This window comes from Ranitomeya imitator, chromosome 8 (genome assembly GCF_032444005.1).
Source record: "Ranitomeya imitator isolate aRanImi1 chromosome 8, aRanImi1.pri, whole genome shotgun sequence".
Classification (NCBI taxonomy): Eukaryota; Metazoa; Chordata; class Amphibia; order Anura; family Dendrobatidae; genus Ranitomeya; species Ranitomeya imitator.
Genome location: NC_091289.1, coordinates 1530316 through 1674494, shown reverse-complemented (window position 1 = coordinate 1674494; position 144179 = coordinate 1530316). Strand labels below are relative to the sequence as shown.

The window sequence follows — 144179 nt, the reverse complement described above, 5'->3', positions numbered from 1 at the left end:
TTGCTGACCGCGCAGTTCACTTTTGTATCCTCTGCTATCTAGCTTTAGCGGGCCTCATTTTGCTGAAACTGTTTTTATACTGCGTATGTGCTTTCCTCTCATTTCACCGTCATTATATGTGGGGGGCTGCTATTTCTGTGGGGTATTTCTCTGGAGGCAAGAGAGGTCTGTGTTTCTTCTAATAGGGGAAGTTAGATCTTAGGCTGGAGCGAGACGTCTACGATCATCGTAGGCACGCTCCCCGGCTACTTTTATTTGTGTGTTAGGTTCAGGGTCGCGGTCAGCTCAGGTTCCATCGCCCTAGAGCTTGTTTGTATCTGTGCTTGTCCTTTAGTGATCCCCTGCCATTGGGATCATGACATATACCGCTGGGAATGGAGGTGACAAGGGCTGTGTGTCCTCGGATGGAGCATCTGACAATGGAGCCACCTGTGGGCTTCAGTCCTCACTACACGGCTGTCACCGGCTGTTATACCGCTGGGAATGGAGGTGACACAAGGGCTGTGTGTCCTCGGATGGAGCATCTGACAATGGAGCCACCTGTGGGCTTCAGTCCTCACTACACGGCTGTCACCGGCTGTTATACCGCTGGGAATGGAGGTGACACAAGGGCTGTGTGTCCTCGGATGGAGCATCTGACAATGGAGCCACCTGTGGGCTTCAGTCCTCACTACACGGCTGTCACCGGCTGTTATACCGCTGGGAATGGAGGTGACACAAGGGCTGTGTGTCCTCGGATGGAGCATCTGACAATGGAGCCACCTGTGGGCTTCAGTCCTCACTACACGGCTGTCACCGGCTGTTATACCGCTGGGAATGGAGGTGACAAGGGCTGTGTCCTCGGATGGAGCATCTGACAATGGAGCCACCTGTGGGCTTCAGTCCTCACTACACGGCTGTCACCGGCTGTTATACTGCTGGGAATGGAGGTGACAAGGGCTGTGTGTCCTCGGATGGAGCATCTGACAATGGAGCCACCTGTGGGCCTCAGTCCTTACTACACGGCTGTCACCGGCTGTTATACCGCTGGGAATGGAGGTGACACAAGGGCTGTGTGTCCTCGGATGGAGCATCTGACAATGGATCCACCTGTGGGCCTCAGTCCTCACTACACGGCTGTCACCGGCTGTTATACCGCTGGGAATGGAGGTGACACAAGGGCTGTGTGTCCTCAGATGGAGCATCTGACAATGGAGCTACCTGTGGGCTTCAGTCCTTACTACACGGCTGTCACCGGCTGTTATACCGCTGGGAATGGAGGTGACAAGGGCTGTGAGTCCTCGGATGGAACATCTGACAATGGAGCCACCTGTGGGCCTCAGTCCTCACTACACGGCTGTCACCGGCTGTTATACCGCTGGGAGTGGAGGTGACACAAGGGCTGTGAGTCCTCGGATGGAACATCTGACAATGGAGCCACCTGTGGGCTTCAGTCCTCACTACACGGCTGTCACCGGCTGTTATACCGCTGGGAGTGGAGATGACACAAGGGCTGTGTGTCCTCGGACGGAGCATCTGACAATGGAGCCACCTGTGGGCCTCAGTCCTCACTACACGGCTGTCACCGGCTGTTATACTGCTGGGAATGGAGGTGACACAAGGGCTGTGTGTCCTCGGATGGAGCATCTGACAATGGAGCCACCTGTGGGCCTCAGTCCTCACTACACGGCTGTCACCGGCTGTTATACCGCTGGGAATGGAGGTGACACAAGGGCTGTGTGTCCTCGGATGGAGCATCTGACAATGGAGCCACCTGTGGGCTTCAGTCCTCACTACACAGCTGTCACCGGCTGTTATACCGCTGGGAGTGGAGGTGACACAAGGGCTGTGTGTCCTCGGATGGAACATCTGACAATGGAGCCACCTGTGGGCTTCAGTCCTTACTACACGGCTGTCACCGGCTGTTATACCGCTGGGAATGGAGGTGACACAAGGGCTGTGTGTCCTCGGATGGAGCATCTGACAATGGAGCCACCTGTGGGCTTCAGTCCTCACTACACGGCTGTCACCGGCTGTTATACCGCTGGGAATGGAGGTGACACAAGGGCTGTGTGTCCTCGGATGGAGCATCTGACAATGGAGCCACCTGTGGGCCTCAGTCCTCACTACACGGCTGTCACCGGCTGTTATACCGCTGGGAATGGAGGTGACACAAGGGCTGTGTGTCCTCGGATGGAGCATCTGACAATGGAGCCACCTGTGGGCTTCAGTCCTCACTACACGGCTGTCACCGGCTGTTATACCGCTGGGAATGGAGGTGACACAAGGGCTGTGTGTCCTCGGATGGAGCATCTGACAATGGAGCCACCTGTGGGCTTCAGTCCTCACTACACGGCTGTCACCCGGCTGTTATACCGCTGGGAATGGAGGTGACACAAGGGCTGTGTGTCCTCGGATGGAACATCTGACAATGGAGCCACCTGTGGGCCTCAGTCCTCACTACACGGCTGTCACCGGCTGTTATACCGCTGGGAATGGAGGTGACACAAGGGCTGTGTGTCCTCGGATGGAGCATCTGACAATGGAGCCACCTGTGGGCTTCAGTCCTTACTACACGGCTGTCACCGGCTGTTATACCGCTGGGAATGGAGGTGACACAAGGGCTGTGAGTCCTCGGATGGAACATCTGACAATGGAGCCACCTGTGGGCTTCAGTCCTCACTACACGGCTGTCACCGGCTGTTATACCGCTGGGAATGGAGGTGACACAAGGGCTGTGTGTCCTCGGATGGAGCATCTGACAATGGAGCCACCTGTGGGCTTCAGTCCTTACTACACGGCTGTCACCGGCTGTTATACTGCTGGGAATGGAGGTGACACAAGGGCTGTGTGTCCTCGGATGGAGCATCTGACAATGGAGCCACCTGTGGGCCTCAGTCCTCACTACACGGCTGTCACCGGCTGTTATACCGCTGGGAATGGAGGTGACACAAGGGCTGTGAGTCCTCGGATGGAACATCTGACAATGGAGCCACCTGTGGGCTTCAGTCCTCACTACACGGCTGTCACCGGCTGTTATACCGCTGGGAATGGAGGTGACACAAGGGCTGTGAGTCCTCGGATGGAACATCTGACAATGGAGCCACCTGTGGGCTTCAGTCCTCACTACACGGCTGTCACCGGCTGTTATACCGCTGGGAATGGAGGTGACACAAGGGCTGTGTGTCCTCGGATGGAACATCTGACAATGGAGCCACCTGTGGGCTTCAGTCCTTACTACACGGCTGTCACCGGCTGTTATACTGCTGGGAATGGAGGTGACACAAGGGCTGTGTGTCCTCGGATGGAGCATCTGACAATGGAGCCACCTGTGGGCTTCAGTCCTCACTACACGGCTGTCACCGGCTGTTATACCGCTGGGAATGGAGGTGACACAAGGGCTGTGAGTCCTCGGATGGAACATCTGACAATGGAGCCACCTGTGGGCTTCAGTCCTCACTACACGGCTGTCACCGGCTGTTATACCGCTGGGAATGGAGGTGACACAAGGGCTGTGAGTCCTCGGATGGAGCATCTGACAATGGAGCCACCTGTGGACTTCAGTCCTCACTACACGGCTGTCACCGGCTGTTATACCGCTGGGAATGGAGGTGACACAAGGGCTGTGTGTCCTCGGATTGAGCATCTGACAATGGAGCCACCTGTGGGCCTCAGTCCTTACTACACGGCTGTCACCGGCTGTTATACTGCTGGGAATGGAGGTGACAAGGGCTGTGTGTCCTCGGACGGAGCATCTGACAATGGAGCCACCTGTGGGCCTCAGTCCTCACTACACGGCTGTCACCGGCTGTTATACCGCTGGGAATGGAGGTGACACAAGGGCTGTGTGTCCTCGGATGGAGCATCTGACAATGGAGCCACCTGTGGGCCTCAGTCCTCACTACACGGCTGTCACCGGCTGTTATACCGCTGGGAATGGAGGTGACACAAGGGCTGTGTGTCCTCGGATGGAGCATCTGACAATGGAGTCACCTGTGGGCTTCAGTCCTCACTACACGGCTGTCACCGGCTGTTATACCGCTGGGAATGGAGGTGACACAAGGGCTGTGTGTCCTCGGATGGAGCATCTGACAATGGAGCCACCTGTGGGCTTCAGTCCTCACTACACGGCTGTTACCCGGCTGTTATACCGCTGGGAATGGAGGTGACAAGGGCTGTGTGTCCTCGGATGGAGCATCTGACAATGGAGCCACCTGTGGGCTTCAGTCCTCACTACACGGCTGTCACCGGCTGTTATACCGCTGGGAGTGGAGGTGACACAAGGGCTGTGAGTCCTCGGATGGAACATCTGACAATGGAGCCACCTGTGGGCTTCAGTCCTCACTACACGGCTGTCACCGGCTGTTATACCGCTGGGAGTGGAGATGACACAAGGGCTGTGTGTCCTCGGACGGAGCATCTGACAATGGAGCCACCTGTGGGCCTCAGTCCTCACTACACGGCTGTCACCGGCTGTTATACTGCTGGGAATGGAGGTGACACAAGGGCTGTGTGTCCTCGGATGGAGCATCTGACAATGGAGCCACCTGTGGGCCTCAGTCCTCACTACACGGCTGTCACCGGCTGTTATACCGCTGGGAATGGAGGTGACACAAGGGCTGTGTGTCCTCGGATGGAGCATCTGACAATGGAGCCACCTGTGGGCTTCAGTCCTCACTACACAGCTGTCACCGGCTGTTATACCGCTGGGAGTGGAGGTGACACAAGGGCTGTGTGTCCTCGGATGGAACATCTGACAATGGAGCCACCTGTGGGCTTCAGTCCTTACTACACGGCTGTCACCGGCTGTTATACCGCTGGGAATGGAGGTGACACAAGGGCTGTGTGTCCTCGGATGGAGCATCTGACAATGGAGCCACCTGTGGGCTTCAGTCCTCACTACACGGCTGTCACCGGCTGTTATACCGCTGGGAATGGAGGTGACACAAGGGCTGTGTGTCCTCGGATGGAGCATCTGACAATGGAGCCACCTGTGGGCCTCAGTCCTCACTACACGGCTGTCACCGGCTGTTATACCGCTGGGAATGGAGGTGACACAAGGGCTGTGTGTCCTCGGATGGAGCATCTGACAATGGAGCCACCTGTGGGCTTCAGTCCTCACTACACGGCTGTCACCGGCTGTTATACCGCTGGGAATGGAGGTGACACAAGGGCTGTGTGTCCTCGGATGGAGCATCTGACAATGGAGCCACCTGTGGGCTTCAGTCCTCACTACACGGCTGTCACCCGGCTGTTATACCGCTGGGAATGGAGGTGACACAAGGGCTGTGTGTCCTCGGATGGAACATCTGACAATGGAGCCACCTGTGGGCCTCAGTCCTCACTACACGGCTGTCACCGGCTGTTATACCGCTGGGAATGGAGGTGACACAAGGGCTGTGTGTCCTCGGATGGAGCATCTGACAATGGAGCCACCTGTGGGCTTCAGTCCTTACTACACGGCTGTCACCGGCTGTTATACCGCTGGGAATGGAGGTGACACAAGGGCTGTGAGTCCTCGGATGGAACATCTGACAATGGAGCCACCTGTGGGCTTCAGTCCTCACTACACGGCTGTCACCGGCTGTTATACCGCTGGGAATGGAGGTGACACAAGGGCTGTGTGTCCTCGGATGGAGCATCTGACAATGGAGCCACCTGTGGGCTTCAGTCCTTACTACACGGCTGTCACCGGCTGTTATACTGCTGGGAATGGAGGTGACACAAGGGCTGTGTGTCCTCGGATGGAGCATCTGACAATGGAGCCACCTGTGGGCCTCAGTCCTCACTACACGGCTGTCACCGGCTGTTATACCGCTGGGAATGGAGGTGACACAAGGGCTGTGAGTCCTCGGATGGAACATCTGACAATGGAGCCACCTGTGGGCTTCAGTCCTCACTACACGGCTGTCACCGGCTGTTATACCGCTGGGAATGGAGGTGACACAAGGGCTGTGAGTCCTCGGATGGAACATCTGACAATGGAGCCACCTGTGGGCTTCAGTCCTCACTACACGGCTGTCACCGGCTGTTATACCGCTGGGAATGGAGGTGACACAAGGGCTGTGTGTCCTCGGATGGAACATCTGACAATGGAGCCACCTGTGGGCTTCAGTCCTTACTACACGGCTGTCACCGGCTGTTATACTGCTGGGAATGGAGGTGACACAAGGGCTGTGTGTCCTCGGATGGAGCATCTGACAATGGAGCCACCTGTGGGCTTCAGTCCTCACTACACGGCTGTCACCGGCTGTTATACCGCTGGGAATGGAGGTGACACAAGGGCTGTGAGTCCTCGGATGGAACATCTGACAATGGAGCCACCTGTGGGCTTCAGTCCTCACTACACGGCTGTCACCGGCTGTTATACCGCTGGGAATGGAGGTGACACAAGGGCTGTGAGTCCTCGGATGGAGCATCTGACAATGGAGCCACCTGTGGACTTCAGTCCTCACTACACGGCTGTCACCGGCTGTTATACCGCTGGGAATGGAGGTGACACAAGGGCTGTGTGTCCTCGGATTGAGCATCTGACAATGGAGCCACCTGTGGGCCTCAGTCCTTACTACACGGCTGTCACCGGCTGTTATACTGCTGGGAATGGAGGTGACAAGGGCTGTGTGTCCTCGGACGGAGCATCTGACAATGGAGCCACCTGTGGGCCTCAGTCCTCACTACACGGCTGTCACCGGCTGTTATACCGCTGGGAATGGAGGTGACACAAGGGCTGTGTGTCCTCGGATGGAGCATCTGACAATGGAGCCACCTGTGGGCCTCAGTCCTCACTACACGGCTGTCACCGGCTGTTATACCGCTGGGAATGGAGGTGACACAAGGGCTGTGTGTCCTCGGATGGAGCATCTGACAATGGAGTCACCTGTGGGCTTCAGTCCTCACTACACGGCTGTCACCGGCTGTTATACCGCTGGGAATGGAGGTGACACAAGGGCTGTGTGTCCTCGGATGGAGCATCTGACAATGGAGCCACCTGTGGGCTTCAGTCCTCACTACACGGCTGTTACCCGGCTGTTATACCGCTGGGAATGGAGGTGACAAGGGCTGTGTGTCCTCGGATGGAGCATCTGACAATGGAGCCACCTGTGGGCTTCAGTCCTCACTACACGGCTGTTACCCGGCTGTTATACCGCTGGGAATGGAGGTGACACAAGGGCTGTGAGTCCTCGGATGGAGCATGTGACAATGGAGCCACCTGTGGGCCTCATTCCTCACTACACGGCTGTCACCGGCTGTTATACCGCTGGGAATGGAGGTGACACAAGGGCTGTGTGTCCTCGGATGGAACATCTGACAATGGAGCCACCTGTGGGCCTCAGTCCTCACTACACGGCTGTCACCGGCTGTTATACCGCTGGGAATGGAGGTGACACAAGGGCTGTGTGTCCTCGGATGGAGCATCTGACAATGGAGCCACCTGTGGGCTTCAGTCCTTACTACACGGCTGTCACCGGCTGTTATACCGCTGGGAATGGAGGTGACACAAGGGCTGTGAGTCCTCGGATGGAACATCTGACAATGGAGCCACCTGTGGGCTTCAGTCCTCACTACACGGCTGTCACCGGCTGTTATACTGCTGGGAATGGAGGTGACACAAGGGCTGTGTGTCCTCGGATGGAGCATCTGACAATGGAGCCACCTGTGGGCTTCAGTCCTTACTACACGGCTATCACCGGCTGTTATACTGCTGGGAATGGAGGTGACAAGGGCTGTGTGTCCTCGGATGGAGCATCTGACAATGGAGCCACCTGTGGGCCTCAGTCCTCACTACACGGCTGTCACCGGCTGTTATACCGCTGGGAATGGAGGTGACACAAGGGCTGTGTGTCCTCGGATGGAGCATCTGACAATGGAGCCACCTGTGGGCCTCAGTCCTCACTACACGGCTGTCACCGGCTGTTATACCGCTGGGAATGGAGGTGACACAAGGGCTGTGTGTCCTCGGATGGAGCATCTGACAATGGAGTCACCTGTGGGCTTCAGTCCTCACTACACGGCTGTCACCGGCTGTTATACCGCTGGGAATGGAGGTGACACAAGGGCTGTGTGTCCTCGGATGGAGCATCTGACAATGGAGCCACCTGTGGGCTTCAGTCCTCACTACACGGCTGTTACCCGGCTGTTATACCGCTGGGAATGGAGGTGACAAGGGCTGTGTGTCCTCGGATGGAGCATCTGACAATGGAGCCACCTGTGGGCTTCAGTCCTCACTACACGGCTGTTACCCGGCTGTTATACCGCTGGGAATGGAGGTGACACAAGGGCTGTGAGTCCTCGGATGGAGCATGTGACAATGGAGCCACCTGTGGGCCTCATTCCTCACTACACGGCTGTCACCGGCTGTTATACCGCTGGGAATGGAGGTGACACAAGGGCTGTGTGTCCTCGGATGGAACATCTGACAATGGAGCCACCTGTGGGCCTCAGTCCTCACTACACGGCTGTCACCGGCTGTTATACCGCTGGGAATGGAGGTGACACAAGGGCTGTGTGTCCTCGGATGGAGCATCTGACAATGGAGCCACCTGTGGGCTTCAGTCCTTACTACACGGCTGTCACCGGCTGTTATACCGCTGGGAATGGAGGTGACACAAGGGCTGTGAGTCCTCGGATGGAACATCTGACAATGGAGCCACCTGTGGGCTTCAGTCCTCACTACACGGCTGTCACCGGCTGTTATACTGCTGGGAATGGAGGTGACACAAGGGCTGTGTGTCCTCGGATGGAGCATCTGACAATGGAGCCACCTGTGGGCTTCAGTCCTTACTACACGGCTATCACCGGCTGTTATACTGCTGGGAATGGAGGTGACAAGGGCTGTGTGTCCTCGGATGGAGCATCTGACAATGGAGCCACCTGTGGGCCTCAGTCCTCACTACACGGCTGTCACCGGCTGTTATACCGCTGGGAATGGAGGTGACACAAGGGCTGTGTGTCCTCGGATGGAGCATCTGACAATGGAGCCACCTGTGGGCTTCAGTCCTCACTACACGGCTGTCACCGGCTGTTATACTGCTGGGAATGGAGGTGACACAAGGTCTGTGAGTCCTCGGATGGAGCATCTGACAATGGAGCCACCTGTGGGCTTCAGTCCTCACTACACGGCTGTCACCGGCTGTTATACTGCTGGGAATGGAGGTGACACAAGGGCTGTGTGTCCTCGGATGGTGCATCTGACAATGGAGCCACCTGTGGGCTTCAGTCCTCACTACACAGCTGTCACCGGCTGTTATACCGCTGGGAATGGAGGTGACACAAGGGCTGTGAGTCCTCGGATGGAGCATCTGACAAAGGAGCCACCTGTGGGCTTCAGTCCTCACTACACGGCTGTCACCGGCTGTTATACCGCTGGGAATGGAGGTGACACAAGGGCTGTGAGTCCTCGGATGGAGCATCTGACAATGGAGCCACCTGTGGGCTTCAGTCCTCACTACACGGCTGTCACCGGCTGTTATACCGCTGGGAATGGAGGTGACACAAGGGCTGTGAGTCCTCGGATGGTGCATCTGACAATGGAGCCACCTGTGGGCCTCAGTCCTCACTACACGGCTGTCACCGGCTGTTATACTGCTGGGAATGGAGGTGACACAAGGGCTGTGTGTCCTCGGATGGAACATCTGACAATGGAGCCACCTGTGGGCTTCAGTCCTCACTACACAGCTGTCACCGGCTGTTATACCGCTGGGAATGGAGGTGACACAAGGGCTGTGAGTCCTCGGATGGAGCATCTGACAAAGGAGCCACCTGTGGGCTTCAGTCCTCACTACACAGCTGTCACCGGCTGTTATACCGCTGGGAGTGGAGGTGACACAAGGGCTGTGTGTCCTCGGATGGAACATCTGACAATGGAGCCACCTGTGGGCCTCAGTCCTTACTACACGGCTGTCACCGGCTGTTATACCGCTGGGAGTGGAGGTGACACAAGGGCTGTGAGTCCTCGGATGGAGCATGTGACAATGGAGCCACCTGTGGGCCTCAGTCCTTACTACACGGCTGTCACCGGCTGTTATACCGCTGGGAGTGGAGATGACACAAGGGCTGTGTGTCCTCGGATGGAACATCTGACAATGGAGCCACCTGTGGGCCTCAGTCCTCACTACACGGCTGTTACCGGCTGTTATACCGCTGGGAATGGAGGTGACACAAGGGCTGTGTGTCCTCGGATGGAACATCTGACAATGGAGCCACCTGTGGGCCTCGGTCCTTACTACACGGCTGTTACCGGCTGTTATACCGCTGGGAATGGAGGTGACACAAGGGCTGTGTGTCCTCGGATGGAACATCTGACAATGGAGCCACCTGTGGGCCTCAGTCCTTACTACACGGCTGTTACCGGCTGTTATATCGCTGGGAATGGAGGTGACACAAGGGCTGTGAGTCCTCGGATGGAACATCTGACAATGGAGCCACCTGTGGGCCTCGGTCCTTACTACACGGCTGTTACCGGCTGTTATACCGCTGGGAATGGAGGTGACACAAGGGCTGTGTGTCCTCGGATGGAACATCTGACAATGGAGCCACCTGTGGGCCTCGGTCCTTACTACACGGCTGTTACCGGCTGTTATACCGCTGGGAATGGAGGTGACACAAGGGCTGTGTGTCCTCGGATGGAACATCTGACAATGGAGCCACCTGTGGGCTTCAGTCCTTACTACACGGCTGTCACCGGCTGTTATATCGCTCCTTCAGCTGCCGACTCTGATAAGTTACAGAGGACATTGGCAGGGAGGTCAGTCGTTGCCCTTCTCTTTGCCCCGGCCATTGTACCCCCCTGACATGTTGCCTAGGAGAGTCACACGATTTTAGTGGGTTGAAATGTGGAGAATTCGCAGAGCGGGCGAGTCTCTGTGCAGACGATGTGCTGCTCTTTATAGATGACGTATATCACTAGTGTCAGGAGGTCGGCAGGTTTATCAATTAACTGGAATAAATCTGTTCTGATGCCACAAGATCCTCGGCCCGTTCTCCAATGCTGGAACAATCTCAGCTAATTGTAGACAAACTTAGTACTTGGGAACACGTGTCGGTACCACGCCTCAGTGTGGCACACAAAACGTGGACCCCATAAATGTACAGCTGAGGTCCCCAATTGTTATATGTGCGACGTACGCTCGGCTTTCTCCCCCATATCTTGTACAAACCATGTTCAGGGAATTTATATGGCATAATCCCAATTTGGGTGAAGGATGAAAGTTAAAGTTTTTTTCTTATTGGGAGCAAAAAGGATCTGGCGCAATTATTGACAAACTCTGTCCGGGAACGTGCCCGCGATCTGGAAGAGCAGAGGTTTGGACGCAGCACATGTGTGTTCCAGGCAGGACTGTGGAGTCTGAGACAGTATAAAATGGCGCGACTCCTATCATATACAAGACATTGGGGGCAGTAGTGCAGGATGTCCTGGAAACGTCCGTTCTGTTCCTGATCTCAGGGGAGATGAATCCGCTGCTCGTCGTGTCCATGTCAGTGGTGGCCGGGGCTGTGGAGTGGGGGGTTTGGTTACTGAGCCCACAGCCCTAGTTGTAGGTCACAATCGCAGAGGATGGATTCCTAGAAACCCTGCGCCCGCTGTGCTTGTGTCTGTCGCTGTGTAAACTCCCTGCGGTGTGGGGTTACAGCGCAGCATGTCAATTATCGGCAGCGGGGGTCTCACCCACAGCCATTCATTGCATGCAGTGTATCTGGAAGGTTCAGTGAACACAGACGGATTCACCTGCGTCACCAGAACGCGCTTAGTTAAAACACGCTGCTCTATCCTGACCGTGGGATCGTGGCCTAAACGTTTTCAACAGCGCCAAGAGGAATTCACTTTATGGCTTAACGCTTTTTACCAATACCTACATGTCCGACATGCTCTCAGCTCACTCGGGTCTGATGGATCTCTGCACACATTATCCCCTAACAGATACTACTGCTTCTACACGTGACACAAAGGGGTTAATTTGTCATTGTCATTGGATAATCACCACTGACAGGTAAAGCTAAATGGAAGGTGGATGTTGGCCCTAAATCGATGGAGCAAAGGAGATTCTAGAAACGCCCCACATTATTTCCCTGTGAAATTCACAGAGGATACAAGTCTCCCAGCTTGTCACAGCAGAGGATACGGCAGCGATGCCGAACGCCCGAGGTGTGGGACTGAGGAGGCACCTTGGATGCAAGTCATGTGGGGATGTGGACAGACGGGCCCATTTTGGGATGAGGTCATCTCCTTGATTCAGGCTCTGTGCACACGTTGCGGATTTGGCTGCAGATTTGCAGCAGTTTTCCATGTGTTGTACAGCACCATGTAAACCTATGGAAAACAGAATCCACAGTGCACATGCTGCGGAAAATTCTGCGCAGAAACGGTGCGGTTTATTCCGCAGCATGTCAATTCTTTGTGCAGATTCCTCAGCGGTTTACGCCTGCTCCATAATTGGAATCCGCACAATATCCGTGGTAAAACGCAGGTAAAGTGCAGGGTGTTTTACCTGTGGTTTTTTCAGAACCCGCGTGGAAACATCCGCAATGGAACCCGGAACGTGTGCACATACCCAAAAAGGGTGAGAGGAGCGACAATTGCTAACGGACCCCATATATTGGGATTATCTGAAGATGGAGCGGATCCCGACTCGCCTCTAGTCATAGGAATCAATCGGATCTCAGTTCTTGCCTCTCATTCATTAGACACAACCTCCATCTGTGGGAGATCTGGGTGGACAGAGGAAACAGAAGAGTCCTTGGAGGACACCCCGGGGCTGCCCACAAATCTCCAGGCTATCCCCGTAATCCTCTTTTTCCTTCTCCACTGCTACAAATTTGATACTGTTATCCCAGAACTGCTCTGAAAATGAAAACTGTCATCATGTCCGGACCCTCGTTCTGCAGAAGAATTTGCTGCTTTCTCAGGTTTTTACTTTTGAAACAAATTCTGTTGTTATTGGGAGATTTGTCCAATAAATGTGATTGATCCTCGAACGGCCGATGATTGGACGTTATACGACTCCTCTGCGTCCAGGAAAGTATCAGCATTTGTGGAATCATTTGGAACGCAGAGTATAAGCCAGTGGGCAGACGAAGAGTTAACAGTGCGGCCACATTCACACTATCAGCATTTGGCCACTGTTTCACGTCGTCCATATTTGTAGCCACAACCACGAGTGGGTGATAAGTGCAGAACTGGGGACGAGTTTCTATGATACGTTTCCGGATTCTTCCACTTCTGATATTGTCTACAAATACTAAAGCAAAAAACTCACCAAATACTCAACGTGTGGCCGAACCACGGCCATTATACGAGAAAATCAGAGGAAAATAACAGCATTTGTGGAATACCGTATATACTCCAGTATAAGCCGAGATTTTCAGAGCATTTTTTTAGGCTGAAAGTCCCCCTCTCGGCTTATACTCGAGTCGTTGTCCAGAGGGTTGGTGGGGGGAGGGGGAGCGGCGGCTGTGACATACTCACCTGCTCCTGGCGCGGGCTGCACTTCCCTGATGGTCTCCGACTCCGCAGCTCTTCCTGCGTTCTGCGGTCACGTGGTACCGCTCATTAAAGTAATGAATATGGACGCGACTCCTCTCCCATAGGCGTGGAGCGCGTATTCATTACTTTAATGAGCGGTAACGGTGACCACTGAACACAGGAAGATCGACGGAGCCGGAGACTATCAGAGAAGCGCCAGGAGGGGGTAAGTATGACGGGGGAGGGTGACCCATGCAATATTCGCCTGTCCCCGGTCCACCGCTGTGTCTTCTGCGTCCTTTGGCTGTGACGTTCAGGTCAGAGGGCACAAAGACGTGTTTAGTGCGTGCCCCCTGCCTGAACAGTCACTGCAGAGAGCCGGAAGGCACAGCAGGTGGAAAGGGGACAGGGGAATATCACAAGTGTTGGGCGGCGGCTCCTGCACCTGGCCCCCATATAGCACGCCGGTGTCCCCGCCTGCCCATGCCCCCGGCGCCCGCAATGAGAGGGGAGTATGTCATTTTTTTTTTTAATCGCAGCAGCATACAGGGCATATTATTCTATGGAGCATCTTATGGGGCCATCATAAACTTTATGGGGCATTATATGGGGCTCCTGATTCAATATGGATATTCACAAACACTTAACCTACTGATGTCTCAATTAATTTTACTTTTATTGGTATCCATTTTCATTTTTGAAATTTACCGGTAGCTGCTGCATTTCCCACCCTAGGCATATAGTCGAGTCATTAAGTTTTCCCCGTTTTTTGTGGCAAAATTAGAGGAGGGGGGATCGGCTTATACTCAGGTATATACGGTAATTTAGAACGTGGTGTGGAATGAGGACTGCGGCCCCCGTCATGTGATCGGGGTCTGCTGCCCACCATGCGGCACGTCTCTTTTGGTGGTGCCCTATAGAGGGTCATACCCCAATCTCCCTCCTGAATAACACGTACGCACCTTTTCCCTTTTCTGTTGAGGCGTTTGTGGCGACTCTCCGTCGTCGGGTCACAGTGTTCCCTTCTGGGGGGCTGCCATCATCATCAGTGGACACATCTTTACATAATTCCCCCTTTCTTGGGCCCCCTGAACCTGCAGTGAGAGAGGGGGCAGATCTCGGGGAGGTGTCAGCAGGCGGGGGATCATGCTGCGGGGCAGTGATGTCTCCGGTGGCCCCTGCTCTGGTCCTGGGGGTCTTGCTGGGTGCCGGGGGCCGCAGGAGCAGCTTGTACAGGTGTTTCTTTCGCAGGATATGCATTCTGTAGCGACATTTCATGGCCTGCCACGTCCTCTGCACCAGCTGCTTCTTCTCCAGCTCCTTCCACAGGAGGTTCCCGGTCGCTGGCTTATTGGGCCCCTCGTTCTCCTGGACATACTGTAGTATGACAATGTCTTCCTGCCTGCTGAACCGGACCCGCCCCACCGAACCCGATGAAATCCGATTTGGCACCATGTTCCGCAGAGACGCCTTGGTTCGATGGTCTTCTGTGGCGCGGCGCCCCCTGTGGGTCCTTAATCCTATCGGGTCACATCCTGTACACTCCATCTGCTCAACTGCTGGTTCCTTCTTCATACCAGAGACCCCTGCTTTTGGGCCGGGGTCACGTGATGCGGGGCCCCCAGTGTTGGGCCCGAGGTCACATGATGCGGGGGCCCCAGTGTTGGGCTCAGGGTCACGTGATGCGGGGGCCCCAGTGTTTTGCTCAGGGTCACGTGATGCGGGGGCCCCAGGGTCAGATGATATGGGGGCCCCAGTGTTTTGCTCAGGGTCACGTGATGCGGGGGCCCCAGTGTTGGGCTCAGGGTCAGATGATGCGGAGGCCCCAGTGTGACGTGATGCGGGGGCCCCAGTCTTTGGTCCGGGGTCGCGTGATGTGGGGGCCCCAGGGTCAGATGATGCGGGGGCCCCAGTGTTTTGCTCAGGGTCACGTGATGCGGGGGCCCCCGAGGGGCAGACATTGCTGTTGGGATCCCTCTCCTGCCCGGTGTGGCCCACTCCTTCTCTCGGGCCCCCCGTGCTGTGACTCTTCTCCGTCCTCCTCGGTGCCGGTTCAGGGGCCCCTGCTCGGGTCCTCTCCGCGTCTCTCCAGTTCAGCAGGCGGTAGCTCCGGGGGGAGAGTCTCCGGTTGCTGCGGACACAGTCCGTGATGTAGGAGCTGGAGATGTACTGGATGCCGAGCCGCTCTCCGGGGTCTGCGAGGAGGAAAGCCCCGGGCTCCTGCACACGGCACATGATCCCGCCGCCGGAAGTGATGAGCGGAGACAGCTGCCTCTTCAGGGGCCCGGGCCGCACGTAGAACCGCATGGGACCGAGGTCCGAGATAAACAGCGACCGGGAGCGACACAAGAGCTCCGGCACCGCCATCCCCGCGCAGCCGCGGCGCATAAAGATGACGTCACCACACTGCGAGCGTCTCCACAGCAACAAGATCATGTGACTACACAGCGCGCAGAAGGCCGTCTGTGTAGTGGGCGTGCTGATTGGCTGTGAAGCTTTGCGCTTTGATTGGCTGCCAGGCTGCACTAGTCCTGACGCTGATTGGTGCATTAGAGAAGGTGGTTGGCGCGCATTTAGGAGCGCGCTCAGTCACAGGCGCGAGCCGGAGGTGCAGGACGTTCCCGCCAAGTCCTGGAGGAGCGAGCGACACTGAGCGGTGACCTGAGGTAATGCGGCCCGAGCCCAGGAGGCCTCTGAGGGGCCCGCACCATCCCGCCTGTGTCCGCTCACTGCAGGGACAGCGGCGGCGGCTGTGACGCTATGGGGGTCTGCAGCTAGGGTGGCCCCAGCGCCACACCCTGAAGTCCAGGCCGGAAGCCGCCACCAGGGCCGTGTGCACACGCTGCAGATTTACCTGGGGAAGTTTCTGCGCAGATTCCGTATCTCTTGGCACAAAACAGGTAACCAGTCCCCACAGTTTTGATGCGTTTTTTTCACGCAGAGTTATGTGCTATTTTGTAAATAAAGATATAATATTTTACAAAAAAAAAACTTGTGATGTCATGTCTGGTCCGACCTCTTCATTTCCATACTCCATGGAAGACTAATGTTTACTCACAGAACTATAGATGGCTGGCTAGCTATAGACATCGGGCTCCTTGCATCTTCCCGCCCGACCACTTGCACCAGTGACCCCATTCCGTCACATCTCCTCCAGTCGCTGTCACCTCTCACCTAACAAAAATATTCAAACTCTTTCTTCTGGTATTTTTCCCTCCTCATTTAAGCATGCCATCATACAGCCATTACTTAAAAAACCCTCCCTCGATCAAAACTGTGCTGCTAATTATAGACCTGTCTCTAATCTTCCCTTCATCTCTAAACTCCTCAAGCTCCTGGTCCTGTGGTGAAATGTGTGTTTGTATAACTGTGTGTACCGACATGTCTAGGGTTATGTGTGTGACTAGTGATGATGTGTGGTGAAATATGTGTATATATATCTATACGTGTATAGTGACCTATGTCTAGAGTTATATGTGTGACTAGTGATAATGTAACATCTGTCCTGAAGGCATGTCGCACTTAGGTGTTAATAGGTACTTCCTTGGGAATAGTAGAAATTGTCTCCATATCTCACCAGGAGGTCTCTCTAGGGCCAAGAAGAAAGGTAACATTTGGCACCTCCTAGGTCTTGGAGGGAAGATGCTAATTGCGGCCTGAGGGCATCTATTCCTGAGAACCTTTTCACAAGTGTCTCAAGAGGAAAATAATATATTCATTAGTAGTGACCACTCAGATAGCCAGCAATTATGACATTAACTTGAGGGGCCGGTCTAGAAACCTGACCTCCAGGCCAACGTTATAAATTTAAGCTGCAGACAGAATTGTGTTCACATGATGGGGGCAGCCTGAGAAGCTGGTGTGATCCAATCTACATCTTACCGTCAGGAAGCAGAAGCAACTACCAGTTAGATAATTTCTGTAAGTTTCTCTTTATTTTATATTGTTTTGCATAAGTTTTTATGATCATATTTTTATACCTTTTTCTTATTGTAAGCATTGAACCTTTTGTTATTAAAGTATCAAAGTTTAACAAGTTGAACCTTGAATGTTCTAAAAGAATCCACAGCCAAAGGTGTGTGAGCCTTATGAGTGATACATTATTAGTATTATTCGTTCCGGGACTCATCGCCCGTGTATTCGGTGAGTGGTGGCAGCGCGTATGAGCGGGTGTGTGGCCTGGGTCGGTGTTATTTATGCTCCCATTACAGCATAGGACAGAGATTGAATGCTGGACTGAGAGTGGGGAGATAGATTAACCCTTGCAGGCACAACCCCAAGTCACGTGTGAGAGCGGGCATGTGGCGAATAAGTGACACCACAGAAGGGATCCGTGACAACCATCCCTCGATCAAAATTGTGCCGCTAATTATAGACCTGTCTCTAATCTTCCCTTCATCTCGAAACTCCTCGAGCGCCTGGTCCACTGCCGTCTTACCCGCTATCTCTCAGATAACTCTTCTTGATCCTCTTCAATCTGGTTTCCGCTCTTTACATGCTACTGAAACTGCCGTCACTAAAGTCTCTAATGACCTACTAACAGCTAAATCTAGTGGTCACTACTCCATGCTAATTCTCTTGGATCTCTCTGCAGCATTCGACACTGGATCATCAGCTCCTCACTATGCTCCGCTCCATCGGCCTCAAGGACACCGTTCTCTCGTGGTTTTCTCCTATCTCTCTGACCGATCCTTCACTGTATGTTTTGCTGGTTCCTCCTCCTATCACCTTCCCCTTACTGTTGGGGTTCCTCAAGGATCAGTCCTAGGCCCCCTCCTCTTCTCTTTGTATACTGCCCCTATTGGACAAACAATCAGTAGATTTGGTTTCCAGTACCATCTCTATGCTGATGACACTCAATTATACACTTCTGATATCACGCCTGCCTTTTTAGAAAATGCCAGTGAGTGTCTTACCTCTATCTCTAACATCATGTCCCCCCTATATCTGACACTGAACCTGTCAAAAACTGAACTTGTGTTCTCTCCCTCTACTAACTTACCTTTGCCTGACATTTCCATCTCCGTGTCCGGTTACACTATTACTCCCAAGCAACATGACCGCTGCCTTGGGGTCATCCTTGATTCCAAGCTTTCATTCACCCCCCACATCCGATCATTGGCTCGCTCTTATCTGCATCTCCAAAACATTTCTAGAATTCGCCCTTTTCTTACTTTCGACTCTGCAAAAACTCTTACTGTTTCACTTATTCATTCTCGTCTGGACTATTTTGTAACTCTCTACTAATCGGCCTCCCTCTTACCAAACTCTCCCTGCTCCAATTTGTCCTGAATGCTGCTGCCAGGATCATATTCCTCGCCAACCGTTAAACCGATGCCTCTACCCTGTGCCAGTCATTACACTGGTTACCCATCCACTCCAGAATCTAGTACAAAACTACTACCCTCATCCACAAAACACTCCATGGCTCAGCGCCACTCTACATCTCCCTGGTCTCAGCCTACCACCCTACCCTTGCTCTCCATGGCTCAGCACCACCTACATCTCCCTGGTCTCAGCCTACCACCCTACCCTTGCTCTCCATGGCTCAGCACCACCTACATCTCCCTGGTCTCAGTCTACCACCCTACCTGTGCCCTCCATGGCTCAGCACCACCCTACATCCCCTCTCTGGTCTGTCTACAACCCTAGTCGTGCTCTCCGTTCTGCTAATGACCTGAGGATAACAATAATCAGAATCTCCCACTCCCGTCTCCAAGACTTTTCACGTGCTTCGCCAATTCTTTGGAATGCACTACCCAGGTTAATACAATTAATCCCCAATCCCCACAGTTTTAAGCGTTCTCTAAAAATGCATTTGTTCAGACTTGTCTACCGCCTCAACGCATTAACCTAACTATCCCTGTGTGGCCCATTCAAAAACCTTAAACTATAATCAGGTTCCTCGCATCATGTTCTTCTATGCTTCATGCAGTTAATAGCCCTCCGTGTCTGTACTGCTACATATTTATCTACATGTCTGCTGTGTGATCCCTATAAGTGTGTCCTAGAAGTGTGAAGATTATAGTAGAATGAAAACCAGAATTGAACCTGAAGGTAACTGGCCACAGTCACTGTAAACAATGTTTGTTGTCACACTCACCCCTATAACCTTCACTTTCTGCAAACTCCCCTAATCCCTATTCCTAGTAAGGAACTGTTCATCTCTTCAATCCTCCCCATCCACCTCACCTCAGAACTGTTCCTTAACATACAATCCTATGTCTCCAAACAGACAGCCCCTCATGCCCTCTCCTGCTAACACTTTCTCTGCACCTTCTTACTGCTGGTGATATCTCTCCAAATCCTGGTCCTCCTTACCACATCCCCAGTCATTTCTACCTCCCATCCACGCTCTATCACAACCTTCTGTAACCTCTCTAACCTTATACCCATTCGCCCAGCCCCCGCTTCCCCAGTCCCACTAACAGGAGCTCTGTGGAACGCTCGCTCTGTCTGCAACAAGCTCTCCTACATCCATGATCTTTTTATTACTCACAAACTTTCCTTCCTCACCATCACCGAAACCTGGCTCACCCCTTCTGACACAGCCCCTCCTGCTGCACTCTCTTACGGTGGCTTCCACCTTTCTCACACCCCCAGCAGCAAGCATTGCGGAAGAGTTAGTTTTCTCCTGTCAGATAACTGCTCCTTCACCCCAATCCCACTGCCACCCTCTGTTACCCTCCCTTCCTTCGAGGTGCACTCTGCGCATCAATGCCCCCACCAACCTCCAACTGGCTGTCATTTACCGCCCCCCAGGGCCAGCCACCACCTTCTTTGACCACTTCACCACCTGGCTACTTCATTTTCTTTCTGCGGACATCCCCACTATCATCATGGGCGACTTCAACATCCCCATTGACACTTCCCTTTCAGCTTCCACTAAACTTCTATCTCTCACTTCCTCCTTCGGCCTCACTCAGAGGTCTTCTGCAGCCTCTCACAAAGATGGTCACACAATGGACCTAATCTTCACTTGCCTCTGCTCTAACTCAACTCTTCCTCTTTCTGACCACAATCTACTCACATTCTTTTCCCTCTCCACTCCTTGTCTACAATCCCCACCCCACAAACTTGCACACCCTTGCAGAAATCTTAAAGGGAACCTGTCACCTGAATTTGGCGGCACATGTTTGTAGTCATATGGGCAGGGTTTTCGGGTGTTTGATTCACCCTTACCTGCTGGCTGCATGCTGGCCACAATATTGGGTTGAAGTTCATGCTGTGTCCTCCGTAGTACACCCCTCCAATCTATTCTAAACTCAGCTCCCCGACTAATCCACCTGTCCCCCCCACTATTCTCCGGCCTCTCCCCTCTGTCAATCCCTTCACTGGGATCTGATGAGATCTTGTGAGGATCGGAGGTTGCGTGCAGGAAAGTATCGGGAGACGAGGTCATAGATGTATGGAGGAGACAGGTTGTGGATGGCTTTGTATGTCATGGTTAGGCTTTTGTACTGGAGTCTCTGGGTAATGGGGAGCCAGTGAAGGGATTGACAGAGGGATGGATAAGAGACGCCATCAACCTGTCATATACCTCGCATGGGGCGGCTGTTCCGGAGAAAATAAAAGCAGCCTCCTGGGCAGAAAGCCATTGCTTCGATAGAACAGATATGTAGAGCTGCTACTTGGTCTTCCCCCCCCCTCTACATTTTTTAACCACTATTGGCTGGACCTGGCCTCTTCTCCAGACCTTACCTTTGGAAGAAGGGTTCTGGAAGCGGTAGTCCCTGAAACCATCCATCCCCCCCCCCCCCCCCCGCCCCAAAAAAAAAAAAAATACAATCTCTGCAATTCTCTGTTGCCATCATGGGGGAAGCAGAAAACTAGTTACTTACCGATAACAGTGTTTCTCTGAGCCCATGACTGCACCCGTACATTCCCTCCCTTCACATATGGGTGTGCACACTTAGTTTAAACTACGCTATTACTTAAGAAGTAGTCACACGGTATCTGTTAAGATTAATAACAAAAAATATTCAACATTACTGTGAAACTTAAAGGGACACTGTCACCTGAATTTGGAGGGAACAATCTTCAGCCATGGAGGCGGGGTTTTTGATTCCAGCAGGTAAGGAAAGGGTGAATCAAACACCCCAAAACCCCGCCTCCATGGCTGAAGATTGTTCCCTCCAAATTTAGGTGACCGTGTCCCTTTAACGATCCTTTCATGCTCTGTAAACAATTGATGCGGGAGAGAGGTACTGCCTCTTTATCTGTAGGTTTGATGGGCGGATCCCTTCTCTCCGTGGTGCAGTCATGGGCTCAGAGAAATACCGTTTGTCATGATATTGTATGAAATATATAAGTTGAGTTTCTCTGCCAGCACATATAAGGTGGGCGTTGACCCCCTTTCACTCTGTGCTTAGCTTGCCTTGTAAATGTATGTGAGGAAGTTTTATTGAAGAAAGGTATTTACGACTGGCATAGCTGCAGTGGAAAGTTGTACTAGCTAAAACCGGTCTGATTCCCTTCTGTAAATGCAAGAAGTCCTTTGTTCCATTGTTGTAAGATATTGGGCTAACGATTTAGGCTAGAAAAAGGAAAAATACATATTCTTTACGTCCATCGGCGGATCTGTCAACCGCTGTAAACATGAGCTTCTAACTCCATCAGGTAAAAAAGTAGGGATTTCTTTGTAATTATGCATCACAAATAGGACATTTGATCTCATTAGAATGCCAATGTTAATACGAGATGAATGCTGGGTTTGTTATGACTATGACATGTTCTGTAGCGGAGTTACAGGCATTAGACAAATTTAGGTTAAATTTAGTTAAACTGAAGAGAGAGGAGGGTCTGGGTAAGCCAGCCCTTTCTGTGATGTCATCAGGTTGAGCTATAAGTCTGTGTCTGCTGGAGCCTATGTGAGTCTGACTTGAAGAGCTGTTCCTAACCAGCGCCCTCATGCACTGCGACATTTGGGGAGCTCCGCCCACCAGCATGGTTTTGCCTGATATGAACTGAGAACATGTGAGTGTTACCTTTTCTTATTTAATCCCTGTTTATTTTATAATTTACCTTGTACATATTTCAATTGTCTCATATTGTAACATCTTTTTATAGACACTGCCTTAATTCTAACGGAGTGAAATATAAAAATTACTAATTTTCGCTCTTCATGCTCTAAAACTTACCCTAAGTCTTCTGAAGGGAATTACGCTACTGTTTTGGATTAGCTTCAGACCCGTTTAATCGAAGCTGGTGGCAGCATACATTTGTACAGTGCCTTTGGGTGTCGTTGTAGCGACTGTGGCGTTGATAATTGTTCCTGCCTGAGTGGGAGTAGTTAATCGCGTCGCTGCAGCGTGCCCAATAGCCAGTACATAGCAGGCAGCCTTTCTGGCGACTAATTACCCTTGGTGCAGTACCTAATCTGACCTGAGAGTAAGGGGGGCGCCAGAGAGCTGCAAGTTTCAAGTGGAACTGTGAGCGGGATATACATAAATCCCTGCAGTTTGTGGTATATTGAAGAGCAGTGGGATACCTAAAATAAATCCCCGCTGTAAACTGAGGTCAATAGCCTTGTGTGTGTTTTTTCATCACATTGTGGAGGGATAACTAAGATAAGCCCCCCTGCACATGTGATAGCCGTCTGTTGCCCTAAAGTCACCCCGACCCGTGACGTGGGGGTGACGGTCACTGTGTGAATCGTGACACCGTTATAGGTAAGTAAAAATTTTTTTTTTTGTCGGTGAGCTCTTAGTGTAGTATTTTACCTGACCTATGACTACTGTGTACCTACATCTGATCAACTCACCGATAAGCTATTATATTATTAAGCTTTTTTACATTAATACAGAAATAAAAGCTGATTTTTAGGACTGTTTTGTTTTTTTCACACATTTATACCAGACCTGTTACAGTGGGTACAGAAAGTATTCAAACCCCTTTAAAGGGAACCTGTCACCCCCGTTTTTTGAGATTGAGATATAAATACTGTTAAATAGGGCCTGTGCTGTGCGTTACTATGGTGTATGTAGTGTACCCCGATTCCCCATGTATGCCGAGAAATACATTACCAAAGTCGGCGTTTTCGCCTGTCAATCAGGCTGGTCTGGTCAGGTGGGCGTGTTCACAGCGTTCTTTTCTTCCCCAGGTTTCCGTTGGTGGCGTAGTGGTGTGCGCATGTCCAAGGTCCGGATTCCCTGTGCCCACGTGAAGACACAGCGCGCGATCTGCGCTGTCATTCCTTTCATCGGTGCGGGCGGCCATCTTCCTGGGGCCGCGCGTGCGCAGATGTAGTGTTCTGCTGCACGGGGCTTCAGGAAAATGGCCGCGGGATGCCGCGCGTGCGCAGAAGAGATCGCGGCGGCCATTTTCCCAAAGCCGAGATGCAAACTCGGCTTTGGGAAAATGGCCGCCGCGATCTCTTCTGCGCACGCGCGGCATCCCGCGGCCATTTTCCTGAAGCCCCGTGCAGCAGAGCACTACATCTGCGCACGCGCGGCCCCAGGAAGATGGCCGCCCGCACCGATGAAAGGAATGACAGCGCAGATCGCGCGCTGTGTCTTCACGTGGGCACAGGGAATCCGGACCTTGGACATGCGCACACCACTACGCCACCAACGGAAACCTGGGGAAGAAAAGAACGCTGTGAACACGCCCACCTGACCAGACCAGCCTGATTGACAGGCGAAAACGCCGACTTTGGTAATGTATTTCTCGGCATACATGGGGAATCAGGGTACACTACATACACTATAGTAACGCACAGCGCAGGCCCTATTTAACAGTATTTATATCTCAATCTCAAAAAACGGGGGTGACAGGTTCCCTTTAAATTTTTCACTTAGTTTCATTGCAGCCATTTGATAAATTCAAAAAAAGTTCATTTTTTTTCTCATTAATGTACACTCTGCACTCCATCGTGACTGAAGAAAACAGAAATGTAGAAATTTTTGCAAATGTATTAAATAAAAACTGAAATATCCCATGGTCATAAGTCTTCAGCCCCTTTGCTGACTATTGAGGAGAAGCCCCTTTTGAGCTAGTGCAGCCAGGAGTCTTCTTGGGAATGATACAAGTTTTCCCCCCTGGATTTGGGGATCCTCTGCCATTCTTCCTTGTAGATCCTCTCCAGTTCCGTCTGGTTGGATGGTGAACGTTGGTGGACGCCATTTTCAGGTCTCACCAGAGATGCTCCATTGGGTTTAGGTCAGGGCTCTGGCTGGGCCGGTCAGGAATGGTCACAGAGTAGTTCTGAAGCCGCTCCTTTGTTATTTTAGCTGTGTGCTTAGGGTCATTGTCTTGTTGGAAGGTGAACCTTCAGCCAAGTCTGAGGTCCAGAGCACTCTAGAAGAGGTTTTCATCCAGGATATCTTGGGGCACAGAGTAGCCACCAGCTGGGACCGTTGGTCCTAGAAGAGCTGGTGGCCAACCTCTACGTCCTCAATGGATCCACCTGCCTTGACTTGGGTGAGCAGATCCAGGAGGGTTTCAGTCTCTCCTTCCTCGGGAAAGTTGCACAGAGGGAGGGTGCAGGCCTCCCGCTCATGATGGGCCTTCATCATGTTCACGTGGGGAAAGCCTTCCACGGATGTGGTCTAGGGTGACCGGGTACGTGATGTCATTGAGCCGCTGGTGCACGAGGTATGGGCTCTCCCAGGCTGCATGAAGCTTGTCCTGTGGTACTGGGACAAGTACACATACTTTCTGACCCACCTGGTAGGTCCTTTCACAAGCATTCTGGACGTACCAGCGTTTCTGGTCAGCATGGGGCAAACTGTCCTGGGTTCAGTTAGGGCAAAATAGGGTCAAATAGGCCTATTTGTACCCCTGCTGCTATACCAACTGGAGGCTACAGATCAGCAAATTATCATTTTTTGTTTTGAATTTTGCCCATTTGGTTTTTTCACTTATTTGTGTTTTTTTGTTTTAAAATTTATACTAAATAAAGAATTTTTTAAAGGGTATATTGTCCTGCACCAGCCGCAACAAGGTTGTCATTTTGTCCCGAAAGTGCACGACGTACTAAACGACCGACACTCCAGGGGTGGCCAAGTCTACTTCCCATGCCTCTTTCACCAGAGCAAGGAGCTCTCGTACATGCCGCCCATACAGGAGCTCGAAGGGGTCGAACCCCGTTGAGGCCTGCGGAGCCTCCCAGTAGGCAAATAGTAGGTGAGGGAGGTACCGCTCCCAGTCGCTCCCGTGGGAGTCAACCAACATCTTAAGCATTTGCTTGAGTGTGCCAGTGAACCGCTCATACAAGCCATTAGTCTGCGATGGTACGGGCTGGCCACTACATGTTGCACTTGAATTTACTTAAAAAAAGGGACTCAATCAGCTGTGACATGAACTGGGTGCCTTGGTCGGTGAGCATTTCCTAGGGAAATCCCACTCGGGAGAAAATCTCCAGCAAAGCAATGGCCACCTTGTCGGCCCGAGTAGACAAGTCTACCGCTTCCGGGTACCAGGTGGCATAATACACTGCCGTTAGTATGAAGTGTTTCCCGGAGCGGCTGGGAACAGACGGGTCCGATGAGATCCGCAGCCACCCTCTCAAAAGGCTCTTCAATTATGGGCAATGGCACCCGTGGGGCTTTGGGGCGCCGCCCTGCCTTCCCCACTCTGACAGATGTCACACGAAGGGCAGTAGGCAGCCATATCGACCCCCATTTTAGGCCAGTAGAAATTCTGGGCTAGCTTGGCCTTGGCGATCCCTAAGTGTACAGCAATTGGAACTTCATGTGCGATCCGCAACAACCACCCGGAACGAACAAGGTACCACTGTCGGTCCCTAGGCCACACCTCCGGTAAACCTTGCTATACTGTTACCCGGTACAGCCGTCCCTGGTCCCAGACCACCCGCTCGAGGTCTGAGTCCTTGAAAGGCTGTGTCGCCCGATCCCTGAGGTCATGGGGCATCTTGAAAATAGCGACCACAATATTGTACAATGTCACTTGTCTTTCACTAGGGGGACTTGTCAGGGAGTCACAAAAACACTGAACTTTAGGAAGGCAAAGTTTGACCAGCTTAGAGATGCCCGTAATCTGTTTTAATAGGACAATGTCCTCAGAGATAAGAATACAGATAATGGAAAATGTTTAAGAACATCCTAAATAGGCAGTGTAAGCGGTTTATACCTTGTGGGAATAAAAGGACTAGAAATAGGAAAAACCCAATGTGGCTAAACAAAGAAGTAAACAAAGTAACCGTAAAAAGAAAGCATTTGCACTACTAAAGCAGGATGGCACCATTGAAGCTCTAAAAAACTATAGGGAGAAAAATACTTTATCTAAAAAACTAATTAAAGCTGCCAAAAAGGAAACAGAGAAGCACATTGCTAAGGAGAGTAAAACTAATCCCAAACTGTTCTTCAACTATATCAATAGTAAAGGAATCATAAGTGAAAGTGTAGGAAAGAATGGTTGTAGATGACGAGAAAAAGCAAATATATTACACCTTCTTCTCCACGGTATTCACAGTGGAAAATAAAATACTGAGAGACAAAGAAAACCCAATATTAAAGGGACACTGTCGCCTGAATTTGGAGGGAACAATCTTCAGCCATGGAGGCGGGGTTTTGGAGTTTTTGATTCACCCTTTCCTTACCCGCTGGCTGCATGCTGGCTGCAATATTGGATTGAAGTTCATTCTCTGTCCTCCGTAGTACACGCCTGGGCAAGGCAAGTCGAGTGGAATCGGCCGATTATGGCGAAAAGTCGGGGATCGACCGAAACACGAAACCCAATGCAAAGTCAATGGGATTTTTTTTCTCTCTCTCTCTCGACTTTTCAAAAAGTCGGTGACTTTTGAAAATGAACGATCCGTTTCGCTCAACCCTAGTCACCAATCTAACCCAAGAAGAGGTGTGAAACCGGTCAAACAAGATTAAAACAGATAAATCTCCGGGTCCGGATGGCATACACCCACGAGTACTAAGAGAACTAAGTAATGTAATAGATAAACCATTATTTCTTATTTTTAGGGACTCTATAGCGACAGGATCTGTTCCGCAGGACTGGCGCATAGCAAATGTGGTGCCAATATTCAAAAAGGGCTCTAAAAGTGAACCTGGAAATTATAGGCCAGTAAGTCTAACCTCTATTGTTGGTAAAATATTTGAAGGGTTTCTGAGGGATGTTATTCTGGATTATCTCAATGAGAATAACTGTTTAACTCCATATCAGCATGGGTTTATGAGAAATCGCTCCTGTCAAACCAATCTAATCAGTTTTTATGAAGAGGTAAGCTATAGACTGGACCACGGTGAGTCATTGGACGTGGTATATCTCGATTTTTCCAAAGCGTTTGATACCGTGCCGCACAAGAGGTTGGTACACAAAATGAGAATGCTTGGTCTGGGGGAAAATGTGTGTAAATGGGTTAGTAACTGGCTTAGTGATAGAAAGCAGAGGGTGGTTATAAATGGTATAGTCTCTAACTGGGTCGCTGTGACCAGTGGGGTACATATAATCGAGGACGGGTCACGGTGTATCGGGGTCTGTGCTCCCGTATAATAGAGGACGGGTCACGGCGTATCGGGGTCTTCGCTCCCATATAATAGAGGACGGGTCACGGCGTATCGGGGTCTTCGCTCCCATATAATAGAGGACGGGTCACGGCGTATCGGGGTCTTCGCTCCTATATAATAGAGGACGGGTCACGGCGTATCGGGGTCTTCGCTCCCGTATAATAGAGGACGGGTCACGGCGTATCGGGGTCTTCGCTCCCGTATAATAGAGGACGGGTCACGGCGTATCGGGGTCTTCGCTCCCGTATAATAGAGGACGGGTCACGGCGTATCGGGGTCTTCGCTCCCGTATAATAGAGGACGGGTCACGGCGTATCGGGGTCTTCGCTCCCGTATAATAGAGGACGGGTCACGGCGTATCGGGGTCTTCGCTCCCGTATAATAGAGGACGGGTCACGGCGTATCGGGGTCTTCGCTCCCGTATAATAGAGGACGGGTCACGGCGTATCGGGGTCTTCGCTCCTGTATAATAGAGGACGGGTCACGGCGTATCGGGGTCTTCGCTCCTATATAATAGAGGACGGGTCACGGCGTATCGGGGTCTTCGCTCCCATATAATAGAGGACGGGTCACGGCGTATCGGGGTCTTCGCTCCCATATAATAGAGGACGGGTCACGGCGTATCGGGGTCTTCGCTCCCATATAATAGAGGACGGGTCACGGCGTATCGGGGTCTTCGCTCCCATATAATAGAGGACGGGTCACGGCGTATCGGGGTCTGTGCTCCCATATAATAGAGGACGGGTCACCGTGTATCGGGGTCTTCGCTCCCATATAATAGAGGACGGGTCACGGTGTATCGGGGTCTTCGCTCCTATATAATAGAGGACGGGTCACCGTGTATCGGGGTCTTCGCTCCCATATAATAGAGGACGGGTCACCGTGTATCGGGGTCTTCGCTCCTATATAATAGAGGACGGGTCACGGTGTATCGGGGTCTTTGCTCCTATATAATAGAGGACGGGTCACGGCGTATCGGGGTCTTCGCTCCCATATAATAGAGGACGGGTCACGGCGTATCGGGGTCTTCGCTCCCATATAATAGAGGACGGGTCACGGTGTATCGGGGTCTTCGCTCCTATATAATAGAGGACGGGTCACGGCGTATCGGGGTTTTCGCTCCCATATAATAGAGGACGGGTCACGGCGTATCGGGGTCTTCGCTCCTAGATAATAGAGGACGGGTCACGGTGTATCGGGGTCTTCGCTCCCATATAATAGAGGACGGGTCACGGTGTATCGGGGTCTTCGCTCCCATACAATAGATGTAGCCCCCGGTTCTTCGCTCTCCCATTATCGGGCACAGTTGTCGGTCTCCCGCTTTATCTATCGGGTCTGAGGTGATTTCCGCCTCCACATTGTTCCGTCCCTCGGATTCTTGGTCCAGTTCTCTGATTCGTCACGTGATCCCGCGCACAGCTGGAACCGCAGGATTTCTGGGACGTCTCCTCCTCCTCCTCCTCCTCCTCCTCCATCCCCGCGGCCGGGCGGACACTGAGGAGACAGAGCGGCTCCGGGAGCAGCAGGGCGGCCGCGGCTCCTCACACAGGTGCGTCTCCTCCGCTTCTGGCCACATTGGAAAAGTGATTATTAGTCACATGACTTTATCACATGACCGCACGGCATCAGACTGGCGGCCTCACTGCCTGTAACACGTGACCCAGCCCCTCCCCCACAGTGACGGTATAACGGGGCCTGTGCCTCCTATTACATGAGGATGAGATTATGTACAGTGCACTGCTGCCCACCGCCATCTACTGCTGCCCACCGCCATCTACTGCCCCCCACCGCCATCTACTGCCCCCCACCGCCATCTACTGCCCCCCACCGCCATCTGCTGCCCCCCACCGCCATCTACTGCCCCCCACCGCCATCTACTGCCGCCCACCGCCATCTGCTGCCCCCCACCGCCATCTGCTGCCCCCCACCGCCATCTGCTGCCCACCGCCATCTACTGCCCCCCACCGCCATCTGCTGCCCCCCACCGCCATCTACTGCCCCCCACCGCCATCTACTGCCGCCCACCGCCATCTACTGCCCCCCACCGCCATCTACTGCCGCCCACCGCCATCTACTGCCGCCCACCGCCATCTACTGCCCCCCACCGCCATCTGCTGCCCCCCACCGCCATCTGCTGCCGCCCACCGCCATCTACTGCCGCCCACCGCCATCTACTGCCCCCCACCGCCATCTGCTGCCCCCCACCGCCATCTACTGCCGCCCACCGCCATCTACTGCCGCCCACCGCCATCTACTGCCGCCCACCGCCATCTACTGCCGCCCACCGCCATCTACTGCCGCCCACCGCCATCTACTGCCGCCCACCGCCATCTACTGCCGCCCACCGCCATCTACTGCCGCCCACCGCCATCTACTGCCGCCCACCGCCATCTACTGCCGCCCACCGCCATCTACTGCCGCCCACCGCCATCTACTGCCCACCACCATCTACTGCCGCCCACCGCCATCTACTGCCGCCCACCGCCATCTACTGCCCACCACCATCTACTGCCGCCCACCGCCATCTACTGCCGCCCACCGCCATCTACTGCCGCCCACCGCCATCTACTGCCCTCCACCGCCATCTACTGCCCTCCACCGCCATCTACTGCCCTCCACCGCCATCTACTGCCCTCCACCGCCATCTACTGCGCACCGCCATCTACTGCCCACCACGGCCATCTACTGCCCACCACCGCCATGCCATCTACTGCCTACTGCCCTCCACCGCCATCTACTGCCCACCACCGCCATCTACTGCCCACCACCGCCATCTACTGCCCACCACCGCCATCTACTGCCCACCACCGCCATGCCATCTACTGCCCACTGCCATCTACTGCCCACCACCGCCATCTACTGCCAACCACCACCGCATACAACTGCACACCACCACAGCCATTTGCTGCCCACCACAACCGCCATCTACTGCCCACCACAACCGCCATCTACTACCCACCGCCATCTACTACCCACCGTCATCTACTGCCCACCGCCATCTACTACCCACCACTGCCGCCATCTACTGCCCACCATTACCATCTACTGCCCACCACCACCGACATCTACTACCCACCGCCATCTACTGCCCACCACCACCGCATACAACTGCACACCACCACCGCCATCTACTGCCCACCACCATCTGCTGCCCACCCCAACCGCCACGTATTGCCGACCATCTGCTGCCCACCACCACCGCCATCTACTACCCACCATCATTAACTACCCACCACCACCATCTACTGCCCACTACCACCGCCAACTACTGTCCACCACCATCTACTGCCCACCACCACCGCAATCTACTACCCGCCATCTACTGCCCACCACCATCTACTGCCCACCACCACTGCCATCTACTGCCGACCACCATCTGCTGACCACCACCACCGCCATCTACTGCCGACCATCATCTGCTGCCCACCACCACCGCAATCTACTACCCGCCATCTACTGCCTACCACCATCTACTGCCCACCACCACCATCTACTGCCCACCACCATCTGCTGACCACCACCACCGCCATCTACTGCCGACCATCATCTGCTGCCCACCACCACCGCAATCTACTACTCGCCATCTACTGCCCACCACCATCTACTGCCCACCACCACCACCATCTACTGCCCACCACCACTGCCATCTACTGCCGACCACCATCTGCTGACCGCCACCACCGCCATCTACTGCCGACCATCATTGCTGCCCACCACCACCGCAATCTACTACTCGCCATCTACTGCCCACCACCATCTACTGCCCACCACCACCACCATCTACTGCCCACCACCACTGCCGACCACCATCTGCTGATCACCACCACCATCTACTGCCGACCATCATCTGCTGCCCACCACCACAGCAATCTACTACCCGCCATCTACTGCCACCACCATCTACTGCCCACCACCGCCATCTACTGCCCACCGCCATCTACTGCCCACCACCATCTACTGCCCACCACCACTGCCATCTACTGCCGACCATCATCTGCTGCCCACCACCACCGCCATTCACTGCCCACCACCGCCCCCTACAGCCCACCGCCGCCTACCGCTGCCCACCACCACCGCCATCCACTGCCTGCTGCTTACTGCTGCCCACCACCACCGCTTACTGCTGCCCACCACCGCTGCCATCTACTGCCCATCCTGCCCCCTACTGCTGCCCACCACCAACTACTGCTGCCCACCGCCCCTGCCTATTGCTGCCCACCGCCCCCACCTACTGCTGCCCACCGCCACCGCTTACTGCTGCCCACCGCCCCCACCTACAGTTGCCCACTGCCCCCACCTACTGTTGCCCACCGCCGCTTACTGCTGCCCACCGCCGCCACCTCCTGCTGCCCACAGCCTACTGCTGCCCACCGCCCCCACCTACTGCTGCCCCCACCTACTGCTGCCCATCGCCGCCGCCTACTGCTGCATCCTCTGCCCGGAATCATTCTGTGTGGTGTTGTTTTTGGCAGTGTCACCGGGTCAGAGGTCGGCGTCCAGCCACGTCCTGGTGTCCGCTCTGTGGTAGGACTACAAGGCCCAGCTCCGTCGTGGCTTCACCTTTCACCTGCACATTGCGATATCCTGAGAGAACGTCTCCCTTTATTTTCGGTCACCATGGAGCAGAGCGGCACCAGCGGTTAATGTGTCATCAGGCCAAATATTTGTGAAGCGAGGTCGCAGGCACCAGCGTACGTCCGCCTCCACCCTGAGCCATGCTGCCGGCACTGTCCACGCTCGTCCTGCACGCCGTCACCTTCATCGCTGCAGGTAAAGTATTGTGCACTTCTGCTACGCGGACATAGTCTGCGCCGAATGTGTGCGGTGTCTGCCAGCATCGGGCAGAAGGGGTTAACGACCCATGTATCCAGCTCAGTGAGATCCCTGCAGGCAGCGCCCTCTAGTGGTGGCAGATTCTATCCGTGCTCTGTGCCCCCAGCCCAGCGCAGCGCGCTCAACGACTACCAGCGATCCAAGGCCACCGAGCTGCTGCACCTGACCGACGGCAGCGTCAAAGACGAGGTCACAGGGGACGTCCATGTCTGTGCCAGGAAGTGCTCGGAGCTGCTGGACTGCAGGTGGGTGCTGCCCGTCCACAATGGGGGGGTGGGGGTCACTGAGGTCAAGCAAACGAGATGTTACCCCTGATCTCACTGAGCACTAGTTCCCCTAACTAGAGGAAACAGCGGAGCCAAGAGGGCACCGGAAACCTCAGACAACGTCCAATACACCCGGAATATCCAGGCCGTGGCTGTAAATACTACCCTACAGCCTACAGTGGAGCCACTGTGTGCATACAGTACATAAATGACTATTATACCCCAGAGCTGCGCTCACTATTCTGCTGGTGCAGTCACTGTGTACATACATTACATTACTGATCCTGAGTTACATCCTGTATTATACTCCAGAGCTGCACTCACTATTCTGCTGGTGCAGTCACTGTGTATATACATTACATTACTGATCCTGAGCTACATCCTGTATTATACCCCAGAGCTGCACTCACTATTCTGCTGGTGCAGTCACTGTGTACATACATTACATTACTAATCCTGAGTTACATCCTGTATTATACCCCAGAGCTGCACTCACTATTCTGCTGGTGCAGTCACTGTGTACATACATTACATTACTAATCCTGAGTTACATCCTGCATTATACCCCAGAGCTGCACTCACTATTCTGCTGGTGCAGTCACTGTGTACATACATTACATTACTGATCCTGAGTTACATCCTGTATTATACCCCAGAGCTGCACTTACTATTCTGCTGGTGCACTCACTGTGTACAAACATTACATTACTGATCCTGAGTTACATCCTGTATTATACTCCAGAGCTGCACTCACTATTCTGCTGGTGCAGTCACTGTGTATATACATTACATTACTGATCCTGAGTTACATCCTGTATTATACTCCAGAGCTGCACTCACTATTCTGCTGGTGCAGTCACTGTGTACATACATTACATTACTGATCCTGAGTTACATCCTGTATTATACCCCAGAGCTACACTCACTAATCTGCTGGTGCAGTCACTGTGTGCATACATTACATTACTGATCCTGAGTTACATCCTGTATTATACCCCAGAGCTGCACTCACTATTCTGCTGGTGCAGTCACTGTGTACATACATTACATTACTGATCCTGAGTACATCCTGTATTATACCCCAGAGCTGCACTCACTATTCTGCTGGTGCAGTCACTGTGTACATACATTACATTACTGATCCTGAGTACATCCTGTATTATACCCCAGAGCTGCACTCACTATTCTGCTGGTGCAGTCACTGTGTATATACATTACATTACTGATCCTGAGTTACATCCTGTATTATACTCCAGAGCTGCACTCACTATTCTGCTGGTGCAGTCACTGTGTACATACATTACATTACTGATCCTGAGTTACATCCTGTATTATACCCCAGAGCTGCACTTACTATTCTGCTGGTGCAGTCACTGTGTACATACATTACATTACTAATCCTGAGTTACATCCTGTATTATACCCCAGAGCTGCACTTACTATTCTGCTGGTGCAGTCACTGTGTACATACATTACATTACTGATCCTGAGTTACATCCTGTATTATACTCCAGAGCTGCACTCACTATTCTGCTGGTGCAGTCACTGTGTATATACATTACATTACTGATCCTGAGTTACATCCTGTATTATACTCCAGAGCTGCACTCACTATTCTGCTGGTGCAGTCACTGTGTACATACAATACATTACTGATCCTGAGTTACATCCTGTATTATACCCCAGAGCTGCACTCACTATTCTGCTGGTGCAGTCACTGTGTACATATATTACATTACTGATCCTGAGTTACATCCTGTATTATACCCCAGAGCTGCACTCACTATTCTGCTGGTGCAGTCACTGTGTACATACATTACATTACTGATCCTGAGTTACATCCTGTATTATACCCCAGAGCTGCACTCACTATTCTGCTGGTGCAGTCACTGTGTACATACATTACATTACTGATCCTGAGTTACATCCTTTATTATACTCCAGAGCTGCACTCACTATTCTGCTGGTGCAGTCACTATGTACATACATTACTGATCCTGAGTTACATCCTTTATTATACTCCAGAGCTGCACTCACTATTCTGCTGGTGCAGTCACTGTGTACATACATTACATTACTGATCCTGAGTTACATCCTGTATTATACTCCAGAGCTGCACTCACTATTCTGCTGGTGCAGTCACTGTGTACATACATTACTGATACTGAGTTACATCCTGTATTATACCCCAGAGCTGCACTTACTATTCTGCTGGTGCAGTCACTGTGTACATACATTACTGATCCTGAGTTACATCCTGTATTATACCCCAGAGCTGCACTCACTATTCTGCTGGTGCAGTCACTGTGTACATACATTGCTTTACTGATCCTGAATTACATCCTGTATTATACTCCAGAGCTGCACTCACTATTCTGCTGGTGCAGTCACTGTGTACATACATTACATTACTGATCCTGAATTACATCCTGTATTATACCCCAGAGCTGCACTCACTATTCTGCTGGTGCAGTCACTGTGTACATACATTGCATTACTGATCCTGAATTACATCCTGTATTATACTCCAGAGCTGCACTCACTATTCTGCTGGTGCAGTCACTGTGTACATACATTACATTACTGATCCTGAATTACATCCTGTATTATACTCCAGAGCTGCACTCACTATTCTGCTGGTGCAGTCACTGTGTACATACATTACATTACTGATCCTGAGTTACATCCTGTATTATACTCCAGAGCTGCACTCACTATTCTGCTGGTGCAGTCACTGTGTACATACATTACATTACTGATCCTGAGTTACATCCTGTATTATACCCCAGAGCTGCACTCACTATTCTGCTGGTGCAGTCACTGTGTGCATACATTACATTACTGATCCTGAGTTACCTCCTGTATTATACTCCAGAGCTGCACTCACTATTCTGCTGGTGCAGTCACTGTGTACATATATTACATTACTGATCCTGAGTTACATCCTGTATTATACCCCAGAGCTGCACTCACTATTCTGCTGGTGCAGTCACTGTGTACATACATTACATTACTGATCCTGAGTTACATCCTGTATTATACCCCAGAGCTGCACTCACTATTCTGCTGGTGCAGTCACTGTGTACATACATTACATTACTGATCCTGAGTTACATCCTTTATTATACTCCAGAGCTGCACTCACTATTCTGCTGGTGCAGTCACTATGTACATACATTACTGATCCTGAGTTACATCCTTTATTATACTCCAGAGCTGCACTCACTATTCTGCTGGTGCAGTCACTGTGTACATACATTACATTACTGATCCTGAGTTACATCCTGTATTATACTCCAGAGCTGCACTCACTATTCTGCTGGTGCAGTCACTGTGTACATACATTACATTACTGATCCTGAGTTACATCCTTTATTATACTCCAGAGCTGCACTCACTATTCTGCTGGTGCAGTCACTATGTACATACATTACTGATCCTGAGTTACATCCTTTATTATACTCCAGAGCTGCACTCACTATTCTGCTGGTGCAGTCACTGTGTACATACATTACATTACTGATACTGAGTTACATCCTGTATTATACCCCAGAGCTGCACTTACTATTCTGCTGGTGCAGTCACTGTGTACATACATTACTGATCCTGAGTTACATCCTGTATTATACCCCAGAGCTGCACTCACTATTCTGCTGGTGCAGTCACTGTGTACATACATTGCATTACTGATCCTGAATTACATCCTGTATTATACTCCAGAGCTGCACTCACTATTCTGCTGGTGCAGTCACTGTGTACATACATTACATTACTGATCCTGAATTACATCCTGTATTATACCCCAGAGCTGCACTCACTATTCTGCTGGTGCAGTCACTGTGTACATACATTGCATTACTGATCCTGAATTACATCCTGTATTATACTCCAGAGCTGCACTCACTATTCTGCTGGTGCAGTCACTGTGTACATACATTACATTACTGATCCTGAATTACATCCTGTATTATACTCCAGAGCTGCACTCACTATTCTGCTGGTGCAGTCACTGTGTACATACATTACATTACTGATCCTGAGTTACCTCCTGTATTATACTCCAGAGCTGCACTCACTATTCTGCTGGTGCAGTCACTGTGTACATACATTACATTACTGATCCTGAGTTACATCCTGTATTATACTCCAGAGCTGCACTCACTATTCTGCTGGTGCAGTCACTGTGTACATACATTACTGATCCTGAATTACATCCTGTATTATACTCCAGAGCTGCACTCACTATTCTGCTGGTGCAGTCACTGTGTACATACATTACATTACTGATCCTGAATTACATCCTGTATTATACCCCAGAGCTACACTCACTATTCTGCTGGTGCAGTCACTGTGTACATACATTACTGATACTGAGTTACATCCTGTATTATACCCCAGAGCTGCACTCACTATTCTGCTGGTGCAGGCACTGTGTACATACATTACTGATCCTGAGTTACATCCTGTATTATACTCCAGAGCTGCACTCACTATTCTGCTGGTGCAGTCACTGTGTACATACATTACATTACTGATCCTGAGTTACATCCTGTATTATACCCCAGAGCTGCACTCACTATTCTGCTGGTGCAGTCACTGTGTACATACATTACATTACTGATCCTGAGTGACCTCCTGTATTATACTCCAGAGCTGCACTCACTATTCTGCTGGTGCAGTCACTGTGTACATACATTACATTACTGATCCTGAGTTACCTCCTGTATTATACTCCAGAGCTGCACTCACTATTCTGCTGGTGCAGTCACTGTGTACATACATTACATTACTGATCCTGAGTTACATCCTGTATTATACCCCAGAGCTGCACTCACTATTCTGCTGGTGCAGTCACTGTGTACATACATTACATTACTGATCCTGAGTTACATCCTGTATTATACCCCAGAGCTGCACTCACTATTCTGCTGGTGCAGTCACTGTGTACATTACATTACTGATCCTGAGTTACATCCTGTATTATACCCCAGAGCTGCACTCACTATTCTGCTGGTGCAGTCACTGTGTACATACATTACATTACTGATCCTGAGTTACATCCTGTATTATACCCCAGAGCTGCACTCACTATTCTGCTGGTGCAGTCACTGTGTACATACATTACATTACTGATCCTGAGTTACATCCTGTATTATACCCCAGAGCTGCACTCACTATTCTGCTGGTGCAGTCACTGTGTACTTACATTACATTACTGATCCTGAGTTACATCCTGTATTATACCCCAGAGCTGCACTCACTATTCTGCTGGTGCAGTCACTGTGTACATACATTACATTACTCATCCTGAGTTACATCCTGTATTATACCCTAGAGCTGCACTCACTATTCTGCTGGTGCAGTCACTGTGTACATACATTACATTACTGATCCTGAGTTACCTCCTGTATTATACTCCAGAGCTGCACTCACTATTCTGCTGGTGCAGTCACTGTGTACATACATTACATTACTGATCCTGAGTTATATCCATATTTTTAGGTCTTTTGACTATAATCTGAAGTCGCTCAGTTGTCGGCTGCTCCCGTGGACTCAGAATTCTCTCGATGTTACACTGCAGAAAAATATAAACTATGATGTGTACCAGAAGAAAGGTGAGATCCTCCTATCACGCATGTTGCCTCTTGCCCCGACCGACTCTCCGCCGCCTCGTCTTCCAACCGTATATCTGCCGCCGCCTCCTCGTCTTCCAACCATCCCGCCACCGCCGCCTCCTCTCCCGACCGTCTAACCGCCGCCGCCTCCTCTCCCGACCTCCTCTCCCGATCGTATCACCACCGCGTCCTCCTCTCCCGACGTCTCTCTGCCGCCGCCTCCTCCTCTCCTGACAGTTTCGCCTCCTTCTCGTCTCCCGTCCGTCTTCCCGCCTCCTCTCCCGACTACCTCGCCGCCTCCTCTCCAAATCGTCTCACCAGTGCCTACTCCTCTCCCGACCATTTTGCCTCCTCCTCGTCTCCCGACCGCCTCGCCTACGCCTCTTCCGACCATCTCTCAGCCGTCTCTTCCTCTCCCGACCGCCTCGCCTCCGCCTCTTCCGACCATCTCTCAGCCGTCTCTTCCTCTCCCGACCGTCTCACCAGTGCCTACTCCTCTCCCGACCATTTTGCCGCCTTCTCGTCTCCCGACCGTCTCGCCTCCGCCTCTTCCGACCATCTCTCAGCCGTCTCTTCCTCTCCCGACCGTCTCACCAGTGCCTACTCCTCTCCCGACCATTTTGCCTCCTCCTCGTCTCCCGACCGCCTCGCCTACGCCTCTTCCGACCATCTCTCAGCCGTCTCTTCCTCTCCCGACCGCCTCGCCTCCGCCTCTTCCGACCATCTCTCAGCCGTCTCTTCCTCTCCCGACCGTCTCACCAGTGCCTACTCCTCTCCCGACCATTTTGCCGCCTTCTCGTCTCCCGACCGTCTCGCCTCCTCCTCGTCTCCCGACCGCCTCGCCTCCGCCTCTTCCGACCATCTCTCAGCCGTCTCTTCCTCTCCCGACCGTCTCACCAGTGCCTACTCCTCTCCCGACCATTTTGCCGCCTTCTCGTCTCCCGACCGTCTCGCCTCCTCCTCGTCTCCCGACCGCCTCGCCTCCGCCTCTTCCGACCATCTCTCAGCCGTCTCTTCCTCTCCCGACCGTCTCACCAGTGCCTACTCCTCTCCCGACCATTTTGCCGCCTTCTCGTCTCCCGACCGTCTCGCCTCCTCCTCGTCTCCCGACTACCTCGCCGCCTCCTCTCCAAATCGTCTCACCAGTGCCTACTCCTCTCCCGACCATTTTGCCTCCTCCTCGTCTCCCGACCGCCTCGCCTCCGCCTCTTCCGACCATCTCTCAGCCGTCTCTTCCTCTCCCGACCGTCTCGCCTCCTCCTCGTCTCCCGACCATCTCTCAGCCGTCTCTTCCTCTCCCGACCGTCTCACCAGTGCCTACTCCTCTCCCGACCATTTTGCCGCCTTCTCGTCTCCCGACCGTCTCGCCTCCTCCTCGTCTCCCGACCGCCTCGCCTCCGCCTCTTCCGACCATCTCTCAGCCGTCTCTTCCTCTCCTGACCGTCTCGCCTCCTCCTCGTCTCCCGACCATCTCTCAGCCGTCTCTTCCTCTCCTGACCATCTCGCTGCCTCCTCCTCTCCCGGATTGGGTCCCCTGACTCTCCCTCTTCTTCCCTCAGATTATGTCCGTGACTGCTTTGTGGGTGACGGGGCGTCTTATCGTGGAACGGTGTCAAAAACCAACAAAGGGAAGACATGTCAGCACTGGAGGCTGAAGTTCCCCCATGACCATAAGTAAGTGCCCCCGTAGTGAGCGGTGCACTGTTACTGGTGAGTTGTGATGTCCTCTCGTGACTTTCTTCTCAGATATTCGCCGTCTGCTCAGAATGGCCTGGACGAGAATTACTGCCGCAACCCAGACCGCGACGTCAGCGGACCCTGGTGCTACACCACCGACAAGAACGTCCGGCACCAGCCGTGCAGCATCAAGAAGTGTGAGGAGGGTGAGTGGCCGCGTCAGGAGACTTCTGGAGGCGCATCACATAAGGACCTGCTGGAGTCCTATGTAAATGGAGCTTATACAAGGGGTTCACGACCTGGTGCAGTCCTACGTAAATCACAGCTCTGTATGAAGATGCTTTTCTCTTCCTCCTCAATGTTAACATCTCTGTTTGCTGTGAAACGTTTACATTCTAAGGCTGAAGCTAGTTGTGACCTTATTCTGCTTCCAGGACATAGGGTTTGTTACAGTGTATCAGTGCAGGTAAGAGTCATCAGCAGAAGTCATAGCAGAACCCAGCTTGTCGCTGAAGCTCACAGAGCATTCTCTGCACTGACACATTGTCACAGACCCTCACATGTGAAGGTCAAAATGCGTTTTGCCCCCTGGACGTAAAGAATGAATCTTCTTAAATACTGACAACAAGCAGAGATATTAAATGCCTAAGAAAGTAGCAGAACCTCTGACTACACCGATAAGGCTGCGGCGGCCTGATGATGGCGGTCCTGTGCTTGGAGCCTACTGCTCTGGGCGGGGGAGCTCTGGAGCTGGTGGAGCCAGGGTCCGGGGCAGGCATTCTCCTGGAGGGGCCTGTGTACTCTTGGTGCGGGCAGAGTGCACTTGGTGGGGCTGACGTACTCTTGGTGGGGTCCGGTGTTCTCTTGGTGGGGGCCGGCATTCTCTTGGTGGGGGCCAGGGCCAGCGTTCTCTTGGGGTCCGGCATTCTTTTGGTAGGGTCCGGAGCCGGCGTTCTCTTGGTGCATTCCGGGGCCGGCGTTCTCTTGGTGGGGCGGGGCCGGCGTTCTCTTGGTGCGTTCTCTTGGTGGGGTCGGCGTTCTCTTGGTGGGGTCGGCGTTCTCTTGGTGGGGTCGGCGTTCTCTTGGTGGGGCCGGCGTTCTCTTGGTGGGGCCAGGGCCGGCAGTCTCTTGGTAGGGGCCGGTGGTCTCTTGGTGGGGGCCGGTGGTCTCTTGGTGGGGGCCGGCGGTCTCTTGGGGGCTGGGGCCGGCGTTCTCTTGGTGCGTTCCGGGGCCGGCGTTTTCTTGGTGGGAGCCGGCGTTCTCTTGGTGGGGGCCCGGGGCCGGCGTTCTCTTGGTGGGGGCGGCATTCTCTTGGTGCGTTCCGGGGCCGGCGTTCTCTTGGTGCGTTCCGGGGCCGGCATTCTCTTGGTGGGGACCGGCGTTCTCTTGGTGGGGGCCGGCGTTCTCTTGGTGGGGGCCTGGGCCAGCGTTCTCTTGGTGGGGGCCGGGGCCGGCGTTCTCTTGGTGGGGGCCAGCGTTCTCTTGGTGCGGGCCGGGGCCGGCGTTCTCTTGGTGGGGCCGGGGCCAGCGTTCTCTTGGTGGGGTCGGCGTTCTCTTGGTGGGGGCCGGGGCCAGCGTTCTCTTGGTGGGGGCCGGCGTTCTCTTGGTGGGGTCGGCGTTCTCTTGGTGGGGGCCGGGGCCAGCGTTCTCTTGGTGGGGGCCGGCGTTCTCTTGGTGGGGTCGGCGTTCTCTTGGTGAGGGCCGGGGCCGGCGTTCTCTTGGTGGGGGCCGGCGTTCTCTTGGTGGGGGCCGGTGTTCTCTTGGTGCGTTCCGGGGCTGGCGTCCTGTTGGTGGGGCCGGGGCCAGCGGTCTCTTGGTGGGGGCCGGCGTTCTCTTGGTAGGGGCTGGCGTTCTCTGGGTGGGGCTGGGGCCGGCATTCTCTTGGTGGGGGCCGGCGTTCTCTTGGTAGGGGCCGGCTTTCTCTTGGTGGGGGCCGGCGTTCTCTGGGTGGGGCTGGGGCCGGCATTCTCTTGGTGGGGGCCGGCGTTCTCTTGGTGGGGGCCGGCGTTCTCTTGGTAGGGGCCGGCTTTCTCTTGGTGGGGGCCGGCGTTCTCTGGGTGGGGCTGGGGCCGGCATTCTCTTGGTGGGGGCCGGCGTTCTCTTGGTGGGGGCCGGCGTTCTCTTGGTGGGGGCCGGCGTTCTCTTGGTGGGGGCCGGCTTTCTCTTGGTGGGGGCCGGCGTTCTCTGGGTGGGGCTGGGGCCGGCATTCTCTTGGTGGGGGCCGGCGTTCTCTTGGTGGGGGGCCGGCGTTCTCTTGGTGGGGGGCCGGCGTTCTCTTGGTGGGGGCCGGCGTTCTCTTGGTGGGGCCGGGGCCGGCGTTCTCTCGGTGCGTTCCGGGGCCGGCGTTCTCTTGGTAGGAGCCGGGGCCAACGTTCTCTTGGTAGGGGCCGGGGACGGCGTTCTCTTGGTGAGGCCGGGGCCGGCGTTCTCTTGGTGGGGCCGGCGTTCTCTTGGTAGGGGCCGGGGCCGGCGTTCTCTTGGTGCGTTTCGGGGCCGGTGTTCTCTTGGTAGGGCCGGGGCCGGCGTTCTCTTGGTGCGTTTCGGGGCCGGCGTTCTCTTGGTGCGTTCCGTTGTCGGCGTTCTCTTGGTGCGTTTTGGGGCCGGTGTTCTCTTGGTGGGGCCAGGGCCGGCGTTCTCTTGGTAGGGGCCGGCGTTCTCTTGGTGCGTTTTGGGGCCGGTGTTCTCTTGGTGGGGCCAGGGCCGGCGTTCTCTTGGTGGTGGAGACGTTCTCTTGGTGGGGGCCGGCGTTCTCTTGGTGCGTTCCGTTGTCGGCGTTCTCTTGGTGGGGGCCGGCGTTCTCTTGGTGGGGCCGGCGTTCTCTTGGTAGGACCGGGGCCGGCGTTCTCTTGGTAGGACCGGGGCCGGCGTTCTCTTGGTGGGCCCGGGGACGGCGTTCTCTTGGTGGGACCGGGGACGGCGTTCTCTTGGTGGGACCGGGGACGGCGTTCTCTTGGTGGGACCGAGGCCGGCGTTCTCTTGGTGGGACCGAGGCCGGCGTTCTCTTGGTGGGACCGAGGCCGGCGTTCTCTTGGTGGGACCGAGGCCGGCGTTCTCTTGGTGGGACCGAGGCCGGCGTTCTCTTGGTGGGACCGAGGCCGGCGTTCTCTTGGTGGGACCGAGGCCGGCGTTCTCTTGGTGGGACCGAGGCCGGCGTTCTCTTGGTGGGGCCGTGGCCGGCGTTCTCTTGGTGGGGGCCAGCGTTCTCTTGGTGGGGCCGTGGCCGCCGTTCTCTTGGTGCGTTCTGGGGCCGGCGCTCTCTTCGTGTGGTCCGTGGCCGGCATTCTCTTGGTGGGGCCGTGGCCGGCGTTCTCTTGGTAGGACCGGGGTCGGCGTTCTCTTGGTAGGACCGGGGCTGGCGTTCTCTTGGTGGGGGCTGGCGTTCTCTTGGTGGGGGCTGGCGTTCTCTTGGTGGGGGCTGGCGTTCACTTGGTGGGGGCTGGCGTTCTCTTGGTGCGTTCCGGGGCCTGCGCTCTCTTGGTGGGGTCCGTGGCCGGCGTTTTCTTGGTAGGACCGGGGCCGGCGTTCTCTTGGTGGGTCCGGGGCCTGCGCTCTCTTGGTGGGTCCGTGGCCGGCGTTCTCTTGGTGCGTTCCGGGGCTGACGTTCTCTTGGTGCGTTCCGGGGCTGGCGCTTTCTTGGTGGGTCCGTGGCCGGCGTTCTCTTGGTGCGTTCTGTGGCTGGCGTTCTCTTGGTGGGTCCGTGGCCGGCGTTCTCTTGGTGCATTCCGGGCCGGCGTTCTCTCGGTGGGGCCGGCGTTCTCTTGGTGAGGTCCGTGTTCTGCCCCTAATGTCATGTCTTTGGTCTGCAGCCATCTGCCTGAACTGTAATGGTGAGGATTACCGTGGATCGCTGGACAGGACGGAGACGGGCAGAGAGTGCCAGCGATGGGACCTGCAGAGCCCGCACACGCACCCGTACAATCCAGAGAAGTAATTACAGGACCGCGACCCCCGGGGTGCAGGGACCCCACTACATGGAGGGCAATGTCCTGCCATGGTGGAAGGTTATAGGGTAATGGCCGCCCTCCATGTGCCCCCACATTCCTAGAGTGTAATGACCGGCTGCTGCCAGCAGAGGGCATCGTGTGAGGCTGCTCTGTGGCTCTGGTGATATGTGGGTGGGGTGTAATATGTGGGCGGGCTCTGGCGGTGTATGGGCGGGGTCTAATATGTGGGTGGAGCCGTGCACACTGTCTGCTCCCGGCCTGGCATGTAGCACAGGCTCGGTCTGGTGAATGGCAGCGGCCATTTTTGCCTCTTTTGGGGTCACTAGCTGGTGTTTGCCCCTCATTGGGGCTTTTCCTGTCACCTCTGTTGTTGCCCCTCTTCATCATTTATTCATCCCCCTCAGGATAATATAATTCCTCCATTTCTGCAGATATCCGGACAAACACCTGGATGACAACTACTGCCGGAACCCGGACAGCTCGGAGCGGCCCTGGTGCTACACCACCGACCCCAGCGTCCAGCGGGAGCCCTGCAGCATCACCAAGTGCAGTAAGGCCGGGAAATGATGGCGCAGCGGGGACAGAACACTGAGTGCAGCTCTGGAGGATGAGACACGATGCGACAGCAGAATAGTGACTGCAGCTCTGGCGGATGAGACACGATGCGACAGCAGAATAGTGACTGCAGCTCTGGAGGATAAGACACAATGCGACAGCAGAATAGTGACTGCAGCTCTGGAGGATGAGACACAAAGTAACAGCAGCTCTGGAGGATGAGACACGATGTAACAGCAGAATAGTGACTGCAGCTCTGGAGGATGAGACACAAAGTAACAGCAGAATAGTGACTGCAGCTCTGGAGGATGAGACACGACATAACAGCAGAATAGTGATTGCAGCTCTGGAGGATGAGACACGACATAACAGCAGAATAGTGACTGCAGCTCTGGAGGATGAGACACAAAGTAACAGCAGAATAGTGACTGCAGCTCTGGAGGATGAGACACGATGTAACGGCAGAATAGTGAGTGCAGCTCTGGAGGATGAGACACGATGTAACGGCAGAATAGTGAGTGCAGCTCTGGAGGATGAGACACAATGTAACAGCAGACTAGTGTCTGCAGCTCTGGAGGATGAGACACAAAGTAACAGCAGAATAGTGACTGCAGCTCTGGAGGATAAGACATGATGTAACAGCAGAATAGTGACTGCAGCTCTGGAGGATGAGACACGACATAACAGCAGAATAGTGACTGCAGCTATGGAGGATAAGACACCAATGTAACAGCAAAATAGTGACTGCAGCTCTGGAGGATAAGACATGATATAACAGCAGAATAGTGAGTGCAGCTCTGGAGGATAAGACACCAATGTAACAGCAGAATAGTGAGTGCAGCTCTGGAGGATAAGACACAATGTAACGGCAGAATAGTGAGGAAGGAGGGGAGTTTCCAGCATGTCTGTCATATACCCTCTCTCAGCATGTGACTTGGGGTTGTGCCTGCAAGGGTTAATCTATCTCCCCTCTCTTAGTCCAGCATTCAACCTCTGTCCTATGCTGTAATGGGAGCATAAATCACACACCGACCCAGGCCACACACCCGGTCATACACGCTGCCACCACTCATCGAATACACGGGCGATGAGTCCCGGAAACATTAATAATACTAATGTCTACCACTCGTAAGGCTCACACACCTCAGGCTATGGATTCTTTTAGAACATTGAAGGTTCAACTGTTAAAGTTTTATACTCTAATACAAAAAGGTATAAAAATATGATAATAAAAAGACATAGAAATATGTAAAACGGTATAAAATAAACAGGAGAAACTTACAGAAACGTCTAACTTTGTAGTCTGCATTCTGCCCCCTCAGGGGGGAATATGGAACGAATCGCATCGGCTTGGCTGCCCCCAATCTGTGAACCCCGTTCTTCGTGTACAGGCCTAATTTATAGAGTCACCCTGGAGGTCAGGTTTCTAGGACAGCCTCTCAGGTTGATATTATAATTGCTGGTTTTTGAATGGACCGCGGCTGCTCCCTCATGAATATATTATTTTCTCTGAGATTCTTGGTGTCAGGCTGTGCGCGGTCCCATTTGGCATCTGCCTTTCTCAGGGTGACATGTGGTCACCTTGGCTGCAGCCTCAGAACAGATGTCACCGCCGGCCACACAATGACCTATACAGACTTCACCACAACGTCCACGCAATGACCTATACAGACTTCACCACAACGTCCACACAATGACCTATACAGACTTCACTACAACGGCCACACAATGACCTTTGCAGACTTCACTACAACGGCCACACAATAACCTATACAGACTTCACCACAACCTCCACACAATGACCTATACAGACTTCACTACAACGGCCACACAATGACCTATACAGACTTCACCGCAACGTCCACACAATGACCTATACAGACTTCACCGCAACGTCCACACAATGACCTATACAGACTTCACCGCAACGTCCACACAATGACCTATACAGACTTCACCGCAACGTCCACACAATGACCTATACAGACTTCACCACAACGTCCACACAATGACCTATACAGACTTCACCGCAACGTCCACACAATGACCTATACAGACTTCACCGCAACGTCCACACAATGACCTATACAGACTTCACCACAACGTCCACTGTTGTGAATTCTGTGGCTGAGTTCACTTCTGTGGTCACAAGTGGTATTGCAGTCTCTGGGCTTCCTCCCTCAGGTGTTTTGGTGAGCTCGTTGGCTGCCTTTCTATTTAGCTCCACCTGAGTCTGTCTTCCTTGCTCCTTGTCTATGTTCCAGTGTTGGATCTGAGCTACTGCATCTTTCCTTGGGCCTGCTGCTCTGCTAGATAAGTGCTTCTAGTTTGTTTTCTGTTTTTTCTGTCCAGCTTGCTATTAACTTTTGCTGGAAGCTCTGAGAAGCAAAGGGGTGCACCGCCGTGCTGTTAGTTCGGCACGGTGGGTCTTTTTGCCCCTTTGCGTGGTTTTCGTTTTAGGGTTTTTTGTAGACTGCATAGTTCTCTTTGCTATCCTCGCTCTGTCTAGAATATCGGGCCTCATTTTGCTGAATCTATTTCATTCCTACGTTTGTCTTTTCATCTTGCTAACAGTCATTATATGTGGGGGGCTGCCTATTCCTTTGGGGTATTTCTCTGAGGTAAGTCAGGCTTGTATTTCTATCTTCAGGCTAGTCAGCTTCTCAGGCAGTGCCGAGTTGCATAGGTAGTTGATAGGCGCAATCCACTGCTGCTTCCAGTTGTGTGAGGATAGATCAGGTACTGCAGTCTACAGAGATTCCACGTCTCAGAGCTCGTCCTATTGTTTTTGGTTATTGCCAGATCTCTGTATGTGCGCTGATTACTGCACGCTGTGTTGCCTGATTGCCAGCCATAACAGTACAAGGAGCCAACCAATGATTCCCAATAGAGGGAAAAAAGAAATCCTGACATCATTTTTTTTTCTTAGCTCTGTCTTCAGTCTTTTTTTTCCCCTAGACATTAGAGTGCTTCAGGACACAGCTGTGGACATGGATATTCAGGATCTGTGCTCCTCAATGGATAATCTCGTTGTAAATGTACAAAAGATTCAAGATACTATTGATCAGAAATCGATGCTAGAACCAAGAATTCCGATTCCTGATTTGTTTTTTGGTGACAGAACTAAGTTCCTGAGCTTCAGAAATAATTGTAAGCTATTTTTGGCCTTGAAACCTCATTCTTCTGGTAATCCTATTCAACAGGTTTTGATTATTATTTCTTTTTTGCGCGGCGACCCACAGGACTGGGCGTTTTCTCTTGCACCAGGAGATTCTGCATTGAGTAATGTTGATGCATTTTTCCAGGCGCTGGGATTGCTTTACGATGAGCCTAATTCAGTGGATCAGGCTGAGAAAAATCTGCTGGCTTTATGCCAGGGTCAGGATGATGTAGAAGTATATTGTCAGAAATTTAGGAAGTGGTCAGTACTCACTCTGTGGAATGAATCTGCACTAGCGGCTTTGTTCAGAAAGGGTCTCTCTGAAGCTCTTAAGGATGTAATGGTGGGATTTCCTATGCCTGCTGGTTTGAATGAGTCTATGTCCTTGGCCATTCAGATCGGTCGTCGCTTGCGCGAGCGTAAATCTGTGTACCATCTGGCGGTATTGTCTGAGAGTAAACCTGAGCCTATGCAGTGCAACAGGACTATGACTAAAGTAGAACGGCACGAACACAGACGTCTGAACAGACTGTGTTTCTATTGTGGTGATTCTACTCATGCTATTTCTAATTGTCCTAAACGCACTAGGCGGTTCGATAGCTCTGCCGTTATTGGTACTGTACAGTCCAAATTCCTTTTGTCCATTACCTTAATGTGCTCTTTGTCATCGTATTCTGTCATGGCGTTTGTGGATTCAGGCGCTGCCCTGAATCTGATGGATTTGGATTATGCTAAACGTTGTGGATTTTTCTTGGAGCCTTTGCGGTGTCCTATTCCGTTGAGAGGAATTGATGCTACACCTTTGGCCAAGAATAAGCCTCAGTACTGGGCCCAGCTGACCATGTGCATGGCTCCTGCACATCAGGAAGTTATTCGCTTTCTGGTACTGCATAATTTGCATGATGTGGTCGTGTTGGGGATCTGGTTTGGTTATCTTCTCGTCATATTCCTATGAAGGTTTCCTCTCCTAAATTTAAACCTCGTTTTATTGGTCCGTATAGGATTTCTGAGGTTCTCAATCCTGTGTCTTTTCGTTTGACCCTCCCAGACTCCTTTTCCATACATAATGTATTCCATAGGTCGTTGTTGAGGAGATACGTGGCACCTATGGTTCCATCTGTGGAGCCTCCTGCCCCTGTTTTGGTGGAGGGGGAATTGGAGTATATTGTGGAGAAGATTTTGGATTCTCGTGTCTCTAGACGGAAACTCCAGTATCTGGTCAAATGGAAGGGTTATGCTCAGGAAGATAATTCCTGGGTTTTTGCCTCTGATGTCCATGCCCCAGATCTTGTTCGTGCCTTTCATGTGGCTCATCCTGGTCGGCCTGGGGGTTCTGGTGAGGGTTCGGTGACCCCTCCTCAAGGGGGGGGGTACTGTTGTGAATTCTGTGGCTGAATTCACTCCTGTGGTCACAAGTGGTATTGCAGTCTCTGGGCTTCCTCCCTCAGGTGTTTTGGTGAGCTCGTTGGCTGCCTTGCTATTTAGCTCCACCTGAGTCTGTCTTCCTTGCTCCTTGTCAATGTTCCAGTGTTGGATCTGACCTATTGCATCTTTCCTTGGGCCTGCTGCTCTGCTAGATAAGTGCTTCTAGTTTGTTTTCTTTTTTTTCTGTCCAGCTTGCTATTAACTTTTGCTGGAAGCTCTGAGAAGCAAAGAGGTGCACCGCCGTGCTGTTAGTTCGGCACGGTGGGTCTTTTTGCCCCTTTGCGTGGTTTTCGTTTTAGGGTTTTTTGTAGACTGCATAGTTCTCTTTGCTATCCTCGCTCTGTCTAGAATATCGGGCCTCACTTTGCTGAATCTATTTCATTCCTACGTTTGTCTTTTCATCTTGCTAACAGTCATTATATGTGGGGGGCTGCCTATTCCTTTGGGGTATTTCTCTGAGGTAAGTCAGGCTTGTATTTCTATCTTCAGGCTAGTCAGCTCCTCAGGCAGTGCCGAGTTGCATAGGTAGTGATAGGCGCAATCCACTGCTGCTTATAGTTGTGTGAGGATAGATCAGGTACTGCAGTCTACAGAGATTCCACGTCTCAGAGCTCGTCCTATTGTTTTTGGTTATTGCCAGATCTCTGTATGTGCGCTGATTACTGCACGCTGTGTTGCCTGATTGCCAGCCATAACAGTCCACACAATGACCTATACAGACTTCACTACAACGACCACACAATGACCTATACAGACTTCACTACAACCTCCACACAATGACCTATACAGACTTCACTACAACGTCCACACAATGACCTATACAGACTTCACCACAACCTCCACACAATGACCTATACAGACTTCACTACAGCGTCCACACAATGACCTATACAGACTTCACTACAACCTCCACACAATGACCTATACAGACTTCACCACAACGACCACACAATGACCTATACAGACTTCACTACAACCTCCACACAATGACCTATACAGACTTCACTACAACGTCCACACAATGACCTATACAGACTTCACTACAGCGTCCACACAATGACCTATACAGACTTCACTACAACCTCCACACAATGACCTATACAGACTTCACTACAACGTCCACACAATGACCTATACAGACTTCACCACAACCTCCACACAATGACCTATACAGACTTCACCACAGCGTCCACGCATGTTAAGTAAAACTTCAATCTTATTTGAACATTTTAAAAAACAATTTAAAAAAAGAGAAAGAGCCTGTGCCTGCAGCGTTCCTGGCGAAGCGCGGGGCCAATAGCCATAGGATGTAACACAAGATAAATGTACAGGGAGGAAGCCATGGCTGAGAGTGGAGAGAGGGCGGCGCACAGATCGGGGCGGCTCAGGATGACGTCTGGGATTCCGATCACCGCGACTCCCAGAATTCGTGCCATGTGGGGGTTTCCTCCACTCACCGCCTCGTGGTCACCGATTAACCCTTTCTATGCCGAACAATGAGACATTTCCTAAATCTCCCTTGTGCACAGAAGTGTTTGGTGGCTCCAGAATAACCTGGATGATTGCTGTAATATAGCGAGGGGGGCATGCCGGCTCTCTACACAATACATAACACATAATAATAACAATAATACATAATAATAATACATAACACGCTCACAATCACAACACAGGGCTCTATTCTAGGAATGGTGCTGTGATTGGAGGAGAAGGGGGTTCTCCTATTGTCTGCAAACTGGCAGACATGACATCTGTTACCAGAGCATTTGTAAAAGCCGCTTATCTCCCACAGACACTTATTGGTAACAGCAGAATAGTGACTGCAGCTCTGGAGGTGACTGGAGGATAAGACACGATGTAACAGCAGAACAGTGAGTGCAGCTCTGGAGGTGACTGGAGGATAAGACACGATGTAACAGCAGAATAGTGAGTTCAGCTCTGGAGGTGACTGGAGGATAAGACACGATGTAACAGCAGAATAGTGAGTGCAGCTCTGGAGGTGACTGGAGGATAAGACACGATGTAACAGCAGAATAGTGAGTTCAGCTCTGGAGGTGACTGGAGGATAAGACACGATGTAACAGCAGAATAGTGAGTGCAGCTCCGGAGGTGACTGGAGGATAAGACACGATGTAACAGCAGAACAGTGAGTGCAGCTCTGGAGGATGAGCGTGCTGCTCTCTGATCTTTCTGCGGATGTGGAGCTGCTGAGTCTTTGCTGAGCTGAAGGTTCGTGTCTTTGTCTCGTCCTTTTCCATCCGGTGAAGCAGAGAAGCAGCGCCAGTCCGGCGCCCCCATCATCAGCAGCTGCTTCTCTGGTCGGGGCGAGGGTTACCGCGGGAAGGCTGCGCTCACCACCTATGGGATCCCCTGCCAGAGATGGGACTCGCAGACCCCACACCAGCACCGCTTCCTGCCAGACAAATACCCCTGCAAGTGAGTGACAGGGCGTCTGTGCACCTGAACTACAAGTCCCAGCTGTGCCTGGTGGAGGAGTAGTCTGACCTGGTGTGTTTCCATGTAGGGGTCTGGAGGAGAACTACTGCCGGAATCCGGATGGCTCAGAAGCCCCCTGGTGCTTCACCGCAGACCCCAAGATGAGGATGGCGTACTGCTTCCAGATCAAGCGCTGTCCGGACGAGGTTCCTGACGCAGGTGAGTGACAGCCTGTATCTGCCGCCCGCCCGCCTGCCCAGTATCCGCCGCCCTGTATCCGCCGCCCGCCCTGTATCTGCCGCCCGCCCAGTATCCGCCGCCCTGTATCTGCCGCCCGCCCAGTATCCGCCGCCCGCCCTGTATCTGCCGCCCGCCCAGTATCCGCCGCCCGCCCTGTATCTGCCGCCCGCCCAGTATCCGCCGCCCTGTATCTGCCGCCCGCCCAGTATCCGCCGCCCGCCCAGTATCCGCCTCCCTGTATCTGCCGCCCGCCCACTATCCGCCGCCCTGTATCTGCCGCCCGCCCTGTATCGCCGCCCGCCCAGTATCCGCCTCCCTGTATCTGCCGCCCGCCCAGTATCCGCCTCCCTGTATCTGCCGCCCGCCCGGTATCCGCCTCTCTGTATCTGCCGCCCGCCCGGTATCCGCCGCCCGCCCAGTATCCGCCTCCCTGTATCCGCCGCCCGCCCTGTATCCGCCGCCCTGTATTCACCCAGTATCCGCCGCCCTGTATCTGCCGCCCGCCCAGTATCCGCCGCCCTGTATCCGCCGCCCGCCCTGTATCTGCCGCCCGCCCAGTATCCGCCGCCCTGTATCTGCCGCCCGCCCAGTATCCGCCGCCCTGTATCTGCCGCCCGCCCAGTATCCGCCTCCCTGTATCTGCCGCCCGCCCACTATCCGCCGCCCTGTATCTGCCGCCCGCCCTGTATCGCCGCCCGCCCAGTATCCGCCTCCCTGTATCTGCCGCCCGCCCGGTATCCGCCTCTCTGTATCTGCCGCCCGCCCGGTATCCGCCGCCCGCCCAGTATCCGCCTCCCTGTATCCGCCGCCCGCCCTGTATCCGCCGCCCTGTATTCGCCCAGTATCCGCCGCCCTGTATCTGCCGCCCGCCCAGTATCCGCCGCCCTGTATCCGCCGCCCGCCCAGTATCCGCCGCCCTGTATCTGCCGCCCGCCCAGTATCCGCCTCCCTGTATCTGCCGCCCGCCCACTATCCGCCGCCCTGTATCTGCCGCCCGCCCTGTATCGCCGCCCGCCCAGTATCCGCCTCCCTGTATCTGCCGCCCGCCCGGTATCCGCCGCCCGCCCAGTATCTGCTGCCTGCCCTGTATCCGCCGCCCTGTATTCGCCGCCCTGTATCTGCCGCCCGCCCAGTATCCGCCGCCCTGTATCTGCCGCCCGCCCAGTATCCGCCGCCCTGTATCTGCCGCGCGCCCAGTATCCGCCGCCCTTTATCTGCCGCCCGCCCAGTATCCGCCGCCCTGTATCCGCCGCCCTGTATCTGCCGCCCGCCCAGTATCCGCCGCCCTGTATTCGCCCAGTATCCGCCGCCCTGTATCTGCCGCTCGCCCAGTATCCGCCTCCCTGTATCCGCCGCCCGCCCAGTATCCGCCGCCCTGTATCCGCCGCCCGCCCAGTATCCGCCGCCCTGTATCTACCGCCCGCCCAGTATCCGCCGCCCTGTATTCGCCCAGTATCTGCCGCACTGTATCTGCCGCCCTGTATCCGCCACCCTGTATCTGTCGCCCGCCCTGTATCTGCCCACCCAGCATCCGCCGCCCTGTATCTGCCGCCCGCCCAGTATTCGCCGCCCTGTATCTGCCCCGCCCACCCAGCGTCCGCCGCCCTGTATCTGCCGCCCGCCCAGTATTTGCCGCCCTGTATCCGCCACCCGCCCTGTACTCGCCCTGTATCCGTCGCCCGCCCTGTACTCGCCCAGTATCTGCCGCCCTGTATCAGCCTCCCTGTAACCGCCACCCAGCATCCGCCGCCCTGTATCCACCATCCTGTACCAGCCGTCCTGAATCCGCTGCCCATTATCCGCCACCCTGTATCCGCTGTCCTGTACCAGCCATCCTGTACCCGCCACCCTGTATCTGCCACCCTGAATGCGCCGTCCTGTATCCATCGCCCTGTATTTGCCGTCCTGTACCAGCCACCCTGTATCTGCCATCCTGTATCTGCCACCCTGTATCCGTCGACCTTTACCCGCCGCCTTTTTCCACTGCCCAGTATACCAGTCGCCCAGTATCGTCGCCCTGTATCCTCCGTCCTGTACCAGCCATCCTGTACCCGCCACCCTGTATCTGCCGCCCTGTACCCGCCGCCTTTTTCCACCGCCCAGTATACCAGCCGCCCAGTATCTGTCGCCCAGTATTGGTCGCCCAGTATCGTCGCCCTGTATCCTCCGTCCTGTACCAGCCATCCTGTATCTGCCGCCCAGTATCCGTCGCCCAGTATCCGTCGCCCAGTATCGTCGCCCTGTATCCTCCGTCCTGTACCAGCCATCCTGTACCCGCCACCCTGTATCCATCGCCCTGTATCCTCCGTCCTGTACCAGCTATCCTGTACCCGCCACCCTGTATCTGCCGCCCTGTACCCGCTGCCTTTTTCCACCGCCCAGTATACCAGCCGCCCAGTATCTGTCGCCCAGTATAGGTCGCCCAGTATCGTCGCCCAGTATCGTCGCCCTGTATCCGTGGCAGTGCCTCGGTGCAGACCGCCTCTGTCTTTCTTTGTGTACAGGATGTTTCTTTGGGAACGGTGCGACTTACAACGGGAACGCCAACAGGACCCGGAAGGGCATCCCGTGCCGCAGCTGGAGCGAGGTGTCCCGCGATCTTCAGTACGTGTGCTCCTCGCCTCCGCGCCGCGCCCTGCAGAGCAGTCGTATAATGCTCCACTCCCCGCAGATTCTCCGCCGGCGACTCCCTACAGGAGAACTACTGCCGGAACCCAGACGCCGACAGCCACGGCCCCTGGTGCTACACCAAGGACCCCAACACACCCTTCGACTACTGCGCCATCACACCTTGCGGTAAGAAGGGTACACATGGCGGCAGAAGGTGGCCCCACAACCAGCCCACAAGGGAAGAAGGGCATAGAGATCGCAGCTCTGGAGGTGACTGGAGGATAAGACACGCTGTGACAGCAGAATAGTGACTGCAGCTCTGGAGGTGACTGGAGGATAAGACACAATGTAACAGCAGAATAGTGAGTGCAGCTCTGGAGGTGACTGGAGGATAAGACACAATGTAACAGCAGAATAGTGAGTGCAGCTCTGGAGGTGACAGGAGGATGAGACACAATGTAACAGCAGAATAGTGACCGCAGCTCTGGAGGTGACAGGAGGATGAGACACAATGTAACAGCAGAATAGTGAGTGCAGCTCTGGAGGTGACTGGAGGATAAGACACAATGTAACAGCAGAATAGTGAGTGCAGCTCTGGAGGTGACTGGAGGAGATGACTTACCTCTGCTGCTTTTCATGTTGATTCTGATTTCTCCTTACAGAGGGAGAGCCGGCCCTCAGCCTTAAAGAAGCAGGTAGGATGTGCCCAACTCCCTTCCTCTAGCCCACTCTCCATATTGCTCCTTCCTATAGCTCACTCAGTATAGCTCCACCCCTTCCTATAGCCCCGCCCCTTCATCTAGCCTACTCTCCATTTTGCTTGCCCCTTCCTGTAGCCCACTCAGCATAGCCCAGTCTCTTCCTCTTGCCCACTCTTCATATTGTCCCACCCCTTAATATAGCCCTGCCCTTTCTAGCCCACTCTTTTGTCCCGCCTCTTCCTGTAGCCCACTCAGTATAGCCCCGCCCCTTCCTATAGCCCTGCCTCTTCCTGTAGCCCACTCAGTATAGCCCCGCCCCTTCCTGAAGCCCACTCAGTATAGCCCCACCTCTTCCTGTAGCCCCGCCCCGCCCCTTCCGGTAGCCCATTCTATATAGCCCCGCCTCTTCCTATAGCCCCGCCCCTTCCTGTAGCCCACTCAGTATAGCCCCACCTCTTCCTGTAGCCCCGCCCCTTCCTGTAGCCCACTCAGTATAGCCCTGCCTCTTCCTGTAACCCACTCAGTATAGCCCCGCCTCTTCCTATAGCCCCGCCCCTTCCTGTAGCCCACTCAGTATAGCCCTGCCTCTTCCTATAGCCCCACCCCTTCCTGTAGCCCACTCAGTATAGCCCCGCCTCTTCCTGTAGCCCTCAGTATAGCCCCACCCCTTCCTATAGCCCCACCCCTTCCTGTAGCCCACTCAGTATAGCCCCACCCCTTCATGGCTCGTGACTCCTCCATGTCCTCGCTTTCTTCCTCGGGATGTTCTCTGTTCCCCCGTTGTGGTGTTCGGAGGACATTACCCGGCCGTGGACGCCGCTGTTCTCGTGTCGGCCATCACTACCTCTCGGGATTTTGCTCTTGCAGAAAACATCACCTTTGATTCCTGCGGTAAGAGGCTGGACCGCGCGGTGAAGAAGGGGCGCATTGTGGGCGGCACCAAGGGGAACTCGCCGTGGACCGTCAGTTTACGGAACAGGTGAGGCCCGGGCCTCTGGCGGCACGGACTGAGTGGCGAGCTGCAACCATTAACCCTTCCCTGTGTCTGTTTCCGCAGGCAGGGCGAGCACTTCTGCGGGGGGTCTCTGGTGAAGGAGGACTGGGTGATCAGCACCCGCCAGTGCTTCTCCTCCTGGTGAGACTGGGGCTTGGTGTCCCCTCTGTGCATGACGGGGGGCGCTCCCCTCCCCCACATAGAACCTTCTAGAACATTGTGCTTGTGTCTCTGCAGTGACGCGGATCTCTCCGGGTACCACGCCATGGTGGGCACACTCTTCGCTAACCCCGCCACCAGTGACCCCGACATGCAGTCTGTGGCCTTCAGTAAGATCATGTGCGGCCCGGCCGCCTCCAGCCTCGTCATGTTAAAGCTGGAGAGGTGAGAAATGGGCGCCGCGTACAGCAGCGAGGGTCATGTGACCTGCACAGGCGCCAGAGCGCTCAGGAGGAAGTGATGTCAGGAGGGGCGTGGCCTGACCCCGTGGGCGTCACTGACCCTGGGCGGAAGTCCTTCTCACTAAGTCTCCTTCCTCCTCAGACCGGTGACCCTGAGCACCCGAGTGGCCCTCATCTGCCTCCCTCCGGAGCGCTACATTGTCCCTCCAGAGACCAAGTGTGAGATCGCCGGCTGGGGCGACACCCGGGGTAAGTGCTGGCCGAACGCCGCCAGTCATGTCAGCGAGAGGAGGTGGGCACAAGTGATGAGCAGCTTGTGTGATTATGGGATGTTCCCCTCTACAGCCGCTTGTGGGAATGGGTCCGACCCCTCCTCCGGTGAGCTGTGTCGCCCATCTATGGTGAGCGGGTCTGACCCCTCCTCCGGTGAGGTGGCTCACCCATCTATGGTGAGCGGGTCTGACCCCTCCTCCGGTGCGGTGGGTCACCCATCTATGGTGAGCGGGTCTGACCCCTCCTCCGGTGAGGTGGGTCACCCATCTATGGTGAGCGGATCTGACCCCTCCTCTGGTGAGGTAGGTCACCCATCTATGGTGAGCGGGTCTGACCCCTCCTCCGGTGCGGTGGGTCACCCATCTATGGTGAGCGGGTCTGACCCCTCCTCCGGTGAGGTGGGTCACCCATCTATGGTGAGCGGATCTGACCCCTCCTCTGGTGAGGTAGGTCACCCATCTATGGTGAGCGGGTCTGACCCCTCCTCCGGTGCGGTGGGTCACCCATGTATGGTGAGCGGGTCTGACCCCTCCTCCGGTGAGGTAGGTCACCCATCTATGGTGAGCGGATCTGACCCCTCCTCCGGTGAGCTGTGTCGCCCATCTATGGTGAGCGGGTCTGACCCCTCCTCCGGTGAGGTGGGTCACCCATCTATGGTGAGCGGATCTGACCCCTCCTCCGGTGCGGTGGGTCGCCCATGTATGGTGAGCGGGTCTGACCCCTCCTCCGGTGCGGTGGGTCGCCCATCTATGGTGAGCGGGTCTGACCCCTCCTCCGGTGCGGTGGGTCGCCCATCTATGGTGAGCGGGTCTGACCCCTCCTCCGGTGAGGTGGGTCACCCATCTATGGTGAGCGGATCTGACCCCTCCTCTGGTGAGGTAGGTCACCCATCTATGGTGAGCGGGTCTGACCCCTCCTCCGGTGCGGTGGGTCACCCATGTATGGTGAGCGGGTCTGACCCCTCCTCCGGTGAGGTAGGTCACCCATCTATGGTGAGCGGATCTGACCCCTCCTCCGGTGAGCTGTGTCGCCCATCTATGGTGAGCGGGTCTGACCCCTCCTCCGGTGAGGTGGGTCACCCATCTATGGTGAGCGGATCTGACCCCTCCTCCGGTGAGCTGTGTCGCCCATCTATGGTGAGCGGATCTGACCCCTCCTCCGGTGCGGTGGGTCGCCCATGTATGGTGAGCGGGTCTGACCCCTCCTCCGGTGCGGTGGGTCGCCCATCTATGGTGAGCGGGTCTGACCCCTCCTCCGGTGCGGTGGGTCGCCCATCTATGGTGAGCGGGTCTGACCCCTCCTCCGGTGAGGTGGGTCACCCATCTATGGTGAGCGGATCTGACCCCTCCTCTGGTGAGGTAGGTCACCCATCTATGGTGAGCGGGTCTGACCCCTCCTCCGGTGCGGTGGGTCACCCATGTATGGTGAGCGGGTCTGACCCCTCCTCCGGTGAGGTAGGTCACCCATCTATGGTGAGCGGATCTGACCCCTCCTCCGGTGAGCTGTGTCGCCCATCTATGGTGAGCGGGTCTGACCCCTCCTCCGGTGAGGTGGGTCACCCATCTATGGTGAGCGGATCTGACCCCTCCTCCGGTGAGCTGTGTCGCCCATCTATGGTGAGCGGGTCTGACCCCTCCTCCGGTGAGGTGGGTCACCCATCTATGGTGAGCGGGTCTGACCCCTCCTCCGGTGAGGTGGCTCACCCATCTATGGTGAGCGGGTCTGACCCCTCCTCCGGTGAGGTAGGTCACCCATCTATGGTGAGCGGATCTGACCCCTCCTCCGGTGAGGTAGGTCACCCATCTATGGTGAGCGGGTCTGACCCCTCCTCCGGTGAGGTAGGTCACCCATCTATGGTGAGCGGATCTGACCCCTCCTCCGGTGAGGTGGGTCACCCATCTATGGTGAGCGGATCTGACCCCTCCTCCGGTGAGGTGGGTCACCCATCTATGGTGAGCGGATCTGACCCCTCCTCCGGTGAGGTAGGTCACCCATCTATGGTGAGCGGGTCTGACCCCTCCTCCGGTGAGGTGGGTCACCCATCTATGGTGAGCGGATCTGACCCCTCCTCCGGTGAGGTGGGTCACCCATCTATGGTGAGCGGATCTGACCCCTCCTCCGGTGAGGTGGGTCACCCATCTATGGTGAGCGGATCTGACCCCTCCTCCGGTGAGGTGGGTCACCCATCTATGGTGAGCGGATCTGACCCCTCCTCCGGTGAGGTGGGTCACCCATGTATGGTGAGCGGGTCTGACCCCTCCTCCGGTGAGGTGGGTCACCCATGTATGGTGAGCGGGTCTGACCCCTCCTCCGGTGAGGTGGGTCACCCATGTATGGTGAGCGGGTCTGACCCCTCCTCCGGTGAGGTGGGTCGCCCATGTATGGTGAGCGGATCTGACCCCTCCTCCGGTGAGGTGGCTCACCCATCTATGGTGAACGGGTCTGACCCCTCCTCCGGTGAGGTAGGTCACCCATCTATGGTGAACGGGTCTGACCCCTCCTCCGGTGAGGTGGCTCACCCATCTATGGTGAGCGGGTCTGACCCCTCCTCCGGTGAGGTAGGTCACCCATCTATGGTGAACGGGTCTGACCCCTCCTCCGGTGAGGTGGCTCACCCATCTATGGTGAGCGGGTCTGACCCCTCCTCCGGTGAGGTGGCTCACCCATCTATGGTGAGCGGGTCTGACCCCTCCTCCGGTGAGCTGTGTCGCCCATCTATGGTGAGCGGGTCTGACCCCTCCTCCGGTGAGGTAGGTCACCCATCTATGGTGAGCGGGTCTGACCCCTCCTCCGGTGAGGTGGCTCACCCATCTATGGTGAGCGGATCTGACCCCTCCTCCGGTGAGCTGTGTCACCCATTTATGGTGAACGGGTCTGACCCCCTCCTCCGGTGAGCTGTGTCGCCCATCTATGGTGAGCGGGTCTGACCCCTCCTCTGGTGAGGTGGGTCACCCATCTATGGTGAACGGATCTGACCCCTCCTCTGGTGAGGTAGGTCACCCATCTATGGTGAGCGGGTCTGACCCCTCCTCCGGTCAGGTAGGTCACCCAACTATGGTGAGTGAGTTTGACCCCTCCTCCGGTGATTTGGGTCACCCATCTATGGTGGGCGGATCTGACCCCCCCGCCATTGGGGCGAGTAACTTGTTTATGGGGAGTGGGTCTAACTCCGCCTATTGCCCATTTTAGGAGAATAGATCTGACTCCTCCCTCCCGCCAGTCGCCCGTCTCCTCCTCTGGTGGGTGGATCTGACTCCTCCCTCCCGCCAGTCGCCTCCTCTGGTGGGTGGATCTGACTCCTGCCTCCCGCCAGTCTCCTCTGGTGGGTGGATCTGACTCCTCCCTCCCGCCAGTCTCCTCTGGTGGGTGGATCTGACTCCTCCCTCCCGCCAGTCGCCCGTCTCCTCCTCTGGTGGGTGGATCTGACTCCTCCCTCCCGCCAGTCGCCCGTCTCCTCCTCTGGTGGGTGGATCTGACTCCTCCCTCCCGCCAGTCGCCCGTCTCCTCCTCTGGTGGGTGGATCTGACTCCTCCCTCCCGCCCGTCTCCTCCTCTGGTGGGTGGATCTGACTCCTCCCTCCCGCCCGTCTCCTCCTCTGGTGGGTGGATCTGACTCCTCCCTCCCGCCAGTCGCCCGTCTCCTCCTCTGGTGGGTGGATCTGACTCCTCCCTCCCGCCAGTCGCCCGTCTCCTCCTCTGGTGGGTGGATCTGACTCCTCCCTCCCGCCAGTCGCCCGTCTCCTCCTCTGGTGGGTGGATCTGACTCCTCCCTCCCGCCCGTCTCCTCCTCTGGTGGGTGGATCTGACTCTTCCCTCCCGCCCGTCTCCTCCTCTGGTGGGTGGATCTGACTCCTCCCTCCCGCCCGTCTCCTCCTCTGGTGGGTGGATCTGACTCCTCCCTCCCGCCAGTCGCCCGTCTCCTCCTCTGGTGGGTGGATATGACTCCTCCCTCCCGCCAGTCGCCTCCTCTGGTGAGTGGATCTGACTCCTCCCTCCCGCCAGTCGCCTCCTCTGGTGAGTGGATCTGACTCCTCCCTCCCGCCAGTCGCCCGTCTCCTCCTCTGGTGGGTGGATCTGACTCCTCCCTCCCGCCCGTCTCCTCCTCTGGTGGGTGGATCTGACTCCTCCCTCCCGCCAGTCGCCCGTCTCCTCCTCTGGTGGGTGGATATGACTCCTCCCTCCCGCCAGTCGCCTCCTCTGGTGAGTGGATCTGACTCCTCCCTCCCGCCAGTCGCCTCCTCTGGTGAGTGGATCTGACTCCTCCCTCCCGCCAGTCGCCCGTCTCCTCCTCTGGTGGGTGGATCTGACTCCTCCCTCCTGCCAGTCACCGCCTCCTCCTCTGGTTGGTGGATTTGACTCCTCTCTGACGGTCACCTGTCTTCTCCCCCGCAGGCACCGGACATGAGGGGGAACTGAAGGTGGCGGACTTCACGGTGATGAGTAACGATGAGTGTAACACATACAGTAAGAGCCGGACGCTGGTGCTGGACCAGGAGATCTGTACCAAGCCCATGCCAACAGAGCGGGGGGCTTGTGAGGTGAGTGACCCTGCTGGGAACAGAACACCCCAACCCTGACTACCCTGTAATCCTCCGCTGTCTCCATTTCCAGGGGGACTATGGGGGTCCGCTCGCCTGCTTGACCCATGACTGCTGGGTGCTGGAGGGGGTCATCATTCCGGCCCGCGGATGTGGGAAGATCAATGTCCCCGGCGTGTTCACCAGGGTCTCCCTCTACGTGGACTGGATCAATAAGGTGATGAAGATGATGTGAGGGGCTGCGCTCCCCCGGATTACTAATAGGACTGGACATTACAGGGGAGGATAATGGGGGGTCTAGTATCAATTCTGGCTGTGTACAGTGGGGGCTTCATCACATCCCCATCATCTGCTTTATATATCAGGCAGAAAACGTGTATCTTCTCACCACAATAAAATCCAGAAATGTAAAAAAGATGGCGTCACCGTCCAGCATAAAGGCCAATGGCCGCCGCCCCCCCCCCCCCCCCCCCCGCAAGGTGCCCGAGCAGCAGCTGGCCGGGGAGGCCGTCACATCCCCCCCAGTCACTAACACCAGACGCTGCTGTCGCCCCCAATGGATTGGACGCCCCGTCACCGGGATGGATCGAACGTCGCCCCCGTCACCGGGATGGATCGAACGCCGCCGTCGCCCCCGTCAAGGAGATCAATCGGCCGCCGCCGTCACCAGGATCAATCGCACGCCGCCGTTGGCCCTGGCATTGGGATGGATCGGACCCCACCGTCACCAGGATGAATCGCACGCCGCCTTCGCCCCCGTTACCAGGATGAATCGCCCACCGCTGTCACCCCCATCTCCAGGATGGATCAGACGCCGCCGTCGGCCCTGGCATCAGGATGGATCAGACGCCGCCATCGCCCCCGTCACCAGGATGGATCGCACCCCTCCATTGCACCCGTCACCAGGATGGATCGCGCGCCCCCGTCACCAGGATGGATCGCACGCCTCCATTGCCCCCGTCACCAGGATGGATCGCACGCCTCCATTGCCCCCGTCACCAGGATGGATCGCGCGGCGCCATCGCCCCCGTCACCAGGATGGATCGCGCGCCGCCATTGCCCCCGTCACCAGGATGGATCGCGCGGCTCCATTGCCCCCGTCACCAGGATGGATCGCACGCCGCCATCGCCCCCGTCACCAGGATGGATCGCACGCCGGCATCGCCCCCGTCACCAGGATGGATCGCACCCCTCCATCGCCCCCGTCACCAGGATGGATCGCACCCCTCCATCGCCCCCGTCACCAGGATGGATCGCACGCCACCATTGCCCCCGTCACCAGGATGGATCGCACGCGGCCGTCGCCCCCGTCATCAGGATGGATCGCACGCCACCATTGCCCCCGTCACCAGGATGGATCGCACGCCGGCATCGCCCCCGTCACCAGGATGGATCGCACGCCGCCATCGCCCCCGTCATCAGGATGGATCGCACGCCACCATTGCCCCCGTCACCAGGATGGATCGCACGCCACCATTGCCCCCGTCACCAGGATGGATCGCACGCGGCCGTCGCCCCCGTCACCAGGATGAATCGGACGCGGCCGTCACCCCCGTCACCAGGATGGATCGCATGCGGCCGTCGCCCCCAGGATGAATCGGACGCGGCGCTGCACTGTAAAGGTTTTATTGTTGTAAAAAAAGCTAGAAAAAAAAATTAACAGAAACTGAGAGAAAACCAGAGAAAAGTGCTAGAAAATGGCGGCGAGGACGAGTGATCAGATTTCACCCTACGTGATGACGCGCTGACAAACCACAACCCCGTGTTTCCTCTGCAGGGTAGAAACCTGCGGAGTTGTAGTCCTCATGAACGTACAGCAGGGCTTATATAGGGGCTTGCTCTGGCAGTGCATTAGTTAATATGTTAACTGTGAATGTGCTGGACGGTCCCACAGACACGGGGGCTTCATCCTTCCAGATGCTTCAGGATCCACAGCGCGATGTTCATGAAGCTGTCAGACTCGGCGTCCATCTTGTCCAGCGAGTGGTTGTTCCCGGGATACCAGAGTAACCTACAGGAGAGGAGCGGTCAGAGCAGCACAGAGGATTTACAGCAATGTGGGGGGCCGTACCTACCGCGCCTCCACCCCGTGAGCTCTCAGGGCTTTATAGTACTCCAGGCCCTGAGTGTTCGGGACCCTCCGATCCTCAGCTCCCAGCATCAACAGCACGGGGGTCTTCACCTGAGGGCAGGACAGTGGTCAGTGACCAAACACGCAAGGACCAACGCAAGGCCTGAGCCCTCCGGGACCCCCGATGTGAAGGAGGAAAGCTCAGGCCTTTCATTACAGCAACGTCCTAATGCTGCAGCCAGTCAGACCATACAGAAGAGCCCCCTGCCAGTAAAGAAGAGCCCCCCGCCCGTGCCGAAGAGCCCCCTATACAGAAAAGCCCCCCGCCAGGATAGAAGAGCCCCCTGCCAATACGGAAGAGCCCCCCGCCCGTACAGAAGAGCCCCCTGCCAGTAAAGAAGAGCCCCCTTCCCATACTGAAGAGCCCCCCATACAGAATAGCCCCCCGCCCGTACAGAAGAGCCCCCCGCCCATACAGAAGAGCCCCCCGCCCATACGGAAGAGCCCCCTTCCCATACTGAAGAGCCCCCCATACAGAATAGCCCCCCGCCCGTACAGAAGAGCCCCCCGCCCGTACAGAAGAGTCCCCCTCCCGTACAGAAGAGCCCCCCGCCCATACGGAAGAGCCCCCCGCCAGTATAGAAGAGCCCCCCGCCCGTACAGAAGAGCCCCCCGCCAGTATAGAAAAGCCCCCCGTCCATACAGAAGAGCCCCCCATACAGAAGAGCCCGCCGTCAGTAAAGAAGAGCCCCCCGCCAGTATAGAAAAGCCCCCCGTCCATACAGAAGAGCCCCCCGTCCATACAGAAGAGCCCGCCGTCAGTAAAGAAGAGCCCCCTTCCCATACAGAAGAGCCCCCCGTCCATACAGAAGAGCCCCCCATACAGAAGAGCCCCCTTCCCATATTGAAGAGCCCCCCGCCCGTACAGAATAGCCCCCATAAAGAGCCCCCCACCAATACAGAAGAGCCCCCCGCCCGTACAGAAGAGCCCCCCGCCCGTACAGAAGAGCCCCCCATACAGAAGAGCCCCCTTCCCATATTGAAGAGCCCCCTGCCCGTACAGAATAGCCCCCCGCCCGTACAGAAGAGCCCCCCCGCCAGTACAGAAGAGCCCCCCGTCCGTACAGAAGAGCCCCCCGTCCGTACAGAAGAGCCCCCCGCCAGTACAGAAGAGCCCCCCGCCAGTACAGAAGAGCCCCCTTCCCATATTGAAGAGCCCCCCGCCCGTACAGAAGAGCCCCCCGCCCGTACAGAAGAGCCCCCCGCCAGTACAGAAGAGCCCCCCGCCCGTACAGAAGAGCCCCCCGTCCGTACAGAAGAGCCCCCCGCCAGTACAGAAGAGCCCCCCGTCCGTACAGAAGAGCCCCCCGTCCGTACAGAAGAGCCCCCCGCCAGTACAGAAGAGCCCCCCGCCAGTACAGAAGAGCCCCCCATACAGAAGAGCCCCCTTCCCATATTGAAGAGCCCCCCGCCCGTACAGAATAGCCCCCCGCCCGTACAGAAGAGCCCCCCGCCCGTACAGAAGAGCCCCCCGTCCGTACAGAAGAGCCCCCCGCCCGTACAGAAGAGCCCCCCGTCCGTACAGAAGAGCCCCCCGCCAGTACAGAAGAGCCCCCCGCCAGTACAGAAGAGCCCCCCATACAGAAGAGCCCCCCGCCCGTACAGAAGAGCCCCCCGCCCGTACAGAAGAGCCCCCCGCCCGTACAGAAGAGCCCCCCGCCCGTACAGAAGAGCCCCCCGCCCGTACAGAAGAGCCCCCCGCCAGTACAGAAGAGCCCCCCGCCAGTACAGAAGAGCCCCCCGCCAGTACAGAAGAGCCCCCCATACAGAAGAGCCCCCCGCCCGTACAGAAGAGCCCCCCGCCCGTACAGAAGAGCCCCCCGCCCGTACAGAAGAGCCCCCCGCCCGTACAGAAGAGCCCCCCGTCCGTACAGAAGAGCCCCCCATACAGAAGAGCCCCCCGCCCGTACAGAAGAGCCCCCCCGCCCGTACAGAAGAGCCCCCCGCCCGTACAGAAGAGCCCTCCGCCCGTACAGAAGAGGCCCCCGTCCGTACAGAAGAGCCCCCCGCCAGTACAGAAGAGCCCCCCGCCCGTACAGAAGAGCCCCCCATACAGAAGAGCCCCCTTCCCATATTGAAGAGCCCCCTGCCCGTACAGAAGAGCCCCCCGTCCGTACAGAAGAGCCCCCCGCCCGTACAGAAGAGCCCCCCGCCCGTACAGAAGAGGCCCCCGCCAGTACAGAAGAGCCCCCCATACAGAAGAGCCCCCCGCCCGTACAGAAGAGGCCCCCGTCCGTACAGAAGAGGCCCCCGTCCGTACAGAAGAGCCCCCCGCCAGTACAGAAGAGCCCCCCGCCAGTACAGAAGAGCCCCCCATACAGAAGAGCCCCCTTCCCATATTGAAGAGCCCCCTGCCCGTACAGAATAGCCCCCCGCCCGTACAGAAGAGACCCCCGCCCGTACAGAAGAGCCCCCCGTCCGTACAGAAGAGCCCCCCGCCCGTACAGAAGAGCCCCCCGTCCGTACAGAAGAGCCCCCCGCCAGTACAGAAGAGCCCCCCGCCAGTACAGAAGAGCCCCCCGCCAGTACAGAAGAGCCCCCCATACAGAAGAGCCCCCCGCCCGTACAGAAGAGCCCCCCGCCAGTACAGAAGAGCCCCCCGCCCGTACAGAAGAGCCCCCCGTCCGTACAGAAGAGCCCCCCGCCAGTACAGAAGAGCCCCCCGCCAGTACAGAAGAGCCCCCCGCCAGTACAGAAGAGCCCCCCATACAGAAGAGCCCCCCATACAGAAGAGCCCCCCGCCCGTACAGAAGAGCCCCCCGCCCGTACAGAAGAGCCCCCCGTCCGTACAGAAGAGCCCCCCATACAGAAGAGCCCCCCGCCCGTACAGAAGAGCCCCCCGCCCGTACAGAAGAGCCCCCCGTCCGTACAGAAGAGCCCCCCGCCCGTACAGAAGAGCCCCCCGCCCGTACAGAAGAGCCCCCCGTCCGTACAGAAGAGGCCCCCGTCCGTACAGAAGAGCCCCCCGCCAGTACAGAAGAGCCCCCCATACAGAAGAGCCCCCTTCCCATATTGAAGAGCCCCCTGCCTGTACAGAAGAGCCCCCCGTCCGTACAGAAGAGCCCCCCGCCCGTACAGAAGAGCCCCCCGCCCGTACAGAAGAGCCCCCCGCCAGTACAGAAGAGCCCCCCATACAGAAGAGCCCCCCGCCCGTACAGAAGAGGCCCCCGTCCGTACAGAAGAGGCCCCCGTCCGTACAGAAGAGCCCCCCGCCAGTACAGAAGAGCCCCCCGCCAGTACAGAAGAGCCCCCCGCCAGTACAGAAGAGCCCCCCATACAGAAGAGCCCCCTTCCCATATTGAAGAGCCCCCTGCCCGTACAGAATAGCCCCCCGCCCGTACAGAAGAGACCCCCGCCCGTACAGAAGAGCCCCCCGCCCGTACAGAAGAGCCCCCCGTCCGTACAGAAGAGCCCCCCGCCCGTACAGAAGAGCCCCCCGCCAGTACAGAAGAGCCCCCCATACAGAAGAGCCCCCCGCCCGTACAGAAGAGCCCCCCGCCCGTACAGAAGAGCCCCCCGCCAGTACAGAAGAGCCCCCCGCCAGTACAGAAGAGCCCCCCATCCAGAAGAGCCCCCTTCCCATATTGAAGAGCCCCCTGCCCGTACAGAATAGCCCCCCGCCCGTGGAGACTACAGGACTATGGCTTCATCACCAGACCGGGTCCTCAGGTTCGTGGCCCCCAATATTCCTGCCCCACTAATGACCCGAGAGCTGGGAGAGAAGAGCAGAATCCTCCCATAATGCACAGCGTCCTGAGGAGCGCAGCTCCGGGGCACACACTTCAGCTCATCATGTACCTTCGAGACGTAAATGATGGGGGATTTATTCAGCATGTCCCCCCAGTGCGGGGCCTCCGGGAGCGCCTGGTAGGAGAAGGTGAGGCCGGACTCCACGAGACACCTAGAAGGCAGAGGCCGGGCTTCAGTCACCAGCAGAACCAGGAGGCTCTGGCCAGGCGGAGCGGCGCTCACCAGTCCGGTATGTCCGTAGATCCGACCATCGCAGGGATGTTGGTCACTGGGTTCCGGACCACGCAGGCCTTGTAGAAGTCGGGGTACTGTCCAATCAGATGGCAGGAGAGGAAGCCTCCGTGAGAACCGCCGCAGAGCGCCACCTTGTGGGGATGAATGGGCTCGGACTGTAGGAGCTGCAGCACCGCCGTCTGGGGGAGAGGGGCTGTGATCAGCAAGGCTTTACATGGAGCACCCTCCTATCCCTCCAGGAAGACCCCCTACCTGCACGTCCTTCACATCCTGATCTCCCACCTTCCCCAGGATCGACATGACACTGTCCTGTCCAAAGCCCAGAGACCCCCTGTAATTCACTGCAACGTACAGACAGAAGGGGACGGTCATCGGGGGCTGCGGGGCATGGAAGAGGCAGAACAGACCACCCAAGACCCTCTCACCTAACAGCACAGCGAAGCCCATCTTACACAGCGCGGCCGGGAACAGCATCCACTCACTGATGAAAAAGTGCTGTGGACCCCCTGCAAGAACAACACAGCATGAAATAGAGACCCCCAGAGACAGAGGCTGCTCCCCCAAGGGGCGAGGACCCAGGTAATGAGGGTGGACCCCTGCAGGAAGAACACAGCGTGAGACTGAGACCCCCAGAGACAGAGGCTGCTCCCCCGAAAGGAGAGAACCTAGGTAATGAGGGTGGACCCCTGCAGGACAAAGACAGCATGAGACAGAGACCCCCAGAGACAGAGGCTGCTCCCCCCAGGAGAGAGGACCTAGGTAATGAGGATGGACCCCTGCAGTAAGAACACAGCATGAAACAGAGACAGAGGCTGCTCCCCCGAGGGGCGAGGACCCAGGTAATGAGGGTGGACCCCTGCAGGACAAAGACAGCGTGAGACAGAGACCCCCAGAGACAGAGGCTGCTCCCCTGAGGGGAGGGGACACAGGTAATGAGGGTGGACCCCTGCAAGAAGAACACAGCGTGAGACAGAGACCCCCAGAGACAGAGGCTGCTCCCCCGAGGGGAGAGGACCCAGGTAATGAGGGTGGACCCCTGCAGGAAGAACACAGCGTGAGACAGAGACCCCCAGAGACAGAGGCTGCTCTCCCGAGAGGAGAGAACCTAGGTAATGAGGGTGGACCCCTGCAGGACAAAGACAGCGTGAGACAGAGACCCCCAGAGACAGAGGCTGCTCCCCTGAGGGGAGGGGACACAGGTAATGAGGGTGGACCCCTGCAAGAAGAACACAGCGTGAGACAGAGACCCCCAGAGACAGAGGCTGCTCCCCCGAGGGGAGAGGACCCAGGTAATGGAGGGTGGACCCCTGCAGGGAAAGAAAGTATGAAGCAGGGACCAGGACCCCCAGCAAACAGTGCAATCCCCCTAGAGTGAAAGGACCACCAATTACTCACCATGAGGGTAGACCACCAGAGGATGACAACCGTCCAGGGGGCTGCGTGGCTTCAGAAGGATGGATTCAAAGTCCAGTCCGGCTACAAGACAGGAGGAGCAGACCCTGGTGAGACCCCGCAGACTCGGGGGGCCGCCACAATTCTGTAGGAAAACGCCTTCAGATGTTTTGACATTTTTGTCCAACATGAAGTTGTACAGAAATAGTCAGTTTTGGATTTTCGCACCAGAAATATCGCTGCCGGGAAGCAATGCGTCACCTTATTGAGGCGGAAGACTCCGTGCGCGCACCCCGGCCTCAGTGTCTGCAGTGCCCACCCAGCAGGACTGCCCACCCAGCAGGACTGCGCTACAACTGAGACTTTGTTACAGTGTGTCCAATCTCGCTTTCCCCACTGAGCTGAACACACTATAACGACACCTCAGCTGTAGGCAGGACCACACCAGTGTAACTAAGGCCTCTTCGCCCCATTGTCCAGCTACATACGATACTGGGGGTTTTCCTGCTCCGGCGGAGGCCGATGGCTCTTGTAGCTCCAGTCTATGTCAGCGATTCTGTTCTCCTCCTCCAGAGAGACCCACGCGATGTCCGCCTCGCTGCCGGGCGGCGGTAGGAACCCGACTTTCTGCAGAAAGGAGAAATGTCATAAGGAGAGTGTGGAGGAGGAGTGGGAGCAGGGCGAGAAACAGGGTGAGGAGCTGGGCAAGGAGCAGGAGCTGGGTGAGGAGCAGGAGCTGGGCAAGGAGCAGGAGCTGGGCAAGAAGCAGGAGCAGGGCGAGGAGCAGGAGCAGGGCGAGGAGCAGGAGCAGGACAAGAAGCAGGAGCAGGGCAAGGAGCAGGAGCTGGGCGTGGAGCAGCTCAAGGAGCAGGAGCTGGGCGAGGAGCAGGAGCTGGGCGAGGAGCAGGAGCAGGGCGAGGAGCAGGAGCAGGGCAAGGAGCAGGAGCTGGGCAAGAAGCAGAAGCAGGGCGAGGAGCAGGAGCTGGGCAAGAAGCAGGAGCAGGGCGAGGAGCAGGAGCTGGGCAAGAAGCAGAAGCAGGGCGAGGAGCAGGAGCTGGGCAAGGAGCAGGAGCTGGGCGAGGAGCAGGAGCAGGGCAAGGAGCAGGAGCTGGGCAAGAAGCAGGAGCAGGGCGAGGAGCAGGGCAAGGAGCAGGAGCAGGAGCAGGGCAAGGAGCAGGAGCTGGGCAAGGAGCAGGAGCTGGGCGAGGAGCAGGGCAAGGAGCAGGAGCTGGGCGAGGAGCAGGAGCTGGGCAAGAAGCAGGAGCTGGGCGAGGAGCAGGACCAGGGCAAGAAGCAGGAGCTGGGCGAGGAGCAGGGCAAGGAGCAGGAGCTGGGCAAGAAGCAGAAGCAGGGTGAGGAGCAGGAGCTGGGCAAGAAGCAGGAGCAGGGCGAGGAGCAGGAGCTGGGCAAGAAGCAGGAGCTGGGCAAGAAGCAGAAGCAGGGTGAGGAGCAGGAGCTGGGCAAGAAGCAGGAGCAGGGCGAGGAGCAGGAGCTGGGCGAGAAGCAGGGCGAGGAGCAGGAGCAGGGCAAGAAGCAGAAGCAGGGTGAGGAGCAGGACCTGGGCAAGGAGCAGGAGCTGGGTGAGGAGCTGGGCAAGGAGCAGGGCAAGGAGCAGGAGCTGGGCAAGAAGCAGAAGCAGGGTGAGGAGCAGGACCTGGGCAAGGAGCAGGAGCTGGGTGAGGAGCTGGGCAAGGAGCAGGAGCAGGGCAAGGAGCAGGAGCTGGGCAAGAAGCAGGAGCTGGTCAAGAAACAGGGCGAGGAGCCAAGTACTCACCACTGTTGGGGGGCAATTAGGAGACGAAAATCTCACAACAAGGAGGTCACGATCCGCAGCCATCAACTTCCAGCTGCCGGGAGATGTATCTGCAGAACAAGCAGGAGACCTCAGTGGGCAAAGCTGGAAACATGACGGCGGCACACGGCGAGGTGGCACAAGGCGCAGAGGCACCCGACATGGTATGGAGGCACATGGAGCAGAGGCACATAGCACGGCACAGAGGCAGAAAGCTCAGAGGCACACAGCATGGAGGCACAAAGCTCAGAGGCACACAGCATGGAGGCACACGGCGCGGAGGCACAAAGCTCAGAGGCACACAGTGCAGAGGCACATGGCGCGGAGGCACAAGGTGCAGTGGCACATGGCACGGAGGCACACAAAACAGTGCAGAGGCACACGGTGATGAGGAACACGGTGCAGAGGCACAAGGCGTGAAAGCACACAATGCGGAGGCACATGGTGCGGAGACACAAGGCGCTGCGGGGCACAATGTGAAGCCACACGGCATGGAGGCACAAGGAGGAGGCGCACGGTGCGGAGGCACAAGGCCGCAGCCCGCCGGCGGACACAATGCGGAGGCACACTTCGTGGAGACACGCGGCAGGCACAATGCAGAGGCACACTGCGTGGAAACAAGGCGCGGCGAGGCACAATGCGGAGGCACACTTCGTGGAGACACGCGGCAGGCACAATGCAGAGGCACACTGCGTGGAAACAAGGCGCGGCGAGGCACAATGCGGAGGCACACTTCGTGGAGACACGCGGCAGGCACAATGCAGAGGCACACTGCGTGGAAACAAGGCGCGGCGAGGCACAATGCGGAGGCACACGGTGCGGAGGCACAAGGCATGGCAGGGCACAATGCGGAGGCACACGGTGCAGAGGCACAAGGTGTGGCGGGGCACAATGCGGAGGCACACCGTGCGTAGGCACAAGGCGTGGAGGCACACAATGCGGAGACACACCGTGTGGAGGCACAAGGCGTGGAGGCTCACAATGCGGAGACACACCGTGCGGAGGCACAAGGCGCAGCAGGGCAAAATGCGGAGGCACACGGCGTGGCGGGGTACAATGTGGAGAGTCACGGATCCCTCTCCGTGCTGCTACCAATTTGTCACGTACCAACTCTCAGCATGTGACTTGGGGTTGCGCCTGCAAGGGTTAATCTATCTCCCCACTCTCAGTCCAGCATTCAACCTCCGTCCTATGCTGCAATGGGAGCATAAATCACACACCGACCCAGGCCACACACCCGCTCATACACGCTGCCACCACTCATCGAATACATGGGCGATGAGTCCCGGACTATTACTAATAATGTCTACCACTCATAAGGGTCAAACACTTTAAGGCTATAGATTCTTTAGAACATTCAAGGTTCAACTGTTAACGTTTCATGCTTTAATACAAAAGGTACAGTGCTTACAGTAAAAAAATATAAAAATATGGTAATAAAAAGACATACAAATAAACAAAACAGTTATAAAATGAAGGGAAAAGCTTACAGAAATATCGAACTTTGCAGTCTGGTAGTCTGTCCCTGAGGGGGGTGAATATAGACTGGATCACATCAGCTTCCCAGGCTGCCCTCACATGTGAACAATTTTGAATGTAGACAAGCCAAATTTATAGAGTCACCCTGGAGGTCAGATTTCTAGACCAGCCACTCAAAGTGATATTCCAATTGCTTGTTTTTGATTGGACCACGGCCACGCCCACAATGAATATATTATTTTCTCTGAGATTCATTGTTTAAAGCTTCCACAGATAGATAGTGTCAGGCTGTAATTGACATCTCTCTTCTAAAGAGCTAGGAGGTGTCAAGTGTTACCTTTATTCTTGGTTCCCAGCACGACCCCCTGGTGAGATTGGAGACAGAAGTCTGCTCTCTCAGAATAATACATATTAACACCTGGGTGAGACCAGCAGCCTTCAGGACAGATGTTACATTATTACTAGTCACACAATAAACCTATCGATAGTTCACTGCACACATATATATTTATATATATTCCACCACACCTCCCTCCTTATGAACGTGCATGGGGGTTGACTTACAGGTCAGCTCCCGAGCATGTATCTGGTTCCACCCCACCTTGGTGAGATAGGCCATCGGCATTGCCATGATCGATTCCTTTCTTATGCTGAATTGTGAAATCATATTGTTGTAATATCAGACTCCATCTAAGCAATTTCCCGTTGTCCCTAACTACTCTGTTGAGCCAACTCAGTGGGTTATGATCTGTGATCACGGTGAAGTTGCGCCCATAGAGGTATGGTTGCAGCTTCTGCAGAACCCACACAATTGCCAAACATTCTTTTTCAATGGTGGCATAAGCCACTTCTCTGGGCAGGAATTTCCTGTTGTGGATTCTGTTTTTGGGCTCCCTCTGGTGGTTACAGATGGTACTGGGTGACTTGTGTTCTCTGCGGTCTCTGGTGTCCACCTGTTCTATCAGGATATGGGAGTTTCCTATTTAACCTGGCTTTCTTGTCATTTCCTCGCCGGCGATCAATGTAATCAGTGTGTCTTGCTACCTCTGCTTTCCGCTTCTGTAATCATCAGGACAAGCTAAGTTTTTGATTTTCCTGTTCCACGTTTTGCTTTATTTTTGTTTTAGTCCAGCTTGCAGTTATGTGATTCCTTTTTGCTGGTTGCTCTAGTGGGCTGATATTACTCCTCATGTTCCATGAGTTGGCACATGAGTTCAGGTAATTTCAGGATGGTTTTTTGTAGGGTTTTTCGCTGACCGCGCAGTTCACTTTTGTATCCTCTGCTATCTAGTTTTAGCGGGCCTCATTTTGCTGAATCTGTTTTCATTACTACGTATGTGCTTTCCTCTCATTTCACCGTCATTACATGTGGGGGGCTGCTATTTCTGTGGGGTGTTTCTCTGGAGGCAAGAGAGGTCTTTGTTTCTTCTAATAGGGGAAGCTAGTCCTTCGGCTGGCGCGAGACGTCTAGAATCATCGTAGGCACGTTCCCCGGCTACTGCTAGTGTTGTGAATTAGGTTCAGGATCGCGGTCAGCTCAGTTTCCATCACCCTAGAGCTTGTTCTGTTTTTTGTGTGCTTGTCCTTTTGTGATCCCCTGCCATTGGGATCATGACAATTTCCTGCTTAGGTACAGAATTCTACTCAGGTCCATGATGGTGAGGTACGATGCTTTAGCTAGCTGCTCTAACAGCTCGTCTATCCTCGGCATGGGGTAGACCTCACATGTAGTCAGTACATTTAATTTCCTGTAGTCTACACAGAACCGGGTAGTACGGTCGTTTTTTGGGACAAGAACCACAGGCGAGGCCCAGGCACTCTGGGATTTTTGTATCACCTTGAGTTTCAGCATCTCCTCTACCTGTTCCCTCATGTGTGCCTTCACCTCTGCTGACACACGGTATGCAGACTGCCGTGCTGGGGGATTAGTACCAGTGTCCACATGGTGAACTGCTAAGTGTGTCCTCCCAGGCTCCCTGTGAAGACTTCGGTGAACTCGCTGAGCGCCCCCATCAGCTCAGACCTCTGACTGTGGGATAGCTCAGGGCTAAACTCTGCTGACTCCAGAGACTCCATGTACTGAGTCCCGGCCCCCACATCCAGTAACAGATCAGCCTCCCCCTCTTCAGGCCGGCTACAGACAGGTAAGACACAGGCCTCCCTGCCATGATGAGCCTTCAACATATTTACATGAAACACTTTCTGACGCTTTGCATGCTCATCTAGTGTCACCACATAATTAACATCATTCAGCCGCTTATGTACAGTATATGGTCCCTCCCATGTGGCCTGTAATTTATTCTGTAACATAGGGACCAACACCCAAACCTTCTGCCCTTCCTCGTAGGCCCTCAGTCTGGCATTACGGTCGCACCAGACCTTCTGGTTGAGTTGAGTTGGGTGTTATGGACCTGGTGTTTAGGAGCACCCGGCACGACCTGATAGTTAAACTCACACAAGACAAGCTCTGGGATGTGGGAGCTCTGCTGACCGCAAGCCCTAATCCTATCACAACAACTAGAAATAGCCGTGGAGCGTTCCTGACACTCCCTAGACGCCTCTTCACAGCCTAAGAGCTAGCTAGCCCCAGAGATAGAAAATAAAGCCTACCTTGCCTCAGAGAAATTCCCCAAAGGAAAAGGCAGCCCCCCACATATATTGACTGTGAGTAAAGATGAAAGTCACAAACGCAGAAATGAAACAGGTTTCAGCAAAGGGAGGCCAGACTTACTAAACAGACAGAGGATAGGAAAGGTATCTTTGCGGTCAGCACAAAAAACTACAAAAGACCACGCAGAGTGTGCAAAAAGACCTCCGCACCGACTAACGGTGCGGAGATGCCACTCTGCATCCCAGAGCTTCCAGCTAGCAAGACAAAATCATGATAACCAGCTGAACAAGGAAACAATGAACAAATAATAACTAGCAAGAACTTAGCTTCTGCTGGAGTAGACAGGTCACCAAAAAGATCCAAGAGCGAACTGAACCAATGCAGGAATATTGACAGCTGGCATGGAGTAACAATCTGAGTGGAGTTAAATAGAGCAGCCAACCAAAGGATAAACCACGTCACCTGTGTAATGAACCTCAGAAGCAGCAGCTCCACTCACAACCACCAGAGGGAGTCCATGGACAGAACTCGCCGAAGTACCATTCACTACCACAGGAGGGAGTTCGACAACAGAATTCACAACAGTACCCCCCCCTTGAGGAGGGGTCACCGAACCCCCACCAGAGCCCCCAGGCCGATCAGGATGAGCCAAATGAAAGGCACGAACCAGATCGGCAGCATGAACATCAGAGGCAAAAACCCAGGAATTATCTTCCTGACCATAACCCTTCCACTTGACCAGGTACTGGAGTTTCCGTCTCGAAACACGAGAATCCAAAATCTTCTCCACCACATACTCCAACTCCCCCTCGACCAACACCGGGGCAGGAGGATCAACGGAGGGAACCATAGGCGCAACGTATCTCCGCAACAACGACCTATGGAACACATTATGGATGGCAAAAGAAGCTGGAAGGGCCAAACGAAATGACACAGGATTGAGAACTTCAGAAATCTTATACGGACCAATGAAACGAGGCTTAAACTTAGGAGAGGAAACCTTCATAGGAACATAACGAGACGACAACCAAACCAAATCCCCAACACGAAGTCGGGGACCAACACAACGCCGGCAGTTAGCGAAACGTTGAGCCTTCTCCTGGGACAATGTCAAATTGTCCACCACATGAGTCCAAATCTGCTGCAACCTGTCCACCACAGTATCCACACCAGGACAGTCCGAAGGCTCAACCTGCCCTGAAGAGAAACGAGGATGGAAACCAGAATTACAGAAAAAAGGAGAAACCAAAGTAGTCGAGCTGGCCCGATTATTAAGGGCGAACTCAGCCAAAGGCAAGAAGGACACCCAATCATCCTGATCAGCAGAAACAAAGCATCTCAGATATGTTTCCAAAGTCTGATTAGTTCGTTCGGTTTGGCCATTAGTCTGAGGATGGAAAGCCGAAGAAAAAGACAAATCAATGCCCATCCTAGCACAAAAGGACCGCCAAAACCTCGAAACAAACTGGGAACCTCTGTCTGAGACGATGTTCTCCGGAATGCCATGCAAACGAACCACATGCTGGAAAAACAATGGCACCAAATCAGAGGAGGAAGGCAATTTAGACAAGGGTACCAAATGGACCATCTTAGAGAAGCGATCACAAACCACCCAAATGACCGACATCCTTTGAGAAACAGGGAGATCAGAAATAAAATCCATGGAAATATGCGTCCAGGGCCTCTTCGGGATCGGCAAGGGCAAAAGCAACCCACTGGCACGAGAACAGTAGGGCTTAGCCCGAGCACAAGTCCCACAGGACTGCACAAAAGAACGCACATCCGTGACAAAGAAGGCCACCAAAAGGATCTAGCCACCAAATCTCTGGTACCAAAGATTCCAGGATGACCCGCCAACACCGAACAATGAACCTCAGAGATAACTCTACTAGTCCATCTATCAGGGACAAACAGTTTCTCCGTTGGACAACGGTCAGGTCTATCAGCCTGAAACTTCTGCAGCACGCGCCGCAAATCAGGGGAGATGGCAGACAAAATTACCCCCTCTTTGAGAATACCCGCCGGCTCCGGAACACCCGGAGAGTCAGGCACAAAACTCCTTGACAGGGCATCAGCTTAGATCCCGGAAGGTATGAAACCACAAAATCAAAACGGGAGAAAAAGAGCGACCATCGAGCCTGTCTAGGATTCAACAGTTTGGCAGACTCGAGATAAGTCTCATTCTTGTGATCCGTCAAGACCACCACGCGATGTTTAGCTCCTTCAAGCCAATGTCGCCACTCCTCGAATGCCCACTTCATGGCCAACAACTCTCGATTGCCAACATCATAATTTTCTAGAAAAGAAGGCACATGGTTTTATCACCAAGCCATCAGAACTTCTTTGCGACAAAACAGCCCCTGCTCCAATCTCAGAAGCATCAACCTCGACCTGAAACGGGAGCGAAACATCTGGCTGGCACAACACAGGGGCAGAAGAAAAACGACGCTTCAACTCCTGAAAAGCCTCTACAGCCGCAGAGGACCAATTGACCACATCAGCACCTTTCTTGGTCAAATCAGTCAACGGTTTAGCAATACTAGAAAAATTAGCGATGAAGCGACGGTAAAAATTAGCAAAGCCCAGGAACTTCAGCAGGCTCTTCACAAATGTCGGCTGAGTCCAATCATAAATGGCCTGAACTTTAACAGGGTCCATCTCGATAGTAGAAGGGGAAAAAATGAAACCCAAAAATGAAACCTTCTGAACTCCAAAGAGACACTTTGACCCCTTCACAAACAAGGAATTCGCACGAAGGACCTGGAACACCATTCTGACCTGCTTCACATGAGACTCCCAATCATCCGAAAAGACCAAAATATCATCCAAATATACAATCATGAATCTATCCAGGTACTTTCGGAAGATGTCATGCATAAAGGACTGAAACACAGATGGAGCATTAGAAAGCCCGAATGGCATAACCAGGTACTCAAAATGGCCCTCGGGCGTATTAAATGCTGTTTTCCATTCATCGCCCTGTTTAATTCGCACAAGATTAGACGCCCCTCGAAGATCTATCTTGGTGAACCAACTAGCCCCCTTAATCCGAGCAAACAAATCAGACAGCAGCGGCAAAGGGTACTGAAATTTGACTGTGATCTTATTAAGAAGGCGGTAATCAATACAAGGTCTCAAAGAGCCATGCTTCTTGGCCACAAAAAAGAACCCTGCTCCCAATGGTGACGACGACGGGCGAATATGACCCTTCTCCAAGGATTCCTATATATATAACTCCGCATAGCGGCGTGTTCTGGCACAGATAAATTAAACAGTCGGCCCTTAGGAAACTTACTACCCGGAATCAAATTAATAGCACAATCACAATCCCTATGAGGAGGTAGGGCACTGGCTTTGGGCTCATCAAATACATCCCGGTAATCTGATAAAAACTCAGGGACTTCAGAAGGAGTGGAAGGCGAAATTGACAACAATGGAACATCACCATGCACCCCCTGACAACCCCAGCCGGACACAGACATAGATTTCCAATCCAACACTGGATTATGGACCTGTAGCCATGGCAACCCCAAAACGACCACATCATGCAGATTATGCAACACCAAAAAGCGAATATCCTCCTGATGTGCAGGAGCCATGCACATGGTCAATTGGGTCCAGTACTGAGGCTTATTCTTGGCCAAAGGCGTAGCATCAATTCCTCTCAATGGAATAGGATACTGCAAGGGCTCCAAGAAAAAACCACAGCGCCTGGCAAACTCCAAGTCCATCAAATTCAGGGCAGCGCCTGAATCCACAAATGCCATAACAGAATAGGATGACAAAGAGCAGATCAGAGTAACGGACAAAAGAAATTTAGACTGTACCGTACCAATGGTGGCAGACCTAGCGAACCGCTTAGTGCGCTTAGGACAAATCGGAGATAGCATGAGTGGATTCACCACAGTAAAAACACAGCCCATTCCGACGTCTGTGTTCTTGCCGTTCAGTTCTGGTCAAAGTCCTATCACATTGCATAGGCTCAGGTCTATGCTCAGAGAATACCGCCAAATGGTGCACAGCTTTGCGCTCACGCAAGCGCCGATCGATCTGAATGGCCAAGGGCATAGACTCATTCAGACCAGCAGGCGTGGGAAATCCCACCATGACATCCTTAAGGGCTTCAGAAAGACCCTTTCTGAAAATTGCCGCCAGGGCACACTCATTCCACTGAGTAAGCACAGACCACTTTCTAAACTTCTGACAATATACCTCCGCTTCATCCTGACCCTGACACAAAGCCAGTAAGATTTTCTCTGCCTGATCCACTGAATTTGGTTCATCATAAAGCAATCCAAGCGCCAGAAAAAAAACACATCTACATCACGCAATGCAGGATCTCCTGGCGCAAGGGAAAATGCCCAGTCCTGAGGGTCACCACGTAACAAAGAAATAATTTCACTTGTTGAACGGGGTCACCAGAGGAGCGGGGTTTCAAAGCTAGAAACAGTTTACAATTATTTTTGAAATTCAGGAACTTAGATCTATCCCCAGAAAATAAATCAGGAATAGGAATTCTAGGCTCTAACATTGGATTCTGAACCACAAAATCTTGAATGTTTTGTACCCTTGCAGTGAGATGATCCACACAAGAGGACAGACCCTGAATGTCCATATCTACACCTGTGTCCTGAACCACCCAAAGGTTAAGGGGAAAAGGAAGACAAAACACAGTGCAAAGAAAAAAAAATGGTCTCAGAACTTCTCTTATCCCTCTATTGAGATGCATTAATACTTTGGCCAGCTGTACTGTTATGGACCTGGTGGTTAGGAGCACCCGGCACGACCTGATAGTTAAACTCACACAAGACAACTCTGGGATGTGGGAGCTCTGCTGACCGCAAGCCCTAATCCTATCACACACACTAGAAATAGCCGTGGAGCGTTCCTGACGCTCCCTAGGCGCCTCGTCACAGCCTAAGAGCTAGCTAGCCCTAGAGAAAGAAAATAAAGCCTACCTTGCCTCAGAGAAATTCCCCAAAGGAAAAGGCAGCCCCCCACATATATTGACTGTGAGTAAAGATGAAAGTCACAAACGCAGAAATGAAACAGGTTTCAGCAAAGGGAGGCCAGACTTACTAAACAGACTGAGGATAGGAAAGGTATCTTTGCGGTCAGCACAAAAAACTACAAAAGACCACGCAGAGTGTGCAAAAAGACCTCTGCACCGACTAACGGTGCGGAGATGCCACTCTGCATCCCAGAGCTTCCAGCTAGCAAGGCAAAATCATGATATCCAGCTGGACAAGGAAACAATGAACAAATAATAACTAGCAGGGACTTAGCTTCTGCTGGAGTAGACAGGTCACTAGAAAGATCCAAGAGCGAACTGAACCAATGCAGGAACATTGACAGCTGGCATGGAGTAACGATCTGAGTGGAGTTAAATAGAGCAGCTAGCCAAAGGATAAACCACGTCACCTGTGGAAGGAACCTCAGAAGCAGCAGCTCCACTCACAGCCACCAGAGGGAGTCCATGGACAGAACTCGCAGAAGTACCATTCACGACCACAGGAGGGAGTTCGACAACAGAATTCACAACAGTTGGGCCTGGGTCACGTTCTCATGGGCCAGGTTGCTCAGTTTTTGCATTCTCTCTCTGAGCCGCAGTACATATTCGACCACTGAGACTCCAGTAATTCTGGGGTCGTCCTCCCAACAGTCCTTAATCAAATCAAGTGGCCCCCTGACCCTCCTCCCATAAACCAGTTCAAAGGGGGAGAATCCAGTAGACGCCTGGGGTACCTCTCTGTAGGCAAACAGCAGATGGGGAAGGTACCGCTCCCAGTCTCTCCCTTCAGTCTCCACCAGCATTTTGAGCATTTGCTTTAGAGTTCCATTAAAACGCTCGCAGAGTCCGTTGGTTTGGGGATGATCGGCGCTGGCCACAAGATGCTGTACTTGTATTCTTTCACAGAGGCTTTCCATCAGATCGGACATGAACTGGGTTCCCTGATCGGTCAACATTTCCCTGGGGAACCACACGAGAGAAGACAGTCAGTAAAGCATCCGCCACTTTGTCTGCTCGGATGGAGGACAGTGCCACAGCTTCCGGGTATCGTGTAGCATAGTCCACCACTGTGAGGATGTACTTTCTGCCAGAGCTGCTAGGGATTGCAAGTGGCCCTATGATATCCACAGCCACTCGCTGGAAAGGCTCATCGATCACAGGCATTGGTATCAATGGAGCTTTCTGTATATTCCCAGACTTTCCAACTCTCTGACAAACTACACACGATCGGCAGTAATTGGCAATATCTGTCCCCATCTTGGGCCAATAGAAGTTATGTGTCAGGCGAGCTTTAGTCTCTTGTATTCCAAGGTGTCTGGCCAAAGGAATTTCATGGGCAATTCTCAATAATTGTTCCCTAAATGGGTAAGGGACGATCAGCCGCCGTTCATAGTCCCAAGACTCTGTAGTATCCGTGGGGATAGTCTCTGTATACAGTCTGCCCTGGTCCCAGTATACTCTCTCTGTGCCAGAAGCAGCAGGGGGTTGGTCTGCAAGACATCTGAGCTCCTCCAGACTGGCATCTGTCCGCAGGGCCTCCTGGAAGCTCTGACGGTCAGCCTGCAGGCCCCGGCCTAGTGTGACTGCCAGGCCCTGGTCTGAAGCTGAGTTTTCAGTGTCTGTTATCAGAGACCTTGGTGGGTCTGCCATGTATGGAGGCTCCGGGGCCACAGTATGGGCCTCCTGTCCTGGTAGTTCTGTCTGAGACTCATCCTCTAATCTCTGGGCCTGAGTCTGAGCCGCAGCCTGACTCCGGGTCACAGCTGCCACATAATTAGTCCTGTGCATTGGGACATTTTCCCTCCTCGCACGGGAACTCAGGTGGGTCACTTTCTTCCACCTTCTCTGCATCATTCACTTGCAAGGGAGGAACATAGTGGGACACCATCCTCCCCAGGTCCGTGCCTAGCAACACATTGGTGGGAATAGCCTCTGATACTCCCACTTCTCTCAGTCCTTTCCCTGCTCCCCAGTCCAGGTACACACGGGCCATTGGCACGGCTGACCCCTCCAATCCCGGTTATAGACATATTCTTTCCTGGTATGATATCGGCAGGGGTTATCATGGCTGGACGCACCAGAGTCACCTCTGCCCCAGTGTCTGAGACCAATGGTGACTTTATTGCCAACAGCGACAGATTAACAGTTCTCATTAGCCCTCGCATCAGAGCCGGCTACAAAGAGGACAGACGGTGTGGGCACAGACGGCTTTGTGGTGGTAGTTGGGCGTTTCTCCCTATCAGGGCAGACAGCGCTAACATGTCCCACTTTGTTGCAGGAGAAGCACCGGCGTGCATCACCTAGAGAATGTCTATTCCCCGGGGCCCCATAGACGGTGGGCTTGGACAGCACTGGTGATCGGCCGGCAGAGGGAGAAAGGTCCCCGTTTGGCTTACCTCCCCTCCAGATGAATCCCGATGGCTTCCGCACCTCAGGCATCCTGTTAGCCACATAGCTGTCCGCAATCCTTGCAGCCTGATCCGCAGTTTGTGGCTCCCGATCACCCACAAATTGTCGTACATCCGTGGGGCATATGTGAAGAAATTGATCCTTCACCATAAGATCCGTTAAGTCCTCAAAACTGTTAACAGGAAGTCCCCTAATCCATTGGTGGAATGTGGTCCTCAAGGTGCCCACAACATCCGCATAGCTGTCAGTTGATCCCCGTTGTAGGTTCCGGAACTTTCTACGATACACTTCTGGTGTCAGGTTGTATTTCCTGATCAGGGCCTCTTTTATGGCCTCATAGTTCGCATCTAGCTCTGGTGGGAGGCTAGCAAAAACTTCCAGGGCTTTGCCTCTCAACCCTGGGGTTAGATACTGCGCCCACTGCTCACGGGGTAGATGGTACTGCCTGCAGGTTTCTTCAAATCCCCGCAGGAAAGTATCTAAATCTGTATCCTTCTCCATCACAGGGAAGTTTTCCAGACGTGGCCTCCTTGGAGTTATGTCCTGGGAGGGGGTTATCGGAGGACTGATACCCCGCTCTATTTGAGCCATCTGAAGCTGGAACGCTCTTTCCTCCCGGCGTTCTGCAGCGGCTCTTTCCTCCCGACGTTCTGCAGCCTCTCTCTCAGCATGTCGGTCCCAACGTTCTGCAGCCTCTCTCAGCCTGTCGGTACTGTAGAATTAGCTGCATGCGCAGATTGGGATCACTTGTTCCCAGCCGTTGTAAGTCCATTTGTAAAGTACAGTCCATAGGCTCCTCGCACTGGCATTGCTGACATTTCCCTCAGGCATCTCCGGTGCAAGAGCTGGCATTGCTGGGTCTCTCTGAGGTGGGCTCTCTCCTTGCCCAGATGTTCCAGCACTTTGCTCTATGTCCTGCTCGACCAGGGCGCGTATCAGCAGCTCCCTGGATCTGTCGGCTGTCTCTATTCCTCTCTGCTCACAGAGGCCGGTCAGAGCTTCTTTGCTCTGCTTCTTGTACTGGGCTGCCATATCGATGAACAGCCTTTGCCAAATAAAAGATAGAAAACTAAAACGGGGAGGGGAAACTGTTTGCAAGTCTGTCTAAGTAAGCACTGAGTTGAACGTTGAAGAACTGGTGCACTCCTCGCAAGGATACCAATTCTTTAGTACAGGGAATAATTGCTTAAACCATGCACTAATGCTCTAATAGAAATAATTCTATCCCACCGCTCTGCCACCAATTGTCACGGATCTCTCTCAGTGCTGTCATTAATTTGTCACGTGCCTGCTCTCACACGTGACTTGGAGTTGTGCCTGCAAGGGTTAATCTATCTCCCCACTCTCAGTCCAGCATTCAACCTCTGTCCTATGCTGTAATGGAAGCATAAATCACACACCAACCCAGGCCACACACCCGCTCATACACGCTGCCACCACTCATCGAATACACGGGTGATGAGTCCCAGACTATTCCTTATACTGTCTACCATTCAAAAGGGTCAAACACTTTAAGGCTCTGGATTCTTTTAGAGCATACAAGGTTCAACTGTTAAAGTTTTATGCTTTAATACAAAAGGTACAGTGCTTACAGTAAAAAAGAATATAAAAATATGGTAATAAAAAGTCATTAGTATGCAAAAACAGTTATAAATTAAAGGGAGAAACTTACAGAAATATCAAACTTTGCAGTCTGATTCTCTGTCCCTGAGGGAGGGCGAAATATGGAATGGAACACATCAGCTTCCCAGGCTGCCCCCACATGTGAACAATTTTGAATGTATACAAGCCAAGAGTCACCCTGGAGGTCAAATTTCTAGACCAGCCCCTCAAGTTGATATTCTACTTGCTTGTATTTGATTGGACCACGGCCGCGCCCCCAATGAATATATTATTTTCTCTGAGATTCTTTGTGTAAAGTTTCCCACAGATATATAGTGTCAGGCTGTAATTGACATCTCTCTTCAAAGAGATAAGAGGATTCAAATGTTTCCTTTCTTGGTTCCCAGCACGACCCCCTGGTGAGATTGGAGACAGAAGTCTGCTGTCTCAGGAAAATACATATTAACACCTGGGTGAGACCTGCAGCCTTCAGGACAGATGTTACATTATTACTAGTCACACAATAAACCTATCCATAGTTCACTGCACACATATATATTTATACATCTTTCACCACACGGAGGCACACAGTGCGGAGGGGCACAATGCCGAGGCACACGGCGCGGTGGGGCACAATGCGGAGGCACACGGCATGGCGGGGCACAATGCGGAGGCACACGGCGTGGTGAGGCACACGGTGCAGCGCGAGTCTCACCCTGGGGCTGTAGAGCGGTCACCATCCCAGTCATTATGTCCACTACGAACAGGACCTGAGTGAGAGAAGGATCATGAGAAGGTGGATGTGGAGACCCTCTGCTCCGCCACTGCAGCGTTCATGCGGTGGAGTGTGGCGTCCCCCGCAGTGCTTTACCTGGCGACTACGCAGCACTGTGTCAATGATGACCCTCCGACTGTCCGCGGACCAGCAGAATGGCGCCAGCAGTGACGTGTAAATGCCCCCAAACTGCCCTGTGAAAAGAGGAGACCGTGAGGGTGCTGACAGCGGCGGGGGGGTTATCGGGGTGCAGGGGGTCACTCACCATCTGCGGGTCTGGAGACGATGTCCACCACACAGGAGGTGACCTTAGTGTACCAGTCGTACTGAAATACATTGGAGACTCCATTACAATCTACGGCAGAGCGGACCACCGCAGGGCTGCACACGGTGGGGGGCAACCGGGGACGGATAAAGGGGGACAGGGAGCCAAAGACCGAGCGAGGGACTGTGAGGACATGGCAGGGGTGGCGTCATGCTGGGTGGAGGCCCTCACTATAAGGCGGCCTGTATCCTGCGCTCTCTGCTGCCTCTTTCTAAGCCTTATGAGCAGTGGCTCACAATCCGCTGCTGCAGCAGAGAGCGCGGGATACAGGCCGCCTTATAGTGAGAGGCAGCAGAGAGCAGGATACAGGCCACCTTATAGTGGGAGGCAGCAGAGAGCGCGGGATACAGGCTGCCTTATAGTGAGGGGCAGCAGAGAGCGCGGGATACAGGCCGCCTTATAGTGAGAGGCAGCAGAGAGCAGGATACAGGCCGCCTTATAGTGAGGGGCAGCAGAGAGCGCGGGATACAGGCCGCCTTATAGTGAGAGGCAGCAGAGAGCAGGATACAGGCCACCTTATAGTGGGAGGCAGCAGAGAGCGCGGGATACAGGCCGCCTTATAGTGAGGGGCAGCAGAGAGCGCGGGATACAGGCCGCCTTATAGTGAGAGGCAGCAGAGAGCAGGATACAGGCCGCCTTATAGTGAGGGGCAGCAGAGAGCAGGATACAGGCCGCCTTATAGTGAGAGGCAGCAGAGCGCGGGATACAGGCCGCCTTATAGTGAGAGGCAGCAGAGAGCGCGGGATACAGGCCGCCTTATAGTGAGGGGCAGCAGAGAGCGCGGGATACAGGCCGCCTTATAGTGAGAGGCAGCAGAGAGCGCGGGATACAGGCCGCCTTATAGTGAGAGGCAGCAGAGAGCGCGGGATACAGGCCGCCTTATAGTGAGAGGCAGCAGAGAGCGCGGGATACAGGCCACCTTATAGTGAGAGGCAGCAGAGAGCGCGGGATACAGGCCGCCTTATAGTGAGAGGCAGCAGAGAGCAGGATACAGGCCGCCTTATAGTGAGGGGCAGCAGAGAGCAGGATACAGGCCGCCTTATAGTGAGGGGCAGCAGAGAGCGGGATACAGGCCACCTTATAGTGAGAGGCAGCAGAGAGCGCGGGATACAGGCCGCCTTATAGTGAGAGGCAGCAGAGCGCGGGATACAGGCCGCCTTATAGTGAGGGGCAGCAGAGAGCGGGATACAGGCCGCCTTATAGTGAGGGGCAGCAGAGCGCAGGATACAGGCCGCCTTATAGTGAGGGGCAGCAGAGCGCAGGATACAGGCCGCCTTATAGTGAGGGGCAGCAGAGCGCGGGATACAGGCCGCCTTATAGTGAGGGGCAGCAGAGCGCGGGATACAGGCCGCCTTATAGTGAGAGGCAGCAGAGCGCGGGATACAGGCCGCCTTATAGTGAGGGGCAGCAGAGAGCGGGATACAGGCCGCCTTATAGTGAGGGGCAGCAGAGCGCGGGATACAGGCCGCCTTATAGTGAGAGGCAGCAGAGCGCGGGATACAGGCCGCCTTATAGTGAGGGGCAGCAGAGCGCGGGATACAGGCCGCCTTATAGTGAGGGGCAGCAGAGAGCGGGATACAGGCCGCCTTATAGTGAGAGGCAGCAGAGCGCGGGATACAGGCCGCCTTATAGTGAGGGGCAGCAGAGAGCGCGGGATACAGGCCGCCTTATAGTGAGGGGCAGCAGAGAGCGCGGGATACAGGCCGCCTTATAGTGGGGGGCAGCAGAGCGCGCGGGATACAGGCCGCCTTATAGTGAGGGGCAGCAGAGAGCGCAGGATACAGGCCGCCTTATAGTGGGGGGCAGCAGAGCGCGCGGGATACAGGCCGCCTTATAGTGGGGGGCAGCAGAGCGCGCGGGATACAGGCCGCCTTATAGTGAGAGGCAGCAGAGAGCGGGATACAGGCCGCCTTATAGTGAGAGGCAGCAGAGCGCGGGATACAGGCCGCCTTATAGTGAGAGGCAGCAGAGAGCGCGGGATACAGGCCGCCTTATAGTGAGGGGCAGCAGAGAGCAGGATACAGGCCGCCTTATAGTGAGGGGCAGCAGAGAGCGGGATACAGGCCGCCTTATAGTGAGAGGCAGCAGAGAGCAGGATACAGGCCGCCTTATAGTGAGGGGCAGCAGAGAGCGCGGGATACAGGCCGCCTTATAGTGAGGGGCAGCAGAGAGCGCGGGATACAGGCCGCCTTATAGTGAGAGGCAGCAGAGAGCGCGGGATACAGGCCGCCTTATAGTGAGGGGCAGCAGAGAGCAGGATACAGGTCGCCTTATAGTGAGGGGCAGCAGAGAGCAGGATACAGGCCGCCTTATAGTTAGGGGCAGCAGAGAGCGGGATACAGGCCGCCTTATAGTGAGGCAGCAGAGAGCGGGATACAGGCCGCCTTATAGTGAGGGGCAGCAGAGAGCAGGATACAGGCCGCCTTATAGTGAGGGGCAGCAGAGAGCAGGATACAGGCCGCCTTATAGTGAGAGGCAGCAGAGAGCGGGATACAGGCCGCCTTATAGTGAGGGGCAGCAGAGAGCGCGGGATACAGGCCGCCTTATAGTTAGGGGCAGCAGAGAGCGGGATACAGGCCGCCTTATAGTGGGGGGCAGCAGAGAGCGCGGGATACAGGCCGCCTTATAGTGGGGGGCAGCAGAGAGCGCGGGATACAGGCCGCCTTATAGTGAGGGGCAGCAGAGAGCGCGGGATACAGGCCGCCTTATAGTTAGGGGCAGCAGAGAGCGGGATACAGGCCGCCTTATAGTGGGGGGCAGCAGAGAGCGCGGGATACAGGCCGCCTTATAGTGAGAGGCAGCAGAGAGCGGGATACAGGCCACCTTATAGTGAGAGGCAGCAGAGAGCGGGATACAGGCCGCCTTATAGTGAGGGGCAGCAGAGAGCGCGGGATACAGGCCGCCTTATAGTTAGGGGCAGCAGAGAGCGGGATACAGGCCGCCTTATAGTGGGGGGCAGCAGAGAGCGCGGGATACAGGCCGCCTTATAGTGAGGGGCAGCAGAGAGCGCGGGATACAGGCCGCCTTATAGTTAGGGGCAGCAGAGAGCGGGATACAGGCCGCCTTATAGTGAGGGGCAGCAGAGAGAGCGGGATACAGGCCGCCTTATAGTGAGAGGCAGCAGAGAGCGCGGGATACAGGCCGCCTTATAGTGGGGGGCAGCAGAGCGCGCGGGATACAGGCCGCCTTATAGTGGGGGGCAGCAGAGAGCGCGGGATACAGGCCGCCTTATAGTGAGGGGCAGCAGAGAGCGGGATACAGGCCGCCTTATAGTGAGAGGCAGCAGAGAGCGCGGGATACAGGCCGCCTTATAGTGAGAGGCAGCAGAGAGCGCGGGATACAGGCCACCTTATAGTGAGAGGCAGCAGAGAGCGCGGGATACAGGCCGCCTTATAGTGAGGGGCAGCCCCGGCTCTAGACCTAAATCAAGAATATAATAATAATATGGATCAATAACAATTAGCAGAACTAAGTTCGGCCTCCAGAGCAGTCACTCTGATGTTCGGCCTCCAGAGCAGTCACTCTGATGTTCGGCCTCCAGAGCAGTCACTCTGATGTTCGGCCTCCAGAGCAGTCACTCTGATGCTCGGCCGCCTCCCGTGTCCTCCTGGGCACAGAGACCGTTACTGACTGAGGAACTTCCGACCCCACAATGAGCTAAAACACAAGACATGAAATCAGGAACACAGGAGACACCAACCATCAGCATCTGGCAGCACTGGAGGTGAGGGCCGAGAGCGGCGCACTGCAGGTACACAACTCGACACTTATCAGGACTGAGCCGAGGAGAGAAGACGGCAGAAGAGTCACACGAAAGAGTCTCTGGAAAACAGAAGCAGAAACAGGAGCCTTAAGGAGTTCAGATAATGAGGCACAGATATCAGATAACCAATATTATACCTCAGAGCTGCACTCACTATTCTGCTGGTGCAGTCACTGTGTACATACATTACATTACTGATCCTGAGTTACCTCCTGTATTATACCCCAGAGCTGCACTCACTATTCTGCTGGTGCAGTCACTATGTACATACATTACATTACTGATCCTGAGTTACCTCCTGTATTATACCCCAGAGCTGCACTCACTATTCTGCTGGTGCAGTCACTATGTACATACATTACATTACTGATCCTGAGTTACCTCCTGTATTATACTCCAGAGCTGCACTCACTATTCTGCTGGTGCAGTCACTGTGTACATACATTACATTACTGGTCCTGAGTTACATCCTGTATTATACTCCAGAGCTGCACTCACTATTCTGCTGGTGCAGTCACTGTGTACATACATTACATTACTGATTCTGAGTTACATCCTGTATTATACCCCAGAGCTGCACTCACTATTCTGCTGGTGCAGTCACTGTGTACGTACATTACATTACTGATCCTGAGTTACATCCTGTATTATACCCCAGAGCTGCACTCACTATTCTGCTGGTGCAGTCACTGTGTACATACATTACATTACTGATCCTGAGTTACATCCTGTATTATACCCCAGAGCTGCACTCACTATTCTGCTGGAGCAGTCACTGTGTACATACATTACATTACTGATCCTGAGTTACATCCTGTATTATACCCCAGAGCTGCACTCACTATTCTGCTGGTGCAGTCACTGTGTACATACATTACATTACTGATCCTGAGTTACATCCTGTATTATACCCCAGAGCTGCACTCACTATTCTGCTGGTGCAGTCACTGTGTACATACATTACTGATCCTGAGTTACCTCCTGTATTATACCCCAGAGCTGCACTCACTATTCTGCTGGTGCAGTCACTGTGTACATACATTACATTACTGACCCTGAGTTACCTCCTGTATTATACTCCAGAGCTGCACTCACTATTCTGCTGGTGCAGTCACTGTGTACATACATTACTGATCCTGAGTTATATCCTGTATTATACCCCAGAGCTGCACTCACTATTCTGCTGGTGCAGTCACTGTGTGCATACATTACATTACTGATCCTGAGTTACCTCCTGTATTATACTCCAGAGCTGCACTCACTATTCTGCTGGTGCAGTCACTGTGTACATACATTACATTACTGATCCTGAGTTACCTCCTGTATTATACTCCAGAGCTGCACTCACTATTCTGCTGGTGCAGTCACTGTGTACATACATTACTGATCCTGAGTTACATCCTGTATTATACTCCAGAGCTGCACTCACTATTCTGCTGGTGCAGTCACTGTGTACATACATTACTGATCCTGAGTTACATCCTGTATTATACTCCAGAGCTGCACTCACTATTCTGCTGGTGCAGTCACTGTGTTGTGAGGGGTTGATAGGCTTGTAGACTCAGGCACAGGTGGGGATAAACTCTCTTGTTGGTTTACTGCCTCATAAACCCCCCCCCAAAAAAAAACTGGTAACAGAAAACATCCTGTTTGGCTCCCATGAAAATAAACCATCCTGCCCAGGTCCTCTGGGATAACACACGGCGGCTCTCTGTCCAGGTCCTCTGGGATAACACACGGCAGCTCTCTCCCCAGGTCCTCTGGGATAACACACGGCACCTCTCTGCCCAGGTCCTCTGGGATAACACACGGCACCTCTCTCCCCAGGTCCTCTGGGATAACACACGGCACCTCTCTGCCCAGGTCCTCTGGGATAACACACGGCAGATCTCTGCCCAGGTCCTCAGGGATAACACACGGCAGCTCTCTGCCCAGGTCCTCAGGGATAACACACGGCAGCTCACTGCCCAGGTCCTCAGGGATAACACACGGCACCTCTCTGCCCAGGTCCTCCGGGATAACACACGGCGGCTCTCTCCCCAGGTCCTGTGGGATAACACACGGCACCTCTCTGTCCAGGTCCTCTGGGATAACACACGGCACCTCTCTCCCCAGGTCCTCTGGGATAACACACGACACCTCTCTGCCCAGGTCCTCTGGGATAACACACGGCAGATCTCTGCCCAGGTCCTCAGGGATAACACACGGCAGCTCTCTGCCCAGGTCCTCAGGGATAACACACGGCAGCTCACTGCCCAGGTCCTCAGGGATAACACACGGCACCTCTCTGCCCAGGTCCTCCGGGATAACACACGGCGGCTCTCTCCCCAGGTCCTGTGGGATAACACACGGCACCTCTCTGTCCAGGTCCTCTGGGATAACACACGGCAGCTCTCTGCCCAGGTCCTCTGGGATAACACACGGCAGCTCTCTGCCCAGGTCCTCCGGGATAACACACGGCAGCTCTCTCCCCAGGTCCTCTGGGATAACACACGGCAGCTCTCTGCCCAGGTCCTCTGGGATAACACACGGCAGCTCTCTGTCCAGGTCCTCTGGGATAACACACGGCAGCTCTCTGCCCAGGTCCTCCGGGATAACACACGGCAGCTCTCTGCCCAGGTCCTCTGGGATAACACACGGCAGCTCTCTCCCCAGGTCCTCTGGGATAACACACGGCAGCTCTCTGCCCAGGTCCTCCGGGATAACACACGGCGGCTCTCTGCCCAGGTCCTCTGGGATAACACACGGCAGCTCTCTGCCCAGGTCCTCTGGGATAACACACGGCAGCTCTCTGCCCAGGTCCTCCGGGATAACACACGGCGGCTCTCTGCCCAGGTCCTCTGGGATAACACACGGCAGCTCTCTGCCCAGGTCCTCTGGGATAACACACGGCAGCTCTCTGCCCAGGTCCTCTGGGATAACACACGGCAGCTCTCTGTCCAGGTCCTCTGGGATAACACACGGCAGCTCTCTGTCCAGGTCCTCTGGGATAACACACGGCAGCTCTCTCCCCAGGTCCTCTGGGATAACACACGGCAGCTCTCTGCCCAGGTCCTCCGGGATAACACACGGCGGCTCTCTGCCCAGGTCCTCTGGGATAACACACGGCAGCTCTCTGCCCAGGTCCTCCGGGACAACACACGGCACCTCTCTGCCCAGGTCCTCTGGGATAACACACGGCGGCTCTCTCCCCAGGTCCTCTGCGATAACACACGGCGGCTCTCGCAGGAGCGAGCAGTCAGGAGGCTTGCTTTGCTCCACACACACACACAGAGGAAAAACATTGGCTGGACATTTAACTCCCTGCAGCCACAGCCTGGAGGTGGAGATATGGTGGGCAGGCGTCCCACCCGTCTCTGACCTACCCACCATGAAAGCAAGGCCCATATAGTAATGGATTGGTCTCAGCACATATCGTGCTGGAGGAAACACTTATGGCTTTCACATCACACAGGAAAGCAACCTTTGTGACACGTCTCCCCTCATGTACGACACCAGTGAACCGGTCACACCATGTACATTTAGTCATGTGACTCCTCGCACACTGGGGGCAGGGGTGAAGTGGTTGGGTGGCCGTTCCAATTTGAGGTCGGTCCTCACCACATTTTCCTCCAGTCAGGTCCACGAAGAACAAGGCGGACCTAAAAGCAGAGATCTAGGATTAGTAATGTGATTACGGGGGGGGGGGGGGGGGGGAAAGGGGGTGCAGTATTGTGATTGCGGGGGGGGGGCAGTAATGTGATTGCGGGGGCAGCAATATGATTGCAGGGGGCAGTAATATGATTGCAGGGGGCAGTAATATGATTGCAGGGGGCAGTAATGCGATTGCGGGGGGCAGTAATGCGATTACAGGGGTAGTAATGTGATTGCTTTGGGGGTAGTAATGTGATTGCAGGGGTAGTAATGTGATTGCGGGGGGTAGTAATGTGATTGTGGGGGTGTAGTGAAATATGTATAGGTATGTGTTATGGTCTGGTGATTATGGAGCGACATGAGACTAGCTCTGAGCAGGTGGTATCTATACTGACCGCAGACCCTAAGCTCGACACAACACTAGAAGTAGCCGTGGAATGCTCCTAACTCTGCCTAGGCATCTCGTCACAGCCTAAGAGCTAACTACCCCTAAAGATAGAAGCAGGAAAACTATCTTGCCTCAGAGAAAATCCCCAAAGGATAGATTAGCCCCCCACAAGTAATGACTGTGAGAGGAGAAGGAAATGACATACGTAGTATGAAACAAGATTTAGCACAGGAGGCCACTTCTAGCTAAAAAGGAAAGTACAGGAAAGAGCTCTGTGCGGTCAGTAGAAAAAACTAGAAAAAGTCCACGCAGAGGAATGCAAAAATCTCCACACCTAACTAAAGGTGATAAACTGGACAAATTAGCAAAAAACAAGACAGTACAAAACAACAAGTCCACAATAAGTGAACTGCAAAGGACATGGAAGGACTTAGCTTTGCAGAACTTGGTCAGAGTGTCAGGACAATCCAAAGAGCAATGACTCCAGGCAAAGACAATTGACAACTGGCATTGATTGAGGGCTAAGGCCAGACTAATATAGCCGAGCCCAAAAGACAATCAAAGGAAACAGCTGAGAAGCTAAATCCAAGAAGCAGCAATACCACTAAAGACCACAGGAGGAGCCCAAGAGCAGAACTAACAAAAATACTACTTACAACCAAGAGCGGAATTCACAACAGTACCCCCCCCCCCCCTTGAGGAGGGGTCACCGAACCCTCACCAGAGCCCCCAGGCCGATCAGGACGAGCCAAATGAAAGGCACGAACCAACTCGGCGGCATGAACATCGGAGGCAACAACCCAAGAATTATCCTCCTGGCCATAACCCTTCCACTTGACAAGATACTGAAGCTTCCGCCTTGAAAAACGAAAATCCAAAATTTTCTCAACCACATATTCCAACTCCCCCTCAACCAACACCGGGGAAGGAGGATCAACAGATGGAACAACGGGCACCACATATCTCCGCAACAAAGATCTATGGAAAACATTGTGGATGGCAAAAGAGGCTGGAAGGGCCAAACGAAAAGACACAGGATTGATAATCTCAGAAATCTTATACGGACCAATAAACCGAGGCTTGAACTTAGGGGAAGAAACCTTCAAAGGAACATGACGAGAAGACAACCAAACCAAATCCCCCACACGAAGCCGAGGACCAACACACCGACGGCGGTTAGCAAAACGCTGAGCCCTTTCCTGGGACAACGTCAAATTGTCCACCACATGAGTCCAAATCTGCTGCAGCCTGTCCACCACAGAATCCACACCAGGACAATCAGAAGGCTAAACCTGTCCTGAAGAAAAACGAGGATGGAAACCAAAATTACAAAAGAAAGGCGAAACCAAAGTAGCCGAACTGGCCCGATTATTAAGGGCAAACTAGGCCAACGGCAAAAAAGCCACCCAATCATCCAGACACAAAGCATCTCAAATAGGTCTCCAAGGTCTGATTAGTTCGCTCAGTTTGGCAATTTGTCTGAGGATGGAACGCCGAAGAAAAAGACAAATCAATGCCCAGCCTAGCACAAAAGGCCCGCCAAAACCTAGAAACAAACTGGGAACCTCTATCAGACACAATATTCTCCGGAATGCCATGCAAACGAACCACATGCTGAAAAAACAATGGAACCAAATCTGAGGAGGAAGGCAACTTAGGCAAAGGTACCAAATGGACCATTTTAGAGAACCGGTCACAAACAACCCAGATAACCGACATCCTCTGGGAAACAGGAAGATACGAAATAAAATCCATGGAAATATGCGTCCAGGGCCTCTCAGGGAACAGCGCGGGAACATCAAGGCTTGGCCCAGGCACAGGTCCCACAGGACTGCACAAAAGCACGCACATCCTGCGACAAGGAAGGCCACCAAAAGGACCTAGCCACCAAATCTCTGGTACCAAAAATTCCAGGGTGACCAGCCAACACCGAACAATGGACCTCAGAAATTACCTTACTTGTCCATCTATCAGGAACAAACAGCTTCCCCACTGGACAGCAGTCAGGCCTATCAGCCTGAAATTCCCGAAGCACCCGCCGCAAATCAGGGGAGATGGCAGACAGAATCACCCCTTCCCTAAGAATGCCAACCGGCTCAAGGACTCCAGGAGAATCAGGCAAAAAACTCCTAGAGAGGGCATCCGCCTTAACATTCTTAGATCCTGGGAGATACGAGACCACAAAATCAAAACGGGAGAAAAACAGGGACCAACGAGCCTGTCTAGGATTCAGCCGCTTGGCCGACTCGAGGTAAATCAGATTCTTATGATCGGTCAGGACCACAACGCGGTGTTTAGCTCCCTCAAGCCAATGTCGCCACTCCTCAAACGCCCACTTCATAGCCAACAACTCCCGATTGCCGACATCATAATTGCGTTCCGCAGGCGAAAACTTTCTGGAACAAAAAAAGCACACGGTTTCATCAAAGAACCATCAGACTCCCTCTGAGACAAAACGGCCCCTGCCCCAATCTCAGAAGCGTCGACCTCAACCTGAAAAGGAAGAGAAACATCCGGCTGACGCAACACAGGGGCAGAAGTAAATCGGCGTTTAAGCTCCTGAAAGGCCTCAACAGCCTCAGAGGACCAATTAGTCACATCAGCGCTTTTCTTCGTCAAATCGGTCAGAGGTTTAACCACACTGGAGAAGTTAGCAATGAAACGGCGATAAAAATTAGCAAAGCCCAAAAATTTCTGAAGGCTCTTCACAGATGTGGGTTGAATCCAGTCATGAATGGCTTGGACCTTAACAGGATCCATTTCTATAGACGAAGGGGAAAAAATAAAACCCAAAAAAGAGACCTTCTGAACTCCAAATAGGCACTTAGACCCCTTCACAAATAGAGCATTATCACGAAGGATCTGGAATACCATCCTGACCTGCTTCACATGAGACTCCCAATCATCGGAAAAAATCAAAATATCATCCAAATATACAACCATGAATTTATCAAGGTAATTGCGGAAAATATCATGCATAAAGGACTGAAACACAGAAGGAGCATTAGAAAGCCCAAATGGCATCACCAGGTATTCAAAATGGCCTTCGGGCGTATTAAATGCAGTTTTCCATTCGTCACCCTGTTTAATACGAACAAGATTATATGCCCCTCGGGGGTCAATCTTAGTAAACCAACTAGCCCCCTTAATCTGAGCAAATAAGTCAGAGAGCAAAGGTAAAGGGTATTGGAATTTGACCGTGATTTTATTAAGAAGGCGATAATCAATACAGGGTCTTAAGGAGCCATCCTTCTTGGCAACAAAAAAAAATCCCGCTCCCAATGGTGACGAAGAGGGCCGAATATGCCCCTTCTCCAAAGATTCCTTAATATAGCTCCGCATGGCGGCATGCTCTGGCACAGACAGATTGAAAAGTTGGCCCTTAGGGAACTTACAACCAGGAATCAAGTCAATAGCACAATCACAGTCCCTATGTGGAGGAAGGGAACTGGACTTGGGCTCATCGAATACATCCTGGAAATCTGACAAAAATTCAGGGACCTCAGAAGAGGGGGAAGAGGAAATTGACATCAAAGGAACGTCACTATGTACCCCTTGACAACCCCAACTAGTCACAGACATTGATTTCCAATCCAGCACCGGATTATGTTCCTGTAACCATGGAAAACCCAGTACAACATCATGTAAATTATGTAACACCAGAAAACGGCAATATTCCTGATGTGCAGGAGCCATGTACATAGTCATCTGTGTCCAGTACTGAGGTTTATTCTTGGCCAATGGTGTAGCATCAATACCCCTCAAGGGTACGGGACTCTGCAAAGGCTGCAAGGAAAAACCACAGCGCCTGGCGAATTCTAAGTCCATTAAGTTCAGAGCAGCGCCCGAATCCACAAATGCCATGACAGAAAAGGACGACAATGAGCAAATCAGGGTCACAGACAGGAGAAACTTAGGCTGTATAGTACTGATGGTAACAGATCTAGCGACCCTCTTAATACGCTTAGGGCAATCAGAGATAACATGAGCCGAATCACCACAGTAAAAACACAGCCCATTCTGACGTCTGTATCCCCTCTGTTCCGCTCTAGTCAAAATCCTATCACACTGCATGGACTCAGGACTCTGCCCACAGGACACTGCCATATGGTGTACCACCCTGCGTTCACGCAGGCGTCGATCAATCTGAATGGCCAGAGACATAGAATCGCTCAACCCAACAGGCGTGGGAAACCCCACCATAACATCTTTAAGGGCTTCAGAAAGACCCTTCCTGAAAATGGCTGCCAGAGCTTCCTCATTCCATCTAGTGAGCACAGACCATTTTCTAAATTTCTGTCAGTATAATTCTGCCGCTTCCTGACCTTGACACAGGGCCAACAGTGTCTTCTCAGCATGCTCTACAGAATTAGGTTCGTCATACAATAATCCGAGCGATTGAAAAAATGCATCTACATTAAGCAATGCCGGATTCCCTGACTCAAGAGAGAATGCCCAGTCCTGAGGGTCGCCACGCAGCAGAGAAATAACTATCTTTACTTGCTGAATGGGATCACCAGAGGAACGGGGTTTCAGAGCAAAAAACAATTTGCAATTATTTTTAAAGTTCAGAAACTTAGATCTATCCCCGTAAAACAAATCCGGAGTAGGAATTCTAGGCTCTAAGGCCGGAGTCTGAACAACAAAATCTTGGATATTCTGTACTCTTGCAGCAAGCTGATCCACATGAGAAAATAACCCCTGAACATCCATGCCTGCATCCAAATCCAGAATCACCCAGAGATCAAGAGGAGAAAAAAAAAGACAAAACAAACCAAAGGAAAAAAAATGACTCAAAACTCCTTTTCTTTTCCTTCTTTTGAGAGGCATTCAGTTCAATTTTGGCCAGTTGTACTGTTATGGTCTGGTGATTATGGAGCGACATGAGATTAGCTCTGAGCAGGTGGTATCTATACTGACCGCAGTCCCTAAGCTCAACACAACACTAGAAGCAGCCGTGGATTGCTCCTAACGCTCCCTAGGCAACTCGTCACAGCCTAAGAGCTAACTACCCCTAAAGATAGAAGCAGGAAAACTCTTGCCTCAGAGAAGATCCCCAAAGGAAAGATTAGCCCCCCACATGTAATGACTGTGAGAGGAGAAGGAAATGACATACGTAGTATGAAACAAGATGGAAAGTACAGGAAAGAGCTCTGTGCGGTCAGTAGAAAAAACTGGAAAAAGTCCACCGCAGAGAAATGCAAAAATCTCCACACCTGACTAAAGGTGTGGAGGGCAAACTCTGCTGCCCAGAGCTTCCAGTTTAGCTAAAAAGATCAATACTGATAAACTGGACAAATGAGCAAAAAACAAGACAGTACAAAACAACAAGTCCACAATAAGTGAACTGCAAAGGACATGGAAGGACTTCGCTTTGCAGAACTTGGTCAGAGTGTCAGGAAAATCCAAAGAGCAATGACTCCAGGCAGAGACAATTGACAACTGGCATTGATTGAGGGCTAAGGCCAGACTAATATAGCCGAGCCCAAAAGACAATCAAAGGAAACAGCTGAGAAGCTAAATCCAAGAAGCAGCAATACCACTAAAGACCACAGGAGGGAGCCCAAGAGCAGAACTCACAAAAATACTACTTACAACCAAGAACGGAATTCGCAACAGGTATGAATGTGTGACTAGCAGTAATGTAACATCTGTCCTGAGACTGCAGCTCTCACAGGAGGTCACAGCATATGTTATCCTGAGAAGGCAGTCTACTGTCTCCAATCTCGCTAGGGGGCCTTGCTAAGAACCAGGAAGAAGGGGAAATGTTTCACACCTTCTGGCTCTTTTGAAGAGAGATGTCAACTACAGCCGGATACTATCTATGAGAAACGTTACAGAGTTTCAGAGGAAATAATACATTATTTGGTGGCGTGGCTATGGTCCAGTCACAAACCAGCAATTATATTAACATGAGAGGCTGGTCTAGAAATTTGACCTCCAGGTTGACTCTCTAAATCAGGGGTGTCAAACTGCATTCCTCGAGGGCCGCAAACCATGCGTGTTTTCCAGATTTCCTTAGCATTGCACAAGGTGCTGTAATCATGATGTGTGGATGTGATTAAATTATCACCTGTGCAGTACAAGGAAATCCTGAAAACATGACCTGTTTGCAGCCCTTGAGGAATTCAGTTTGACACCCCTGCACTAAATTACGCCTACACACAAAGAAAGTTGTTCACATGTGGGGGCAACCTGGAAGCTGATGTGAGCCATTCCATATTTCTCCCTCCCCCAGGGACAGAGAACCAGACTGCAAAGTTCGATATTTTCTGTAAGTTTTCTCCCATTTATATTTATAACTGTTTTGCATATTTGTATGTCACTTTTTATTACCATATTATTATACCCTTTTTATTGTAAGCACTGTACCTTTTCTATTAAAGCTTAAAACTTTAATAAGTCTGAACCTTGCATGCTCTAAAGAATCCATAGCCTTATGATTGGCAGACAGTAGTAGTAATATTTCCGGGACTCATCGCCCGTGTATTCGGTGAGTGGTGGCAGCGTGTACGAGCGGGTGTGTGGCCTGGGTCGGGGTGTGATATATGCTCCCATTGCAGCATAGGACAGAGGTCGAATGCTGGACAGAGAGGGGAGATGGGGTTGCGCCTGCAAGGGTTAACCTAAGTCACGCGCTGAGAGCGGATACGCGACAAATTGGTGGCAGCACAGTGGGATCCGTGACACTGCGCATGCAGCTTATTCTACAGCACCGACAGGCTGCAGAACGCCAGGCTGAGAGAATGGCTGCAGAACGCCGGGAGGACAGAGCTTTCCAGCTTCAGATGACTCAAATAGAGAGGGGTATCAGTCCTCAGCTAACCCCCTCCCAGGTTTATAAATCTGAGGAGACCACGTCTGGAAAACTTCCCTGTGATGGAGAAGGATATGGACTTAGATACTTTCCTTCGGGGGTTTAAAAAAAACCTGCAGGCAGTACCATCTACCCCGTGAGCAGTGGGCACAGTATCTAACCCCAGGATTGAGAGGTAAAGCCCTGGAACTTTTTGCTAGCCTCCCACCAGAGCCAGATGGGAACTATGAGGGCATAAAAGAGGCCCTGATCAGGAAATACAACCTAACACCAGAAGTGTATTGCAGAAAGTTCCGGAACCTACAACGTGGATCCACTGACAGCTATGCAGATGTTGTGAGCACCTTGAGGACCATGTTCCACCAATGGATTAGGGGACTTTCTGTTAACAGTTTTGAGGACTTAACGGATCTTATGGTGAAGGATCAATTTCTTCACATATGCCCCACGGATGTACGACAATTTGTGTGTGATCGGGAGCCACAAACTGCGGATCAGGCTGCAAGGATTGCGGACTGCTATGTGGCTAACAGGATGCCTGAGGTGCGGAAGCCATCGGGATTCATCTGGAGGGGAGGTAAGCCAAACGGGGACCCTTCTCCCTCTGCCGGCCGATCACCAGTGCTATCCAAGCCCACCTTCTATGGGGCCCCGGGAAATAGACATTCTCTAGGCGATGCACGCCCGTGCTTCTCCTGCAACAAAGAGGGACATGTTAGCGCTGTCTGCCCTGATAGGGAGAAACGCCCAACTACCACCACAAAGCCGTCTGTGCCCACACCGTCTGTCCTCTTTGTAGCCGGCTCTGATGCGAGGGCTAATGAGAACTGTTAATCTGTCGCTGTTGGCAATAAAGTCACCATTGGTCTCAGACACTGGGGCAGAGGTGACTCTGGTGCATCCAGCCATGATAACCCCTGCCGATATCATACCAGGAAAGACTGTCTATAACCGGGATTGGAGGGGTCAGCCCGGCCGTGCCCATGTGTACCTGGACTGGGGAGCAGGGAAGGGACTGAGAGAAGTGGGAGTATCAGAGGCTATTCCCAAAAATGTGATGCTAGGCACGGACCTAGGGAGGATGGTGTCCCAATACGTTCCTCCCTTGCAAGTAAATGATGCAGAGAAGGTGGAAGCAAGTGACCCACCTGAGATCCCGTGCGAGGAGGGAAAATGTCCCAATGCACAGGACTGTACATATGTGGCAGCTGTGACCCGAAGTCAGGCTGCAGCTCAGACTCAGGCCCAGAGATTAGAGGATGAGTCTCAGACAGAACTGCCAGGACAGGAGGCCCATACTGTGGTCCCGCAGCCTCCATACATGGCAGACCCCCCAAGGTCCCTGATAACAGACACTGAAGACTCAGCTTCAGACCAGGGCCTGGCAGTCACACTAGGCCAGGGCCTGCAGGCTGACAGTCAGAGCTTCCAGGAGGCCCATACTGTGGTCCCGGAGCCTCCATACATGGCAGACCCACCAAGGTCCCTGATAACAGACACTGAAGACTCAGCTTCAGACCAGGGCCTGGCAGTCACACTAGGCCAGGGCCTGCAGGCTGACCGTCAGAGCTTCCAGGAGGCCCTGCAGACAGATGTCAGTCTGGAGGAGCTCAGATGTCTTGCAGACCGACCCCCTGCTGCTCCTGACAAAGAGAGAGTATACTGGGACCAGGGCAGACTGTATACAGAGACTATCCCCACGGATACTACAGAGTCTTGGGACTATTAACAGCGGCTGATCGTCCCTTATCCATTTAGGGAACAATTATTGAGGATTGCCCATGAAATTCCTTTGGCCGGACACCTTGGAATACAAAAGACTAAAGGTACCGTCACACTTAGCGACGCTGCAGCGATACCGACAACGATCCGGATCGCTGCAGCGTCGCTGTTTGGTCGCTGGAGAGCTGTCACACAGACAGCTCTCCAGCGACCAACGATCCCGAGGTCCCCGGTAACCAGGGTAAACATCGCAGGGCCGCGCTTAGTAACCCGATGTTTACCCTGGTTACCAGCGTAAAAAACCAAACAGTACATACTTACATTCAGCTGTCTGTCCCTTGCCGTCTGGTTCCTGCACTGACTGCTGGCCGTAAAGTGAAAGTGAAAGCACAGCGGTGAGTCACACAGCGGTGACTCACCGCTGTGGCTGTGCTCTGCTTTCACTTTACGGCCAGCAGTCAGTGCAGGAACCAGACGGCAAGGGACAGACAGCTGAATGTAAGTATGTACTGTTTGTTTTTTTACGCTGGTAACCAGGGTAAACATCGGGTTACTAAGCGCGGCCCTGCGCTTAGTTACCCGATGTTTACCCTGGTTACCAGTGAAGACATCGCTGAATCGGTGTCACACACGCCGATTCAGCGATGTCTACGGGGAGTCCAGCAACGAAATAAGTTCTGGACTTTCTTCCCCGACCAACGACAGCACAGCAGGGGCCTGATCGCTGCTGCCTGTCACACTGGACGATATCGCTAGCGAGGACGCTGCAACGTCACGGATCGCTAGCGATATCGTCTAGTGTGACAGTACCTTAAAGCTCACTACCTACCACTCCTACTAGGAGAGAGTGGGAGCTGAGCTAAACTCAGAAGGAGTATGGGAGAATAAGGGTAAATTGTATATACCAAGGTCCCTGTTCCTAATTATGGCGCAAGCAACACATGGCCCCACTCACACCTCAAAATGTCACATGTGTGCCATGGTAGATGCCTTCTGGATCGCTCCTGGTTTCAGTTACGCAGCCGCGAAACTCGTACAGTCATGCCTCATCTGTGCACAGCACAACCCAAGAAAAATAATAAAAATCCCTAAGAAAGCGACACCCAGGCCTCTCTACCCGTTTCAGAGACTGCAGACTGACTACATACAGCTACCCAAGGTAGGAGTGTATGAAGACGTCCTAGTATGTGTAGATCTCTTCTCTGGTTGGCTGGAAGCCTATCCGGTAAAATGTGCAAATGCTAAAACGACTGCAGACAAACTGATGAAAGAACTGATCTGCAGGTATGGTGTCCCAGAAACCATAGAGAGTGATAGGGACACACTTCACAGGAGAAATAATGAGGGAAGTCATGCAGGTCCTGGGAGTACAGCAAGCATATCATGCACCATATAGACCACAAAGTAGTGGGAAAGTGGAGAGACTAAACGGGACCTTTAAACTGAAAATGCAAAGGTCACGGCAGACACAGGAAAGAGCGGGGTAGAGTGCTTGCCTCTTGCACTCTTTTCGGTCACACAAACTCTAAATGGGAAGACAGGCTTGTGTCCTTTTGAAGTCCTGTTTGGTAGTGCACCAAAGACTGATCTGTACTTCCCACAGGTGCTACAAATGCAACACATTTCTATAACAGCCTATGTCCAGGCCTTGCAGAAAAAAAATGAAGCAACTTACCGGTAGCAGTGTTTTTCAGGAGCCCATGACAGCACCACGAGAGAGGGGATCCGCCCTTCAGGGACAGGAAACCTACAGACATAAAAGGGCGGCACCTCTCTTCCGCATCGGTTGGTTTACAGAGCATGAGATGGCCTCCTAGGCTAGTGGCATAAAATCAACTTAATATATGGTACAATTCACCATGTGAGTAAACTTAGCACTTAAAGGAAAAGAAGGTGTTAACCCATACGAGAAAATAGGGTAGGGAATAAAAGGGTGCGGTCATGGGCTCCTGAAAACCACTGCTACCGGTAAGTAGCTTACGTATTTATTCAGTCGCCATGACAGCACCAAGAGAGACTTTCAGAGAAGTATAAAGGACTAGGGAGGGACAACTGCTTCAAGCACCCTTCTCCCAAACGTGAGATCAGAGGAGCTACCAAGATCTAGTCTATATAGTGTTTAAAGAAAGTAGATGGAGAAGACCATGTGGCCGCCTTACAAAGGTGTTCAATCGACACTTCTGATCTCTCTGCCCAGGATGTGGCCATGGCTCGAGTGGAATGAGCTTTAACACCTTCTGGGATCTCCATGCCACCTGCTGTATAAGCCAGATATATTGCCTCCCTGATCCATCTAGCTGGTGTGTTTTCAGATACTTTAAGTCCATTTCTAACTCCCCGGAAGGATATAAATAGGGAATTATCTTTTTTTCAAGCGTTTGTAGCTGAAATATATTTAAGAAGACATCTTTTAACATCCAAAGTATGAAATTTATGTTCCTTATCATTAGTGGGATTAGGACAAAATGAGGGAAGGACAACCTCTTGTAACCTATGAGTTTTTGAGGCAACTTTTGAAGATAAAGAGGATCAGGTCTCATAATAACTCTATCTTCCCTAAACTGCATGTACGGAGGCTGTCTGGACAAACCTTGTATATCACTAATCCTTCTCGCGGATGTAAGCGCAACTAAGAGCTGTTTTCAGGGATAGAATTTTATTCGGGGCATCATCAATAGGCTCAAATGGAGCTTGCGTTAAAGCTGAGAGAACAAGATTTAGGTCCCATGGAACTACTTTTTGTTTAATGATTGGTCTAGATCTCGTAACTGCCTTGAAGAATCTGACTATCCAATGATTGCTGGCCAAATTTCTATTGTATAGTGCCCCTAGAGCCAATACTTGAACCCTAAGCGTACTTGTGGCTAGGCCCATATCTAACCCCTTTTTGCAGGAATTCTAAAATTTGGTTAATACAGGGTTTCTGATCAATCCGTGTTTCTGAAACTGATAAGAATTTTCTCCAAATCCTGACGTAAATGTTTGTTGTAGAGATTTTCCTACTTTTGAGTAATGTATTTACCAGATCTCGCGAAAAACCCCTCTACCTTATACCTTAGTAACGCCCTTTCAAATTCCACGCCGCTAGATGTAAATTGGCCACTCGTGGATGGAGGATTGGGCCCTGGGAGAGATTTGGTATTTCTGGAAGAATCCATGGCTGAGAAATGGACATCTTCCTCAGCCAATGAAACCATGACCTTCTGGGCCAGAACGGGGCTATCAGGACTATTCGGGCTCAGTCTTCCCATATTTTCCTCAGAACTATTGGGATTAAGTTCAGAGGGGGAAACGCATGGCGAGATTGAAGTGCCATAGGATTAGAAGAGCGTCTACTGCATACGGATTGTCTCTGGGGTTTAAGGAGCAGAATCGATGTAGCTTTCTGTTTTCTCGGTTGGCAAAGAGATCTATGTCTGGACAACCCCACAACTGTATGATCTGATTGAAGATGGATGAGTTTAGTGTCCAATCTCCCTGTCTGAGTTGGTTGCGGCTTAGATAGTCGGCCATGATATTGTACTTCCCTTTTATGTGAAGAGCCGTGAGTGATAGATAATTTTCGGCCATCTGAAAAATACGATCCGCGACCTCCATTAATGAACTGGACAGAGTACCTCCTTGATGGACGTGCCGACCCTGTTAAAGCGCGTTCTACCGCTAATAACTCCTTTAGATTGGATCACAAACTCTGTTCAGACTGAGACCACAGCCCCTGGACCCAACTACTTTCCAAGAGTGCCCCCCATCCCCTGCTAGCATCTGTAGTTATTATCAATATGATTTGTCCAGGGAACCCCCCTACATAAATTTGGTATGTGTGTCCACCAATGTAGTGATTAAATAGATTCAACGGACAATGAAAATTTACTGTGAAGATGAGCTTTCAGGCGACGGGAATTTTGTAAGATGTCCCACTGTAGTGTTCTGGTATGATACTGAGCCCAGAGAACCGCCGGAATACACAATGTGAGTGAACCCAATAGTGACATTGCCCCACTTACAGAGACTGATGGATTATTAATCATTCTGGTCACTAGTCGCTGGATACCATCCACTTTTGAATCTGGAAGACGACACTCCTGCCGACTGGAGTCTATGGTAAGACCCAGAAACTCCTGAACTTTTAAAGGTTGTAGACAAGATTTTTTTAAATCAATAATCCACCCTAATTTGTGTAACACAGATGTCACCTTCTCCAATTGGTTTTTGCAATGTGACTCTGAATGTCCCACAATCAATAAGTCATCTAGGTAGGAAACTATTAATATGTCCTGGTCGTGAAGGTTTGCCATAACTTCTACCATGCCTTTAGTAAAAACCCGGGGTGCAACCGCGACTCCGAAGGGTAGTGCACGATATTGTAAGTGCTGTACTGAGCCGTTTAGTAAAACCGCCACCCTAAGGAACTGTTGGTGATCTGCGTGCATCGGGACGTGATAATAGGCGTCTTTCAGATCTAGGACAACTATAAAGCAATTAGAGAAGTTTTATTGCCGTCTTTACAGATTCCATTTTAAACCAGCAAAAATTTATTCAGGCCTTTCAAATTAATGATGGTACGAAAAGATCCGTCAGGTTTTTTGACCAGAAAGAGAGGGGAGTAAAACCCTTTACCTCTTTGTACCGCGGACACTTTAATCAGAACCCATTTTTTCTGAAGTTCCTGAACTTCTGATTCTAGTGCCACTTGTGCTGCAGAAGAACGGATGGGTGTTAAAGTAAATTTATCATGAGGAATCCTTTGGAACTCAAACTTTAGGCCAGTTTCAACAACGCGGAGAATCCATGGACTGTTGGAAATTTGTAACCAGGCAGGATAGAAGGCTGAAAGCCTACCCCCTACCTGGTCCGGCAGTCATTGAGGTTTTTTATAGTCCCGAGAGGTATTAAACATATATCCTCTACCTTTCTATCTATTATTATCATATCTAGGTCGCTCTCTATTCGACCTTCTGCGGCTAAACCATCCTTTATTGTAATCCCGTCTACAAGAGGGTTTTCCTAGGAAAGGGAACCGTTTCTTATTATCACCGCCTTATCTAATAGTTCATCAAGAACTGGTACAAATAAATGTGCCCCTTCACATGGAATGCTACACAGTTTTGATCTGGCTTGCAAATCTCCTGGCCAACATTTAATCCATAGAGCTCTACGGGCTGCGTTAGAAAGGGCTGAAGATCTGGCGGCTAATTTAACAGAACCTGCCGACGCGTCTGACAGAAAAGCTGCTGCCTCCTGAATTATAGGTAGGGAGGATAGGATCTCATTCCTGGGAGCCTTATTCTTGAGTTGATCCTCTAAGCGGTCAAGCCACACCATCAATGAGCGTGCTGTGTAAGTGGCTGCACTCGCTGGTCTTAGGGATCCTGCTGATCTTTCCCAAGCCCCTTTCAGGAAAACGTCAGCTTTCCTAGCTAGTGGATCTTTTAGATTTCCTAGATCTTCAAACGGAAGAGAGGTCCTTTTACACACCTTGGCCACTGCTGCGTCCAGTTTCGGAGCCTTGTTCCATGAGGATGAAGCTTCCTCCTCGAACGGATATCTCCTCTTAAATGCCGGTAGAACTGAACCTTTCCTGTTGGGTTTTTTCCACTCCTTTGTAATCAATGCATTTATCTTATCCACCACCGGAAAAGACCTTCGGGATTTTCGATCTAAGCCTTTAAACATAATGTCCTGCATGGAGCATTCTGTCTGGGTCTTCTCAATCCCCAATGTGTTGTTTACCGCCTTAACAAGATGGTTAACTCTGTCTAGCGGCAAGTAGGAGTGACCGGACTCGGTCTCTATAGATGAAGAGGATGACGGGAAGGAATCAGAGCTCAGTTCACCCGAGTCCGACCCCAAATCCGAAACTGGGGACCATATGTTTGCTTCTCCTGACATCCGTTTTCTGGGAGATGGATTTAATAGAACCTTTAACTTCCTGTCTAACCATATCCCTATACTTAGAGTGGAAGGTCAGGGGCTTCTGCCTCAATTAAACTTTGCCATGACAGTAACCTTATATACAATCTGGGAGTGGTTCCCCACATTCGGCGCACTCCTTATGTTTGGCTTTGGCGGAACATTTTCTCCCCTAACAAGGAGAGAATATAAGGAGGAACAGGAAATCACTAAGTGAACTTTCACGTAGATCACTTACCCAAACGTGCAGTGATTGGTACCGTAATCAGAGGGGGGGTCCTTCCTAGCCGGCGATGTTTTACGGCTTGAGGACTTGCTCTGCCCCAATTTTTGGGTATTCTTGCTCCCACCAGAGCGACTACTGTCACTAGATCGCCGCTGGGATATAATTTGAGGCTCCTGACTGGGCTGAATCTGCTGCTGCTGGTGCTCCGGCAATGGTGCTCCCTGCTCCAGCAACTCCATTATTAGTCAGAAGCACTCAGCAGTCCTCAGATTCCTCATTAAATACCCCCAAGGTACCGCCCCCTGATGGGGGTCAGCAGGCTCCAGGTGATCTGCCTGGTACCATGATTAAATGTTGGAGCGCCTCCCCCAGGGCCGCACCCCGGACCGACCGTAAACAGACCTCCACCCCCCCGAAGGCCCATCCGCAAACCTACCCCCCCACCGCATAATCGCCGTGTACCAGAATCAGGTGAGGACGCGATAGCGACGTCATCGCCCGGCGCGGTCCCACTGCGCATGCCTCGCCACGTCATCAGGCCGCGCCGCCAGCCACATCATCCGGACACGCCCCTTCTGGGCGTGACCGCGGTGAGTGAGCCGACGCGCGGTCGAGGAAGCCAGCGTTGCCCGGCCGACTCGCACATCACCCTGCCACGGACAGACCCCGGGCGTGGCCACGGCAGAAGACCCCATATACTCACCTGGTACCTGATGGCGACGGATCACTTAAGAGGCAAGCATTTAGATAAAAGCTGCCGCTCTCTGCTGACACCGACATCAGCAGTTCCCCTGCCGCGTGGTGCTTCCGGCGTCCTGGACAGACCGAGGTAGGGGACCCCCGCTACCTGAATCTGCCTGCCAGGACTGGGTTATCTTTGTTTCTTCAACCTTCTTCATAAGGCCTGTCTGAAGAGGTTCCCCTGTCAGGGACAGGAAACCAACTAATGCGGGAGAGAGGTGCCGCCCTTTTATGTCTGTAGGTTTCCTGTCCCTGAAGGGCGGATCCCCTCTCTCGTGGTGCTGTCATGGCGACTGAATAAAACTTAATGTGGTGCATAAACATGTGTTCTCATCCATTCCAGATCCTAATGAAAGTGCAGACGTGCATCAGCTGAGTCCAGGTGATTGGTGGTCATACACAGACGTACATCAGCTGAATCCAGGTGATTGGTGGTCATACACAGACGTACATCAGCTGAATCCAGGTGACTGGTGGTCATACACAGACGTACATCAGCTGAATCCAGGTGATTGGTGGTCATACACAGACGTACATCAGCTGAATCCAGGTGATTGGTGGTCATACACAGACGTACATCAGCTGTATCCAGGTGACTGGTGGTCATACACAGACGTACATCAGCTGAATCCAGGTGATTGGTGGTCATACACAGACGTGCATCAGCTGAATCCAGGTGATTGGTGGTCATACACAGACGTACATCAGCTGAATCCAGGTGATTGGTGGTCATACACAGACGTGCATCAGCTGAATCCAGGTGATTGGTGGTCATACACAGACGTACATCAGCTGAATCCAGGTGATTGGTGGTCATACACAGACGTACATCAGCTGAATCCAGGTGATTGGTGGTCATACACAGACGTACATCAGCTGAATCCAGGTGATTGGTGGTCATACACAGACGTACATCAGCTGTATCCAGGTGACTGGTGGTCATACACAGACGTACATCAGCTGAATCCAGGTGATTGGTGGTCATACACAGACGTGCATCAGCTGAATCCAGGTGATTGGTGGTCATACACAGACGTACATCAGCTGAATCCAGGTGATTGGTGGTCATACACAGACGTGCATCAGCTGAATCCAGGTGATTGGTGGTCATACACAGACGTACATCAGCTGAATCCAGGTGATTGGTGGTCATACACAGACGTACATCAGCTGTATCCAGGTGATTGGTGGTCATACACAGACGTGCATCAGCTGAATCCAGGTGATTGGTGGTCATACACAGACGTACATCAGCTGAATCCAGGTGATTGGTGGTCATACACAGTAATGTGATTGCGGGGGAGGCAGTAATGTGATTGCGGGGGGGGGCAGTAATGTGATTGCGGGGGGGGCAGTAATGTGATTGCGGGGGGGGGCAGTAATGTGATTGCGGGGGGGGCAGTAATGTGATTGCGGGGGGGGCAGTAATGTGATTGCGGGGGAGGCAGTAATGTGATTGCGGGGGGGGGGCAGTAATGTGATTGCGGGGGGGGCAGTAATGTGATTGCGGGGGGGGCAGTAATGTGATTGCGGGGGGGGCAGTAATGTGATTGCGGGGGGGGCAGTAATGTGATTGCGGGGGGGGGCAGTAATGTGATTGCGGGGGGGGCAGTAATGTGATTGCGGGGGGGGGGGCAGTAATGTGATTGCGGGGGGGGGCAGTAATGTGATTGCGGGGGGGCAGTAATGTGATTGCGGGGGGGGCAGTAATGTGATTGCGGGGGGGGCAGTAATGTGATTGCGGGGGGGGCAGTAATGTGATTGCGGGGGGGGCAGTAATGTGATTGCGGGGGGGGCAGTAATGTGATTGCGGGGGCAGCCTCGAAGCATCTTACCTCCTGTTGGCACAGTACTTTAGGCCCAGGTGGTAGGGACTGTGCCACCAGCCCACGAACAGCACGCCCGTGTCGTCTGGTGACCAGAAGGCCTGGCAGAAGGGAGAGCAGCGTCACCTGCAGGCATCAGACAGTATTACGATGGTGGCGGCTCATACTCACCTGACCCGGAGAAACGTCAGCAGGGATTCCCTCCAGCACAGAGATGTTCCCACTCTCGATGTCCAGCACACACAGCGCCGGGACGCTCTTACCCACCAGACACTCGCCCCAGTCCTCATGGAGAACAAACTGATCTCCCTGCAGAAACAAGAAAGCAGAGCAATGGCCGACACCGACGTGTGATGAGCGGTGTAGATCGCGGGGGGCCCTCACCTTCACCGTTTTCTCGGCACCGTCTTCTTCCTCTTCTGTTGTGAGATGTCCGGCATCGAAGAACGACTTGGTTTTGGGTCTCTTCTTCTCGGCGATGTACAGAAGATGTGTCTCTGAGTGCGACCAGGACAGAGACCCGAACTGCTCTGTAGGGAAAAGATGGGCGAGGTAAACGTCAGGATCCCACCGCGAGACACCACCCACCAGACCGCACCGCAAAGCAACACCCACCATACCCCACCGCGAGACACCACCCGCCACCACACTAGACCCTACCACTAAGGCACCACCCACCACCACACTCACCGTCCTCGTACACCTTCCCGTGTTTCTCCAGCGCTGTCAGGTTGATGCTTTTCACCTTCCGGTTTCTGTCCCACACCTGAAATAAGAAGAGGTGGCGCAGTGACCTCAGAGGCTCCTCCCAGACACCCCGGCTCCGCTCCTCACCTCCAGGAACTGCGCCTCCTCCCCGCTCCGGTTCTTGGTCTCTCGTAGGACGGCCTTCAGTGCTCCGGAGGGCGACTCCCTGCTGAGCAGTCTGGGGGGACACAAGTGACCACCACAATTCAGCATCTGCAGGCTCCATGGTACAGACAGCGCACACGCTTAGAACATGTCATCATTATTACCACAGCCGGACCCTGCAATAACCTCCGTCCGGTGCCCCCTCCCCGGAGGTCTCCCCCTCCCCCCTCTCCGGCGGTCTCCCCCTCCCCGGAAGTCTCCCCCTCCCCAGAGGTCTCCGCCTCCTCCCTCTCCACCTCCGCCCTCCCCGGAGGTCTCCCCCTCCCCCCTCTCCGGCGGTCTCCGCCTCCCCGGAGGTCTCCGCCTCCTCCCTCTCCCCGGCGGTCTCCGCCTCCCCGGAGGTCTCCGCCTCCTCCCTCTCCCCCTCCCCGGAGGTCTCCCCCTCCCCAGAGGTCTCCGCCTCCCCCCCTCCCCAGAGGTCTCCCCCTCCCCCCTCTCTGGCGGTCTCCGCCTCCCCAGAGGTCTCCGCCTCCTCCCTCTCCACCTCCCCCCTCCCCGGAGGTCTCCCCCTCCCCGGAAGTCTCCCCCTCCCCGGAAGTCTCCCCCTCCCCGGAAGTCTCCCCCTCCCCAGAGGTTTCCGCCTCCCCCCCTCCCCGGAGGTCTCCGCCTCCCCAGAGGTCTCCGCTTCCCCCCTCCCCGGAGGTCTCCCCCTCCCCAGAGGTTTCCGCCTCCCCCCTCCCCGGCGGTTTACCCCTCCCCCCTCCCCGGCGGTCTCAGTCACTTACTCTCCTCGGATCTCGCTGCCGTTGCCGCACGCTCCGGCGTACACCACCGTGTTATTATCATGGAAGACGATGTATTGGCGACAAAACTTCACCAGCTCGTTACGATCCAGATCTCTCTGTGCCCATTCTACAGGGGAAGAAGCAGAACTCAGTCTCACGGGGGCCGCACATGACACCCACCGCTGCCGGCCAAGTCATTGTCTATAACACAACCACATATCACAGCTGTACAGACGTCATCCCTGTCCCCATCGGGGCTCACAAGCTACAATCCCCATCAGGGGGGGGGGGGGGACACAGGGAGAACATACAGACCCCCTGCAGATGCCATGCTAGGTGGGGATTCAACCCTATATACAGTACAGTGCTAACCACTGAGCCACGTGCTGCCCTACATACAGTACCGACCACTGAGCCACGTGCTGCCCTATATACAGTACAGTATTGACCACTGAGCCACGTGCTGCCCTACATACAGTACCGACCACTGAGCCACGTGCTGCCCTATATACAGTACAGTATTGACCACTGAGCCACGTGCTGCCCTACATACAGTACCGACCACTGAGCCACGTGCTGCCCTATATACAGTACAGTATTAACCACTGAGCCACGTGCTGCCCTACATGCAGTACCGACCACTGAGCCACGTGCTGCCCTATATACAGTACAGTATTAACCACTGAGCCACGTGCTGCCCTATATACAGTACAGTATTAACCACTGAGCCACGTGCTGCCCTACATGCAGTACCGACCACTGAGCCACGTGCTGCCCTATATACAGTACAGTATTAACCACTGAGCCACGTGCTGCCCTATATACAGTATTGACCACAGCCACGTGCTGCCCTATATACAGTACAGTATTAACCACTGAGCCACGTGCTGCCCTACATACAGTACCGACCACTGAGCAACGTGCTGCCCTATATACAGTACAGCATTGACCACTGAGCCACGTGCTGCCCTATATACAGTACAGTATTAACCACTGAGCCACATGCTTTCCTATATACAGTACCGTATTGACCACTGAGCCACATGCTGCCCTATATACAGTACAGTATTGACCACTGAGCCACGTGCTGCCCTATATACAGTATTGACCACTGAGCCACGTGCTACCCTATATACAGTATTGACCACTGAGCCACGTGCTGCCCTATATACAGTATTGACCACTGAGCCACGTGCTGCCCTATATACAGTACCATATTGACCACTGAGCCACGTGCTGCCCTACATACAGTACAGTATTAACCACTGAGCCACGTGCTGCCCTATATACAGTACAGTATTGACCACTGAGCCACGTGCTGCCCTATATACAGTACAGTATTAACCACTGAGCCACGTGCTGCCCTATATACAGTACAGTATTAACCACTGAGCCACGTGCTGCCCTATATACAGTACCGACCACTGAGCCACGTGCTGCCCTACATACAGTACCGACCACTGAGCCACGTGCTGCCCTACATACAGTACCGTATTGACCACTGAGCCACGTGCTGCCCTATATACAGTACCATATTGACCACTGAGCCACGTGCTGCCCTATATACAGTACAGTACTAACCACTGAGCCACGTGCTGCCCTATATACAGTATTGACCACTGAGCCACGTGCTGCCCTATATACAGTACCATATTGACCACTGAGCCACGTGCTGCCCTACATACAGTACAGTATTAACCACTGAGCCACGTGCTGCCCTATATACAGTACAGTATTGACCACTGAGCCACGTGCTGCCCTATATACAGTACAGTATTAACCACTGAGCCACGTGCTGCCCTATATACAGTACAGTATTAACCACTGAGCCACGTGCTGCCCTATATACAGTACCGACCACTGAGCCACGTGCTGCCCTACATACAGTACCGACCACTGAGCCACGTGCTGCCCTACATACAGTACCGTATTGACCACTGAGCCACGTGCTGCCCTATATACAGTACAGTATTAACCACTGAGCCACATGCTGCCCTATATACAGTACCGTATTGACCACTGAGCCACGTGCTGCCCTATATACAGTACAGTACTAACCACTGAGCCATGTGCTGCCCTATATACAGTACAGTACTAACCACTGAGCCACGTGCTGCCCTATATACAGTACAGTATTAACCACTGAGCCACATGCTGCCCTATATACAGTACCGTATTGACCACTGAGCCACGTGCTGCCCTATATACAGTACAGTACTAACCACTGAGCCACGTGGTGCCCTATATACAGTATTGACCACTGAGCCACGTGCTGCCCTATATACAGTACCATATTGACCACAGAGCCACGTGCTGCCCTATATACAGTACAGTATTGACCACTGAGCCACGTGCTGCCCTATATACAGTACAGTACTAACCACTGAGCCATGTGCTGCCCTACATACAGTATTAACCACTGAGACACGTGCTGCCCTATATAGAGTACAGTACTAACCACTGAGCCACGTGCTGCCCTATATACAGTACCGTATTGACCACTGAGCCACGTGCTGCCCTATATACAGTACAGTATTAACCACTGAGCCACATGCTGCCCTATATACAGTACCGTATTGACCACTGAGCCACGTGCTGCCCTATATACAGTACAGTACTAACCACTGAGCCACGTGCTGCCCTATATACAGTATTGACCACTGAGCCACGTGCTGCCCTATATACAGTACAGTACTAACCACTGAGCCATGTGCTGCCCTATATACAGTATTAACCACTGAGACACGTGCTGCCCTATATACAGTACAGTACTAACCACTGAGCCACGTGCTGCCCTATATACAGTATTGACCACAGCCACGTGCTGCCCTATATACAGTACTAACCACTGAGCCATGTGCTGCCCTATATACAGTATTAACCACTGAGCCACGTGCTGCCCTATATACAGTACAGTACTAACCACTGAGCCACATGCTGCCCTATATACAGTACCGTATTGACCACTGAGCCATGTGCTGCCCTATATACAGTACAGTACTAACCACTGAGCCACGTGGTGCCCTATATACAGTATTGACCACTGAGCCACGTGCTGCCCTATATACAGTACCATATTGACCACTGAGCCACGTGCTGCCCTATATACAGTATTAACCACTGAGCCACGTGCTGCCCTATATACAGTACTGACCACTGAGCCACGCGCTTCCCTATATACAGTACAGTATTAACCACTGAGCCACATGCTGCCCTATATACAGTACAGTATTGACCACTGAGCCACGTGCTGCCCTATATACAGTACCATATTGACCACTGAGCCACGTGCTGCCCTATATACAGTACAGTACTAACCACTGAGCCATGTGCTGCCCTATATACAGTATTAACCACTGAGCCACGTGCTGCCCTATATACAGTACCGTATTGACCACTGAGCCACGTGCTGCCCTATATACAGTACAGTATTGACCACTGAGCCACGTGCTGCCCTATATACAGTACTAACCACTGAGCCATGTGCTGCCCTATATACAGTACAGTATTGACCACTGAGCCACGTGCTGCCCTATATACAGTATTGACCACTGAGCCACGTGCTGCCCTATATACAGTACCATATTGACCACTGAGCCACGTGCTGCCCTATATACAGTACCATATTGACCACTGAGCCACGTGCTGCCCTATATACAGTACAGTACTAACCACTGAGCTATGTGCTGCCCTATATACAGTATTAACCACTGAGCCACGTGCTGCCCTATATACAGTACCATATTGACCACTGAGCCACGTGCTGCCCTATATACAGTACCATATTGACCACTGAGCCACGTGCTGCCCTATGTACAGTACAGTATTAACCACTGAGCCATGTGCTGCCCCATATACAGTACTGACCACTGAGCCACGTGCTGCCCTATATACAGTACAGTATTGACCACTGAGCCACGTGCTGCCCTATACACAGTACAGTACTAACCACTGAGCCACGTGCTGCCCTATATACAGTACTGACCACTGAGCCACGTGCTGCCCTATATACAGTATTGACCACTGAGCCACGTGCTGCCCTATATACAGTACCATATTGACCACTGAGCCACGTGCTGCCCTATACACAGTACAGTACTAACCACTGAGCCACGTGCTGCCCTATATACAGTACTGACCACTGAGCCACGTGCTGCCCTATATACAGTATTGACCACTGAGCCACGTGCTGCCCTATATACAGTACAGTATTGACCACTGAGCCACGTGCTGCCCTATACACAGTACAGTACTAACCACTGAGCCACGTGCTGCCCTATATACAGTACTAACCACTGAGCCACGTGCTGCCCTATATACAGTACTGACCACTGAGCCACGTGCTGCCCTATATACAGTATTGACCACTGAGCCACGTGCTGCCCTATATACAGTACCATATTGACCACTGAGCCACGTGCTGCCCTATATACAGTATTGACCACTGAGCCACGTGCTGCCCTATATACAGTACCATATTGACCACTGAGCCACGTGCTGCCCTATATACAGTACAGTATTGACCACTGAGCCACGTGCTGCCCTATATACAGTACTAACCACTGAGCCACGTGCTGCCCTATATACAGTACTGACCACTGAGCCACGTGCTGCCCTATATACAGTATTGACCACTGAGCCACGTGCTGCCCTATATACAGTACCATATTGACCACTGAGCCACGTGCTGCCCTATATACAGTACAGTATTGACCACTGAGCCACGTGCTGCCCTATATACAGTACTGACCACTGAGCCACGTGCTGCCCTATATACAGTATTGACCACTGAGCCACGTGCTGCCCTATATACAGTACCATATTGACCACTGAGCCACGTGCTGCCCTATATACAGTACAGTATTGACCACTGAGCCACGTGCTGCCCTAAATACAGTATTGACCACTGAGCCACGTGCTGCCCTATATACAGTACAGTATTGACCACTGAGCCACGTGCTGCCCTATATACAGTACTGACCACTGAGCCACGTGCTACCCTATATACAGTATTGACCACTGAGCCACGTGCTGCCCTATATACAGTACCATATTGACCACTGAGCCACGTGCTGCCCTATATACAGTATTGACCACTGAGCCACGTGCTGCCCTATATACAGTACAGTATTGACCACTGAGCCACGTGCTGCCCTATATACAGTACTGACCACTGAGCCACGTGCTGCCCTATATACAGTACTGACCACTGAGCCACGTGCTGCCCTATATACAGTACCATATTGACCACTGAGCCACGTGCTGCCCTATATACAGTATTGACCACTGAGCCACGTGCTGCCCTATATACAGTACAGTATTGACCACTGAGCCACGTGCTGCCCTATATACAGTACTGACCACTGAGCCACGTGCTGCCCTATATACAGTACTGACCACTGAGCCACGTGCTGCCCTATATACAGTACCGTATTGACCACTGAGCCACGTGCTGCCCTATATACAGTACAGTATTGACCACTGAGCCACGTGCTGCCCTATATACAGTACAGTGAGGACGATGGCGGCCATACTGGTGGTCTCCAGCTGTCACCAGGGCTGGTCTGAGTCCGGGCCCCTAACACTCGGCCGGCACCGCACAGGCGCCGCCGTCTCCCGGCATTTTCACCATCTCTCCGGATCTTGTCCTGGTCACAGCTGAGACTTTGTTACTTTTTATCGGGGACTGGACACAATGGGACCTGAATGGTTCCAGACACTGACAGTAAGCCGGGTGTGGGGTGACTACTGCGCCCCCTGGAGGCGGACTAACCTGTGTACACGTTGCTGTACTTCCCACCATACTGTGTGGTGACCTCAGGTCCGATGGATGCACTGGACAGAGACGGGAACTGGCAGAGATGGCGGTAGAGCGCCGCCACGTCCTGCGCCTTCTGCATCACCTGGGAAACGAAGACAAGCCGTGAGAGGAGGAGGAGGACGGACAGCCAATCGGGAGGAGGAGGAGGAAGAGGGCGGGAGGCCAATCGGGAGGAGGAGGAGGAAGAGGACGGACAGCCAATCGGGAGGAGGAGGAGGAAGAGGGCGGGCGGCCAATCGGGAGGAGGAGGAGGACGGACGGCCAATCGGGAGGAGGAGGAGGAAGAGGGCGGGCGGCCAATCGGGAGGAGGAGGAGGAAGAGGACGGACAGCCAATCGGGAGGAGGAGGAGGAAGAGGGCGGGCGGCCAATCGGGAGGAGGAAGAGGAAGAGGGCGGGCGGCCAATCGGGAGGAGGAAGAGGGCGGGCAGCCAATCGGGAGGAGGAAGAGGGCGGGCGGCCAATCGGGAGGAGGAAGAGGGCGGACGGCCAATCGGGAGGAGGAAGAGGAAGAGGGCGGGCGGCCAATCGGGAGGAGGAAGAGGGCGGGCGGCCAATCGGGAGGAGGAGGAGGAAGAGGGCGGACGGCCAATCGGGAGGAGGAGGAGGAGGAAGAGGGCGGGCGGCCAATCGGGAGGAGGAGGAGGAAGAGGGCAGACGGCCAATCGGGAGGAGGAAGAGGGCGGGCAGCCAATCGGGAGGAGGAAGAGGGCGGACGGCCAATCGGGAGGAGGAAGAGGAAGAGGGCGGGCGGCCAATCGGGAGGAGGAAGAGGGCGGACGGCCAATCGGGAGGAGGAAGAGGGCGGACGGCCAATCGGGAGGAGGAAGAGGGCGGGCGGCCAATCGGGAGGAGGAAGAGGGCGGGCGGCCAATCGGGAGGAGGAAGAGGGCGGGCGGCCAATCGGGAGGAGGAAGAGGGCGGGCGGCCAATCGGGAGGAGGAAGAGGGCGGACGGCCAATCGGGAGGAGGAAGAGGGCGGACGGCCAATCGGGAGGAGGAAGAGGGTGGGCGGCCAATCAGGAGGAGGAGGGCGGGCGGCCAATCAGGAGGAGGAAGAGGGCGGGCGGCCAATCAGGAGGAGGAAGAGGGCGGGCGGCCAATCAGGAGGAGGAAGAGGGCGGGCGGCCAATCAGGAGGAGGAAGAGGGCGGAGGGCCAATCAGGAGGAGGAAGAGGGCGGGCGGGCGGCCATGATGGGTGTTACACTGCAGTGGGCGGGGCTCTCGTGTGTGGGAGGAGACATGTCAGGCGCCGTCCTCCGCAGAGCGCTGGGGAGAAGCACGAGGTCGCCGTCACTCCGCGGCCTGTTACACAGTTTCCTCGCTGGGACTTGTAGTCCGCTGATGACGGGCCATATATGGTGGCAGCGCCCGTCCTCCGTGTGTCCTCAGGCAGCGGCTGTATCTCGGCTCCGCATTCACTCTGTGTCCGGGGAACAAAGAGGCACTCACCTGAGCCGCCGCCGCCATCAGTGCACACGTCCTGGGGAAGAGGATCGACTGCAGCTGTCACCCCTGCCCCAGATATAGTGGTTTCTCCTGAAGTCACTGATTGGTTCTCCCACTGTAGGGGGCGGGGCCACACATGACAGTTTCAGCAGTTTGCGGAATGCGCGCAGGTCGTAAGTCACGTGACTCGTTTGCCTCTAGCGCCATGACGACACAGACGCTGGGACACGTGACATGTAGCGGCCATGATTTTTGAGGGCACAGTTCTAAGTGACGTCTGTGCAGAACATCCGGCGCCATATTTAATAAGGGAATGTGATGCCACAAGGGAGGAGTGAGTGCAGAGAGTACACGGGGCGCTCTGTACAGATCCGGGGCCAAAGAGAAAGGGGCCACGTGACTGCCCGCTCCCAGGCAGGTGGGGTTGTGAGGAGACACTGTCCGCGCCGGTGAGGTCATGTGACCAGCGGTGTCCTGTCTGCCTTATCTCTCGGCAGCCGCTGAGCCCGTGTCACCGTCATGGCCCAAGAGGCGGCAGCGTGCACCATCCGGACCCCGGTGCCGCTCCAGGTGGGGGATGGGACGTCCGAGCTGGGGGTCAGCGTCATCGACGTCACCTTCCCTGCCGCGACGCCGCTCAACGTGAGTGTCAGCCGTGGCCCCGCCTCCGCGTCACCCTCCACGTCACCCTCCCCGTCCTTTCCTCCCTCTCCGTCCTTTCCTCCCTCTCCGCGTCCCTCTGCCCTCCCCGTCCTTTCCTCCCTCTCCGCGTCGCTCTGCCCTCCCCGTCCTTTCCTCCCTCTCCGCGTCGCTCTGCCCTCCCCGTCCTTTCCTCCCTCTCCGCGTCGCTCTGCCCTCCCCGTCCTTTCCTCCCTCTCCGCGTCGCTCTGCCCTCCCCGTCCTTTCCTCCCTCTCCGCGTCGCTCTGCCCTCCCCGTCCTTTCCTCCCTCTCCGCGTCGCTCTGTCCTCCCCGTCCTTTCCTCCCTCTCCGCGTCGCTCTGCCCTCCCCGTCCTTTCCTCCCTCTCCGCGTCGCTCTGCCCTCCCCGTCCTTTCCTCCCTCTCCGCGTCGCTCTGCCCTCCCCGTCCTTTCCTCCCTCTCCGCGTCGCTCTGCCCTCCCCGTCCTTTCCTCCCTCTCCGCGTCGCTCTGCCCTCCCCGTCCTTTCCTCCCTCTCCGCGTCGCTCTGCCCTCCCCGTCCTTTCCTCCCTCTCCGCGTCCCTCTGCCCTCCCCGTCCTTTCCTCCCTCTCCGCGTCGCTCTGCCCTCCCCGTCCTTTCCTCCCTCTCCGCGTCGCTCTGCCCTCCCCGTCCTTTCCTCCCTCTCCGCGTCGCTCTGCCCTCCCCGTCCTTTCCTCCCTCTCCGCGTCGCTCCGCCCTCCCCGTCCTTTGCTCCCTCTCCGCGTCGCTCCGCCCTCCCCGTCCTTTGCTCCCTCTCCGCGTCGCTCCGCCCTCCCCGTCCTTTGCTCCCTCTCCGCGTCGCTCTGCCCTCCACGTCCTTTCCTCCCTCTCCGCGTCGCTCTGCCCTCCCCGTCCTTTCCTCCCTCTCCGCGTCCCTCTGCCCTCCCCGTCCTTTCCTCCCTCTCCGCGTCGCTCTGCCCTCCCCGTCCTTTCCTCCCTCTCCGCGTCGCTCTGCCCTCCCCGTCCTTTCCTCCCTCTCCGCGTCGCTCTGCCCTCCCCGTCCTTTCCTCCCTCTCCGCGTCGCTCCGCCCTCCCTGTCCTTTCCTCCCTCTCCGCGTCGCTCTGCCCTCCCCGTCCTTTCCTCCCTCTCCGCGTCAGTCTGCCCTCCCCGTCCTTTCCTCCCTCTCCGCGTCGCTCTGCCCTCCCCGTCCTTTGCTCCCTCTCCGCGTCGCTCTGCCCTCCCCGTCCTTTGCTCCCTCTCCGCGTCGCTCCGCCCTCCCCGTCCTTTGCTCCCTCTCCGCGTCGCTCCGCCCTCCCCGTCCTTTGCTCCCTCTCCGCGTCGCTCTGCCCTCCCCGTCCTTTCCTCCCTCTCCGCGTCGCTCTGCCCTCCCCGTCCTTTCCTCCCTCTCCGCGTCGCTCCGCCCTCCCCGTGCTTTGCTCCCTCTCCGCGTCGCTCTGCCCTCCCCGTCCTTTCCTCCCTCTCCGCGTCGCTCTGCCCTCCCCGTCCTTTCCTCCCTCTCCGCGTCGCTCTGCCCTCCCCGTCCTTTCCTCCCTCTCCGCGTCGCTCTGCCCTCCCCGTCCTTTCCTCCCTCTCCGCGTCGCTCTGCCCTCCCCGTCCTTTCCTCCCTCTCCGCGTCGCTCCGCCCTCCCCGTCCTTTCCTCCCTCTCCGCGTCGCTCTGCCCTCTGTGTCATGTCTCCTGCACTCTGATTCTCTGCCCTCCAGGAGATTTCCTTCAGGAATTTCTACACCGCTTTCCTCACTGTAAAATTCCAGCAGTTGCGACCGACAGCGACCAAGAAGAGCAGAACATGGCGGACGTGCGTAAGGAACCTGCCCCTCATGGCGGACCCCCACATGGAGGAGGGGTCCCAGGACTACGTGTCTGTGTGCAGACAGCAGGTGATGCCCGGGGCCGGCACACGGGGGGCTCTGCCTGGGTGTGGGCTCTGCTGCCTCCGGTGGTGACGCGCTCTGTCCCCGCAGATGGCGCGTGCCGCAGATAACGTGACGTCCCTGCGCTTCATCCTGCGGCAGCCGTCGCCCGTCTGGCTGTCATTTACCCTGGAAGAATTACGGATCAATCCCCCTGGCCGGCAGGTAAGGGGTCCGCAGCTCAGGAGAGGCCCCACATTTCTACTCGCCCCAGCCCAGCAGCCCCCGGAAGACTGCTATAATGAGGCGCTGCAGCAGCCGCTCACGCTGTGCCCCCTACAGAAGTCAGGGCGTCCCGAGTAATGGCGCCATGTGGTGCTGAGTGGCCCCGCCGGCCATTACTCCTGTGTGGCCCCTGGCTCCGCTGAGGGGAGGGGACCCCGGGACCACCCACTGGGAAGGCATGGGGAGCTGGTGGGAGTGTCCTAATGCTTATTAACCTCTTCCTTCCCAGAGTCCGCAGAAGCCGTTTTCCTGGTGGTTGTCTCAGCTGCCGCCCCGAGAGGATCTGCAGAAGCTGCACAAGGTGATGGCGGCGCAGAGCCGGGCATTGTGCTGTACACGCATCGCGGTGCCTGTATTCTGCACATCGGCACGCGAGGGAGCGCGCCAGTATATGGGGGAGCGTGCCGGTATATGGGGGAGCGTGCCGGTATATGGGGGAGCGTGCCAGTATATGGGGGAGCGTGCCGGTATATGGGGGAGCGTGCCAGTATATGGGGGAGCGTGCCGGTATATGGGGGAGTGTGCCAGTATATGGGGGAGCGCGCCAGTATATGGGGGAGCGTGCCGGTATATGGGGGAGCGCGCCAGTATATGGGGGAGCGCACCGGTATATGGGGGAGCGCGCCAGTATATGGGGGAGGGTGCCAGTATATGGGGGAGCGCCCCAGTACACAGAGAACGCATCGGGAGGTGGGGGAGCGTGCCAGTATATGGGGGAGGGCGCCAGTATATGGGGGAGCGTGCCGGTATATGGGGGAGCGTGCCAGTATATGGGGGAGGGCGCCAGTATATGGGGGAGCGTGCCGGTATATGGGGGAGCGTGCCAGTATATGGGGGAGCGCGTCAGTATATGGGGGAGCGCGCCAGTATATGGAGGAGGGTGCCAGTATATGGGGGAGCGCCCCAGTACACAGAGAACGCATCGGGAGGTGGGGGAGCGTGCCAGTATATGGGGGAGGGCGCCAGTATATGGGGGAGCGTGCCGGTATATGGGGGAGCGTGCCAGTATATGGGGGAGGGCGCCAGTATATGGGGGAGCGCGCCAGTATATGGGGGAGGGCGCCAGTATATGGGGGAGCGTGCCGGTATATGGGGGAGCGTGCCAGTATATGGGGGAGCGTGCCGGTATATGGGGGAGGGCGCCAGTATATGGGGGAGCGCGCCAGTATATGGGGGAGCGCGCCAGTATATGGGGGAGGGCGCCAGTATATGGGGGAGCGCGCCAGTATATGGGGGAGCGCGCCAGTATATGGGGGAGCGTGCCGGTATATGGGGGAGGGCGCCAGTATATGGGGGAGCGCGCCAGTATATGGGGGAGCGTGCCAGTATATGGAGGAGGGTGCCAGTACACAGAGAACGCATCGGGAGGTGGGGGAGCGCGCCAGTATATGGGGGAGGGCGCCAGTATATGGGGGAGCGTGCCGGTATATGGGGGAGCGTGCCAGTATATGGGGGAGCGTGCCGGTATATGGGGGAGGGCGCCAGTATATGGGGGAGCGCGCCAGTATATGGGGGAGCGCGCCAGTATATGGGGGAGGGCGCCAGTATATGGGGGAGCGCGCCAGTATATGGGGGAGCGCGCCAGTATATGGGGGAGCGTGCCGGTATATGGGGGAGGGCGCCAGTATATGGGGGAGCGTGCCAGTATATGGGGGAGGGCGCCAGTATATGGGGGAGCGTGCCAGTATATGGGGGAGGGCGCCAGTATATGGGGGAGCGCGCCAGTATATGGGGGAGGGCGCCAGTATATGGGGGAGCGTGCCGGTATATGGGGGAGCGTGCCAGTATATGGGGGAGCGTGCCGGTATATGGGGGAGGGCGCCAGTATATGGGGGAGCGCGCCAGTATATGGGGGAGCGCGCCAGTATATGGGGGAGCGCGCCAGTATATGGGGGAGGGCGCCAGTATATGGGGGAGCGCGCCAGTATATGGGGGAGCGCGCCAGTATATGGGGGAGCGCGCCGGTATATGGGGGAGGGCGCCAGTATATGGGGGAGCGCGCCAGTATATGGGGGAGCGTGCCAGTATATGGAGGAGGGTGCCAGTACACAGAGAACGCATCGGGAGGTGGGGGAGCGTGCCAGTATATGGGGGAGGGTGCCAGTATATGGGGGAGCGCGCCAGTATATGGGGGAGCGTGCCAGTATATGGGGGAGGGTGCCAGTATATGGGGGAGCGTGCCAGTATATGGGGGAGCGCGCCAGTATATGGGGGAGCGCGCCAGTATATGGGGGAGCGTGCCGGTATATGGGGGAGGGCGCCAGTATATGGGGGAGCGTGCCAGTATATGGGGGAGGGCGCCAGTATATGGGGGAGCGTGCCAGTATATGGGGGAGGGCGCCAGTATATGGGGGAGCGTGCCGGTATATGGGGGAGCGTGCCGGTATATGGGGGAGCGCGCCAGTATATGGGGGAGCGTGCCGGTATATGGGGGAGGGCGCCAGTATATGGGGGAGCGCGCCAGTATATGGGGGAGCGTGCCAGTATATGGAGGAGGGTGCCAGTACACAGAGAACGCATCGGGAGGTGGGGGAGCGTGCCAGTATATGGGGGAGGGTGCCAGTATATGGGGGAGCGCGCCAGTATATGGGGGAGCGCGCCAGTATATGGGGGAGCGCGCCGGTATATGGGGGAGCGCGCCAGTATATGGGGGAGCGCGCCAGTATATGGGGGAGGGCGCCAGTATATGGGGGAGCGTGCCAGTATATGGGGGAGCGCGCCAGTATATGGGGGAGCGCGCCAGTATATGGGGGAGCGTGCCGGTATATGGGGGAGCGCGCCAGTATATGGGGGAGCGCGCCAGTATATGGGGGAGCGTGCCGGTATATGGGGGAGCGCGCCAGTATATGGGGGAGCGCGCCAGTATATGGGGGAGCGCGCCAGTATATGGGGGAGGGCGCCAGTATATGGGGGAGCGTGCCGGTATATGGGGGAGCGTGCCGGTATATGGGGGAGCGTGCCGGTATATGGGGGAGGGCGCCAGTATATGGGGGAGCGTGCCAGTATATGGGGGAGCGCGCCAGTATATGGGGGAGCGTGCCGGTATATGGGGGAGCGCGCCAGTATATGGGGGAGCGCGCCAGTATATGGGGGAGCGCGCCGGTATATGGGGGAGCGCGCCAGTATATGGGGGAGCGCGCCAGTATATGGGGGAGGGCGCCAGTATATGGGGGAGCGCGCCAGTATATGGGGGAGGGCGCCGGTATATGGGGGAGCGTGCCGGTATATGGGGGAGTGTGCCGGTATATGGGGGAGCGTGCCGGTATATGGGGGAGCGTGCCGGTATATGGGGGAGCGTGCCGGTATATGGGGGAGGGCGCCGGTATATGGGGGAGCGTGCCGGTATATGGGGGAGGGCGCCGGTATATGGGGGAGCGTGCCGGTATATGGGGGAGCGTGCCGGTATATGGGGGAGCGTGCCGGTATATGGGGGAGCGTGCCGGTATATGGGGGAGCGTGCCGGTATATGGGGGAGGGCGCCAGTATATGGGGGAGCGTGCCAGTATATGGGGGAGCGCGCCAGTATATGGGGGAGGGCGCCGGTATATGGGGGAGCGTGCCGGTATATGGGGGAGCGTGCCAGTATATGGGGGAGCGTGCCAGTATATGGGGGAGCGCGCCAGTATATGGGGGAGCGCGCCAGTATATGGGGGAGCGTGCCAGTATATGGGGGAGCGCGCCAGTATATGGGGGAGCGCGCCAGTATATGGGGGAGCGTGCCGGTATATGGGGGAGCGTGCCAGTATATGGGGGAGCGCGCCGGTATATGGGGGAGCGCGCCGGTATATGGGGGAGCGCGCCGGTATATGGGGGAGCGCGCCGGTATATGGGGGAGGGCGCCGGTATATGGGGGAGCGCGCCGGTATATGGGGGAGCGCGCCGGTATATGGGGGAGGGCGCCGGTATATGGGGGAGCGCGCCGGTATATGGGGGAGCGCGCCGGTATATGGGGGAGCGCGCCGGTATATGGGGGAGCGCGCCGGTATATGGGGGAGCGCGCCAGTATATGGGGGAGCGTGCCAGTATATGGGGGAGCGCGCCAGTATATGGGGGAGCGCGCCAGTATATGGGGGAGCGTGCCGGTATATGGGGGAGCGCGCCGGTATATGGGGGAGCGTGCCGGTATATGGGGGAGCGCGCCAGTATATGGGGGAGCGCGCCAGTATATGGGGGAGCGCCCCAGTACACGGAGAACGCATCGGGAGGTGGGGGAGCGCGCCAGCACCAGGTTGCATGCTGGGCTGCTGTAGTTGTGCATTATTGGGGTCTCCGGGGGCAATGGGATATCTCGGATTCTGGGGTCCGCTCACTCATGGTCTCCCACATTCCAGGGTCTCCCGGATCCGGAGCGCGTGTCCAGTGAGGTGCAGCGGTTGTGGGTGCTGACGGAGGTGATGCGCTCCACGCAGAGCTCGGCCGCGGTCGGGAGGTTCGATGTGAGTACGGCAGGTCACAGCCATCGCTGCTGCGCGGATCTTCAGAATGGCCGTGTCCCAGATCCCTACTCCGTGGTGTCACTAATTCGTCACGTGCCTGCAAGGGTTAATCTATCTCCTCTCCCCGTCCAGCATCCAACCTCTGTCCTACAGTCATGGCCAAAAGTATTGACCCCCTGCAGTTCTGCCAGATAATTCTCCGTTTCTTCCTGATTGCGATCACAGATTCTTTGGTATTATTATAAATGAAGATAAAACCCAGAAGACGCGGCTTTATCATTTGAGATTAATTGCGGCAAATAGAAGGAGGAAACCACTCGTCTTCGTCCAAAATAATAATATATAAAGGGGAAAGTAAAAATATTTGCGCTAAAAAAACTCAATAAAAATATATAAATAGATAAGAATGTGGGTAAGAATCCAAACTTCGTTTCACATTGATATTCGGATAATAATAATAATCTTATTTATATAGCGCCAACATATTCCGCCGCGCTTTACAGTTTAACAGCTTCAAACACAAAAGTCATAACAACGTTAACAATACAGTAAAGCGAAATATATAATCGCCTCAATCTACAGGACGGCAGTCAGGTATTTCCCGTAGGTCTGGAAAGGTCCTGCAGTTCTGTGCGGAGAAGCGTCCGGCTCCTTGTGGTGGAATCTGTGTATATTATATATATCTATATGTGTGTATATATATTATATATATCTATATGTGTGTGTATATTATATATATCTATATGTGTGTATATATTATATATATCTATATGTGTGTATATATATTATATATATCTATATGTGTGTATATATTATATATATCTATATGTGTGTATATATATTATATATATCTATATGTGTGTGTATATTATATATATCTATATGTGTGTATATATATTATATATCTATGTGTGTGTATATATTATATATATCTATATGTGTGTATATATTATATATATCTATATGTGTGTATATATTATATATATCTATATGTGTGTATATATTATATATATCTATATGTGTGTATATATTATATATATCTATATGTGTGTATATATTATATATATCTATATGTGTGTATATATTATATATATCTATATGTGTGTATATATATTATATATCTATGTGTGTATATATATTATATATATCTATATGTGTGTGTATATTATATATATCTATATGTGTGTATATATTATATATATCTATATGTGTGTATATATTATATATATCTATATGTGTGTATATATTATATATATCTATATGTGTGTATATATTATATATATCTATATGTGTGTATATATATTATATATATCTATATGTGTGTGTATATTATATATATCTATATGTGTGTGTATATTATATATATCTATATGTGTGTATATATTATATATATCTATATGTGTGTATATATTATATATATCTATATGTGTGTATATATTATATATATCTATATGTGTGTATATATTATATATATCTATATGTGTGTATATATTATATATATCTATATGTGTGTATATATTATATATATCTATATGTGTGTATATATTATATATATCTATATGTGTGTATATATTATATATATCTATATGTGTGTATATATTATATATATCTATATGTGTGTATATATTATATATATCTATATGTGTGTATATATTATATATATCTATATGTGTGTATATATTATATATATCTATATGTGTGTATATATATTATATATATCTATATGTGTGTATATATTATATATATCTATATGTGTGTATATATTATATATATCTATATGTGTGTATATATATTATATATATCTATATGTGTGTATATATATTATATATATCTATATGTGTGTATATATATTATATATATCTATATGTGTGTATATTATATATATCTATATGTGTGTATATTATATATATATATATCTATATGTGTGTGTATATATTATATATATCTATATGTGTGTGTATATTATATATATCTATATGTGTGTATATTATATATATCTATATGTGTGTATATATTATATATATCTATATGTGTGTATATATTATATATATCTATATGTGTGTATATATTATATATATCTATATGTGTGTATATATTATATATATCTATATGTGTGTATATATTATATATATCTATATGTGTGTATATATTATATATATCTATATGTGTGTATATTATATATCTATATGTGTGTATATATTATATATATCTATATGTGTGTATATTATATATATATATCTATATGTGTGTGTATATATTATATATATCTATATGTGTGTATATTATATATATCTATATGTGTGTGTATATTATATATATCTATATGTGTGTGTATATTATATATATCTATATGTGTGTATATTATATATATCTATATGTGTGTATATTATATATATATCTATATGTGTGTATATTATATATATATCTATATGTGTGTGTATATTATATATATATCTATATGTGTGTATATTATATATATCTATATGTGTGTATATATTATATATATCTATATGTGTGTATATATTATATATATCTATATGTGTGTATATATTATATATATCTATATGTGTGTATATATTATATATATCTATATGTGTGTATATTATATATATCTATATGTGTGTGTATATTATATATATCTATATGTGTGTATATTATATATATCTATATGTGTGTATATTATATATATATCTATATGTGTGTGTATATTATATATATCTATATGTGTGTATATTATATATATCTATATGTGTGTATATTATATATATATCTATATGTGTGTGTATATATTATATATATCTATATGTGTGTATATTATATATATCTATATGTGTGTGTATATTATATATATCTATATGTGTGTATATTATATATATCTATATGTGTGTATATTATATATATCTATATGTGTGTATATTATATATATCTATATGTGTGTATATTATATATATCTATATGTGTGTATATTATATATATATATCTATGTGTGTGTATATTATATATATATCTATGTGTGTGTATATTATATATATATCTATGTGTGTGTATATTATATATATCTATATGTGTGTGTATATTATATATATCTATATGTGTGTATATATTATATATATCTATATGTGTGTATATATTATATATATCTATATGTGTGTATATATTATATATATCTATATGTGTGTATATATTATATATATCTATATGTGTGTATATATTATATATATCTATATGTGTGTATATATTATATATATCTATATGTGTGTATATATTATATATATCTATATGTGTGTATATTATATATATCTATATGTGTGTATATATTATATATATCTATATGTGTGTATATATTATATATATCTATATGTGTGTATATTATATATATCTATATGTGTGTAGTGGCCTCTGACATCTGTCTAGTGATAATATATACTTCCTTGGGAAGAGTAGGAATTTTGTCTCCAGATCTCACCAGGGGGTCTAACTAGAGCCAAGAACAAAGGGACACTTGACACCTCTGAGGTCTTGGAGGTGAGATGCTAAATGCTGCTTGAGGGAAGGTATCCCTGGGAACCATTTCACACGTGTCTCCAGAGGAAAATAATATACAGGTCCTTCTCAAAAAATTAGCATATAGTGATAAATTTCATTATTTACCATAATGTAATGATTACAATTAAACTTTCATATATTATAGATTCATTATCCACCAACTGAAATTTGTCAGGTCTTTTATTGTTTTAATACTGATGATTTTGGCATACAACTCCTGATAACCCCAAAAAACCTGTCTCAATAAATTAGCATATCAAGAAAAGGTTCTCTAAACGACCTATTACCCTAATCTTCTGAATCAACTAATTAACTCTAAACACATGCAAAAGATACCTGAGGCTTTTATAAACTCCCTGCCTGGTTCATTACTCAAAACCCCCATCATGGGTAAGACTAGCGACCTGACAGATGTCAAGAAGGCCATCATTGACACCCTCAAGCAAGAGGGTAAGACCCAGAAAGAAATTTCTCAACAAATAGGCTGTTCCCAGAGTGCTGTATCAAGGCACCTCAATGGTAAGTCTGTTGGAAGGAAACAATGTGGCAGAAAACGCTGTACAACGAGAAGAGGAGACCGGACCCTGAGGAAGATTGTGGAGAAGGACCGATTCCAGACCTTGGGGAACCTGAGGAAGCAGTGGACTGAGTCTGGTGTGGAAACATCCAGAGCCACCGTGCACAGGCGTGTGCAGGAAATGGGCTACAGGTGCCGCATTCCCCAGGTAAAGCCACTTTTGAACCATAAACAGCGGCAGAGGCGCCTGACCTGGGCTACAGAGAAGCAGCACTGGACTGTTGCTAAGTGGTCCCAAGTACTTTTTTCTGATGAAAGCAAATTTTGCATGTCATTCGGAAATCAAGGTGCCAGAGTCTGGAGGAAGACTGGGGAGAAGGAAATGCCAAAATGCCTGAAGTCCAGTGTCAAGTACCCACAGTCAGTGATGGTGTGGGGTGCCATGTCAGCTGCTGGTGTTGGTCCACTGTGTTTCATCAAGGGCAGGGTCAATGCAGCTAGCTATCAGGAGATTTTGGAGCACTTCATGCTTCCATCGGCTGAAATGCTTTATGGAGATGAAGATTTCATTTTTCAGCACGACCTGGCACCTGCTCACAGTGCCAAAACCACTGGTAAATGGTTTACTGACCATGGTATTACTGTGCTCAATTGGCCTGCCAACTCTCCTGACCTGAACCCCATAGAGAATCTGTGGGATATTGTGAAGAGAAAGTTGAGAGACGCAAGACCCAACACTCTGGATGAGCTTAAGGCCGCTATTGAAGCATCCTGGGCCTCCATAACATCTCAGCAGTGTCACCGGCTGATTGCCTCCATGCCACGCCGCATTGAAGCAGTCATTTCTGCCAAAGGATTCCCCACCAAGTATTGAGTGCATAACTGAACATTATTATTTGATGGTTTTTTTGTTTGTTATTAAAAAACACTTTTATTTGATTGGATGGGTGAAATATGCTAATTTATTGAGACAGGTTTTTTGGGTTATCAGGAGTTGTATGCCAAAATCATCAGTATTAAAACAATAAAAGACCTGACAAATTTCAGTTGGTGGATAATGAATCTATAATATATGAAAGTTTAATTGTAATCATTACATTATGGTAAATAATGAAATTTAACACTATATGCTAATTTTTTGAGAAGGACCTGTACATTCATTAGTAGCGCGGCCGAGGCCCAATCAGACAGGCAGCAGTTATGATATTGGCCTGAGAGGCCGGTCTAGAAACCTGACCTCAGACCAAAGTTATAAATTTAGGCTGCAGACAGAGAATTGTGTTCACATGATGATGGCAGCCTGAGAAGCTGGTGTGTTCCACAACTACATTCACCCTCCCCCTCAGGGAGCAGAAAGCAGACTACAAGTTAGATGATTTCTGTACGTTTCCTCCTTTATTTTATACTCTTTTGCATAAGTTGTATGTCTTTTTATTATCATATTTTTATACCTTTTTCTTATTGTAAGCACTGAACCTTTTTCTATTAAAATATAAACTTTAATAAGTTGAACCTTGAATGTTGTAAAGAATCCATAGCCTAGAGGTGTGTGAGCCTTATGAGTGATATACATATTTTTATTAGTATTATTGTTAGTTCCGGAACTCATCGCCCGTGTATTCGGTGAGTGGTGGCAGCGTGTATGAGCGGGTGTGTGATTTATGCTCCCATTACAGCATAGGACAGAGGTTGAATGCTGGACTGAGAGTGGCGAGATAGATTAACCCTTGCAGGCACAACCCCAAGTCACGTGTGAGAGCAGGCACGTGACGAATAAGTGACACCACGGAGCAGCGATCCGTGACAGCACATACACACATATTTCACCACAGGCGGATAGGGGGGTCGCCTTAGCAACCAGGGGCTGAGACAGGAGGGGCTGGTTGCTATGGACAGCTGCCGCTCTCTCCATTCCTGCGCTCCGCTGATCTCCGCTCTTTGTCTCCACAGGTGGAGGGATGTTACGATATAAACCTGCTCTCCTACCCATGACGCTTCGGGGGTCCGCACCTCGTCTCCTGCCTCATCTGGGGGTCTCGCCTGAGCGCTACAACTACAGAATGCGGGGTCTGCTCTGCCCCCAGCGCGTCACCGGGGTCCCCACACTTCATTGAGTCCTAATTGTGGCTGAGCATGTAATAGCGGCCCCCTCCCCCGCCCCACTGAGGAGTCACCAGAAATAAATAATGATACCGGCTGCGTCTTGTGTGATGTTATTAGGAGGTGAAGAGGCGGCGCCCCCTGCAGGGAAGAGCAGACACAGAGGGGCCGGGGAGCAGCGTAACCGGGGGCAGAGGAGGAGCGTAACCAGGGGCAGCAGCAGGGGAGGGGTGTAAGCAGGGACAGCAGCAGGGGAGGGGCGTAACCGGGGGCAGCAGCGGGGGAGGGGCGTAACCAGGGCAGAGGAGGAACGTAACCAGGGGCAGCAGCAGGGGAGGGGTGTAACCGGGACAGGGGAGGAGCGCAACTGGGGGGAGGAGCGTAACCAGGGGGAGGGGTGTAACCAGGGCAGAAGAGGAGCGTAACCAGGGGCAGCAGCAGGGGAGGGGTGTAACCAGGGACAGCAGCAGGGGAGGGGCGTAACCGGGGGCAGCAGCGGGGGAGGGGCATAACCAGGGGCAACAGCAGGGGAGGGGTGTAAGGCTACGTTCACACTAGCGTGCGCCGCTGCGTCGGCGACACAACGCACGCAAAAATGCGTTTTGCGACGCATGCGTCGGTTTTTGCCGTAAATCGGACGCAAGAAAAATGCAACTTGTTGCGTTTTCTTGGTCCGATGCTTGCGGCAAAAAAGACGCATGCGTCGCACAACGCAACAAACAAAAACGCATGCGTCCCCCATGTTAAATATAGGGGCGCATGACGCGTGCGTCGCCGCTGCGTCGCCCGACGCTAACCCGACGCACACTAGCATAACGCTAGTGTGAACGTAGCCTAACCGGGACAGGGGAGGAGCGCAACTAGGGGGAGGAGCATAACCAGGGGGAGAGGTGTAACCAGGGCAGAGGAGGAGCATAACCAGGGGCAGCAGCAGGGGAGGGGTGTAACCAGGGGCAGCAGGGGAGGGGTGTAACCAGGGGCAGCAGGGGAGGGGTGTAACCAGGGGGCAGCAGGCGGGGGAGGGGCATATAGACTAGTAGAGATTATAGGGAGAGGAGCCTGTACTGATTATAGGGGGAGGAGCCTGTACTGATTATAGGAGGAGCCTGCACTGATTATAGGGGGAGGAGCCTGTACTGATTATAGGAGGAGCCTGCACTGATTATAGGGGGAGGAGCCTGTACTGATTATAGGAGGAGCCTGCACTGATTATAGGGGGAGGAGCCTGCACTGATTATAGGGGAGGAGCCTGTACTGATTATAGGAGGAGCCTGCACTGATTATAGGGGGAGGAGTCTGTACTGATTATAGGGGGAGGAGCCTGTACTGATTATAGGAGGAGCCTGCACTGATTATAGGAGGAGCCTGCACTGATTATAGGGGGAGGAGCCTGTACTGATTATACACATGATAAGAGGTCTGGATACACATGATGAGAGCATTATACTGCCTCTGTACAAATCCCTAGTTAGACCGCACATGGAGTACTGTGTCCAGTTTTGGGCACCGGTGCTCAGGAAGGATATAATGGAACTAGAGAGAGTACAAAGGAGGGCAACAAAATTAATAAAGGGGATGGGAGAACTACAATACCCAGATAGATTAGCGAAATTAGGATTATTTAGTCTAGAAAAAAGACGACTGAGGGGCGATCTAATAACCATGTATAAGTATATAAGGGGACAATACAAATATCTCGCTGAGGATCTGTTTATACCAAGGAAGGTGACGGGCACAAGGGGGCATTCTTTGCGTCTGGAGGAGAGAAGGTTTTTCCACCAACATAGAAGAGGATTCTTTACTGTTAGGGCAGTGAGAATCTGGAATTGCTTGCCTGAGGAGGTGGTGATGGCGAACTCAGTCGAGGGGTTCAAGAGAGGCCTGGATGTCTTCCTGGAGCAGAACAATATTGTATCATACAATTATTAGGTTCTGTAGAAGGACGTAGATCTGGGGATTTATTATGATGGAATATAGGCTGAACTGGATGGACAAATGTCTTTTTTCGGCCTTACTAACTATGTTACTATGTTAGGGGGAGGAGCCTGCACTGATTATAGGAGGAGCCTGTACTGATTATAGGGGGAGGAGCCTGTACTGATTATAGGAGGAGCCTGCACTGATTATAGGAGGAGCCTGTACTGATTATAGGGGGAGGAGCCTGTACTGATTATAGGAGGAGCCTGTACTGATTATAGGAGGAGGCTGTACTGATTATAGGGGGAGGAGCCTGCACTGATTATAGGAGGAGCCTGTACTGATTATAGGGGGAGGAGCCTGTACTGATTATAGGAGGAGCCTGCACTTATTATAGGAGGAGCCTGTACTGATTATAGGGGGAGGAGCCTGCACTGATTATAGGGGGAGCCTGCACTGATTATAGGAGGAGCCTGCACTGATTATAGGGGGAGGAGCCTGTACTGATTATAGGAGGAGTCTGTACTGATTATAGGGGGAGGAGCCTGCACTGATTATAGGAGGAGCCTGTACTGATTATAGGAGGAGCCTGCACTGATTATAGGGGGAGGAGCCTGTACTGATTATAGGGGGAGGAGCCTGTACTGATTATAGGAGGAGGCTGTACTGATTATAGGAGGAGCCTGTACTGATTATAGGGGGAGGAGCCTGTACTGATTATAGGAGGAGCCTGTACTGATTATAGGAGGAGCCTGTACTGATTATAGGGGGAGGAGCCTGTACTGATTATAGGAGGAGCCTGTACTGATTATAGGAGGAGTCTGTACTGATTATAGGGGGAGGAGCCTGCACTGATTATAGGAGGAGCCTGTACTGATTATAAGAGGAGCCTGTACTGATTATAGGGGGAGGAGCCTGCACTGATTATAGGAGGAGCCTGTACTGATTATAGGGGGAGGAGCCTGTACTGATTATAGGAGGAGGCTGTACTGATTACAGGGGGAGGAGCCTGTACTGATTATAGGGGGAGGAGCCTGTACTGATTATAGGAGGAGCCTGCACTGATTATAGGAGGAGGAGCCTGTACTGATTATAGGGGGAGGAGCCTGTACTGATTATATGGGGAGGAGCCTGCACTGATCATAGGAGGAGCCTGTACTGATTATAGGAGGAGCCTGTACTGATTATAGGGGGAGGAGCCTGCACTGATTATAGGAGGAGCCTGTACTGATTATAGGGGGAGGAGCCTGTACTGATTATAGGAGGAGTCTGTACTGATTATAGGGGGAGGAGCCTGTACTGATTATAGGAGGAGCCTGTACTGATTATAGGAGGAGCCTGTACTGATTATAGGGGGAGGAGCCTGTACTGATTATAGGAGGAGGCTGTACTGATTATAGGAGGAGCCTGTACTGATTATAGGAGGAGCCTGTACTGATTATAGGGGGAGGAGCCTGCACTGATTATAGGAGGAGCCTGTACTGATTATAGGGGGAGGAGCCTGTACTGATTATAGGGGGAGGAGCCTGTACTGATTATAGGAGGAGCCTGTACTGATTATAGGAGGAGCCTGTACTGATTATAGGGGGAGGAGCCTGTACTGATTATAGGAGGAGCCTGTACTGATTATAGGAGGAGCCTGTACTGATTATAGGGGGAGGAGCCTGCACTGATTATAGGAGGAGGCTGTACTGATTATAGGAGGAGCCTGCACTGATTATAGGAGGAGCCTGTACTGATTATAGGGGGAGGAGCCTGCACTGATTATAGGGGGAGCCTGCACTGATTATAGGAGGAGCCTGCACTGATTATAGGAGGAGCCTGTACTGATTATAGGAGGAGCCTGTACTGATTATAGGGGGAGGAGCCTGCACTGATTATAGGAGGAGGCTGTACTGATTATAGGAGGAGCCTGTACTGATTATAGGGGGAGGAGCCTGCACTGATTATAGGAGGAGGCTGTACTGATTATAGGAGGAGCCTGTACTGATTATAGGAGGAGCCTGTACTGATTATAGGGGGAGGAGCCTGCACTGATTATAGAGGGAGCCTGCACTGATTATAGGAGGAGCCTGTACTGATTATAGGGGGAGGAGCCTGCACTGATTATAGGGGGAGCCTGCACTGATTATAGGAGGAGCCTGCACTGATTATAGGAGGAGCCTGTACTGATTATAGGAGGAGCCTGTACTGATTATAGGGGGAGGAGCCTGCACTGATTATAGGGGGAGGAGCCTGCACTGATTATAGGAGGAGCCTGTACTGATTATAGGGGGAGGAGCCTGCACTGATTATAGGGGGAGCCTGCACTGATTATAGGAGGAGCCTGCACTGATTATAGGAGGAGCCTGTACTGATTATAGGAGGAGGCTGTACTGATTATAGGGGGAGGAGCCTGCACTGATTATAGGAGGAGCCTGTACTGATTATAGGAGGAGCCTGTACTGATTATAGGGGGAGGAGCCTGCACTGATTATAGGAGGAGCCTGTACTGATTATAGGAGGAGCCTGCACTGCTTATAGGGGGAGGAGCCTGCACTGATTATAGGAGGAGCCTGTACTGATTATAGGGGGAGGAGCCTGCACTGATTATAGGAGGAGCCTGTACTGATTATAGGGGGAGGAGCCTGTACTGATTATAGGAGGAGTCTGTACTGATTATAGGGGGAGGAGCCTGCACTGATTATAGGAGGAGGCTGTACTGATTATAGGAGGAGCCTGTACTGATTATAGGAGGAGCCTGTACTGATTATAGGGGGAGGAGCCTGCACTGATTATAGGAGGAGGCTGTACTGATTATAGGAGGAGCCTGTACTGATTATAGGGGGAGGAGCCTGTACTGATTATAGGAGGAGCCTGTACTGATTATAGGGGGAGGAGCCTGTACTGATTATAGGAGGAGCCTGCACTGATTATAGGAGGAGGCTGTACTGATTTTTGCCGTAAATCGGACGCAAGAAAAATGCAACTTGTTGCGTTTTCTTGGTCCGATGCTTGCGGCAAAAAAGACGCATGCGTCGCACAACGCAACAAACAAAAACGCATGCGTCCCCCATGTTAAATATAGGGGCGCATGACGCGTGCGTCGCCGCTGCGTCGCCCGACGCTAACCCGACGCACACTAGCATAACGCTAGTGTGAACGTAGCCTAACCGGGACAGGGGAGGAGCGCAACTAGGGGGAGGAGCATAACCAGGGGGAGAGGTGTAACCAGGGCAGAGGAGGAGCATAACCAGGGGCAGCAGCAGGGGAGGGGTGTAACCAGGGACAGCAGGGGAGGGGTGTAACCAGGGGCAGCAGGGGAGGGGTGTAACCAGGGGGCAGCAGGCGGGGGAGGGGCATATAGACTAGTAGAGATTATAGGGAGAGGAGCCTGTACTGATTATAGGGAGAGGAGCCTGTACTGATTATAGGGGGAGGAGCCTGTACTGATTATAGGAGGAGCCTGCACTGATTATAGGGGGAGGAGCCTGTACTGATTATAGGAGGAGCCTGCACTGATTATAGGGGGAGGAGCCTGCACTGATTATAGGGGGAGGAGTCTGTACTGATTATAGGGGGAGGAACCTGTACTGATTATAGGGGAGGAGCCTGTACTGATTATAGGAGGAGCCTGCACTGATTATAGGGGGAGGAGTCTGTACTGATTATAGGGGGAGGAGCCTGTACTGATTATAGGAGGAGCCTGCACTGATTATAGGAGGAGCCTGCACTGATTATAGGGGGAGGAGCCTGTACTGATTATACACATGATAAGAGGTCTGGATACACATGATGAGAGCATTATACTGCCTCTGTACAAATCCCTAGTTAGACCGCACATGGAGTACTGTGTCCAGTTTTGGGCACCGGTGCTCAGGAAGGATATAATGGAACTAGAGAGAGTACAAAGGAGGGCAACAAAATTAATAAAGGGGATGGGAGAACTACAATACCCAGATAGATTAGCGAAATTAGGATTATTTAGTCTAGAAAAAAGACGACTGAGGGGCGATCTAATAACCATGTATAAGTATATAAGGGGACAATACAAATATCTCGCTGAGGATCTGTTTATACCAAGGAAGGTGACGGGCACAAGGGGGCATTCTTTGCGTCTGGAGGAGAGAAGGTTTTTCCACCAACATAGAAGAGGATTCTTTACTGTTAGGGCAGTGAGAATCTGGAATTGCTTGCCTGAGGAGGTGGTGATGGCGAACTCAGTCGAGGGGTTCAAGAGAGGCCTGGATGTCTTCCTGGAGCAGAACAATATTGTATCATACAATTATTAGGTTCTGTAGAAGGACGTAGATCTGGGTATTTATTATGATGGAATATAGGCTGAACTGGATGGACAAATGTCTTTTTTCGGCCTTACTAACTATGTTACTATGTTAGGGGGAGGAGCCTGCACTGATTATAGGAGGAGCCTGTACTGATTATAGGGGGAGGAGCCTGTACTGATTATAGGAGGAGCCTGCACTGATTATAGGAGGAGCCTGTACTGATTATAGGGGGAGGAGCCTGTACTGATTATAGGAGGAGCCTGTACTGATTATAGGAGGAGGCTGTACTGATTATAGGGGGAGGAGCCTGCACTGATTATAGGAGGAGCCTGTACTGATTATAGGGGGAGGAGCCTGTACTGATTATAGGAGGAGCCTGCACTTATTATAGGAGGAGCCTGTACTGATTATAGGGGGAGGAGCCTGCACTGATTATAGGGGGAGCCTGCACTGATTATAGGAGGAGCCTGCACTGATTATAGGAGGAGCCTGTACTGATTATAGGGGGAGGAGCCTGTACTGATTATAGGAGGAGTCTGTACTGATTATAGGGGGAGGAGCCTGCACTGATTATAGGAGGAGCCTGTACTGATTATAGGAGGAGCCTGCACTGATTATAGGGGGAGGAGCCTGTACTGATTATAGGGGGAGGAGCCTGTACTGATTATAGGAGGAGGCTGTACTGATTATAGGAGGAGCCTGTACTGATTATAGGGGGAGGAGCCTGTACTGATTATAGGAGGAGCCTGTACTGATTATAGGAGGAGCCTGTACTGATTATAGGGGGAGGAGCCTGTACTGATTATAGGAGGAGCCTGTACTGATTATAGGAGGAGTCTGTACTGATTATAGGGGGAGGAGCCTGCACTGATTATAGGAGGAGCCTGTACTGATTATAGGAGGAGCCTGTACTGATTATAGGGGGAGGAGCCTGCACTGATTATAGGAGGAGCCTGTACTGATTATAGGGGGAGGAGCCTGTACTGATTATAGGAGGAGGCTGTACTGATTACAGGGGGAGGAGCCTGTACTGATTATAGGGGGAGGAGCCTGTACTGATTATAGGAGGAGCCTGCACTGATTATAGGAGGAGGAGCCTGTACTGATTATAGGGGGAGGAGCCTGTACTGATTATATGGGGAGGAGCCTGCACTGATCATAGGAGGAGCCTGTACTGATTATAGGAGGAGCCTGTACTGATTATAGGGGGAGGAGCCTGCACTGATTATAGGAGGAGCCTGTACTGATTATAGGGGGAGGAGCCTGTACTGATTATAGGAGGAGTCTGTACTGATTATAGGGGGAGGAGCCTGTACTGATTATAGGAGGAGCCTGTACTGATTATAGGAGGAGCCTGTACTGATTATAGGGGGAGGAGCCTGTACTGATTATAGGAGGAGCCTGTACTGATTATAGGAGGAGCCTGTACTGATTATAGGGGGAGGAGCCTGCACTGATTATAGGAGGAGGCTGTACTGATTATAGGAGGAGCCTGTACTGATTATAGGAGGAGCCTGTACTGATTATAGGGGGAGGAGCCTGCACTGATTATAGGAGGAGCCTGTACTGATTATAGGGGGAGGAGCCTGTACTGATTATAGGAGGAGTCTGTACTGATTATAGGGGGAGGAGCCTGTACTGATTATAGGAGGAGCCTGTACTGATTATAGGAGGAGCCTGTACTGATTATAGGGGGAGGAGCCTGTACTGATTATAGGAGGAGCCTGTACTGATTATAGGAGGAGCCTGTACTGATTATAGGGGGAGGAGCCTGCACTGATTATAGGAGGAGGCTGTACTGATTATAGGAGGAGCCTGCACTGATTATAGGAGGAGCCTGTACTGATTATAGGGGGAGGAGCCTGCACTGATTATAGGGGGAGCCTGCACTGATTATAGGAGGAGCCTGCACTGATTATAGGAGGAGCCTGTACTGATTATAGGAGGAGCCTGTACTGATTATAGGGGGAGGAGCCTGCACTGATTATAGGAGGAGGCTGTACTGATTATAGGAGGAGCCTGTACTGATTATAGGGGGAGGAGCCTGCACTGATTATAGGAGGAGGCTGTACTGATTATAGGAGGAGCCTGTACTGATTATAGGAGGAGCCTGTACTGATTATAGGGGGAGGAGCCTGCACTGATTATAGAGGGAGCCTGCACTGATTATAGGAGGAGCCTGTACTGATTATAGGGGGAGGAGCCTGCACTGATTATAGGGGGAGCCTGCACTGATTATAGGAGGAGCCTGCACTGATTATAGGAGGAGCCTGTACTGATTATAGGAGGAGCCTGTACTGATTATAGGGGGAGGAGCCTGCACTGATTATAGGGGGAGGAGCCTGCACTGATTATAGGAGGAGCCTGTACTGATTATAGGGGGAGGAGCCTGCACTGATTATAGGGGGAGCCTGCACTGATTATAGGAGGAGCCTGCACTGATTATAGGAGGAGCCTGTACTGATTATAGGAGGAGGCTGTACTGATTATAGGGGAGGAGCCTGCACTGATTATAGGAGGAGCCTGTACTGATTATAGGAGGAGCCTGTACTGATTATAGGGGGAGGAGCCTGCACTGATTATAGGAGGAGCCTGTACTGATTATAGGAGGAGCCTGCACTGCTTATAGGGGGAGGAGCCTGCACTGATTATAGGAGGAGCCTGTACTGATTATAGGGGGAGGAGCCTGCACTGATTATAGGAGGAGCCTGTACTGATTATAGGGGGAGGAGCCTGTACTGATTATAGGAGGAGTCTGTACTGATTATAGGGGGAGGAGCCTGCACTGATTATAGGAGGAGGCTGTACTGATTATAGGAGGAGCCTGTACTGATTATAGGGGGAGGAGCCTGTACTGATTATAGGAGGAGCCTGTACTGATTATAGGAGGAGCCTGTACTGATTATAGGGGGAGGAGCCTGCACTGATTATAGGAGGAGGCTGTACTGATTATAGGAGGAGCCTGTACTGATTATAGGGGGAGGAGCCTGTACTGATTATAGGAGGAGCCTGTACTGATTATAGGAGGAGCCTGTACTGATTATAGGGGGAGGAGCCTGCACTGATTATAGGAGGAGCCTGTACTGATTATAGGGGGAGGGGCCTGCACTGATTATAGGAGGAGCCTGTACTGATTATAGGGGGAGGAGTCTGCACTGATTATAGGAGGAGGAGCCTGCACTGATTATAGGGGGAGGAGCCTGTACTGATTATAGGAGGAGCCTGTACTGATTATAGGAGGAGCCTGTACTGATTATAGGGGGAGGAGCCTGTACTGATTATAGGAGGAGCCTGTACTGATTATAGGAGGAGCCTGTACTGATTATAGGGGGAGGAGCCTGTACTGATTATAGGGGGAGGAGCCTGCACTGATTATAGGAGGAGCCTGTACTGATTATAGGGGGAGGAGCCTGTACTGATTATAGGAGGAGCCTGCACTGATTATAGGAGGAGGCTGTACTGATTATAGGAGGAGCCTGCACTTATTATAGGAGGAGCCTGTACTGATTATAGGAGGAGGCTGTACTGATTATAGGGGGAGGAGCCTGCACTGATTATAGGAGGAGCCTGTACTGATTATAGGGGGAGGAGCCTGTACTGATTATAGGAGGAGCCTGCACTTATTATAGGAGGAGCCTGTACTGATTATAGGGGGAGGAGCCTGCACTGATTATAGGGGAGCCTGCACTGATTATAGGAGGAGCCTGCACTGATTATAGGAGGAGCCTGTACTGATTATAGGAGGAGGCTGTACTGATTATAGGGGGAGGAGCCTGTACTGATTATAGGAGGAGTCTGTACTGATTATAGGGGGAGGAGCCTGCACTGATTATAGGAGGAGCCTGCACTGATTATAGGGGGAGGAGCCTGTACTGATTATAGGGGGAGGAGCCTGTACTGATTATAGGAGGAGGCTGTACTGATTATAGGAGGAGCCTGTACTGATTATAGGGGGAGGAGCCTGTACTGATTATAGGAGGAGCCTGTACTGATTATAGGAGGAGCCTGTACTGATTATAGGGGGAGGAGCCTGCACTGATTATAGGAGGAGCCTGCACTGATTATAGGAGGAGCCTGTACTGATTATAGGAGGAGCCTGTACTGATTATAGGGGGAGGGGCCTGCACTGATTATAGGAGGAGCCTGTACTGATTATAGGGGGAGGAGCCTGTACTGATTATAGGAGGAGGCTGTACTGATTACAGGGGGAGGAGCCTGTACTGATTATAGGGGGAGGAGCCTGTACTGATTATAGGAGGAGCCTGCACTGATTATAGGAGGAGGAGCCTATACTGATTATAGGGGGAGGAGCCTGTACTGATTATATGGGGAGGAGCCTGCACTGATCATAGGAGGAGCCTGTACTGATTATAGGAGGAGCCTGTACTGATTATAGGGGGAGGAGCCTGCACTGATTATAGGAGGAGCCTGTACTGATTATAGGGGGAGGAGCCTGTACTGATTATAGGAGGAGCCTGCACTGATTATAGGAGGAGGCTGTACTGATTATAGGAGGAGCCTGCACTTATTATAGGAGGAGCCTGTACTGATTATAGGAGGAGGCTGTACTGATTATAGGGGGAGGAGCCTGCACTGATTATAGGAGGAGCCTGTACTGATTATAGGGGGAGGAGCCTGTACTGATTATAGGAGGAGCCTGCACTTATTATAGGAGGAGCCTGTACTGATTATAGGGGGAGGAGCCTGCACTGATTATAGGGGGAGCCTGCACTGATTATAGGAGGAGCCTGCACTGATTATAGGAGGAGCCTGTACTGATTATAGGAGGAGGCTGTACTGATTATAGGGGGAGGAGCCTGTACTGATTATAGGAGGAGTCTGTACTGATTATAGGGGGAGGAGCCTGCACTGATTATAGGAGGAGCCTGCACTGATTATAGGGGGAGGAGCCTGTACTGATTATAGGGGGAGGAGCCTGTACTGATTATAGGAGGAGGCTGTACTGATTATAGGAGGAGCCTGTACTGATTATAGGGGGAGGAGCCTGTACTGATTATAGGAGGAGCCTGTACTGATTATAGGAGGAGCCTGTACTGATTATAGGGGGAGGAGCCTGCACTGATTATAGGAGGAGCCAGCACTGATTATAGGAGGAGCCTGTACTGATTATAGGAGGAGCCTGTACTGATTATAGGGGGAGGAGCCTGCACTGATTATAGGAGGAGCCTGTACTGATTATAGGGGGAGGAGCCTGTACTGATTATAGGAGGAGCCTGTACTGATTATAGGAGGAGCCTTTACTGATTATAGGGGGAGGAGCCTGTACTGATTATAGGAGGAGCCTGTACTGATTATAGGAGGAGCCTGTACTGATTATAGGGGGAGGAGCCTGCACTGATTATAGGAGGAGGCTGTACTGATTATAGGAGGAGCCTGTACTGATTATAGGAGGAGCCTGTACTGATTATAGGGGGAGGAGCCTGCACTGATTATAGGAGGAGCCTGTACTGATTATAGGGGGAGGAGCCTGTACTGATTATAGGAGGAGTCTGTACTGATTATAGGGGGAGGAGCCTGTACTGATTATAGGAGGAGCCTGTACTGATTATAGGAGGAGCCTGTACTGATTA

General features: G+C 53.1%; 5 protein-coding genes across 10 annotated transcripts in view; 3 read left to right on the top strand and 2 right to left on the bottom strand.

Annotated features, from left to right (window-relative positions):
• TERF2IP (TERF2 interacting protein) overlaps positions 1–15847 on the bottom strand; it is a 25933-nt gene extending 10086 nt beyond the window's left edge. The window contains exon 1 of the mRNA XM_069735976.1: positions 14401–15847. Within this exon, the coding sequence (XP_069592077.1) occupies positions 14401–15826 (1426 nt within the window). The 5' untranslated portion in view covers positions 15827–15847. The remainder of the gene's footprint in view (positions 1–14400) is intronic.
• Positions 15848–29314: 13467 nt separating this feature from the next.
• MST1 (macrophage stimulating 1) lies at positions 29315–62003 on the top strand. Of its 4 annotated transcripts, none has more exons than XM_069735975.1 (20): positions 29356–29470; positions 32394–32445; positions 32548–32691; positions 32861–32999; positions 38523–38635; positions 40195–40309; positions 40382–40518; positions 44119–44239; positions 44688–44806; positions 51667–51832; positions 51921–52051; positions 54577–54676; positions 54744–54868; positions 55345–55377; positions 56251–56362; positions 56441–56518; positions 56615–56761; positions 56921–57027; positions 61443–61588; positions 61662–62003. In XM_069735975.1, the coding sequence occupies exons 3-20, from the start codon at positions 32637–32639 to the stop codon at positions 61821–61823; spliced, it is 2106 nt and encodes a 701-aa protein (XP_069592076.1). In that variant the 5' UTR covers positions 29356–29470; positions 32394–32445; positions 32548–32636; the 3' UTR covers positions 61824–62003. The 4 variants fall into 4 exon arrangements, with proteins under 4 accessions (XP_069592073.1, XP_069592076.1, XP_069592074.1 ...); XM_069735973.1 differs by having other exon boundaries at positions 51664–51832; XM_069735972.1 differs by having other exon boundaries at positions 29315–29470; positions 32394–32691; positions 51664–51832.
• Positions 29647–31146, top strand: LOC138647458 (uncharacterized). The gene has a single exon (XM_069736464.1). The coding sequence runs from the start codon at positions 29647–29649 to the stop codon at positions 31144–31146; it is 1500 nt and encodes a 499-aa protein (XP_069592565.1).
• A 1195-nt stretch (positions 62004–63198) lies between the features above and the next one.
• APEH (acylaminoacyl-peptide hydrolase) lies at positions 63199–119153 on the bottom strand. Of its 2 annotated transcripts, XM_069735969.1 has the most exons (22): positions 119036–119153; positions 117536–117665; positions 111763–111889; positions 110960–111050; positions 110816–110891; positions 110510–110655; positions 110297–110434; positions 110135–110226; positions 92463–92503; positions 88800–88921; positions 85040–85100; positions 84871–84968; positions 84715–84769; positions 70870–70958; positions 69584–69722; positions 69099–69179; positions 68129–68209; positions 67956–68044; positions 67692–67882; positions 67518–67620; positions 63664–63770; positions 63199–63599 (listed from the first exon to the last, which is right to left on the bottom strand). In XM_069735969.1, the coding sequence occupies exons 1-22, from the start codon at positions 119051–119053 to the stop codon at positions 63494–63496; spliced, it is 2181 nt and encodes a 726-aa protein (XP_069592070.1). In that variant the 5' UTR covers positions 119054–119153; the 3' UTR covers positions 63199–63493. The 2 variants fall into 2 exon arrangements, with proteins under 2 accessions (XP_069592070.1, XP_069592068.1); XM_069735967.1 differs by having other exon boundaries at positions 110297–110655.
• NICN1 (nicolin 1, tubulin polyglutamylase complex subunit) lies at positions 119134–132503 on the top strand. 2 transcript variants are annotated; one of them, XM_069735970.1, is made up of 6 exons: positions 119134–119674; positions 121373–121549; positions 121634–121747; positions 122037–122108; positions 126139–126243; positions 132257–132503. In XM_069735970.1, the coding sequence occupies exons 1-6, from the start codon at positions 119552–119554 to the stop codon at positions 132296–132298; spliced, it is 633 nt and encodes a 210-aa protein (XP_069592071.1). In that variant the 5' UTR covers positions 119134–119551; the 3' UTR covers positions 132299–132503. The 2 variants fall into 2 exon arrangements, with proteins under 2 accessions (XP_069592071.1, XP_069592072.1); XM_069735971.1 differs by having other exon boundaries at positions 119348–119602.
• Positions 132504–144179: the final 11676 nt, after the last annotated feature.

Coding starts and splice junctions, on each gene's coding strand:
- APEH (XM_069735967.1), bottom strand. Junction 92,504..110,134: donor AAGTACTGTGCCAACAGGAG/GTAAGATGCTTC, acceptor CTCTGCTTTTAG/GTCCGCCTTGTTCTTCGTGG. Junction 68,210..69,098: donor TCTGGTGGTCTACCCTCATG/GTGAGTAATTGG, acceptor TTGTTCTTGCAG/GGGGTCCACAGCACTTTTTC.
- NICN1 (XM_069735970.1), top strand. CDS start 119,552: ATGGCCCAAGAGGCGGCAGCGTGCACCATCCGGACCCCGGTGCCGCTC. Junction 121,550..121,633: donor TGTCTGTGTGCAGACAGCAG/GTGATGCCCGGG, acceptor CTGTCCCCGCAG/ATGGCGCGTGCCGCAGATAA. Junction 121,748..122,036: donor TCAATCCCCCTGGCCGGCAG/GTAAGGGGTCCG, acceptor CTTCCTTCCCAG/AGTCCGCAGAAGCCGTTTTC.
- LOC138647458 (XM_069736464.1), top strand. CDS start 29,647: ATGTACAGTGCACTGCTGCCCACCGCCATCTACTGCTGCCCACCGCCA.
- MST1 (XM_069735972.1), top strand. CDS start 32,637: ATGCTGCCGGCACTGTCCACGCTCGTCCTGCACGCCGTCACCTTCATC. Junction 52,052..54,576: donor GGACGAGGTTCCTGACGCAG/GTGAGTGACAGC, acceptor CTTTGTGTACAG/GATGTTTCTTTGGGAACGGT. Junction 54,677..54,743: donor GAGGTGTCCCGCGATCTTCA/GTACGTGTGCTC, acceptor CACTCCCCGCAG/ATTCTCCGCCGGCGACTCCC.